Source organism: Miscanthus floridulus, chromosome 1, assembly GCF_019320115.1.
Source record: "Miscanthus floridulus cultivar M001 chromosome 1, ASM1932011v1, whole genome shotgun sequence".
NCBI classification, from domain to species: Eukaryota; Viridiplantae; Streptophyta; class Magnoliopsida; order Poales; family Poaceae; genus Miscanthus; species Miscanthus floridulus.
The window spans coordinates 195,579,833-195,708,951 of record NC_089580.1 but is presented as its reverse complement, the minus strand read 5'-3'; the positions used below and the strand labels follow the sequence as shown (position 1 = coordinate 195,708,951).

Here is a 129,119-nt window from a genome sequence, read left to right as displayed (position 1 = left end):
TAACAGATCTTTTGAAAAAAAAATAAAAAGTATTTCAAATGCAATGGAAGTGTTAATTGAATTGTCCCGATATACAATAAAGGTAGATGGCAAGTGCTTGATCGATTTGATCGGGTCGTGAGGTTGAAATCGTTTGTTCGTTAGGCTGCCTCAGCTGCATATATCGCTACACTTTGACTTTACCTTTTTTAAACGGCTCGTATTGACCCTATCTTATCCTATTTTTGTACTTTTGTCGATCCATCCTCGTATGGATGGATAACCCATCGTAGTCTCAGTTGTGCTACCGGAGACTGTAGGGAGATCGGAGAAGAGAGCGGTCGTCTTGGAGTGAGCTTACTACTACGCTCATAACAGAAGATTACATCGGCTTGCGAGGTCCAGCTCAACATCAGTCCGGCTCAACAACTCTTGGATTGGGCTTCGAAGCATGCTTGGCTTTAGCTCCTCCATCTTTCTCTGAATCGGGAGCCCCCGTTTTGCCTGATGACGCAGTCACTCCCGTGCTGCGTCAGAGACGGATACGGCGAGTCAGAGGAAGCGGCACATCTGGACAGTAATAGCTGAAGACGCATACGCAGTCCGGTAGGTGGTGCGCCGATGCGCGGATCAGATTCTTGGCATGCTCCTTGGACCTTTCGAAGTAGTGTAGTACGTTCTGACTGGCCTCTGGATCGATCGATTACTCGTTCAGCGCTCGTCGTGTACGGTGAGATCGGAGCTGCGTGATGCGATTCGCAAGGGTGCAAGGTGACAACTGCTGATTCGAAGGCGCCGCTCAGTTGAATGAGTCCAGACTCCAGACGTTCGCACGTCTATATCGACGGACGGTGTCCGCTTCGTCGTGGTGAAGGGGGCGCCCGTGTGTTTGAGCTTGCCGGCGTCGAGCCGTCGACAGTCACACACACACACACAATGACACACCCCATCTATCACCGAAGGCATGACGAGGCATCAAATTGCAAGTTAGGATCATACCCATTCGTTTCAACGGGAACCACCCGACCCTAGCCATGCTTATGGCAATCGCCTTGTCCATGATGCCGTTGTCCTACCTGTGACGCCAACATCTGCACGTGGCCGGCCAAAAACAGCGTGCGACGCCCAAAGCAGTCTACGGCGAGCATGGACATAGGTGGAGCCCACGCCCACGATGGCCAAAACAACGACGCACTCTTGCCCGTGCCGAGGGCGTGCAGCTGCACATCACGATCACGTTGATCCCCGTTACCCTGAAAAAATCAGCCCCTGCACCCTCCTATTTTGTTGTCCCGTACCGAGACGTCCTCATCCAGGCCGAAGCCAAACAACGTCGTTGGTCTTTTGTTCTTGTTCTGTGTTCTATTCAGCACTTGATCAACACGTATTAGCATAAAGAAAGCCAATTTTTATAGGCCATGTCCTAACCAGCCTTGACCTTTTCTTTTTCTTTTTTGGCCATCACCAGCACGTCTGGCACAAGGAAGGCAAGTTCGGCTACTTATCTGTACGCAGATACGTGTTGTAATCGTGACTTATTAGGATTTCCAGTCTGTACGCAGATACGTGTTGTAATCGTGACTTATTAGGATTTCCAGTCTGTACGCAGATACGTGTTGTAATCGTGACTTATTAGGATTTCCAGCATGTGAATTGGCCACCTAAAATAAACGTGATTTTTTTATGGCGGGTGGGAGACGTATGTGAGATTGAATCTTGGTTTAGGAGGAGTCTTACATCTTACATGTAAGATCACGAATGACGGAGAGCTCATATAACATGACGTGTAGATCGAACGGTTGTTACAGAGGAAGAGTAAGATCACGCGTGACGGAAGGCTCATATAGCTCGGCGTCTAGATCGAACGATTATTATAGAAGAAGAGCCTCCTCAAAAAGATTCGCACTTTTATAGTGTGATGACTAGCAAATATGCACGTGCGACATGCACGTGTTTCTAAAAATTATTTCAAATGCAATGCAAATGTTAATTGAATTGTCGATATACAATAAAAGTAGATGGCAAGTGCTTGATCGATTTGATTGGGTCGTGTAGAATAAGGTTCAAATCGTTTGTTCGTTAGGATGCCTTAGCTGCATATATCGATGCACTTTGACTTGACATATTTTTAAACGGTTCGTGTTATTCCTATCTTACCCTATTTTCATACTTCTGTCGATCCATCCTCGCATGGATGGAGATCCCCCATCCTTGTATGGGTGAAGAACCCGTCGTAGTCGTTATACTACTAGAGGCTCCAGGGAGGTTGGAGAAGAAATCACTCATCTTGGAGTAAGCTTACTACTTATATGTTTTCAACCGTTATCCTTTCCATACTTAGCTATCCAATGTTTACTGTAGGCACGTACAAACAATGTGAGGGATTATGACTTTATTAATGATATAATAAGATTGTGCCTAAATGAACAGATATAAATTAATGTGATATAAATAAACAAGCATCTTTAGATGCAAAACAATTATGACTTAAATAATGTAGTATTAATTTATTTAGCAGGTCCATCTAAACATAACTTTATATTTTTTTTCTTTTTGGCCCCATAAATAATTTAACTTTATTTTTTCCGTTTTGTCCACATAAAGTACAGGACATGTACATTTTTTTCATCATTTCTTACAAACGTGTTTAGATTTTTGTTTTTCACCTTTTTTTGTCATGCATTATTTGTCGCATGTGCCCGAAGACACTTGTGGTCGCTTTCACGGGCGGCTCGCCTTTCGTATTTCATGCTTTGGTTTCCTCTTTTTGTGTCATTTAAGAGCCTAGTTTACGGGTTATATTATTTTTATTTATTTCGTGCAGTGCAAACATTTTATTCACATTGTAGTTTTTTTTGTTTGATTGAAGCTTTCACCAAATAATAATAAAATAATTAAAATGATAACTAAGGTACACAGCCCAATGAGCCCATTGACAAAGAAGCCTGGCTTCGGAACGGCCCAAACCCACTTTCAGGTGGGATGACCCTCGCCCTCGCTGCCGAAGGCCAGCGAGCGCGGACATGCTCTGGTCACAGCAAGTCTGATCCATTCAGCCCGTGCGCTGCAACGGGAGAAAAAATCAATCGAATATTTATAGGAAACAATGACAAGAAAATGGTACGGTGTTTTCATTTTTTTCCTGACCGTGTGTGCATGTTTATCCACTCAGGTAGTTTTTGGTTTTTTCATAACAAATAAACCAAAAATAATAAACATGTCATTATGGGTGGTTTAACCCTTGGCTCTTTCTCCAAATTATTCGTGTATTTTTTATTGAAAATTTTTATTGTTGGTGGACCTCTGTGTTTTTTAACATAAATAAAAGAGTTCTAGAACCTTTTTAATCATGCAATTCGGAAAACAGCGGGCTCGTGTTCTCCTTTGATCCGTTTGTGTGCATCTTTTTCTTTTTGTTATTGTTGAACAGAAATGTAACGGATATGGAAAAAGTTAAACTATTTGGATTAGATTCCTACTCAGGTTACTCAAAAATCTTGCATTGCGCAGGTGTACGTGACCAAGACTCCATTTTGCTGATGTGTTGCTCCGCGCTGTTATCGTGAGGGAGTCGAACTAAGTTGCGCAGGTGTACGAGACTGAGACTCCGAGAGGGATTTGAGGGGAGCTCGGGGTAACGTAAGATCTTGATAACGGAAGGCTCATATGTCACGGTGTTTAGATCAAATGGTTATTAACGAGGGAGAGTAAGATCTTAGACGACGGAAGACTGAGATATGAAACGGTGTCAAGATCAAACGGCTACGAAAGAGGGATAGCTAAAAAAAAACTCCTCTTTTATAGTGTGATGATGATGACTAGTGGATATGCACGTGCCACACGCACGTGTCTATTAAAAATCTTTCATAATAGATGAATAATAATAACTTTTAGATCCAACTATTTTATAATTACAAAATTATAATGCTATACAAAAAGAATTATTTTTAAGGCACAGGAGCAAAAATATTAGTTGCAGGAACATAACATGTCACCTCACCAGACATCTGCTCAGGTTTTCTATTTCATTGAAGAACCAACAGTATCTGTTTGTTTCCCCGTAAGATCGAAAGCACAAGCAGTTTCACTTGCTTCCCTTCATAGTTCCATCAATGCACATCATGCTCGTTCTCAAGAAAAAGTACAAGCAAATTTTAAGAAAAATACAATCCAGGATAGTAGGGATTTGTGATTTTTATTTGCAGTTGAAGTATACAGTATCACTCTGAAGAATTTTAATTAGGCAACTCCAAAAGATTCTAGGTATGAGAGAGTGAGCAAGGAAACCATACCTAGATATCATTTCTCATTTAGGTTCGCAGTCCATTATAAAAGTGTCTCCTCGATCAAGATCAGCTCTTTGGGTTGCGGCGAATTTAGATCTTCTCCTTTTAGGTTCTTGTACCATCACAACAGGAGATCACATTCTCCGTAACTATCAGCATAAAAAGGAAAGACAACAGTTTATTCTAGTTTATACATTTACCTGAGTTCAATCTGCATGGTCTCGTTCTGTTCTTTCTACAATCAATCTCTGCTCAGCAGCTCTAAAATATTTCATGTAAACATCAATGATCATTCCGTATGCTCAATCAATTAATGCTAGAAGGCTAGAAAAACTCTAATATTTTAGATCTAAAAGGATTGTTCTCATTCTGTCTACAAATCAAAATACTAATATTTTAGTTTTAGCTCTAAAAGGATTGTTCCCGTTCTGTCTACAACACAGTAGCATCCTGAAAAAAAAGAAGTGAAGTATCTTTTTTTTAGACGTGGTATGCTCCTTAGATAAAATCATAATCATAAACATGAGAGGTCATGGGTGACCTATTACAAGAGAAAATTGCATTGTTGCCAACCAGCTAACTGTTACACCGATCAATGATGTTCTTGTAGACAAAAATCCATTCCAAAAAAAAAAAAACTCGATCGGGGGTTAAGATTGCCCTGCAGTATTACAAATAAGAAGAAGGATCTTCTCATCCGGCCGAGAAAACCCCCGAAACCCCGCCCCCACGCTTACACGGTGGCCTTCAAACGCCCAAGTGAGAATTGGGCCGGTGCTCCCCCAGTGCTTTGGTTATGGGGATGAACAAGGGGATTTTTTAACCTCAGCCTGAAATTCGCTCCTACGGGAAGTCGAAACCAGGACCTAATGAGTGCCGTTGGGTCAACTAACCGTTTGAGCTAGGCGCCCTTTGGCTAATCCATTCCAAACAAACAACTTTCATAGAACTAATTGAGCTATATCGATGCAACCAACCATCAGCCTGTTCGGTTGGCTGGTTCGTATCGTTGCTGGTTCGTGAAGAAGTACTGCTGGTTGGTTTGTGTGAGAGAAAAATACTGTTCCGGCTGAAAATTTACGATCATTTACGACAAGCCACGGCCAGCGTGTCAAATCCTCTGTGGAGATGTACCGTAAAGAGGCACACCTGCTGAGTAATTGGTGCTCCACGCGCCTTCGACTTTCGACGTCACCAGCAAGGCCGCCACAGGGAGGCTGTACCAGGACGGCGTCTTCGACTTCACGGGCTGCTCCACGCTGCTGCTCCCTGCCACCACCCGTTCTCCATGCTCAACGCCGCGGCCATCGTCGCCGGCAACTGGATATAATAATCATACAGAACGGAGCCGGCAACTGGATATAATAATCGCCGCCGCCAACGGAGTCCTCCGCGTAGGTCTAGCAGCGTTGAAGCAATTGAGCGCGTGGATCTGGTCCTGCTGCGTCTCAGGGGTGACGGAGCGGAGGAAGGCGACGTAGTCGTCGGCGTGGAAGCGGCAGAGGTCGAGGTCGAGGTCGCGGTCGCGGGTGGGGTGAGGGCGGAGCACTCGCATCGCGGTGTACGGGCCAGTGCGAGGCGCCTGCGGCTCTCGCCTGCTGCGGACCGCGCGGTGTATGGCCGCGCGCTTCCGCACAAGAGCGAAGCGGTGGAGGAGTGCATCAGCTTCATGAACTCGTCGTCGAGGAAGTACCGGTGTGCTGGCCGCTCGTATGGCATACGTGACGGACGAGGACATCCGGTTTTGTCTGTAATGTCCGCGTTACTTTTTTTTTTCCACGTCCGTCTTGCATCAGGATTTTCGGTTGGATTCGGAAACAGTTTTTTACCCGATCTCCATCATCCTTAACGTATCGCGTCAGGAGTTTTACATCAAGATCACGGACAACGGAGGACTCATATAGCACGACGTATAGATCGAACGGTTATTATAGAGAGACCCCTCAAAAAAACCGCCCTATTATAGTGTGATGATAGATATTTTCTTATTTTTGTAATAATCGCTTGGAGCTCAAAGTCAACCCATCTGATATCCCTAAGTACAAACATTTTTGTTGTCATTATCATAATTTGACTTAGGACGAAAAAATGACCTAAGTCAAACTATCGCTACAAGAAATAACTAGAAATAAAACTCTTACAATATCCTGATTTCAACACCTTATAAAATTAGAAATAACACAGCAAAATCGCGTCATAATACTCTTACAATATTCTCTATAACCATATAGCTATAAATTTAAATTGATAGGCCTTCATCTTTTTCCCTTGCATTGTCATGCCAAAGCAAATTAATAATTATGTTTTGCAATTTGCATTGCCAATTAGAAGATAGCTGGTAACACCCAACCCAACTGTGCTCATGCACATCCCAGTAATTCTAATATAATATTCATGTATTATTAGTATTGATAATTTATGTCCCCATGGTTAACTACGATTACTTACCTTCATTAATATGTTCATTTGTTAATATTCCACTCCTGCTTTTTTTTGAGAAATATATTCCACTCTTGCTAGTAATGCAATCTTGGTGATCGGTAGTTTTGTTTTTAATATTACACTCTTTTTTTTTCGCTCCATCGCTCCTGCATTGGCACGTATCATGAGTACTTTATTAATTTTGTTGTTTTTCATATAGCTGTAGCAAAACCTGTTAATTGGAAAATGGATAATTATTTTTGTATATATTAGTGTTCTAAATAGCTGGCTACGTTTTTTAGTGGCTAGTTTTCACAGAGACTAAAAACTAAAAAGGGGTTGAATAGCGCGTTAAGCTCATTTAGCGGCTGAGAAAAACATGTTAAACACAAGAAAATTTTACACATATACAAACCTAAACAATGAACCAAATATTATAAATACCAACTAACAAGTGATAGCCTTACAAACACATTAGTTCATACACGGTACATACCACGAACACATCAGTTCACACACGGTTTTCTTTGATCAACCGTGGCCTTGTTTAGTTTCCCCCGCCTGGCCTAATGAGGTGCTATTTAGTGGATTTAATGGGCTAAGTCTAGCTTAATAGCGGTAAAAAGCGCTTAGCTCTAAAAGTGGATTAGCTTCTCCCGCCTTTCAGTAGAGGCTAAATCCGGCTATAGTAGAGGCTATAGCCAGGCTATTTAAAACATTGGTATATATACAATTATACTAAGGGCCTATTTGTATAGGAGGTGACTAAACTTTAGTCACCCCTTTTAGGAGTCCCTAAAGATCCAAACAGGTTGATTAAATGGGTGACTAAACCAATTAGTCCATTAATCTCTTGGAGTGACTAAATGAGACTAGACGGCTAAAAAGACTCTCCCCTACCCCTCCTACCCTTACCATTCTCAAACCCTAACATTAATTAGGAGTGCTTTGATCTTTGTATAGTAGCTTTAATGACCATTAGTCTATTCAAACAAGGTAGGGACTAATGTTTAGTCCACGGAACAAAGGATCCAAACAGGCCTGACGCAACATTTCTAGTTAGAATAAATAAATTTATACGTAGATGTGCACCTAAATTTGTACGTGAAATTTTGCATCCATATCTTTTCAAGTACTCGCACCTGCAGGTTGGATTGACATCCTCATGAGTCGTGACCAAATGCCACGGCTCTAGAAGATCTGTTTCCCAAATCCAAACATCGTTTTCTTAGGGTGCGTTTGGTTAGGAGTCAAAGTGGGGCTGGGATGGTCCTGTCTCTGATTTCTGAGATGGGGTGGGGATGGGATGGCTCTATTTTCTGTTTGGTTGACAAGGACGGGATCAACCCGTTTTGTGTTAGTTGAAGGGATAAATAGGAATAGGACGGAGGGTGAATTTGACGCCGTCGGCTACTGTTTACTAGGACCCCACTTGTCATATCTTTTTTTTATTTCTTATTCTCCCTTTTCTTCCTTTAGGCGTGATGTCTTATCTTCTTCCCCGTGCCTATGGCTGCTGCTACTCCGTCGGACTCCCCCACGCTCGTACGGCTCCATGGCTGCGGCTCGTCGAGCTCCCCCACGCTTGCATGCGCCATGGCTGTTGCTTGTCGGAACTCGCCCATGCGCCGAAGCTTCACGAGCTGGGGCCGCGCCGCGCTGGAGCTGGGGTCGAACCGCACCGAGCTGCGCGAGCTGGGGCCGCGCCGCGCCGGAGCTGGGGCTGCACCGCACCGGAGCTCCATGAGCTGGGGCCACCTGGCCCCCGGAGCTCCGCGAGCTGGGGCCGCGCCGGAGCCCGGAGGTGGCCCCGCGGGCGCCCGACCAGAGCTCGCCCGCGTCGGAGGAGGCCGCGTTCCCGTTCGCCATCATCTGGAGACGCTCACGCCGTCGCAAGAGGACGTCCCCGTCCGCGCTTTTTTCTAGGACGGGCTCGGTCCCGATTTCACCAAATATTTCATGGATATGCTCTAGGTGGGATATCTCAATTCCTGATAACTCCCAACCAAACAGTCAAAAAGCGGATCCATCAATCCCCCATCCCATCTCATCCCAAAACCCAACACTACCGCTTCGATGCTGGCAACAAACGAACCTAGTGAAGCGAAAAGCAAATCGAGAACATTGAAGCAATCGGATGTCCAGTGTTATACCAAAAATCCAGTTTGCAGACGAATTGAATCGAGTGACGAGGACATGATCTCCACGCATACGGTCACGCTACATTATCGAGGAGAATACAAAATTTATGTTGAACGTGTCGTCTCTCATCACCCCCTGTTGTCGCCGGCGCCACTTGGATAAAGGTGATTTTTTTTTAATTTCATTTGGATGCTGTCACGGTACAGGCTGCCGACACCCGAGAAGAGCCCAAGAGCTAGGAAGACATGGAAGCCCAGTACACATTACGACGGCCCCAGAATGGAACACCTGACCAAGCCTCGTTGCATCGGGTGAATGGCTGTTTCTCTACAGCTGTAATACGTGAGGATACTTAAGGGAGGGGAGAGGCAAGGAGAGACTTGATTTGGTGGTAATCGAAAAACAGGCGAGCATCTACTCGAGATCGATTACTACCTTATCCTTGTTAGACTAGCTACTTGTGTTTCTCTGTGATCCTGTAATATACATCCATGCAAAAGTCGACACGTACGCCGGAGGCAGTGGACTTTGCTTTTATTTGATTGCACGGTTCGACGCGGCACTGGAGGTGCCCTCTATTCTTTTAAAAAATGATTTCTCAAGGGTCCAAAATAACAAGGTTTTCTACTAATAATAACAATAACAATCCTTGTATATTCCGCTCCACTCCTGAAGGTGGTAATCCTCGAGGAGACACGCATTGCACAGAGGATGTAAAACAAGGATTACGGACAAATATCGTGAAGACCGAGGATTCTATTCTATGAATTCCATTTTTTTTTTTGCCCTGTTCAGCTGGCTGAATTTTGATCGAAACTGGCTGAAAACACTATTTCGACTGAATTGTTGTGAGAGAGAAATACTGTTCCGGCTGAAAAAAAAAGAAGCCGAACAAATATAGGGTAAGCCAAACGGGGCCAAAAGTTTTAAGTCGGCATCAGCGTATCGTGGCAGCCACGATGGTATATCCAAATATCCAATGGTGTCATTCTTTCCTTTCGGATGAAGCATTTCGCTTGTTTTATACCCAGAGCCACCGCTGATTCTATCGTTCTCATAGCACCTCGCTGTGATGGAAGGTCCTGAACAGGTAGAAAAACTCTGCTAAACTGATCTACCTCGTTTCTATTTTGTCGTGGCATAAACAGAGATAATTTTTTCTGAACTCTGGCTATTTTTTCTCCAATATGATTTTAACATGGTTTTAGTTTTAGTTTCAGTTTCAGTTGGTTCCCGCGTGAATGTTTTGGCTTTTGTATCAGTTGGGCTAGGTTCAGTTTCAGTTGGGCTAGGTTCCTTGTTTCATGCTTCTGTTTTTTCAGTGTTTGTTTCAGAGTCGGAGTTCGGCGCTCATAGGGGCTCATACTCGGGTAGCAGGGAGTGTGATCTCCAGCCTTGTTTTGTAATTTCGTTTGTTTCTTTTTTCTCTCGTCTAATAAAAACCCGGCAAATCTCTTGCCGCCTTAAAAAAATTAACATGGTTTTTGCTGTGATTTAATATTTCTGAACTGTGTCTTATCTCGTCCTTGAACAGACTATTTCAGTGATGTGTGCAACTTTTGGTTTGGATGCAGATCAATCCTTGCGCCATATGCCTCGGCGCCATGGGCGCCGACGGCGGGCAGGCCATCTTCACGGCAGAGTGCTCCCACACGTTCCACTTCCACTGCATCTCCACGAGCGTCGCGCACGGCCACCTCGTCTGCCCGCTCTGTAACGCGCAGTGGAGCGAGCTGCCGTCCGTGCGGCCGTCACAGCCGTCGACTGATGCCACCCACGCTACCGCGGCAGCCACTTCCCCGCATGGAGCCCATGCACGGAGTGCAGCCGGCACCTGTCCCCGCCGTGCATCCACCGCTGCAGCCCGTGGAGCCAGAGGTGTTCGACGACGACGACGAGGTGGAGCTGCCCTCTGGCGAAGACGACCAGCGACAAGCTGCGGCATCCAGTGGGACGTTGGCCATCAAGACACACGTCGAGTTCTCGGCTGTTGCCAGGGACTCGTCGCACGACAACTTAGCCGTTCTCGTGCACGTGAAGGCTCCGGGGGTGGTCGATGGCGAGGCGGCAGCAGCAGCCGGAGACCGAGACGCGCCGCGCGCTCCTCTCGACCTCGTGACGGTGCTGGACGTGAGCGGAAGCATGCGCCGGAACAAGCTTGCCCTGGTGAAGCAGGCCATGGGGTTCGTCATCGGCAGCCTCGGCCCGCACGACCGCCTCAGCGTGGTGTCCTTCTCGTCCGGGGCGCGCCGTGTGACCAGGCTCCTGCGCATGTCGGACACCGGGAAGAGTCTCGCCACAGAGGCAGTGGAGGCCCTCAGAGCGGGCGGCACCACCAACATCGCCGAGGGGCTCCGAACGGCCGCCAAGGTGCTCGCCGAGCGCCGGCATCGGAACGCCGTCTCTAGCGTCATTCTCCTCTCCGACTGGCCGGGACAACCAAAGCATGCCGCGTCTGGCGCGGGGCAGTGTGCCCAACTACGAGGTGCTGGTGCCACCGTCCTTCGTGCCTGGCACTGGCAGCAGCGGCGAATTGTCTGCGCCCATCCACACCTTTGGTTTCGGCAACGACCATGACGTGGCGGCGATGCACGTCGTGGCCGAGGCCACCGGCGGGACGTTCTCTTTCATCGAGAACGAGGCGGTCATCCAGGACGCGTTCGCACAGTGCATCGGCGGCCTGCTCACCGTTGTGGTGCAGGAGGCGCGCGTCGCCATCGCCTGCGGGCATCCCGGAGTCCGCATCAGCTCGGTCAAGTCCGGTCGTTACGAGAGCCGCGTCGACGAGGACGGCCGCTCAGCGTCGATCGTCGTCGGCGAGCTCTACGCGGACGAGGAGCGGTGTTTCTTGCTGTTCTTGGCTGTTCCAACCGCGGAAGCAGCGGGCGGCGGCGAGAGCGAGAATCTTCTCCTCAAAGCTCGTTGCAGCTACCGAGAAGCCGCTGGCGGCACGCACGTCGACATGACGGCGGAGGACACGATGGTGGCCAGGCCGGAGCACGCGGCGGACGCGGAACGGTCAGCCGAGGTGGAGCGGGAGCGCGCCCGGGTGGAGGCGATCGAGGACATGGCGGCGGCTAGGGCGGCCGCGGAGCGGGGCGCGCACCAGGAGGCTGCGGAGATACTCGGGAACCGGGGGCGAGCCATGGCACGGGCGGCGGAGCGAGGTGGCGGCTACCCCAACGGGGCGCTGCGGGCCGAGGTGTCGCGCATGAGAAAGCGCGTGGCGAACAAGGCGAGCTACGAGCGGTCGGGGCGCGCGTATGTGCTCGCTGGCCTGAGCTCGCACGCGCAGCAGCGCGCGACCACGAGGCTGCTGCGCCCCCTGCAGGTTGTGGTGCAGCCCTCGGCGGGCAGCGTTGGTGGTGGGGAGGCGACCAACTCGGTGGCTGATGCCGGCGATGCGGAGGCGGTGGACATGGACAAGGACAAGAACTTGATGGGATATTTCGGTGTCGGTGCACTGGCCGGCGAGGCAGGGACGTCTGACGCTGCATCGGCCGATGTGGAGTCGCACGAGGCGGATGCGGCGGCGGCGTACCTGACCCCGGCCATGCGCGCCATGCTGTTGCGGTCGCGGCAGGCGCGGGAGGCATCGGCTGAGCAGCAGCAGCAACCGAAAGCTGCAGAAGAAGCGGGGAGCTCTGGATCGAAGGAAGTGGCGGAGGCGGAGCAGTAGATGTGTGCATGCCATCGTGATCGTGTACGGTGTTGGAATTTGTTTCTCCTCTGAATAATCTGGGGAATCTGTATGTTTGGAATTTCTTTCTGAACCAAGGAGAAGTGTACTGAGGCTCGCTGATTCGACTTCTCCGCCGCCGTCTGCGCCTGCTGCCGCGCCGCTGCCAAATCCGGCGATATGCTGCCAAATCCTCGCCGCTGCCCAATTGAAGATTCACCGGAAACACACACAGCAGATTCCGCAAATCTGACAAACAAACGTTACCACCGAAGTCCCCCTGTTTGGACTTCTGCGTGACACGGTTTTATACGTGGGCTTCTTCCTGCCGGCCCATCTTCGGCCCGACGTCTACAATTTTGTTTGGCCCACGTCATTGAAGATTTGTTCTTGAGGTACTGCGAAGGCCGACCGGTACTCCTCTCAAGAAAAGAGTGGGCCAAGATTCTCCAGTCTTCTCTTCTTAGTTAGCTCTAAAACCTAAACCCGTCATCATCGTTTAAACTCCAAATTCCATTTTCACGAGCGTTCACTCGTTTATAGTCCAGCGATCCGACCGAACGAACACTTTCCACCACGTGTCCACCCGCGGGGGTTGCTCCTTCTGTAAAGCTTCCGTTGTTCTATTGTCTCTCCCTTGCCTCTTTCTATTACGCGGAGTGGAAGCTGTCGAGCTGGAATTTTTTTTATAACATTTGTTGTAAACTCATTTTAAATCCAACACTGTTTATTTTTTCTTCAAAAACTAACACTTTTGGCCGCGCCTATTGCCATGGCGCGATGATACGTCTGTGCTGCGTCATGCATGGTGGCGCGGCAGGAGGCTGACGTGGCGACGACCGGCGCTGCTGACCGGTGACGTGGCAGGGTCTGCCGCACCATCGATCTTGACGCGGCACTGACGCGCCACGGTGCATGGCGCGGCAGTACCTAGACGGTTTAATTGGAACTTTTCGCGTCGATCTTTTTTTGTTACGTATTGTTTTTACTCCTATTTTGGGAGTTACTCTACGTATTGCCTGACGTAAAATTAATAGTGAATTTGTTTCTGTCTTTTGTTGAATTTTTTTCATGCCTCGATAGAGAATTTGATAAGCCAATATTTTTTTCGTCTTTCATAATACGATTAACCACCATGTTAACTAATCGATTACGAAAAATTGGATAGGATTTTGCTGGTTCTCTTCTGTGCAGTACCTCGACGTGACATGAGCGTAAAAGAAGTTCAAGAATTCCGTTTTCTTTTTATAAGAGCTAAAAACGAATCACTTATTTTTTTTTGATTTTTTGGCCCCATATTGTAGGATCGACAGCGACGCGACCATGGACCTCGGCTTCCTCGACCCCTCAGCGCAGCACGGTCGACTACTGCGCGTCTAACGAGGGTGTCCTTCTTCGGCGATTTTGTGGCGGCGATGACTAAGCTCGGGAGGATCGGGGTCAAGACGTCGGCCACCGGCGTCGAGATACGTCGGGACTATCGGTTCCCGAACTAGTTGCTACTTAATCTCGTCGACAGTGCTGCCGCGACGTATTGAAACGAATATGCAGCAAATAAATAAAGTTCAGTGTGCAAGTTGACAAGCTGTCCACATAATATTTTTATCGGTTCGACATAAGCATAACCAACTAAGCCTGTAAGTTTCGGACGACAATATTCGTTTGACCTAACAAACTAAGACCCAGGAGTGTAAGGATCCCTCGGAGGCCTCTGTCTCTTAAGATTTAATGGCAACACATTAGGAGTGTAGCCAACGTTGGTGTGGTCGTGTTGCCGGTGCGTACGGCTCGTACCCTGAAAGTATATGATATGCACGATTACTTATAATCTTTATGATCGTTAGTTCATGGAGTCTACGTATTTAAAGAAACTACCTTTGCTAGTACATGTGAAACTCCTTGGGTACCAGGCGGGGCACCACCTAGCTGAGACATGGCGATCTCATCCTGCGGCCAATCGTCCCACTGGTCATGCTGTCTTCGGAAGCCCGGGGAGTCGTCGTCGTCATCGTCGTCCTCGTCATCCTCGGTTGCAGGGTCCTTCCCAGCGCTATGATGTGGCGGTGTACGCACTATGAAAGTGGCACCTGTCACCAGCTGAGAAGACTCGGCTGGTGTCCTCAAAGAGGCTGAAGACGTGCCACCCGACCACGCCGGGAGTGACGGTTCCACCCAAGCGGGAGTGTCCATGCAGCTCAGCTTATGAGCTAGCTTTCTGCATCTCTTCTTCACCTTCTGCATAAATAGACGTTAAAGTTAGTGCATTTCTCAAATGCATATACACTAAAGAAACATTTTTGAAATAAACAAGTTTATGTTTACCTCAACAAAAGCCTCAAGAACGCCTAACCTCTGCCCTCTAGACTCGTGAAGCCAGAACGCTGCTTCGTTGGACATCCTTGACAATTATGTCGCCTAGGTACAGAAATGCGGTTGGACAGTTTTAGTATACATACTTAATACCAAATGGATAACAAATTATACCATTTAAGTATCTTACCACATATCTTTGAAGCGGGGCTCTCTGTAGCTGTGTGTCCTCCCTAGTGGCAACGTCGTACACATCTTCCTTCGAGTTCTCGTCAATCGCCTCCTCAGTGTACGGGGGCTTGATATGTGTACTCGTAGACCTATGAAGCCACCACAGGTACTCATCGAAGGTGTGCTGGTCGTGTGGAGGACCTGCATGGACCGACTGCCGTTCCATGGTCTGCCACAAGTGGATGTTCGCATTGTATGTCACACGCCAATCCTTAGTCTTGTACATCTTCCTACGGTCATACCTGCAACAAAATGATGTTAGTTGTACCACACACACATCTAAATTGTAGCTTTATTACTAATCGATAATGCACCCATGCAATTCTTGGTTGGTGGAGTAAAGCGGCGGTGGACAGGCTGTCATTCTTCCAAACTATCTTCAGACCCTGATGGGCAAGTGAATCTCAACCACATGAAAGAAAATAAGAGGGACGTTGCAGCGATACTCATCTGGCTCGTCCCTAGTGACAGGACTCAAATAGTACTAGAGCTCCGGAGCATCCTAAGGACACCAATGGACCTGAACATTTCATAATTAAGTTAGGTTGTGATATAGTGTACATCGAACAAGACACATGTATGATAGTAAAGAGAGCGTAACCTGGTGCTGTATCAAGACGTCGAGACCATCCGTGTACTCTTTGTACTTGCGCCTCTCATTCCCTCTAACTAACTCTGCCTCCATCCATATATACAGAGCTATAGTGAGTGTATCCTGTCCGTTCCATTGCTGCATTGAACATGATAATGAATTAGCCATTAATAATTTAATTATATGCAACTGCCTCGAAGAATATAGTAAACCGAAGTACTTACCGCTAAACCAGTATTAAGGGGCCTCCCAAAAGGCCATCGTTTCCAACACCAAACCTGGAATAGGTAGGAGCAACCCCCAAAGTTCGCATACCCTGAGGTGCAACGGCAGGCAACGCACAGCTGCCGATACGTCCATGCCAGGACTACGCTGCCCCAGCTGTATGCCGCTATGTTCTCCCACGACTAGCGTAGTATGTCAAGGAAGATCCAGCTAATGGTGTTGCCTGAGGCGTCTAGGAAGAGGAAAGCACCAAGGAAGTGTCAGAGCCACACTCTAGCAAACCTATCAATCTGAGCCTCCTCAGCCTATGGGTCAAAGTAATCAAAGCGCTCTGTGATCCAGGACGACGAAACCTCAGAACTTTTCCTGAAATTCACCAAAGAAAATAAAACCCGATGGCTATAGGAAAGCAATGCAAGTATTAAATAGGCTTGAATTGCTCACTTATTTTTCTTTAAAACCTCGTCGTCCGGCGGAAGAAAGCCAGTGAACTGAGCCACCAGCTCCCTCCAGTGATCGTTGTTAACTATACCCATCACTGGAAGTCCTCCCAACCGAAGGTCAAAGATAGCCTTCACGTCCTGCATGGTCAAAGTCATCTTGCCGTAAGGTAGGTGGAACATGTGAGTCTCAGGCCTCCACCTATTATAAGAATAGAATGACTGTTAGTTGACTCAAATTTGTTATAAGAATATTTACGTACAAAGAAGACACTCGCACCTGTCTACAGCTTGTAGTAAGTAGTACTGGGTCAAGGGGCGGAAGACCGTAGTTGACAACACAGACAAGCTCGAGGAAGCTGGCACGCCGTATATACGGCGCGTAACGCTCGTCCCACTGGTGTGCCTGCGGGCCTCAACACAGGCAAGGCCACCTATGTGTCGGTGTCACGCAAGATGTGTGCTCGGTATTGGTCGTCGTACTCCACCTCAAGAATGAGATACAACGGGTGTTACATGGGAGGGGTCATCCTGTTATAAATTGGTAAACAAAGGGTTAGAGTATTCAAAATAACAATATTCAAATTAACATTATGTAGCATTACAAAATTTGAACTACTTGTTATGCAATAAGAACATAATATGAAAGCACATGTATATATTCAAAGTAATATTAACCGACATATTAAACAACTTCACTAGAAAAATAAGCATTTGACGAAACTTCTTCAAGTCATCCAAATCGACGTATCACGTACTACTAAGTACCGACACTTGAAAACTAGTATCTATATCCAAAATCCCTAATTAATAACTAACTATAAATTAAATAATAAATACCTAATCAATCCCTAAACCCAAAATCCTAACTAATAGTAACCTAAACCCTAACCACCTAACCAAATCTTAACTATACGACAACACACAACCTTAAACCTAAAAACTACCTACCTAAATCACAAACAAATTCACTAACCTAACTATCCTAAATTACGAACCCTAACTATCCTAAATCACTAACTATCCTAAACCACTAACAATCATAAAACCCTAACTATCCTAAATCACTAACTATCTTAAATCACTAACCTAACTGTCCTAAATTACTAACTATCCTAAATCAATAACAAGCATAATAACATGAAATCGAGAGGGAGATACCTTGAGTGGGCGGCCGTGGCGGGCATGTGCAAGCGCGAACGGCGCAGGCGGGCGGCCGTCTGGGCGTGGCGGTGGGCGGGCGGGCAGGCGAGCAGGCGTGCGTGCGGGTGGGTGGGCTCGCTCGTGATATTTATCTGGTCCTGCCGCGCCATGCACTATGGCGCGTCAGTGCCGCGACAAGATCGGTGGCACGACATACCCTGCCACGTCACCGGTCAGCAGCCCCGGGCGTCACCACGTCAGCCTTCTGCCGCGCCACTATACATGACGCGGCACAGGCGTTTCATCGTGCCATGGCAATAGGCGCGGCAAAAAATGTTAGTTTTGAAAAACAAACAAACAATATTAGATTTAAAATTAGTTTACAAAAGTATTAAAAAAATCTCGAGCTGAACGACTCGGACACGGGAAAGTGCTCGCACACTAACCACAGCCGCGTCCACCTTTCTCCTTTTTTATTTTCTACCTGTTCATTTATATTTTTATTTTTTATACACTAACCTATCTATTTTACATTCTAACAGTGCATCATGTTTTTTCCTTCTTTTTCTCTCTTCTTTCACTTTTTCTCTTCTTCCGATCTAATTAAATCTTATGATCACAAATCTCCAAAAGTTATAATGAGGTTGTGATGATAATTTGTCACTAAAAAGTTATGCACATAAGTTGTGAATATAACTTTGTAGTTTTTCTAAAAGTAAAAAGGTTTGAATTTTTTCCTAAAAACAAAAAGTAAAAAAATGACGATGACAAGTTATGATGATAAGTTGTTCCGTAAAACGTTAAGCACATAATTTATGTGTACAAATTTATGAGATTTTTTTTTCAAAAAAAGATTAAAAGTTCTGATAAAAAATCACGGTGACAAGTTGTTACGTAAAAAGGAAAAATACGGGAATGGTTTTTTTTTCTAGAAAAGGAAATTGTGCTGATAAGTTATGTTTCACACAATATTATATATAAAAGTTATGTCCTCAACTTTGCAACTTTATAAAAAAATATGGTGATAGATTCTGCACAAAAAGTTATACGTAAAAATTGTAGGTATGCCTTTCTAACTTTCAAAAAAATAAAAGTTGCAGAAATATTTTTTCCAAAAATTGGAAGTTGATAGGCTGGTGTTATCGCTGATTAGATGGGTCGGAGAATCGGCGCGCGTGGCGCTGTCCAAATAGGGAAAGCGGTGGGAATTCGTTTTTCCAAAAAAAAAGGAAATTGGAGGGACGTGTCAGATTGTCCACTGCATTTAAATTGGGTGTAAATGTTCGTGAATTAGCGGGACCGGTTTAAACTCATGGTTAATGCAGCGTGTCGACAGGTGCCAATGTGCCACTCTCATATCCCCGAATGTGTATGACGCACGCCGCAACCATACGTGATCGCAACCGTATACCTCGTGATGACAGATGTCAACGAGGCTAGCTTAGAGATGGCAATGGGTACCCAAAACCCGATGGTTTAAGTAAAAACCCTATTAAGGTACAGGTACGTGGGCCATTCATCCCCCATGGGTATGTTAATGGGGATATTTCTTCCCCCATCGGGTAGGTGCAGGTACGTTTCCATCTACCCATGCCCGCTATCTAATGAGGGACCGGTTAGTCGATGACAAGTGGTTCCAAAATATAAGAGTACATTATGTGCCATTTATACCATGAGAACCCTAGAGCCCCTCATCTATTCCCCACCCTAGTCCCTAGCTGGCTAGCTACCCAGACAGGACTCATGTTGGTACTCTTCTTACCGTCGCGAGGCTGGACGGGGTTGCTGGGAGCGTGTTCCTGCAATGGTTGACGATGTTGATGAGAGTGGGCGCGACATGGGTGGTGGGGACAGGTGGCGGGAGGTTTTAACTTTGGGGGCCCAAATATGGGGGCATGCGTCCTCCACCGGGTTTTGCTCCCGCTGCCATCCCTGGGTTAGCCGGCTCTGGTCCACCGAGGTCAGCACCTGACACTACGCCAGATTCGTACAGTAGGAACGAGGCTTTACTGTAGGGGCGGTTGGGGTTGGGGGCGCCCCTACAGTGGGCGTCCTCGGGCCCTAGCAGCCCAGCCGCCCCTACAGATGGCACTGTAGGGGCGGCTGGTAACCTGAGCCGCCCCTATAGTTGGGGTTGATCTATAGGGGCGGCTGAATCACCAGCCGCCCCTGCTGTTCTACTGTAGGGGCGGCTGAATCACCAGCCGCCCCTACTGACGGCGCACGAATAAATAGCAGTCACCCCTTCTTCCACCTCGGGACATACTCTTCTACCAAAAAAAAGGTTAGGAGGCCTTTGGCTCCTCCTAAAAATTGCTCTACTAAGGGGAAGGTTTTGATCTCAAATCCTTTGATGAAGAGGCTCTAAAAGGTAAGAAAATGCTTCTACAACTCTTTATTTGAAGTTTAATTCGTTGATTAATGAGTAATTTGATTTTTGGTTTTCTCTTTCTTCCATGGAGCTTGAGCTAGTTATGAGTGAAATTGGACTCTAATTTTTACTATACTAGTGTAATTAGGTAGGGAAGTAAGATTGCACCCTTTATTAGTACATCTTCGTTGATTTTAGTGTAGTATTAGTGAACTTTGATGCATGTGTCATGAAACCCTATATCTAGATCTAGATCTAGGATTTTGTTTTTTTATTCTTTTTCAAAATTTTCTTTATGTGACTAGGGTTTGCATGTAGGTGAATGTGTAAGATTTTAATTGTTGCTAATGTGTAAAATATCATCTACCATGGCTACTAATTATCATTTAATATTTATTTTGATTCCTTTCTATAATGTGTTATAATGTGTGTTTTTAATTAGTTATGAATAAATAGGCAATTAATTAATTATCCTCTACCATGAAATTGGAATGGAGTTTGCATGAAAGGTAGTGGATGAAATATTAAATGTTGCTAATTGTTTTCTTTGAAATTGTTTATTTGAACCTATTAATTTATATTTTAAAATATTTATGCATTAATAGTCAATTAATTAACTATCCTCTACTACCATGGTGCGTGTCTTAGGTATATACAATTATTCTCGAGTAATATTTTTTTTTAGTTGTTTTGTTTCTATAAGATGGACTACAGAAACTCTTGGATGTATGGTTCATTAAGACACGACGCACTTTTTCGTGATGAGGTGGACAAATTCATTAAAGCCGTAGAGAAGCATGCAGCGACTTGAAAGAGAATAGTGACATGATTATTTGTCCCTGCAAAGATGGCAAGAACCTTATTGCATTTCGAGATGTGAGTACCATCAAAGAACATCTGATTAGGAGAGGATTTGTTCCGGACTACACAGTGTGGATTCATTACGGTGAAACAGTGGTTGTTGATGATAGCGACGATGATCTAGCTGATGAAGCTGAAACCCAAGCATACTTGTCCCGATTCACAGATGATCTTGAGCAACAAATGGATCGTGACTATGGCAATGAACAAGGTGGTGGCTTTGGCAATGAACAAGGTGGTGATGATGCTGGTGGTGTCAGTAATGATGGCGAAGCATGTGAGGGGGATGCAGATGACGGTGACAACTTGGATGAAATGCTTGGGGCCTTTGGACTAGAAATATTAGAAAAGAGCAAGAGACGTCTAGAAAATCTTGAGAGGGTGATAAAAGCATCGAAGAAGACTATGTATGATGCTGAGAAGGGCTATCCGACATACTTCACACTACTATGTTTTGTGCTTGAGCTACTCATCCTGAAGGCTAAGTACGGCTGGTCGGACTGCAGTTTCAATGATTTGTTGTGCCTCATGTCACGGTTGCTCCCACAGCCGAACATAGTTCCCGCCAACACATACCAAGCGAAGAAGGTTATAAGTCCACTCACATTAGGGGTTGAAAAAATCCATGCATGCCCCAACCACTATATCCTTTTTCGGCGTGGCACATCGTTCGAGACTTTAGATACATGTCCTAGGTGTGGGGCTAGTCGGTACAAGAACAATGACCTTCAAAGTGGGGTGGAAGCCTCCATAGGAAAGAGGAAGAAGGGTGGGAAGAAGGTGGTGCAAGAATCTCAGCTCCCAGAGGAAACTCCATTAGGCAACGATGCAAATAAGAGAAGAATTCCTATCCTGGTTATGTGGTACTTGCCAGTGACTGACCGCTTGAGGCGTATATTCCTAAACCCTAAGGAAGCCGCACTGATGATATGGTGGGATGATGAGCGCAAGGTGGATGATGATACGATCGCACACCTGGCCGATTTGTAGCCAGTGGCAATCGTTCGATGCTAAGTACAAAGCAGAATTCAGTGATGACCCACGAAATGTATGGTTCGGCTTGAGCACCGATAGAATGAATCCCTTCAATGAGAGGATGACCAACCATAGCACATGGCCAGTCATCTTGACCATGTACAACCTCCCAACATATTTGTGTCAGAAGAGGAAGTACCTTCTCCTCACCAGTCTTATCTCCAGCCCCAAACAACCAGGCATTGATATAGACATGTTCTTGGAGCCTCTGATGCAAGAAATGGAGAGGCTATGGAGGTACGAGGAGCCAATGCACGATGCATTCCGATGGGAGGACTTTATATGCAAAGCAATAATATTTGTTACTACCAATGATTACCCCGCGCTGTTTGCCCTATCTGGACAGTTCAAAGGCAAGACTGGATGCTTAGTCTGTTTGGATGGTACTAAATGGGTGTTCCTAGATAGATCCAGGAAGATAGTTTATATAAGGAACCGGCGCTTCTTAAAGACAGGTCACAAGTACCGCAGCAAATTGTACCTAAGATACTATGGCAACATCTCAGAGGATGAACCCCCTCCAGAGAGACGTCGTAATGGAGAACATGTGTTCAGAATGGTCCAAAACATACACGTCGTCTATGGAAAGAAGAATCCGGATGGAACAATTAGAGATAGAAGCACACCTCCCATCGAAGGCGTACCATTCAAGAAGCAATCGATCTTCTTTCAATACCTGCCTTATTGGCTAGACTTGGAGGTCCCCCATGCCATTGATGCGATGCATGTGCAAAAGAATGTCTTTGAGAGTCTCATGGCTACCTTGATGGACACGGGCAAGTCAAAGGATGGTCTCAGATCATGGAAAGACATGGTGCAGTTGAACATGATGCGGTAGCTTTGGCTGGTACAGCAAGATAATGGCAAGTACAGTCTTCTCGCGGTTAGCTTCAACCTAACCCTAGAGGAGAGGAGAGCTATATGCAATTTCCTTAGGGGGTCAGAGTGCCGACTGGGTTTTTGGCGACCTCAAAGAAGCTAGTGTCGATGAAGGACCTATCATTAACATACTGCAAGGCTCACGATTGTCATGTGATGCTGACAGTGTTCCTACCAATTGCAATCAGGGCTATAAAGCTAGAGTTCCTAAAGATGGCCATCACCCGTATGTGCTACTTCTTTTCAAAGATCTCACAGAAGACGATTCGCAGGCAAGAGCTGAGTGACCTACATGAATTCATGGTGGAGACCCAGAACCAGCTAGAGACGTGTTTACCTTCCGCTTTTTTTTATATAATGGTACATCTCATGATTCATCTGGTTCATCAGATCGAGGTGCATACCGTGAAGCCCGAGTTCATGACTTGGAAGATAGAACACCCTACTCCCGAGGGGCTCGTGTTACTTGGAGACGTCATGAACCAGTTCATCCTCTGGCACAAACGGGACATTGTATTGATCGAGTCTTCGCCAACTCCGACTGAAGTTCATCCTCTGGAGCGGCCTGTCGAGGACGGGGAGGTATACTCATCGGCCCATGACCATGACCACCACACGCTAGAGACTTCTCCACCTCGTACCGAGCAAGGGCATGATGACATGCCACATCCTTCTCCACCTCGTATCGAGCATGGGCATGATGACATGCCACGTCCTTCTCCAGCTCGTATCGAGCAAAGGCATGATGAGATGCAACATCCTTATCAACAAGTGTAGCCGATACATGAACAACAAGTGTCTCATGAATAACAATTGCCTCGTGAACAGCCAATACATGAAGAACAAGTGGCCCCTAGAGCAGGTGATGCACAAGTTGACAAGGACGTTTCCGAATGGGAAGCTCAAAACAAAATCCCAATCAAGATAAGACCATCGTATGTGGGCATTAATGATGTCTCATCGGTGCACAAGTGGATTGCTCATGACCAGTTCAAGCCTAAGAACCAAGTAAAAGAATTCAAAGCACCAGCTTCCGAGGAGGGCACCACTGAGGAGGGCACCACTAGCAAACTGCATAATGGGTTTAACAAGTATCTAGCTGTTGATAACCTCAAATGGTCAAATGATTGCCCGGATAAATATGAAAAATGCAAGAACTTCCTACCAAACCGAGTCATACAGTGCTTGCCACGTGGAATGAGAAAGTTCCATGATTGGTACTTGCGTGCTCAGATAACAGAACTAGAAATCTTACAGCATGGATCCCTACTGGCACATTTGGAGCCCCAGGTGGGCAAATTGTCGTTGAGTTTAAGGATATCCAAGCATGCTTTCACCTCGGACGAATGAAAATGAATCTGATTCGCATATGGTGCCTATAAGTCCTTGCCCTCTCGATATGATATGAATGTAATCTTTTAATTTTGTTGTAACTAACCCGCGCTGTGATTTGTAGAATGCAAGCGGACTTTGTGAAAAAGAGGCCAGCTCTGAAACACGGGTATATAGACCCTTCACCTATAGCATCAACAAATTTTAATTACCCTAAAGAGTGGAAACTAGATTGCAAAGAACTAGGAGCTGGAAAGACACTTAAGAAGAAAGAGGACATCAGGAACAAGAAAATATTAGAAGAGTCCCTCAAGGTTGCGGCATACATTGCCCTATGTTTTAAAAATATCCAACAACACGATAATATATGGATACCATACCACTTTAAGTAAGTTCGACTGTATACTTAGCTTTGTTCAAATTACTTTGTTCGATGCAAAAGAGCTTATGTGTTCCTTCTATGACTAAATTCATGCAGCGATCACTGGATTTGCATAGGCGTCTGGCTCTCACATAGCATGGCATGGGTCTTTGATTCAGCGGATTTCCCAGTCGAGACATACAAAGACTTCATAACAATTGTCAAGACGTATACATATTGATAATCCTCATTTTAGCTACTATGTTTATATACATGCTTGTAAGGTTCAATGTGGGATACTAACAAGTTGCATTTGCTAAAACCATTGAAACAGGACATTCAGGCACTATGTCCAGGAACATAAGGGGAGGCATCATCCAAATAGGAAGAAAAAGTTGTATGTCAAAACTCTATGTGCAGTAAGTGTCATTTACGTTGGTACTCCATATATTACGTGTCTGTCAATAGCATTACTTAACATCTCCATATGTAAAACACACAATGCCCCAAGTAGAAGCCTAGGAGTCTATATTGTGGATACTACACATGTATTATGATGAGTACCATCGGTGGCTACAACAGAAACCCCAATCTAGTAAGTTTGAACCTCTTCGCTCGTAGTATGAAAAGTTCGCATATGTTGTGATATAGTAAACCTAAACTTGTTCTCTCGTAGTTGGAGAAAGATAAAGACACGAGAAGGAACCCATACAAGGATGACGAGCTCTTAGAGATAGTCGGCGACCTTTGCAACTTTATAATGGACCAGATTGTGTATCATAAATGTACTTACCATCATCTTCTTTCTGACTTAGGTAGTAATCCTCTGTACCAACACCTTCGGGAGACTGATAGGTTAGCCCTAGGCCGTTGATGACAATATGGACTTGTGGTATGATTTAGATCAGACTTTGGAACAGTTTGGACTTTGTTTTGCATGTGGACTTGTGGATATCTTAATGGACTATGTTATAATGATGGACTTCATAATAGACTATGTTGTAATGATGGACTTTTGTGAATTATGATTTCTGATGATGGTCTTGTGTTTGTGAATGTATATATGTATATTTATGGCGGTCAGATTCGAATTTGAATTATATATATATGTGGTCAGATTTGAATTTAAATTATTTATTTATTTTGCTGGAAAATCCACTGTAGGGGCGGTTCTTGATTGAACCGCCCTTACAAATACACACAGCAAGGGCGGCTGGTGATACAGCCGCCCTTACAGAAGTACACTACAGGGGCGGCTGATATTACCAGCCGCCCTTACAGAGGGCACTGTAAGGCCAGCTGAAAACACCAGCCGCCCCTACAGAGGGCACTGCAGGGGTGGTCAGGAAACCGCCTCTACAGAGGCACCCTCTGTAAGAACACCCTGTGAAGGGCGGCTGGCGCAGCCGCCCCTACAGAGGCTCTAGAGCCGCCCATACAGTAACATTCTGTAGTAGTGTGATTGGTTGTAGTTGGCACTGAGTATAGCCAGCCGCTCATGGCAATGGGAGTCGCATTCGAACATTCTCCAAAGTCCAGACCTAGCCCGATCAATCATATGGAGTATATATAGTCCAGATATTTGTTATTTATATAGGAGTTGTAGCAGTTTGCTAGTCAATTTGGCTTAGGGGTGTTCGGCTGGTATGGTTGTGGAGGAATTTGGATGGTTTGAAGGAATTCTGGAGGAATTTGTGAGAGAAAATACTGTTCCGAATGAGAAAAAAGCGGATCAAGCTGGGTTTAAGGACACGCGAACAGGGCCTTAGCAGGAATGATTTTTGTGTTTAACAATTGCCAAACGAAAACTTTCGTAGGTACATTTTAGGGGGAGGTATTGGATTGGATCTTCGGCTCTGCTGCAGCTGATGACCATAAAGATTGGTTAATTTAGGCATGCCAGCTTTTAGAGACCAGAGCTCTTTGCTTTCTATGTATGGCCTTTTAGATTTATGTATGGACTCTTCCGGCTTGCTCGTGTGCCTCGACACGGAACGAAATTTCATGCCGACACCTATGTATGGCCTTTTAGATTTCGTATTGGTCAATAATGATAAACTCTGAATTTTATTTGCTTCTTGAATTGTATTTTGGTGACTTGTTTGAAGAGGTTTGAAATCGGAACTTCTCCATTATCAGGGAAAAAAAAAGTTTGGGACATCGATACATCCGGCCTCCGCCGCATGTCCATGCACGAACACCCCTCCCAAAGCTGACATGGATGATGACTCCCGCGCCACCAGACGGAGGCGGAGACGACGGAACGAGCGAGTGTGAACGCCGCCTCCTACCAATCCATCCAATCCAAAGCGCCCACAACACCGATGACCGTTTCCCAAAAAAAAAAAAAAAACACCGATGACCGATCCACGGATCCAGTGCAGGCGTCCAACCAACCCCAGCGCCGAAAAACATGTGGCTGAGCGGGACGTGGTTTTGGTCACCGAGCCCAAGCAGAGCTGCTAAGAGGAAGTACAGTAAGCAATTGGCTTATAGCCTAGTCAACATTTTTGCTGATGTAGATGGGAGAGAATAGAGCTGGGCTCTTATTCTAGCGTCAAGGCACGGAAGTAAGTATAGGTAACCCAAACAATATTTATGAAAGAGAAAGTAAGATATGATATCATATAATAATAAACAATTTTTTTATAGACAGATAGGAGATAACTAGTGTACGACTTTGACTTATAACCAATAACCAAGTACTTCTACGTACTAGCTGTGGCCTGCGGCTCCGAGCCCCCGGGTCGTCCTCGTCAGCTCGTCCCCGTCCTGCCCCTAGCTACTTTTCCACGCAGAGACAGGTTCAGTGATGCGCCAGCGCCGGCGCTGCATGCATTAGTATGTTGGGTGATCAGATCAATCGATCGAATTTTCTCTCTTTCTTGGGCTTCTAGAGCTCGCCGGGCGCCAGGTTTGAACGAGCCAACGAGGTGTAGCAGGACGCAGCACATGGGATTGATTAATTCGTGATCGCAACAAGGAAACGACCAACCACATCCAGCTAGCACTAGCGGCATGCGGTGGCGCGAGTCGTCGTCTTCTGCATTCCATTTGTTACGATCGACGGCGGCGCCCATGTGTGGTGTGGACTGTGGAGACCGATCGATCGGGGAACGAACAAAGCAAGTGCGCCACCGCCTCCTCCTTGGGCAATACTCCAGTCCAGAGAGATTGTGGGTGCTAGCTAAGCTAGCAAGACGTGTAGATAGAGAAACTTCACGTCCAATTTCGTCCTCTCTTCCGCTCTTGGGGTGTACTCTTCTGTTCTTGAGCGTTCGGTCACACGACCTACTCACACACGCAACAAGGCCTTCGTTGCAAGCTTTCAGAGTACCCACTATGGATGGCCTGGCCAACTGTCGACGCTGACCAAGTGATGACGGTGCACCCAAATTGATAGAAGCGTTTGCCTCAACTTTATTTATTTGATGATGCCCCCGGTTAGATTGGGAGAGTGGACTTGGTTTTGCAGCTCGTGATCCTTTAATTATTTTGCATAGGTTCACGCAACCCAACTCTAATTAAGTTTCGTCTTATACACCAGCCACTTTTAGCATGAATGGATGTATGACATTTGGCATATAGCTAGCTGTTTAGTACTCGAGTGAAACTAGCAGGGATGTCATGCTGGCTGCTGCATTGGCCACATCATATCTTGTGGTTACACGTCCAGATCATGCATGGGAAACAAACAGCGGTCGTACAGTACCCTTACGCAGTAGTAGTATGCTACGATCGAATCATGGCGAACACAAGGAGGATGTCTCTGTAGCCTGTATCGATCGGCCGGTCTTGTCGTTACAGGCCGGTCTCGATCTCTCGGCCTTTGACATTTGTAGCGGTGACCACGATATTTGTATACTCCACCTGCTAGTTGCAACGAGTAGTATATCTCTGTGTATGCATGCCAACTCTCTCGTTGGTTCGTGTGTATGCATAAATGGATCGAAGTCGTCGACAACTCTCAGCAGCTCGTCCGTACGCGGATAATCGACATGACGTTATTCATAAGCACGAGGGGTTGCCCTCGGATGGCAGGAAAAAAGCCAACCTTCTGCTATATCTAAGACAGTCGACAATACGGAGTACAGGTCAGTTGTTACTTATCCAGCCGTCTATCTATCTCAACTGTATACGCATGCATTTTTTTAATACGGTTGTCGTCAGCAGCTGGAAGCACAGACACGGGGGTTGTTCTTCTTTTACATGCACGACTGGACAAGCAGGGCACACGGTACTTGTAGTATTTGTATCCGACGCGTTTTGTGTTCGATGATGCTATCGACTCTTGGTTGGTACTGCTGAGGGCCGGTGAACTTCGCTCCGAGCGAGCGGTGCAGAATCGTCTCTGCGTGCCTTTTTAACGAACCTGGTACTGCTATGCTAGCTAGCTGCGCAGTGCTGGGAATATACCTAAACGTTTCTCTTGTTTTGTTTGGTGGCTCGATACCATTAGCTAGCATAGCACCAAAACCTTGACCGGAACATGACAGCGCCAAATCACCAAATTAATACGGATCACGTTTCTTCTGATCGTAACAGGATTAATTAGCATTGATTTTTTAATTGAATCGGTGAGTTCATTCCGTCAGCTGATGTGTACGGGGCCACCAACTCGGTCAATTGTTAATCGAGCAACTATTAGCCATAAGCACTTCTCAGGTCAACTTGGAACGAAGAAACTTTTCCATAAAAATAACGATAATGTAGGGACACGGGCGTCCCTCTCCGTCCGGACGGCTCGTTTCCGGAGCTGCCCAACGATCGGTCCAACAGGGCTCCTCCGCTCCACCTTCGATACGACGCAGTTTCTCCAAATCCAAAAAATAAAAAACATAGCGACATTTTCTTTCCCCACTACCGCACGCATGCGCCTGCAGTGGCCGCGCCGCCCGCCCGCCGCTGGTCTTCTCCAACGCGGCGGCCTTCCTGTCCGGACGCCGCGCGGCCACTCCGTCTCGCTGCTGCCGCGCGCCCATCCCGCGCCGCTCGCTCCCACCCGTCGCGCTCACCCATCCTGCACCGCTGCTCCGTCCCGTCGGGCGCGCCACCCGCCTGGGCGAGCCACGCCTGGTGCTGCTAGCGATGGTGGTGGTGGTGGTGGTGGTGCTCGCGCGACGCCAACTTCGACTTCGACGACTAGAATCGTCTGGACCTCCCCATGTTGTAAGCGCATGTTTCAAGTGTTTTAGATGTTTCGTAGGTATATTCCAAGTGTTTCATGCGGATGTTGCAAAAGTAGATCGAGATGTTGCATATGTTGCAATGATTTGTATACGTATGTTACAAGTGTATGCTCCCAATGTTTCATCTGTTTTTTTCAGACGTATGTTGCAAGTGTGTTTATCTAGATGTTACATATGTTGCAAGTGTTTTTATCTGGATGTTGTATATGTTTGCAATCGTTTTTCAAGTGTTTTTCATGTGTGTTTTGCATATGTTGCAGACGCATGTTTCGAATGTTTTAGCTATTTCGTACGTATGTTGTAATTGTTTTATTTCGATGTTTTAAAAGTAGATCGGGGGTGATTGTGCATGTTGCAATGTGAGCCACCTGCCGTAGTCGCCTAATGCAGCTGCTGGAGCGGCGCTGCAGGCATAGAGGGCGCGGGAAGCAGGGAAGCGTGGGGGAGTGGCTGGCGCGAGTGTTGTAGCAGGTGCGGACGTCCGGATGTTCAGGGCGTTAGTGCTGCCGTGAAAATAAACTGGTTTTCGTAAAATTCTTACATTATTTATGTATAAAATTCATGAGACTGTTGGGGATTTCTTTGGTTTTATATCCGAAAAAATAGTGGGGGAGGAAGAAAAAAAAAGGACAAAATAGAATTGTATTGCCCTGCACCGCGGACATTTTAAGAAGACAACAGGTCAAAGTGATTGCGAGAGAAAACACCGTGGCCCCGTTCGGCTGGCAGAATTTTGGCTGAAACTGGCTAAAAAACACTGTTCTGGCTGAATTATTGGCCATGTTTGGCTTATCCCATATTCGGCTTGTTCAGTTTTTTTTTTAGCCAGAACAGTGCTTTTCTCTCACAATAATTCAGTCGGAACAGTGTTTTTCAGCCAGTTTCAGCCAAGTTTCAGACCAGCGAACGGGGCCATTGTGAGAAAAAAAACACTGTTCCGGCTAAAAAAAGAAGCCAAACAAGCTAAATATGAGATAAGCCGAACATGACCTATATCATTGATACGATCAAGCCAACAGATGTAAGCAGCTGGTGTGCAGGTACGGATGCACACCCACCCCGGTCCGGACTCGCTGATGCAAAACGCACGCAATCTATCGAGGTCGGTGCCGACGCCGTCCCGTCCCAACTCCCCCAACACCCCAACGAGTGGCCTACCCGAGCGCCACCCCAGCCGTTTTCCGCCATACCTCGGGGGCGGGGCGGGCATCGGGCACGCGCGCCTTTCGCCTTGCATGCAGCGGCCGGAAGAGCGTGCGTGTCGAGACAAGGCCATGGCGCGCCGTGATCGTGACCGGGGTCGATCGAGCCGGCCGGGGAAGCGCACGCAAGCGCTGAGGCCCGGAGGCACGCGCGCGGCGCGCCTCTCCATCGCGTTCGCGTCGTACCGCATGACGTTGGCCGTGCTGCGGCTGCCTGCCCCCGATGCTGAGGCGGCGGCGGCGGCGGCCGCTGAGTTTGCCGTAGGTGAACCAAGCCCACCGCCGCTCTGCAGTGATCGGACATCGGAGACCATGCCGCCGATCCATCGCTATTACTCCTAAAGCTGTGTTGATCTGTAGAGGCTTCTTTGGGAGACGCCACGTGCAGCACAGCTTCTGAAATCTGAACGAGCCAGGTCCACGGGATGAATGGATTAAACTGCCTCCGGTCCCATCCGGCGCTACCTTTTGCTTCCTTGCAGCGGGATGCCACCCTACATACAACTACAAGGATAACTGGATAACGACCTTCCTGATGAATGCGCAGCTAATCTTTGATTATTCGGTCAAATGTTATCCTAGTACCTCAGTATTTTCTACACGAAAAACAAAATCAATTTTGATGAACTTCGACCAACAATCAAGCAAATTATATAAAAAAGTTTAAGACATAAAAATCTCATAATATATCTAGAATCAAAGCGCTTTTTTTTGTAAGAGATTATGGTCAAATATTTTTTTATACTTAAAATACACTAGTAATGTCCAGTCTGCAAGACCTAAAAGTCCCCTTCACGTTAACAAAGAGACAAAAGCGTGTTTGCGTATGTTTCCTACTGTACACGTACTACACGCATGCAGCATTGCTCGTTGTACTTTGTACCGTTGAAGTGAAAAGAATCATATTTGCCTTTTGTGGTTCAGCGTGTTTACTAACGACCATCGATTAACCAAAACCCGCTCCATTCCCACGTGCGCGACATCTCTACATCGAAATTGGAACTGGAAAAATCCACTGTTTTTTTGTATAAAAATATAAGACAGTATTTATAAAATATTAATAATATATTATAAGCGTCCCCGGACAAATCTGCTTATACTATTTTCCAATATGCAAACTTAACAAATACTCCAAATAGTTATTATAACCAAATTTTAGAGTACAGTTGACTTATGGCAATCCCTCATTGTAACTAGATGGATTGTTAGATGAGAACCGGTGAAATCTACATCGCCTATTCTATGCTTGGCACTGGCCTGATGTGTGCCGAAATTGAAGATGACGAAAAATATTCCACAGTACCTTTCCCAGGGGCAAAACGGGAAGCTGTGATTTGTCAAACACACGTCTCTCCTTTCTTCCGTTTCCCTCCTCTTCTCTCTCCGGCTTCCTCTCCGTTTATATGCCTCCACGGCCTCTCCGGCTCTCGCTCTGCCTGCGACGACCAAAACCCCAACGTCGAACCACACCAGCACGCCACGCGCCCGCTGCCACCGCGAATTCCGCCGTCCGTCTCCCACCGCGATGGAGAGAACCATTCAGCCCCGAGACCTGCGCTTCTGATCTCGCTCGCAGCCAGCAATTCCTCCGCCGGGACCGAGCAGGCACCGACTGCCAACATTTCGTTGGTGCGCTCGGAAGGAGCCGCCGTTCGTGCTCCGAGGACCGAGAGGAGGGCAATGGCGGCGGCGTGGGCCCGCGCGAAGCGCGCGCTCGCCACCAGCCTCTGCGTCAGCATGCCCGCGCGCCAGAGGGCCATCGAGGACGCGCCGCCGGTGGTGGCGGCGGCGGCGGAGGCGCCGTCTTCGGTGTCTGAGGACAAGCTGGAGTCCGCCTCCGCGTCCGTGCGGCGGCTGACGAGCTTTGGGAGCCGGAGCTCGCAGCAGGTGGGGATTCGTTATCGTTTTTCTTTCTTTTTTTTTTCTTCTCGATTCATGTGGCGTGCCGAATTGTTTGAACCGGAGATGTGGAAGAAATGTCTGCTTTGGCGTTGGATTTCGTCCGGATTTTGGGACAAATCGCCGTGTAAAATTCCGAGCAAAAAAGACGGCGGTTTTGGTTTGGTGCTGGTCAAAGATCCCCGTTGACTACTACTATTAACTTTGGAGGTTGATCAAATTGCACATGCTGGCATGCTCCCTCGTTTTCATCTAGATTCGTTAGTGCTAGGCGTTCACACCGTTTTATACTGAAGAACTATTAGAGGGAGAAGATAACAAAATCAAAGTAAACAGTACAAACTCGAATTGCGGGGTGGGTTACTCACTGGATTGAATTTTGAAACCAGACATCTCAATAACATACAGCATAATGATTTTTTTTACCACGCTGCATTTTTCCTGCAAGCCTATTAGAACTCTGAAGAAAGTTGCATGAGTCATGAGTGCATACAAACGCTCTGTTCGCTTGGGCTTGTTTGGCTTATAAGCCATATTTTTTCAGCCAACGAACAATATTTTTCTCTCACACCAAATCAGCCAACCGTACTTTCAGTCATGGCTTATCAGTCAAACAAGCCCAAACAAACAGGCGCTGTGGTACAATTTTTAAAACCATAGGCTAACATGTTTCTGTTGATTCACGTGCTATACGGCTGTAAGGGTTTTCCTTAGTTTTTCCCCTCAAAAACTCTTTTCTGGCTCATACTTTTTTACTGAAAGGGAAAGAGCTCTTTATTGGGCAGCTGCCTGCACCTTGTCTGTCCATGTGTTCTGCTTGGTTGGTGGGTGCAGTGCATCTTATTTGACCCGCAGCTGCTAGGAAAAGTGGAATCTGCAACTAGGATATTCTGTGACATGTACTCACGGTTATAGAGCTTGCCGGATTTCATTGACTTGTAATTTCTAAAGAATAGTTTGCTTCTGATCCTTAATATACAAAACAGGGAAATAAATTTTCATATTGCTACGCATACTCATTGTTAATACTTAATAATAATCAGTAGGGGTTTGCCCCTCCCGTTCTTTTTTTTTTTTAAAACATATGTTTATGCCAATCTAGTTGTCTTTATCTGCAAAGATGATAAATTAGCCTGCTTGTTTGAGAGAAAGAAAGATGCTAAACTAGTCATATGTCATTTTAATGCCTTTCAAGTTGGATGCTCATGCATGTAACTATTAGACCTTGCGGTGCATGCTGTAATCTATTATCTACCCTTAATTTATACTCGAATCTTTAGTATGTCATAACCTTTTGATCAACCATGATAGCTAGCTGTTGTTGAGCATACTACACTTGTCGGCCATGTTTTACTAGCAAGTAGGCATTCCTGTGGTGGTACCAGGATGTGCAACTTGTGGTTCTCAAACTTGTGTTTCAAAAAAAAAAAAAACTTGTGTTTCACAACCTTTCTGACTTGGAGGTGTAAAATCCATTTCCAGATCGTCTTTGCAGTTCCCACAGAGTTGTATAAAAATCTGCATTGCTTTCATGTTCTTTAGTGTCTTTGTAAATTCCTGAAAGTACCCTTTTAGGTTTAAGTGCTGTGATGTGGTTAGATATGCAGGAAATACTTCACAAGTCATAGCAGAGTGTATGCTTTTTTGTTAAGTTAGCAAGTTCTGATACTAGACATGTGACCTTTCTTTAATTTTCTTGATTTCAGAAGACATGTGCCATTTGCCTTGGTGGCATGAGATCAGGGCAGGGACATGCCTTGTTCACTGCTGAATGCTCTCACAAGTTCCATTTTCATTGCATCTCTTCAAATATCAAGCATGGAAACCTCATCTGCCCAATTTGCCGTGCTGAGTGGAAAGAACTCCCAGGCGCTCAACCTGCAGATGCCAATTATGGACGAGCTATAGTAAACCCATTAAATTGGCCCCAGGATGAAGGGCACATGGCTGTTGTCCGCAGGCTTTCCCATACATACAGTGGAAACCTGCAGGAGTACCTGCCTTACTTCCGTACTCTGGAGGCAGGCATTTTCAATGATGATGAGCACATAGATCTTCAGTCTGATATGAACGACGAACATAATGCTGTCACTGGTTCAGTTAAAATCAATGCATATTCAGAATTTCCAGCTATTGAACAATCAGTCACCAAGGAGCTCTTTGCTATCTTGATCCATCTCAGGGCTCCAAAATCTTCACACTCAGCGAGCTCCCGTGCACCTCTTGACCTTGTCACTGTGCTTGATGTCAGTGGTAGCATGGCAGGGACCAAAATTGCACTTCTGAAGAATGCCATGAGCTTTGTCATCCAGACCCTTGGACCCAACGACCGCCTGTCTGTGATTGCTTTCTCATCTACAGCACGCAGACTCTTTCCTCTTCGGCGAATGACATTACCCAGTAGGCAGCAAGCCTTGCAAGCTGTCGGTTCCCTTGTTGCAAGTGGTGGCACCAACATTGCTGATGGGTTAAAGAAAGGTGCTAAAGTGATTGAGGACCGTCGGTTGAAGAATCCTGTTTGCAGTATCATTCTTCTCTCTGATGGTCAAGACACATATACACTCCCTTCTGACAGGAATCTACTAGATTACAGTGCCCTTGTCCCACCTTCAATCCTTCCTGGAACAGGCCATCATGTCCAGATCCACACCTTTGGTTTCGGCTCAGATCATGATTCTGCTGCCATGCATGCTATTGCTGAGATCTCCAGTGGCACATTTTCATTTATCGATGCAGAAGGGTCAATCCAAGATGGATTTGCTCAGTGTATTGGTGGCCTCCTGAGTGTTGTGGTTAAGGAGATGCGGTTGGGCATTAATTGTGTTGACAATGGTGTGCTACTGACTTCCATCAAGTCTGGTGGGTATACAAGTCAAGTTGCTGAAAATGGACGTGGTGGTTCAGTTGATATTGGTGACCTGTATGCAGAAGAAGAGAGGGGGTTTCTGCTCACTCTACATGTCCCAGTTGCACAGGGACAGACTGTGCTGATCAAACCAAGCTGTATGTATCATGACGCTATCACTATGGAGAACATCGAAGTACATGGTGAGGAAGTAAGAATTCAGCGCCCTGAACATCATGTGGACTGCAAAATGTCTCCTGAGGTTGAGCGTGAGTGGCACCGTGTTCACGCCACAGAGGACATGTCTGCCGCACGGGCTGCAGCTGAGGTAGGTGCTTTCTCTCAGGCCGTGGCAATCCTCGAAGCCCGTAGGAGGATACTGGAGTCACAAGCAGCACAATCTTCAGACAACCAGTGCCTGGCGTTGATGACGGAGCTGAGGGAGATGCAGGAGAGAGTGGAGAACCGGCGGAGGTACGAGGAATCAGGCAGGGCTTTCATGCTGTCCGGCCTGAGCTCACACTCATGGCAGAGAGCAACTGCACGTGGGGACTCAACAGAGATCACTACCACTATTCATACCTATCAGACGCCATCCATGGTTGACATGCTGCAGCGCTCTCAGATTCTCGAGCCACCCACTGCTGACATGCTGAACCGCTCCCCAACTGTGGCGCCTTCACAGAGGTCTCCACATAGGTTCAGCCGGTCATCCAGGTCCAGGACAACAAAATCCTTCTCTGAGCAACTCCTGTGATGCATCCTGATCATGACGCAGGTCTAGCTATAACTGTCAAAATATTAGGTGAATGTAAACTGTCCATTTTTTAGTTTGTTCCTACAGCTGATACTTCCATTTTCAGTATTCTATAGCAGATACGGGGCTAGAAGTCCTGGGATATAAATTGGTTTGGTGTACATGGTTGAAATTTGGAAAGGATTTTTTTTCTGTACATAAACTTGTCCCTTGAATTCTGGTCAATAAGCACAAGCTAGTTTTGGGGGTGAAATCATTTGGGTATATTTCTTTTAGGCTATATAAAACAGTCTGAATCTGATAGCCTCTTCGGATCTTGTTTCTTACGCCTGATTCGCTCGTTTAAAGAGCTACTGCAAATCAAGTTCAGTCTATGCAGATTCCATAGTATTAAACCATAAGTACTTGTCGGAACATGTTAACCAAAGTTTGATAAACTTTCAATTCTAGATATAGAATAGAACCTGAACTTCCAGTTCGTGCCTGATTTTGCTGGTGCTGTTCAGCCTTTAGTAGACAGACTGTCCGTGTAAGCTAAGGGAACTCACTAAGAATGCAGATTCTGTTAAGATGTTGTACTGACAGGTGCATATATAACATAACACCTTGACCTTCCCCATGCAATTTTGTCAAGTACTAGGAGTTAGGCACTCAGCAGTTGTTGTTGTAATTTTTCTTGACAAAGTTTGAGCCCGATAAACTGGTGCAGATAATAATAAATACATGCTAAAACATGATCTTGATTCTTGAAACCAAAATTACACATGAAGGTATTTCAACCTTGTAACAGGATAGCATAAACAGAGGGCCCTTTGATACAATGCCACTTGCTCATGGTTCATGGGTAAAAGAAAAAAACATGAAGCATGATCAACTATTCTCATAGGAAAATTAGCATGTCTCTACTACCGCTAGCAGTATCCTTGCCTTGCAGCAGCTGAAACCTGAAGAACCTCCTCTTCCACTTTCTTTTCTTTACACTGGCATACACACGCACACGTACGTACTAGCCGGCTAGTAGCCGCCTCCGCTGGAGCCGTCGCCGTCGCCGCATCCATCCCCGTCCACCAGCCTCCACAGGCTATCCCACAGCATCGCATCGTCGTCGGCCGGGAGCGCGCAGCACTGCTCCGGCACCAGCACCGGCGACACTGGGCTGCAGTAGCACTCCCCCGTGCTCTGCAGGCTGTCCATCATCGCCATCATGGCCTGGCGATCAGGCTCCGGCGGGCTCTGCTGCTCCAGCTGCTGCTGGCTCTGCTGCTGGAGCAGCAGCTGCTGCTGTTGGTGCTGTTGCTGCTGCTGTTGCTGCTGCTGCAGGAGCTGCAGGCTCTGGAGGTACTGGCGGCGCTGCTCCTGCTGCTGCAGCTGGTACTGGTGCAGCAGCTGCGCCCGGGCGCGCCGCGACGGCCGGGCCTTCTTGAAGTGCGTCCGCCAGTAGTTCTTGATCTCGTTGTCCGTCCTCCCCGGCAGGCACCGCGCGATCGCCGACCATCTGCACGCACGCGTCACCACGACGACACGTTTCAGTTTTCCCTTCCCAGCAAGGTTAGGCGCCGCCCACCAACGAGCCGGCGCACACGATAGATGATGGGATGAAAAAGATCGATCAGCTACAGTTCCGGAGAGGAATCTAATCTGCTACAGTGTGCTCCACACTCTAGGCTCTATCTAGTTCGCATGTACATGCATCTCACATCATTGTATTACTGACTGATGCATGTGTGTATTCATCAATCATCATTGTGTACGTCGTATGCGTACGTGTACTTGCCTGTTGCCGAGCATGGCGTGCAGCTGGAGGATGACGGTCTCCTCGTCGGGGGTGATCTTCCCCCGCTTGAGGTCCGGCCTGAGGTAGTTCACCCACCGCAGCCGGCTGCTCTTCCCGCTCCGGCGCAGCCCTGTGCCATGGCCGCCGATCGTCAGCAACAACGCCGGTGGCGAACACACACTCAAAACACACTTGCCATGCAGCACACATACACTACAATACATACCTGTGAGCTTGGCGACGGAGTTCCAGCTGCCCTCGCCGTGCTGCTGCACGTACTCGGTGAGCAGCCTGTCCTCCAGCGCCGTCCACGGGCCCTTCCTCCACCCCTCCTGCAGCATCAGGCTGCTGATCGCGTCCATGCCGCCGCCTTAGTTTGCCTAGCTAGCGCTGGTTAGCTATATATATATGACACTAGTAAGCTCTATCTATATATGATGACTGCAGCAGCTAATCTATTAGCTATCTCTATGGAGTGCTGGGCTCTCTCTGGTTCCCGGCTTGTATGACAGCTAGAATCTGGGCGGCCATGCTCGCCATTTATACGAGCTCGCAAGTTGGGGCTTGGGAGCTGTGGAGCGGACGCGATGGAAGAGTAACAATTCCACTCCCACTTGGCTAAGCTTCCTCAGGATATTATTATATTATTACATTGTCTCTGCCCCTGGGAAAGAGCTCACCCTACTAGAATGTTGTGTGGTGATGATGCAATGCGAGATGCAGCGATCGAGTGAGCTAGTAGTCTTGCTGAAAAGCATCTTAGCGTGTTGCCTCGTCAGCTAGCTAGCTTAGTATTCTATTGCAAAATTCCTGATCAATCATGCCTTCCGATCTTTTATTCTGAAAAAAAAGTTCATCCCTTACGTGCGTGATGGTTATCGATCTATCAGGTTCAGAATATGTAGACTTTCCTCGTGTACAATGAATGGCAGTATAAACTAAACTAAGGGTAGACCGTATTTAGATATGGCGTTGCTGGTGGCCTAAAATAGTAGTTAAGTGATGCAACACAGTTGGGTTTGTAAAAGTAGTAGTAGTATATGCTGTGCGTGCAAGTCACTGGACAGTGGGCCGGGGCCCCTCAGAAAGAAGGAAATGATCTGTCAGAGCGAGGCTGATCAATGCAAGGGAACATAGGGTAGTTAGTTTAATCGTTATGAGATTGCCTGTCCCTGTCCCTGTTCAATTTCCTGAATCTCTTGCTGGATGATTACCATGATGGGGCATGGGCTCTGAAGTCTGAACTCTGAACTACTAAATGTCCAGGCCGGTGCACGCATGCTGAATTGCTGGCAACCGGCATATTATGTTTTTCTACGCGTGTGCCAGTGTCAGTTTGCAATTAAGCAAAATGCAAGCTGATTGGTGTCCAAACACACACTGCGAAGACTGGGGACTGAGCTGCTACTGAAAGTCTGAAACTGGAGGGTCAAATGAAACGAAAAGGCAAGTCGTCGCTACTCGCTAGGCATGAATATGATTGCAAGTGGAGTGGACGATCTCTCTTTTCCACCAACGTAGAAGGAGTTGAAGCGGTTAAAGTCATATGCATGCATGATCACGGATGCTAATGTTTGCTACTAGTGGTAAATAACAATTTAGAGTCAACTCAAAATGGGTAATTACCAGAAACCGAAAGTGGCCTAACCGCGTAGTTAGACTTCAGACTTTCAGAGCTAGCACAGCCTGTTCCAGAGTAGACTTCGGATCAAGAACAGCTCCAGCAGTAGTTAATTAAAGTCAGTGAGCTATAGGGACACTCTAGTCCATACTGTGTGAAGAAGTAGGAGGTCGATCAACTGAAAAGGACCTGCTTGTTGACAGGGCTTGATTTTGACAAGAAGCTGAACATCTTTGTAGTGTACAGTGTAGACCATTATCTTCAGCCAAGCTCTCATATCTTTTACTTTATATAATGAGCCCTTATATAATCTTGCAAAAAAAGGAGAAGCTTCTCGTTTTTTGACCTCCCAAAAAGAATACAAAACTCTAGACAGCTTTGTCTTTAGTCATGAGTCAAACCGTACAATTTCAAGTTTGATCAAATTTATAAAAAAAGAGTGTCAACATTTATTACTCTAAATAAGTATATTATGAAAATATGCTCAATGAGAAGTTATTTGCTACCATAAAGAAATGTGGTCCTTCTTTGTGTCGATTTGATCAAATTCAAGAGATACTTTGACATAGTACTATACTAGAGTTGCATTCCTTTTTAGATGGGTGTAAGTATAACATTAAGTTTGTCTCACGATGAAATTTAATAATACCAACCTCTCTATTGTAAATTTATACTTTTTTAGTTATTGATCATCAAAACTAAAACAGTCAATTAGTCTTAACAAAGCTAATAATAAATAGACTTATATTTGAGGAATGAGGTAGATGGAGTAAGCTAACCACTATGGTTTCTCTCACATTGTACTAATAAGAAGCTGATTCAAAGGTACGGTAAGTAGATGCATGATAGCCGTAAGCATCCAGCTGAGGTGCCACGTAGCGAAGGTTACAGCTAAGTTCTCTGGAACATCATGTGCAGAAGATATGCAAGGAATCAGCAGTTAGCACATCCACCAATCCTTGTGATCCGGACCAATCTATCGTACATGCATGCACCCCCTTCTGCTAGCTGCTTGCTGTATGCGCAGGCCGGCCACAACTGCATCTCAAGATGATCAGATAGACGTACAACGAAAAAGGGCGTCTCCCAGACAGTCGAATATGGCCTCGAAAAGGACCCGATTATTTAAACAGACACACACACACAAACACACACAGAGAGAGAGAGAGAGAGAGTCGAATATGGAGGCGGCAGTGGCTGCTGCAGTGCAGCTCTAGCTCCATTGTTGTTAGGCCACCGCTGGCGTTGGTGTCCAGCAAAACACGGCATCCGCTGGCTTTAGAGGAATAAGAAATGGCGCGCTTGTACACCTACATGTTGTGCGCGTCCACATCCCCGGAAAGCATGCAGGAGCAGCAGGGCGCGAACGCGAACATGAAAGGGGACTGCATGGACCTAATTGAACTCGATCGATCGAAAGTAACTGGAAAACGTGTTCCTTCGACGATGCTACTGTTGTTGTTTGACCGCACACCTGTCCGCGGCTCACAGGCCGGAGCCAGGCCTAACTCCTTCCCGTGACCGACCGATCGATCGATCGATTTATCTGGTGATGAGATGATCTTTGTTGTAGCTCGATGGCTACTGCCCTGTCCTGGCCTGATGCATGCTGCTGCTTTAATCTGTTTGTGCTCGAGTCAGACTGACTCCAGGCCAGCGGCGTCAACCATACCCTAGCTATCACCTCCAAGCTTTATAAGGTACCACGCTAGCAATATAGCAACTTTAATCAGTTTCTTCGTCAGGCAAGGAGCGACAGCTAAAGTCATTTTTTTAATCTGATGTAGTACATACGAATGTATATGTGGTATATATGGTGTAGTGTCCATGTCTAGAAGAAACCAATGCAAAGTCTGAAAATGCTCTCTGTCTGACAGATCTCCCGGCCATCTCTCCAAATGTAAAGAGCCAAGTGTAACCTCCGATCAGGCTCAATTCTCTGCTCTCGACCTCGACGTCCACGTCCCTGTATAACTCTATTAATTAATCTTCTGAATGAAGTGTCTAGATATTCTTATATTATCCCGTTATCCGAATAATTACAATAGGTTTAACTTACTAGAGTCGATCACTAGTATTTCGTTTTCTTGTGTTATTGTGGCGTGTTTTGCATGGAAGAAGGGCTACTCCGGCCGGCCGGAGAATATATTGACTGAACACTCAAGTCACAGACAAATATGACATCCATGCATGAATCTCACGCAACAGCAAAGTGATCCGGAGCGCACTAATGCACTTAGTATTACCACGTGGGCGTTTCAGGCGGACTCAGAAATGCAATTTCCGTTCCTTTTTTAGGGAAAGGTGAGTAAAGCTACAATTTTTCTTAAACTTTGATGAAATTTGAAATCTTTCAGTGGAAACTGTACAATCTTTAGGCTGCAGGCGCGTCCAGAAAAAGATAACCTTCATCTCCATGCATGCTCCATGCATATTGTCATGTGGATATTTCTCAGGCTTGAGTAAATTAATTTGGCCCCTCTATGCATATGCATGACAGTTAAACGCCGTCCAAACCTAGCTAGCTTGATGCATGACTAGTGACTACTAGTAAATTCAGGACATAGATCCTCACTTCAATAGTAAATTGGTTTCCAAGATTTCGTTCCCCATTCGAGGTGATCTACCTGCTGTAAAGTGTGCCTTTTGATGGCCCCCTTTATTCCCCAAAGAGGAAGAGAGAGAGCGCAAGAAACTCCCGCATAAAACAAACTCAAGATCGATCTGATCAAATCCGACTGTTAAATTAAAAAAAAAAATTCTCAATACGACCACACCGTTTCTTTCACCAGCAGGCTCCAGGTGGCACTTGTCTGTAGCAGCCCAGGGTTTAAAATATGCAGATGCAGCATCAGCAGGAGATATTGTCCAAGCTGCTTGCAATAGTCCTGCATGCTGCGGCTAAGTGGTGGCTTGACAGCGGCCACGTAACCTATGATGTCGCACCACATACAGCTCTATGTAAAGTAATATGCTCCTCCTCCTCTTTACGCGTGGCAGTGGCAGACGCTAAAAGGGCTCCCATGCTGCTGCACTGTAGCCGCGGCAGGGACAGACATCGAAAGGCTCCCCTATCGCACTGTAGCCATAGCAGAAGCAGGCGTCAAATTCAGTCATGCTATCACATCTAGTCACTGTAGCAGCATGACAACCTAATGGTCCCATTCGCTGGTCTGAAACTGACTTAAAACATTATTCTGGCTGAATTATTGTGAGAGAAAAACACGGTTCCGGCTAAAAAAACAAGCCGAACAAGCCGAATATGGGGTATGTCGAACAAGGCCAATATATCTGTGTACTAGAATTAGATAGGTAGAGTTGTATATATAGCTTCTCACTGCAACTCAGTAAAGTGAGCGAGTTCAGTTTTGTCATCTCTTCTGTAGAGTTTCGGTCAACGCTGGTGCTTGTGCTGTGTGCGTGCGCTCTGTTCTCCCTCTCTCTCCTACCTACAGCCATAGTGTGTGTGCGAGAACGCCAGTGACCAGTCGGCTCAACCGTGCGGGAGATCCCGGGCCCAATAAGTGGTATCAGAGCCATACAAGCGTCGTCGCCGGACTAACCGTTGACGATGACGAATGTTTGGAGATGGGCGACAGCAGCGGCGCTGCTGTGGCTGCACAGCCACAACAAGAGGTCATCGTACGCACGGTGCGGGAGGTCAGCAGCACTAGTTGGCCGACGCTGACTCGCACCAACTATGGTGAGTGAACGGTGACCATAAAAGTCAAGCTCAGAGCCGGACGGCTCTGGAATGCCATTGACAAGGGCACCGATAACGAAGAAGATGATATATCAGCGTTGGAGGCTATCCTCGCTGCTGTGCCAGCGAAGTACAGGGAGCCGTTGGGGGCGAAGAACTCTGCTAAGGAGGCGTGGGAGGCCATTGCAGCGATGTGCGTCAGCTCCGACCACGCAAAGAAGGCGTCAGGCCAGCTGCTGAAGCAGGAGTACGTCACCCTCAAGTTCAAGGATGGTGAGTCGGTGGAGGACTTCTCCCTCTGCCTGCAGTCGCTCATCAACAAGCTGAGGAGCCATGGCGACACCATCGACGAAGAAGAGGCGGTCTCCAAGTACCTCCACTCCGTGTCGGTGAAGTACATACAGATCGCTCTCTCCATAGAGACGATGCTGGACTTATCTACCCTCACTATTGAGGATGTAACAGGTCGTCTGCGAGCGGTGGACGAGCGCATGGAGCAGGCCACAACAACGACGGACAGTGGCAAGCTGCTGCTGACAGAGGGGGAGTGGGCTGCCCGGATGAAGGAGAAGAAGTTCGGGGAAGTCTCCTCTAGCCGCGGTGACAATGGCAAGCTTCGCGACAAGGCTTCTTCGGGGAAGAAGAAGAAGAAGGTCGACTCCAACGTCTGCCAGCACTGCGGGAAGACCATTGGGCAAAGGAGTGCCCAAATCGCAAGTAGGAGCAGAAGGTTGAGGCTCATTTAGCGCGGGCTGATGAGGATGATGAGGCCACTCTCCTGATGACGATGTTCTATGCACTGCACGACATTGAGGCAAAGGAGAAGGGAGAGGTGATGGCGGTGGAAGGGCACGGCAAGGCTCTGAAGGCTGTCAACCTCGACGAACTATGCGCCCAAGTCCACCACAGACATGTGGGCAGCGAGCAGAAGCAGCGGTGGTACCTAGACTCCGACGGCAGCAACCACATTATGGGCTGTAAGGAAGCCTTCTCCGAGCTCAACGCCAACGTGACCGGCATGGTAAAGTTCGGTGACGGCTCAAGGGTGATGATCTGAGGGCATGGCACCATCATCTTCAGGTGTCAGAACGGCAAGCACCGCGCGCTGACGGATGTATATTATATTCTGCAGCTGCGTTCAAGCACCATCAGCATTGGCCAGCTAGATGAGCGTGGCAGCGAGGTACTGATTAAGGATGGCGTCCTCAGGATCAGGGACCGGGAGCAGCACCTTCTTGCTAAGGTGAAAAGGTCCCGGAACCGGCTGTACCTGCTTGACTTGAAGGTGGAGCAGCCGATGTGCCTGGTAGCATGGCACATCGAGGAGCCATGGCTGTGGCATGCCTAGTTTGGCCATCTCAGCTTCGACGTGCTCGGTCGGCTGAAGAAGATGGTCTGAGGGCTGCCCCACATCAAGCATGCATGCGAGCTGTGTGAAAGCTGCCTAGCTAGAAAGCAGAGGAGGCTACCGTTCCCAAAGGCGGCCAAGTATCGTGCGGCGGATGCTCTCAAGCTCGTCCACGACGATCTCTGCTAGACAATCACGATAGCCACAAATGGTGGTCGACGGTACTTCCTCCTGCTCATGGATGATTGCAGTCACTATATGTGGCTGCAACTCTTGACGAGCAAGGACGAGGTGGTGGAGGCGATCAAGAAGTTTAAGGCGCGCGCGGAGGCGGAGAGTGTCAAGAATCTACGCGTGATGCGGACTGATCATGGTGGCGAATTCACTTCAGTAGAGTTCATTGCATACTGCGTGGGTCAGGGTGTGGTGCGACACCACACTGTGTCGTACTTGCCATAACAGAATGGCGTGGTGGAGCGACGGAACCAGACGATGGTCGACATGGCTCGATCCATGATGAAGGCCAAGAGCATGCCGGTAAGGTTCTGGGGTGAGGCGATGACCACGGCGGTGTTCATCCTCAACCGTGCGCCCACAAAGGCCTTGAAGGGCATGACGCCGTTGAAAGCTTGGTATGGGCACAAGCCGAGCATGTCCTTCCTCTGAACATTCAGCTGCATCGGCCACGTTAAGAAGACGAAGTCGATCCACACCAAGCTGGAGGATAGGAGCACACCGATGGTGCTCCTAGGCTACAAGGAAGGTACCAAGGCGTATCGGCTCTACGACCCACGTGGAGGCAAGGTGGTTGTCTCGTGTGACATCGTGTTCGACAAGAAGGTGGCCTAGGACTGGGACAGTCCGGGCATGGGGGAAGCTGGCGGCTTCACCAGCACCTTTTGTCGTCAAGCACTTGGTCATCCACGGTGGTGGAGACGCTGGAGAGGAGGAGCCAACCACTCCAGCAATAGAGCCGAGCACTCTTGAGGCGGTGCCGAGCACACCAAGAGGGCAAGAGGGATGCCGAGCACTCTAGGAGTGGTGCCGAGTGGTCCTGCAGTGGTGCCGACCACTTCAGGACGGGTGCCGAACGCTCCTGTAGCAGAGCCGAGAGGTCTTGCAGTGGTGCCAACTACTCCAAGACTAGTGCGAAGCACTCCTGCAGTGGTGCCAACCACTCTAGGAGTGGTGACGAGCGGTGCAGGAGTAGTGCTGAGCATTGCAGCGGGGGTGCTGTGCCAACCACTTTGGGGAAACAGGGGACTCCATCGACACCGATTGAGTTCGCCTCACCTCCAAGCGACATCACTGAGTTCGTGGATGCCTTTCATGATGGTGAGGAGGTGCGGTTCCGTAGGCTGGATGACATCGTTGGCGGCATAAGGTCCTCAGCCCTGGTAGGTCAGCTGCTCAATGACCTAGAGCTGCTTCTCATCAGTGCAGAGGAACGACCCACGTTCACGCTGGCCGAGCGCGATGCAAATTGGCGACAGGCGATGCTGGAGGAGATGAAGGTGATCGAGGAAAACGAGACTTGGGAGCTCGTCGATCCACCTCCAGGATGCCGTTCGATCGGCCTGAAGTAGGTGTACAATGTCAAGCGGGACGAGCGTGGCGCCATTGTCAAGCACAAGGCACGCCTCGTCGCCCGAGGCTTTGTCCAGCGTGAGGGCATCGACTTTGAGGAAGTCTTTGCGCCGGTAGCGTGCATGGAGTCTGTCCGACTACTGTTGGCTTTGGCAGCAGCGAAGGACTAACACGCCCATCACTTGGACGTAAAACCGACCCTCCTCAACGGTGAGCTGGCGGAGACGGTCTTCGTCAGGCAACCTCCGAGTTTCGCCATTAAGGGAGCGGAGCATAGGGTGCTCCAACTGTGCAAGGCATTCTACAGGCTACGGCAGGCCCTGCGAGTGTGAAACGCCAAGCTTGACACCACGCTGGGTGAGCTTGGGTTCACGCGGTGCGCAACCAAGCACACACTCTATACACGGCGATGGGGGAAGGAGGAGCTCATCGTCGGCGTGTATGTGGACGACTTGATCATTACTGGCGCGCTTGCGGAGGACATCAACAGCTTCAAGCGTGAGATGGCAGCTCATTTTTGAATGAGCGATCTCGGCGCGTTCTCCTACTACCTCGGCATCGAGGTGAGACAGGGGAAGGATGCGCTCATGCTCGGTCAGAACACGTACATCTCGAAGCTGTTGGAGCGGAGCGGCATGGCTGAGTGCAAGCCGTACGTGACTCCGATAGAGGAGCGGCTGAAGCTGACGAAGACCAGTACCGCGGCGAAGGTAGATGCAACACTCTACCGGAGCATCGTCGGCGGTCTACGCTATCTAGTCCATACAAGGCCGGACATTGCGTTCGTCAGGGGCTACGTCAGCCGCTTCATGGAGGATCCTCGAGAGGATCACTAGGCCACGGTGAAGTGGCTGCTGCGCTACGTCAAGGAAACGGTGGATCAGGGGATCGTCTTCCCTAAGACCGGTAGGAGTGGGCCCACTGTGTCCAGCGATGCAGACATGGCGAGGGACATCGACGGACTGCGGAGCACCTCTGGCGTGCTCGTCTTTCTCGGGTCGGCTCCAATCTCATGGCTGTCGCTGAAATAGAAGGTGGTGGCGTTGTCCACGTGCGAGGTAGAGTACGTGGCGGCGGCCACAGCGGCGTGCCAAGCTGTGTGGCTGCGCCGGCTGCTGGGCGAGCTGACCAGTGTGGAAGCTCACCCACCGACACTGATGGTGGACAACCAGCCCGCCATCGCCCTCGCAAAGAATCCGGTTCTCCACGATCGGAGTAAGCACATCGACGTCAAGTTCCACTTTCTCAGGGACTGTGTCGATGGAGAGCAGATCGTCATCGAGTTCGTGAAACTGGTTGGCAACTCGCGGATGTCCTCACCAAGACGCTCGGCCGTCTTCGGTTCACGGAGCTGAAGAAGATGATCGGCATGGTGGAGGTTCTAGGGTTAGCAGTAGGATTAGGGAAAAAATTATAAAGTAATCTGTTGCTCTCTCTCTATATGCGCGGCAGGGGCAGACGTCGAAAGGGCTCCCCTGCTGCTTTACTATAGCCGCGGCAGGGGCAGACGCCAAAAGGCTCCCCAGACGCACTGTAGCCACAGCAGGGGCAGGCGCCAAAGTCAGACCCGCTGTCACATCTAGTCACTGTATCAGCATGGCAACCTGACATGTCTATGTATTAGGATTAGATGGGTAGAGTTGTATATACAGCTTCTCACTGTAACTAAGTAAATTGAGCGAGTTCAGTTTTGTCATCTCCTCTGCAGAGGTTCAGCTAACACTGGTGCTTGTGTTGTGTGTGTGCGCTCTGTTCTCCATCCATCTTCTACCTCCAGCCATAGTGTGTGTGCGAGAACGCCAGTGACCGGTCGGCTCACCCGTGCCCGTGCGGGAGATCCCGGGCCCAACACGATTGGTCCCTTGTCTGTGTGGCCGATTAGTTTAATGCTTAAGTGGGTGCTAATGCCATTGTTAATTCATAATGGCATTGGTGCTTTGTTTTCTTAATCTCATCAGGCATATCAAAGAATTAGCACCTGCTGGCCGGGAATACTCCGTGCGCATCATATGCTGAAAGATGTCCTTGCCATCGCACACGTATGCAATCCTAGTACACTTGCAAAAATGAAAGGCAATGTCGACAGGTGGCAAGCGGCCAGCAGTTGAAGCCGCTATCAGCTAGCAGAACTGGCATTATACACTTAAAATATAATAAACGTACTGGTTGTATAATGTGTTATTTTGTTTAGTATTGAATTAGACAAAAGTTAGAAATGGAGAATAATGGATACAGCATGCGTCAGCGATTCGATCTTTTCTTCTGATTGAGCGATCATTTCCTTTGTGCTGGCGATAACAATTTATCATGACATATATAATTAATCTGGTTTGAAGAAAATATCATAGAATAAAAGGCCGAAAGAACGGAAGATATGCTATTATAGAAAAAAATATAGAGCTAAAGTATCTTAGCCCCTTAGGTAAAATGAAAGCTTGGATACCTCTTCATGCACGTTCTCTGTATTTTATACAACAAATATTGGTGGCTAAGCGCTTCTAGAGCCTTCAAATCAAATATGAAAGAGACAAAAGAAAAATACTTTCTAATATTATTCCTAATTAACTTTTTGAAAGGATGGCTAAAACATTGCCATAGAAATTACTAGAAGGATAGAAACTGCCTGATTTGTACGGAAAATCAACCCCAGAATTTATAAATCTAGAGATAAGCACTGCACCTCCCTACAACTTTGGTCGGTTCAACTTGATAACTAAGGGGGGTGTTTGGTTGCTGCCCAGGCCAGGGGCTGCCGGCCAGGCCGCAGTATCATCTCACCCCAGGCGTTGGACCAGGCATCATCCAACGCCTTAGAATGTTGCCTGAAAAGCTTGTTTAGTTTGAAGTTTGCCAGACATTGGCTAACAAGGCAAGCAATTCTGGTTCTAGGCGTCAAAATCAGACGCCTGGGAGCCATGACTGGTCAGGCAAGTTTTTAAGCATCAAACGAAACACAGACATATATATCATGCCCTAAAGGCTCAACACCACGACTCGCTCAAGCAAGCTACACTGAGCAAATAAACTTGGGCATCGTAGCTTTATATCACACAAGTGTAATAACCAATCAAGGAAATGTTCAGACAACACTATAGCATATATAGCCCGTGACATGCATATATATATATAGCTGATTTTCGGTTAGTAATGAGACCTGGAAATTTTGGTGCCGTTCTTATTTAAATTTAATTGGACTTGCAGAGATCTCTCTCATCAAGCTACCTCTGTGTGTGTGTTTTTATTTTTTACATTTTTTGTAAAATAATTTTAAATCCAACACTGTTTTTTTTTCAAAACTAACACTTTTGGCCACGCGCTATTGCCATGGCGTGGCGAAACGCCTGTGCCGCGCCATGTATGGTGGTGTGGCGGGAGGCTGACGTGGCGACGATCGGGGCACGACCGGTGACGTGGCAGGGTCTGCCGCCCCACCGATCTTGGCGCGACAGTGACGCACCATAGCCCACGGCGCGGCAGGACCAGATAAATAACGCCCACGAGCCGCCCTCCCTCCTGCTCGCGAGCCGCCCGCCCTCCCTGCCCGCAGCGCCGCAGCCGCCGCGCCCACAGCACCGCCGCCATCGCGCCTGCACGCCGCCCTCCTCGCCTGGCGCCGACCGCCGCGTCTGTCGCGCCACGCACGCCGACGCGACACGAACGCCCTCACTGCAGTTCAACCCTCGTGGAGGTGAAATTTGATGCCTATTTCTTTATAATCAAAACCCTCGTACCTTCACTACCCTTTTATATTAATCGTTAGCCATTAGATTGAGAGATTTTTTTAAAATATACTTTAGCTGTTAATTTATCTTACATTGAATTATTATTTATATACTTTAATTGTTAATTTTCTTACAATGTATTATTAATTATAGCGAAAATAAATGTCTAATTAAATAACGTGAAATATAAATCTATTTATGTGTTTTTTGTGCACTAGACATACATATATATAGCGACAAATTTAGTTGGTTGAGTTTTTATGATTTAAATTGTTATATGCTTGTTTTCTTACGTGGAAATATTAATCCAAATGATTATTTTACTCAAACATATATTGAAAGCACTATAACCTCCAAAATCATGCACATCGTCGATATCGTACTGCTATGAGTCCATCATAGTATTGTGCGAAAAAAATAGACAACTTGTATTTTTAGACATATTAGTATAGAGTATAGGACTAAGTATGACACACATGATAGTTTTCAATCAATTCATCTTATACTGGGCTACTCATCACTAGGTTAAAATTATAATGAGCTGCTCTAGCAGATGCAGACAAGCTATTGTAATAATTTAATAAAAAACACTGGTGGATAGCAGGTTCTTACATAGAAGTTGCTTCTTTTCGTAGTGAAGTTGTTTAATATGTCTGTTAATGTTACTTTGAATATATACATGTGCTTTCATATTGTGTTCGTATTGCATAACAAGTAGTTTAAATTTTGCAATGCTATATAATGCTAATTTGAATATTGTTAATTTGAATACTCTAACCCTTTGTTTATCAATTTTGTAATAGGATGTCCCCTCCCACACAGCATCCGTTGTACCCCTTCTTGAGGTGGAGTACGACGACCAGCACCGAGCACACATCTTGAGTGACACCGACGCACAGGTGGCCTTGCCTCCTTTGAAGCCCCGCACGCATACCAGGGTGCAACAGTGGGACGAGCGTTGCGCGTCGTACATACGGCGTGCCGGCTTCCTCGAGTTTGTCCGTGTTGTCAACTACGGTCTTCCCCCCTTGACCCAGCACTACTTACTACAGCTATAGACATGTGCGAGTGTCTTCTTTGTACGTAAACATTCTTATAACAAATTTGAGGGCAACTAACAGTCGTTCTATTCTTATAACAGGTGGAGCTCTGAGACCCACATGTTCTACCTACCTTACGGCGAGATGACCTTGACCATGTAGGACGTAAATGCTATCTTTGGCCTTCGGTTGGGGGAACTTCCAGTGACAGGTATAGTTGACAATGATCATTGGAGGGAGCTGGTGGCTCAGTTCACTGGCTTTCTTCCACCGGGCGACGAGGTTTCTAAGAAAAATAAGTGAGCAATTTAAGCATATTTAATATTTGCATTGCTTTCCTACAGCCATCAGGTCTCATTTTTTTGGTGAATTTCAGGAAAAATTTCGGTGTTTCATCGTCCTAGATCACAGAGCGCTTCGATTACTTGGACCCACAGGCTGATGAGGCTATGATCGATAGGTTCGCTAGAGTGTGGCTCTAGCACTTTCTTGGTACTTTCCTCTTTCTAAATGCCTCGGGCAACACCATTAGTTAGATCTTTCTTGACGTACTACCCCAGCCGTGGGAGAACATAACGGCATACAGCTAGGGCAGCGCAGTCCTAGCATGGACGTATCGACAGCTATGCGTTGCCTGCCGTCGCACCTCAGGATATACGAACCTTGGGGGTTGCTCCTACCTACTCTAGGTTTGGTGTTGGAAACGATGGCCCGTTGAGAGGCCCCTTAATACTGGTTTACCGATAAGTACTTTGGTTCACTATATTCTTCGAGGCAGTTACATATGATGAAATTATTAATGGCTAATTCATTATCGTGTTCAATGCAGCAATGAAACGGGCAGTGTAGGGGTATTAACCCCTATACCCTTACGGCTAGGCTTGGGCCGGCCTGGACTAGGGGGTCTGGCCCACTAGAAGACGACGCGTGGCCCGGCCAATCTGTTCAGAGTCCTGCGTAAGGAATCAAGGTAGATTTGGAGATCAAGCAAGATCCTGGTCGGTTAGAATAGGAATCCTTATCCGGCCACCTATGGCAGTTGTAACTGGTTAGCATTAGTTTCCAGATCTGTAACCCTACCCCTGGACTATATAAGGCGGCAGGGGACCCCTCTAAAAAATATCTCTCATTGACATACAGCAATACAATCAGACGCAGGACGTAGGTATTATGCCTTCACGGCGGCCGAACCTAGATAAAACCTCGTGTTTGTCTTGCGTCACCATCATGTTTGTAGCTTGCGCATCTGTCTGTCGATAATCTACTACCTTAGGCATACCCCTAGGTAGACTGCCGACCATATTTCGTCGACAGACAGGATACACTCCCTACAGCTCTGTATATCTAGATGGAAGCAGAGTTAGTTAGAGGGAATGCGAGGCATAAGTACAGGGAGTACATGGACGGTCTCGACGTCCTGACACAGCACCAGGTTACGCTCTCTTTACTATCATACATGTGTCTTGTTCGATGTACACTATATCACAACCTAACTCAATTACGAAATGTTCAGGTGCATTGGTGTCCTTGGGATGCTCTGAAGCTTGAGTACTATCTGAGTCCTATTACTAGGGATGAGTCAGAAGAGTATCGCTGCAATGTCTCTCTTATTTTCTTCCACGTGGTCGAGATTCACTTGCCCATCAGGGTCTGCAAACAGTTTGGAAGAATGACAGGCTACCCACCACCGCTTTACTCTACCAACCAAGAATTGCACAGGTGCGTTATCGATTAATAACAAAGCTACAATTTAGAGGTGTGTGTAGTACAACTAACATCGTTTTGTTGCAGGTATGACCATAGGGAGAGATACAAGACCAAGGATTGGCGTGTGACACACAACACGTACATCCACTTGTGGCAGAACAGGGAACGATAGTCGGTCCATGCGGGTCCCCCACACGACCAACACACCTTCGACGAGTACCTGCGGTGGCTTCACAGGTCTACGAGGACACATATCAAGCCCCCGTACACTGAGGAGGCGATTGACGAGGACTCAGAGGAAGATGTGATCGAAGATATATACGACGTTGCCACTAGGGAGGACACAACTATAGAGAGCCCCACTTCAAGGATACGTGGTAAGATACTCGAATGGTATAATTTGTTATCCATTTAGTATTAAGTATGTGTACTAAAACTGTCCAACCGCGTTTCTGTACCCAGACAACACAATTGTCAAGGATGTTCAACGAAGCAGCGTTTCGTCTTCACGAGTCTAGAGGGCAGGGCCCAGGCGTTCTCGAGGCTTTTGTAGAGGTAAACATAAATTTGTCCGTTCTAAAAATGTATCTTTAGTGTATATGCGTTTGGGAAATACACTAACTTTAACGTCTATTTATGCAGAAGGTGAAGCGGAGCTGCAGGAAGCTAGCTCAGAAGCTGAGCTGCATGGACACTCCTTGGGTGGAACTGGCAATCCCGGCACGGTCGGGTGGCACGTCTTCTGGCTCTTTGAGGACATCAGTCGGCTCTTCTCAGTCGGTGACAGATACCACTTCCGCAGTGCGTACACCACCACATCATAGCGTCGGGAAGGACCCTGCAACCGAGGACGACGATGACGACGACGACGACCCCCCGGGCTTCCGCAGGCAACACCACCAGTGGGACGATTGGCCGCAGGACGAGATTGACATGTCTCAGCTAGGTGGACCGCTTAGTACCTAAGGAGCCTCACAGGTAGTAACAAAGGTAGTTTCTTTAAATACGTAGGCTCCATGAACTAACAATCATAAAGATTATAAGTAATCGTGCATATCATATACTTGCATGGTATGAGCCATACGCACCGGCAACGCGACCACACCGACGTTGGCTACACTCCCAATGTGTTGCCAACAAATCCGAAGAGACAGAGGCGTCCGAGGGATCTTTACACTCTTGGGTCTTAGTTTGTTAGGTCAAACAAATATTGTCGTCCGAAACTTGCAGGCTTAGTTAGTTATGTTATGTCGAACCAATGGAAATGTTATGTGGCAGCTTGTTAACTTGTGCACGGACTTCATTTATTTGCTTCATATTCGTTTCAATGCGTCGCGGCAGCACTGCCGACGAGATTAACTAGCAACTAGTTCGGGAACCAGCAGTCCCGGCGTATCTCGCCGCCGGTGGCCGGCGTCTTGACCCCGATCCTCCTGAGCTTGATCATCGCCGAAGAAGGCACCCTAGTTGGACGCGTAGTAGTCGATCATGCTGCGCGACCTCATGTCGGACTAGCTTAGAGCACCTGCTCGGAGCCCACCGCGCGAGGGCTCGAGGAAGGTGAAGGCGTTGGGGTCGGAGCTGCAGGTGCCTTTCAGCTGCGACGCGAAGCCGGGGTCCATGGTAGTGTCGCTGCCGATCCTCACCGACAGCAGCTGATCTTTTGTCTGCGTCCAGGTCCTGTCGCGCCGTGGTACTTGGCGCGGCAGACCCTGCCATGTCACCGGTCAGCAGCCCCGGTCGTCGCCACGTCAGCCTTCCGTCGCGCCACCATGCATGGCGCGGCACAGACGTTTCGCCGCGCCATGGCAATAGGCGTGGCAAAAAATGTTAGTTTTGAAAAAAAAACAGTGTCAGATTTAAAATTAGTTTATAAAAAGTGTTAAAAATAAAAAAAAAAACATTCACCTCTGTGACCAAAAGAAATATCTTTCCCATTTCATTTTTCATGTTGGCTAGTAGACATTTTTGTTTCTTTCTACACGAATCTAGTGTAGGTATTCTGATGGGAATAAAAAGCCAATTAACACCACATTTTATGTCAAGACATTTACTTTCCTCCTAACTAAAACTGGTGGCAGAGAAATCAATGGCAGATGAGCAGAACCCATTTCTCTGTCAGTCTGTCTCTACTACGCACCAGCCAATTAAGTCAAGTGAACTTTATTAGCTCTACAAAGCTGTTCCAAAAGAGTTCCATCTCTTTCACTTTGCACTGTGAGGCCAGAGAGGAGCTCATCTCATGAACGAACATGAACCGCTGGCTGCCTGTGTGAGCCTGTGAAGGGCTGTGTGGCTAGCTATAGCTCGTCCATCCCTATCTGCTACGTAACTAGCTAGGAGTACAATGCAATCGGGGAGACTGAGAGAGGACGACCTGACCCCACCACAATGCTCGTTATATGCATAGATAACTCTCGCACTCGTGCTGCATGCATCGTTGGACAGTTGCAGCACCAGAACTTTCCCGATCCATCCATCCATCCATCCCACGCAGCAAAAAAATCTGGATCCACCATTGCATTGTTTAAATATACGCGTCAGAATGCTAATTGTGGCAACGGCCTTTGCGCGGTGTGATCATGCATGCTTTGCTTTGCTTTGGGTTGGTACAATCAGTTGTTGCCTGACAAACCTGAATAAACAAATCGCCATAGGTGACGGAGGAAGCAAGTCTGTAGGACGGCTCTTGGAAAGACCAAAGTCTGAAGACGTAATGCAGCATTCATTTGATCAAGGATTGGTCAGTGTTGCTTTGTTGTGCGTCCTCTTCGACCTCTATTTCTAGAAGGAAACTTGCATTGCATGGGGGATGTATAGACACGTGGTAGCTACTGATGAGCTTCTTGGTTGGAAGAAGAGAAGAAGTTTGGACCGCCCATTGGAATTGGAAGGTGATCATGAAAGATGAACCGAAATGCCGTGTTGGCCTCACTTCGTTCATAATGCCAAATATGAAAGATTTAGCGTCTTATTCATTTAGGTACGGTCAAAAATCATCTGCCACCGCATACCTAGTTGATTTAAGTTACAGATAAAGATGATCATTATATTATAGACCACTAGTGGTGATTTTCTTGTGCAGTTTTTGTTACTCGCTTAATTCGCCAAAAAGAATACCACATCGATAAAGAAATGAAAATAAAAGCATCATTCTAGTATATGTTAATAGATTATTATTTTTTTACTTTTAATTATATAATAATAATTAAATATTTGGCTTCGTTTATATCGGATTCCGGGTGAAAACAAAGTGACAATCCCTTAGTCTTGGTTATTTTTGTTTTTCTGATCGACGCTTTAGAATTTTGAACTAACACAACTGAAAATAAGAAAAGGCTGTGCTACAGAGACTATAATTGGAAATATAAACAGCCTAATATCTGGTACCAAGGAAAGAAACCGGTGGCTATTCTGATAATTATAATTTAGGCATAGTTCACTTATAACTTAACAGTATACGGAACATACTTGTATATGCTGTTATTGGTCACATGTGGGAGATATGTACTACACCTCTGCTGCAAGTGAGCGAGCCAAAGAGCTAATAAGTCAATCTTCAGTCGATTTCTCATACATGACTAATTCTTTTTTTTAGCAAATACATGACTAGTTCTTTATTATAGCTAGCATATATTATGGGCATTATGATTTAATCAAAACAACGGTGGACCAAAGCCCAATTAAATCCAACAAGATAGCTACCTAATTATGGGTCTTAGGACCACATAGCATGTTATAAAGTCTCGTTTCAACGCGTGGGCATCTTTTCTAATGACTTATAATTTGGACAAAAAAGAGTATTTATTTTAGTATTTCATTGCCTAATAAGAAAAGGAACATCCCGCATTCCAACACAACACGGCTCTCAGAAAGACAAAAGCCCCTATATATAATGCAGCATCCATTGGATCAGGGATTGGTCATATGATTCCTTCTCTATGTCTTGGAAGATAGCCGTCCTCTTCGATTTCGATTTCCAGAAGAGAACTTGGAGGAGATCGATATTGGAAGACAGTCCGTGGAAGAAGCAGCATGGACCGACCACCCAATTGGAATTGGACGGCGATCGTGAAAGATCACTAAAGCCGAAGAAATGCTTTTTTTTTACGAAAGAAGAATTATATTAGATAATAGCTGGGATCAACATGTTACAAGCACTCTCGATTATATAAATATCCAGAAAATATTTTTCATCTAAATTGTATTCACGCTGTGAGGAGCTCCAGATCTCAAAATCAAACATATACGACGCTTTATAGTATGGATGACCGCACAGACAAACACTCGATAAAAGGCCTGAGAACATATGCCCAACGAACAACGGCCAACATTCATGTAGGCGGAGTTGAGAAACTTCTTTTTTCTGGTGTCTTCTTTCTTCTTCTTTATGCCACCGAAGAATGAGGAAGACCGATCTAAAACTTAATCTCTCTAGTCCTTCATCGTGGCCAGATCTAACCATGATAAAACGGAGAAGAGATCGGAGAAAATTATTCCATGATGGCGACACCATCTCCGTCTTGATCGATGTCGCCGTCTGTAAATAAAAGTCTTCATGTCATACTGGTGAGGATGTTGACGTCATATTTGTCGTCCTCATCTTCAACAGAGCCACCATGGATAAAACGATTCCTTCCTACCATCTCACTGTTGCCGGAAAGGAGGATGAGGAAATAAATCCTAAAACCAAGAAACTTGACGTAGAGAGACCCTAACCCTAGGAACTCGATCTACTGAAAAAAAAAACTTATTAAAAACGATGAATCACCGCTCTTTTCGGCCTCCGGCGATATGATAGAGGAGGAAGGAAGGGGAACCAGCGGTGGTGGATACGGGCGGCGGCGGCGCTCCGAGCGTGAGACTCGAGACCTGGCGGCTGCGTCACGAGAGGTGGAAGAAGATGGGGATTTCTTCTGCATATAAACCGAAGAAATGCCGTGTTGGCCTCACTTTGTCACTCCAGACGCGGCCGCACTGACCGTTGGATCAGATTTGGTTCGGCGCCATTTAAGCCCGTGTAGGCACTAGCCGTCACGACGCACAACGGCCCAGCCCAAAAGTTGTTGGACGCGAGACGAGATTGCCTTGGCTTTAGCAGTTCACCGGCGTCTTCAGGCTAAAACCCCAGCATACCTTGTTCTAAGAGAAAATCCCTTGAATGCCATCAAAATCTATATCAATCCCTTATATGCCATTGAAAAATGTAAGTTTCCTTCCCCCGTTCGGCTTACTCCATATCCGGCTTGTTTTTTAAGCAGAACAGTATTTTTCTTTCACAACAATTCAGCCAAAACAGTGTTTTTCAGCCAGTTTCAATCAAATTTCAGCAAGCCAAACGAGGCCATTAGTTTGAATTTTGCATCCCCTATGTGCCATTGCTGTCACATGCATGTTAGATGACTGTTAAGTGACACTGAAAAGACAAATTTGCCCTCTAAATGCAATGAAGTAATTTTGCCTACTTCCCTTTGCTGCCATTACATGCATTGTATAAGATTTTTTTTCGTACTGTCAAATACAACTAGAGCTATTCATCTTTCACATTTACCAAAAAAGAACAAGACAATAATTTCAGACCTAAACTTATTGAAACTTTAGTTTGTCCGGGACTGATTTTCCATCAGAGTTAAAGGCGAGGAACCATTTATTTAATAACATGCTGCCTTCCAAGAAGATGAGGACACGGAGGAGTTACTTCCATCTCGACAAGCAGACCACAGACGAGGACGAGGGAAACAGATCTGCACTCTGCAGACATTGAAGGTCAGTAGGCCACACACATCGTGCTTGGGGGAGAGGCTCCACTCGCAGACGGGCGAGGACATGCTGCATGCAGACGGTGAGAAGTTGTTGCGTAGCCCGTGACCCTAGTTCGTCCATGACGCAGATAGCGCGGGCATCCCTGATATTGGCCAGGCCCTGAGAAGCAGACACCAGACAACAACCAGGTTGAAGAGCGGCGAGCAGCGGACCTGAGTTCCATCTAGGTCTGCATGGTTGCATGCCTGCGTGGTCCCCACTCTTTATCCAGCTGGGACTGGTTGATGCGGTGTGGGTCCAACGTCAATTGACGGGCGCTGGCATCGCACGGGCTAATGGCCTGATGGCTGATGCGTTGACACAGATCAAGGAATGGGTGTTGTGCCTAACAGACAGCGGCGCTAGGGGTAAAAGAAAGGCCAGAGCAGGTGCTATCGAACGGAGTTTTAACAGCGTTAGCTCTTGACTCTCCCAAAAATAGCAGTAATGGCATATAAGGAAAAAGAAATCTATATCAATGGCAACGAAGAAAAACTATATTTTTGAATGGCAAATAGGGGATAGTTATAGCTTTCAATGGACTAAGGTAATGTCTGTATGCAATAATGCTAATAGTTACTGTAGTGAGTAGCTGAAAGGCGTATTATTTAAATTCATATGATAATAGATAGTTGGTTTAAGATGGATACGAACTATTATAGCGTGTTCGGATTGGAGGTTGATCCCGTGCGGGCGAATTTTTTACTATTTGGCCCTTTTTCGAAAGTTTCTCTCAAATAGACCCCTGGCGGAAACAATTTCAGAAATGGACCCTTGGCTCGGCGCCAGAGTGACTGGCGCTGTGGGGGATATACCCCCGGGTACCACAAGATGGTACATGGGCCGCACCATCCGAGGTGGCCTGGCCCGTAAGATCAAGGCGTGCATAGCAAGATTACAAGTTGTACTAGATATTGTAATAGTACCAAATTGGATACTTTACTTATAACCTTGTCTCTTCAGAGTATATAAGGAGAGGCAGGGGTCCCCCTCAGGGATAGATCCATAGAGGTTAATCTATATACATCTCAATACAATACACCAAAGACACAGGACGTAGGGTATTACGTCGACCAGACGGCCCGAACCTGTCTAAATCGCTGTCTCTGCGCCTTGTGTCACCATCTGGTTCCTGATTACACGCATCCTACCGATAATCTACCACCACGGGCACCCCCCTCGGTGGACTGCCGACCATATTTCGTCGACAGTGGCGCGCCAGGTAGGGGATCCCCTTTAGGGGATCGTGCGCGCTGATCTATGGCGAACCAGATGGGATCTCAAGATCAACATCAACATCATCCATGGCGACCTGGCCTCCGACGACATTGACACTCGTGCCGGCCCTCATCATCGACTGCTTATCGTGGTCCCACGCCTTGTCAGCACATCGACAGCTTACTGCAGGCCCCGTTTGCCAACACTGTCCGCGGCTCTACGATCCGATCTACAGAAGCGTAAAGGCCATGAAGATTTGCATGTATTCATGCACGATGGAAAGATGTGGCCCAACAGATGGCTAGTTCGAATCGGCAAGCACCAACCGGGAACCGACGTGAAGGCTCCAGAAGCCAAACCAATCTGCTCTAGCTCGCTGGGAATTTCGCTGAGTTCAACTCCGAATCGTGAGATCGACGAAGCAAAAGGGAAGCCAATCGAGTAGGGCGAATAGCTCGGACACGTATCCGATCATGCCTCTAAAACAAGACGGGAAGGGGAGTATGTACTCAACTCGATCGGAAGCAGGGCTAAAGTCTGTCATCGTCCGACATCGTTTCAACCAGCAAACAAGGAAGAATATACATGCTGTACAGGACCATGCAGGCTAACCAGATTGAAGCAATGCATGCATATGCACGTATGTCATCCATGGAGCAATTCTCCAGCAGCTGATCGGAATCCAACTGCGCTCATCGTCGTTCTGCGTTATCATGCATTGATGGCACGCATGTGGTCGGCAAGCCTTAGCTCGTTTGTGAGAGCATCAAACTCGATGCCAAAGTGTAATTCGAACAAGCATGAGGATGACCACGCACGCTATGATGATTTGCACGTATTCATGCATGACGGGGAGCAAGGCATACATTGCAAGCTAACGAACAGGCAACGTCGAAGGGGCATAGTGCCTCGACGACAAGTATGCAGAACGTCCACAGCTCATCTATGTCTTCGACCACGTCCCGAGCAGCTCCGTTGAGCTCCGACCACTTCGACCACCAGACCACGCCGACCACATCCCAAGCGGCTCCGCCAAGCTCCGACCACGACCACGACGACCACGTCCCGAGCAGCTCCGCCGAGCTTCGACCACCTCGACCACAAGACTACGTCGCAATGATGATCGCCGCGAAGAATGGCGCTATGACAATCGCGACCACAGTCATGACGACAGGTCAAAAGGCTCGAGGACTGGACAACTTTATCGCCAACGACACGTCAAGCCATCTCTCGAACATCGCAACACACCGACTACACCCACCGGTCATCAATAAAGCTAAGTATTATTTTTAATTGAAAATTTCTTCGATCATCGTACACCTCCGCTGACCACCCTTAGGGTGCGCTCCGCGTCGAATTTTCTCCATACATACAGTCCAAAACATGTATAAGTTTTTACAACGGTTCGCCGATACGTTTTCCTTCCTGCTTGAGAATCCCAGAGCCAGCACTGTCTCCGGCTCCACCCCACGCGTGCATGAGAGTCCGCCCTCTACGCTACGGGTAGTCGGCAGTCGCTCCCTGGTAACACTGGCACTCTACGCGCGGCAGCGTTCCGTACCTCGCGCTACGAGATGTTGGTCAGCCCAGGGCAGGCGCATTCTTCAGGACAGGTTAATACATCGCGCTACGCCTCTACATAACAAAAGGGCTAAAAACAGCTAATGTTATTTTTCGAATATTACACCAAGTATAATTCATCGCCAACCAAGTGTTTACTTCACCTCCTATAGAGAGGTCAATATATTTCATACACCATCATGTATTACCGCTCTCGGTGTTTATTTTTCAGGAACACAGTTCGATCAGCGAGCTCATGCTTCAGGGTTCGCCAAGACCACTACGGTGCTCGAGGACTCTGGCCAGACCACGCTCGTGCTCGGGGACTCTGGCCAGACCACGCTCATGCTTGAGGACTCGCCAGACCACTCCGTGCTCTGGGACTTCTCGCCAGACCACTCCGAGCTCCGACCACGTCGATCACATCTCGAGCAGCTCCGCTGAGCTCCGACCACGTCTCGGGGACTTCGTCGATCGCTCCTCGACCTGTGCTCGGGGACTGCCTCGATCACTCTCCGACCACGGCTCGGGGACTTTGCGTCTCGACTACATGCGACAGGCAACTCGCATACAGTTGGGATATTTTTTCTTGGACCTTGCTACAAGGCTCATACCTCGCCTTCCAGCAAGCTCGGGGACTACATCGATACGATGCACCTATCGGTGCATCTCGTATCACCTGTACGACGATTGGGTTCTCAATTTAACTGGGAATTCTTTTTAGACCCTGGCACCACGTGCCTAAGTCACCTACTACCAGGCTCGGGGACTAAGTGGGCACACTTCACCTTGCGGTGAATGTGCTTGTTTTTCGACCACTACGCCTCTGATGATCAAAGATGCTACGCTTCAAGACGCACTTACATTTCTTTTCAGAAATACAAGTGGGCACACTTCCTGGGACGGAAATCTATTTCTTTTTTCTTAAGAGCACCATACATTCTTCGGACAACCTCCTTCTCCGGCGACAACGGTGGTCGGAGATGTCAAGAACTCAAGCCTCACTGTTCGGAGAAGGTTGAAATGGCGTGTCGCATCAGAATACATGGCGCTCGGGGACTAGCTGTGGGGGATATACCCCCGGGTACCACAAGATGGTACATGGGCCGCACCATCCGAGGTGGCCTGGCCCGTAAGATCAAGGCGTGCATAGCAAGATTACAAGTTGTACTAGATATTGTAATAGTACCAAATTGGATACTTTACTTATAACCTTGTCTCTTCAGAGTATATAAGGAGAGGCAGGGGTCCCCCTCAGGGATAGATCCATAGAGGTTAATCTATATACATCTCAATACAATACACCAAAGACACAGGACGTAGGGTATTACGTCGACCAGACGGCCCGAACCTGTCTAAATCGCTGTCTCTGCGCCTTGTGTCACCATCTGGTTCCTGATTACACGCATCCTACCGATAATCTACCACCACGGGCACCCCCCTCGGTGGACTGCCGACCATATTTCGTCGACAGGCGCCGAGCTCGGCGCCACGGTCACTGGCGCCAAGGTCCTGGGCACGGGAAAATGGCTTGCCAGGGGCTCGGCGCCAGAGTGACCGGCGCCGAGCTCGGCGCCATAGTGAATGGCGCCGAGACACCTGCATTTAACCCAGCCTGCACTTCTTCCCCGAGCTGACTTTTGGCTAAGTCCCTAAATTTATCGTGAGATGGACATATAAAATTGCCGGTGATTGTGAGGTAGGGTGAAGTGGCGAGAAAAAAACCCGAGACGGAGGAGAAATAAGAGGAAGAACGCTCGAAGAAGAAGTGCAGGCTGGGTTAAATGCAGGTGGCTCGGTGCCATTCAGACTGGCGCCAAGCTCGACGCCAGTCACTCTGGCGCCGAGCCCCTGGCAGGCCATTTTCCCGTGCCCAGGACCTCGGTGCCAGTGACCGTGGCGCCGAGCTCGGCGCCAGTCACTCTGGCGCCGAGCCAAGGGTCCATTTCTAGAATTGTTTCCGCCAGGGGTCTATTTGAGAGAAACTTTCGAAAAAAATGAGCCAAATAGTAAAAAGTTCGGCCCGTGCGGCATGACCCAGTCTGGAATGTGCTCATCCGACCCTTTTTTTTGGAATGGCCTGGTCCATTACAGGCCAGTTTGGATGCCAAAAGTTTTGGCAAAACGCTACTGTAGCGTTTTCGTTGTTATTTAGCAATTAGTGTTCAATCATAGTCTAATTAGGCTTAAAAGATTCGTCTCGTGGATTTCGTTTAAACTGTGTAATTAGTTTTATTTTTTATTTATATTTAATATTTCATGCATACGTCCAAAGATTCGATGTGACGAAGAATCTTGAAAAATTTGACGTTTTGGGTGCAACTAAACAGGACGATTGCCTTTAATTAATGCTAAGTGGAACCATATGACGGCGGATGGTGCGGCTCCATGTTACGAACCAAATGGCATTTTCACTATTTGTTTGTTGGTTTTAGTCAAGGTTTATTAGTCAGTCAATAGTGTTTTTCTTTCACAACAAACCAGCACTGATCGGGTTTATCAGCCCTGAAACCAACCAACGAACAGACCGATAAAATCGGATGATTTCGGATCACTTGACGCCACAAACCAAACATGCTCCTATCAGCACTCTTTCACCAACAAATAAACTACTTGTCTCCACTTGTTAATTAATAGTTACAAAGTTTATTTTAATCCTCACTGGCTAATTTTAGCCCTTAATTATTACTAGGTAGCGTGTTCGGGCGTTGCTATGGAACAACAAAATCTTTTGTACTAAAAACACACGGTTCGTATGATAAGATAACAATACTGTTAAATTAAATACCGACGTTCGTGAAATTAATACAGTTACGGAGGGCGCGGCGTCGCAGGCTCACAAACTCTACTGTATAGACTTTTTCGTGATATGGCTAAGATAATATTTTATATCGGCAGAAAGAATTCTTCGATATCCAGTTCTTTTCTACACCAATAAATCCATGAATAAGTTCTGCTGTATCATCATATAATCCTGTACACACAGGTTCGAGTATATATGTAAATATTAGTGCCTGTCACATAGATAATACTGCGTGTCTTAAAAAATCTCATAAAATTTTAAAACAAAGCATGTTATACTCACCGTATAAATATGTGTGGCTTTAGGACTATTCCACACAGACATATATTATAGAATAAGGTATCCACTTAAGTGCCTGTTACAAGATATTGAATTAGGTGTTGTAATTCTTAATTTCGACATATTTTTCAGGTCAAGGCAACCAATGGTGGTATTTTTTTTAGTGGTGCGTAATTTTATGGTGGACCTCTTGACTATCTGAGTAAGGACAAGTTAACACTGCAAAGGCTTAGAAAAGCTACTGAGAGGACCAAGGTTGAGTTTTCCTCCACAATGCATACTAAAACATATGTCTCCGTTTATCATTGCCGATGCTTTTGATGCAAAGCAATTCAACATTACCATGATCAAATATAATTTTGAGTCTCTTGTGAGCAATCTTATAACAGGACTCTCATTCTTTATGTGATATGCCTCAAAGATATTGGCAGGACAATGGACTCATGTTAAAATGTCACACCAAAAAGTGTCCACGATTTATTTCCCATGAATACATGCGGGTACTATGATAACATTAACTACACCAAATGAAAGATTAGGAAGAATTTATATTGCCTCCAGAAGGATTTATTTATTAAGTTCTTTGGACTCTACAGGTAGTTTTGAAATATCTGTTTGCATGTCTTACCTCGTATCATAATTCAAAATTTTGTAGTTTAAATTAGAATATTTAGGTGATTGTATATATATATATATATTATTCAATACAAGAATAATCTATGCATGATCTTTTTGAAAGATTTCTGCAATGTAAAGACATCTTTGTTTTTCATGCATGCCCGTGCTAACGCTACGGTAAAAACAAAAGGACAATATATCAATTAAAAATAAAAACAAAACACATGCTCAAAGTCAAAGAGATAAATTATGGATGCTTGAATTTTATCATCCATTATCTACCGGCGTGCCTATAAAATAGACTGAATAAATAATTAAACATAGATAGAAAACTAAATTAATAAAAGGATCATTGCAAGACATCAATCATCTCATAACTTCAGACAATATCGTAAAGCTACTAAAAACTGTAACCGTGCCCTCACCTCAAACATTGTCCAGATAAATGGATTACAATAAAAAAATAGATATCGAAGATTTCTTCCTGCTAATATAAAACATTATATTAGCCGCATCACGAAAAAGTCTATAAAGTAGAGTTTGTGAGCCTGCGACGTCGCGCACTCCGTGACTGTGTTAAATTCATAAACTTTGCTTTTTGGATTAAATGTCACTTTAACGTTGGTATTTAATTTTTACAGTATTGTTATCTTATCGTGCGATCCGTGTGTTTTTAGTATAAATTGTTAGTTATCCGGTAGCAACGCACGGACACGCTACCTAATATAAATATAAAGAATGAAAAAGACGACAAAAAAGATTGGCATTAGGCCAACTCCCTTTGATTCTTTACAAACACACCTGAAAGTTAACATGTGGGCTGTGGGTATCAAATCAAAACAATAAAAAGAACATGGATTCGACCATAAGTAGCATTTGCCCTCCTTTTTGAAAAAAAGAAAGGTACTGCAGAGTTACAGGATTGTCAATTTTATCAGCACCATCAATTTTTGCCAACTGTAGAACTTAATCAAGACACCCATTGAAGTGCTAAGAGTAAGTTCTCGCAAGCCTAGCTCAACCATTATTAAATTGCATGAATGGCTCCAAAATGAAGACCACTATTTAAAAAAAGATTAAATGATTATTGTTTCCTTCCATGCATGATTATTTTCTTTCATACATGTGGCCTCAGGTGATCGATTTGTTTTCTTCAAAGCAGGCAGGGATCGCAGGGATGGTAGTTTCTTTTTCTATCACACGGAGTATCGCACGGGGTGGGTAGATGAATGAACCAAAATAAATGTCGCACTAAAAGATATTAACGCTTTGTTCTTTTTAGTTGTAGAAGATTACGAATGGTTACAAAACAAAGCCTAGGAGACAATATCGACTTATCCTATTGGCAATTTGGCATATGTGTTGCTGGCCTGCCAGGCCCTCGCGTACCGCCTCTGCTCGGGACATTATATCCACCTAGCGCAAGACAGCAGGGCCCAATCAAGGTTCAGAAGTTAAGCCCAAGTTAACTTTTGCTCCCTTTTTTCCCCCGAAATTCTCTTTCAATATTTCAAACGCATTACAACTTTGGTATATAGATAATATCAACATCTGCGGCCATTAATTTTTTTTTTAAAATGACTTTTAAAATATAAGAAAAATGAATATTTAGGCCTCTAATCAATCTTAGGTAAAAGAAACTTAACTATAAGTTGTAGATCACAGTGATAACTGCAACTTTGGTATAAACTATGACAATATCCAAGGTGGTTTGAAAAAATAAAATCAAAATGTTATAACCTAAAACAAACATTTGAGTCTCTAAAAGATCTCAAATAAAAAAAAGTTGTAGATCACATCTCTAAATTTTAATATAAAGTTTGTGATCATCGGACTTCATATAAAAAGGTTATGACTTTTTAGTATAAAAGAAAGATAGATTGTTACTGTGATTTTTTTTTTTTTTTGCGAATTCTGTGATTTTTTTTATGCTTCCATTACGATTGGCATGGATTTGCACTTCGGTAATTGACGTTCTTGTATGAAAATAATTTATAAGCAGTGCAATCTTACTAAGCTGTTACTCTATTGAAGTCTAGGTAGCATCAACTTATACAAGCGGACAACTTAATTACTGTTTGTCAAGGTTGTATATATCATCGACATGCCGAATCAGCCTCCAGCAAGTCACATAAGAGCTGATTGAATCATATATGTTTAGTGTCTCCACAAGAATAGGCTATGGAGAGTTGAGAGAAGCTTCGATCAGCGTCAGATCAGAAACACACGTGTGAGATCTGAATTTTATGTGATGGAAATTATTTATGCAACATCGTGAGTTCGTGACTTATAATAACGACGCAATATCATTGAATCTTTCACAAGGCCATAAATATCATTGAAGCAGCTCCAATCGGGAGAAAAAATAAATTAAACAAGAGGCACAAGGCCATGCATGACACTACTAGAATCCAAAAGCAACACAAATTAAATAAAGATGGAAGAACGGGAGGCACATATTACAGAGCTCGCTTATTTACTGTAATCATTCACGTTAATCACCTTGCTCTCATCTGCGGGTGCTGTGGCATTAGCCTTTGTCCTTGCAGTTCTGACCTCGAGCAGGTGAGGACGACCGGCTGCATCGGAAAGAATTGTTCATCAGCGCGTAGTGTGTATTATACACACAAAGACAATCATTTTAAGGATAAACATAAGAAATGGTCAGCAGTAACATACACAGTACTGTCGTCGACAATGCAGCGAGGAACAAGATGATCATCATGCACCCCGAACCTCCACACCTGTCATTCATATTGGATCGTCGTGAATGGCACAACAGGAGTCAGCCTGCAAACGGGAGCTTAGCGCTTGTGTATTGGGTGAGTTTATATACGCACGGTAACATAGTAAAATGTCGCCTAATTGCAATCATGACTTCCTTAATTGCGGCGTGGTTTTTCTTTCTTTTGACATGAGAAAACGTCGCCTGCACAGAAACCTCTTCTGCGTTTCAAAAATAACGAGGTCTACATTTTAATATTATTAATTATCTCGACGGAAATGGGTCCTTGAAGCTTCCGATCAGAAATAACGACAACGCTAACAGCAATGTGTTACAGAAAAACGAAAATAAGCAGAACCTCCAATAATAATACTAATACTAATACACAAGGATCAGCTGTAAAGATCATCGTCCTCAGAGTCGACATTGGCCGTCGCATCTGCTTCTGCCACCTGCTGCGGCCGCTCGGGGAACCGGAACTCGCAGCCGAATCCCCTCGACTGCTGCAGCGTCTGTGCGAACGCATGCTACTTTTCGGATGTCCGCGGCGCTGACGCTCCTCCTCAAAGTGTTTGGCCCCGATCTGCGCCAGCTCGTCGGCGCAGTCCACCTCCATATTGCCCGGTTTCTCCTTATTACTCATTTAGTTGGCGAAATTTTTGGCGAAATGGTACGGTAGCATTTTCGTTGTTATTTGGCAATTAGTATCTAATCATAGTCTAATTAGACTTAAAAGATTTGTCTCGTGAATTTCGCCTAAACTGTGTAATTAGTTTTATTTTTTATTTATATTTAATGCTTCATGCATGCGTCAAAGATTCAATGTGACGGAAAATCTTGAATTTTTTTGCAAAAATCTGGGAACTAATCAGCACCTTAGCCTTCCTCTCCCGCTGGAACCGCACGCTTCTCCTTAGCCTTCCTCCCCGATCTGCGCCAGCTCGTCGGCGCAGTCCACCTCCATATTGCCCGGCTACTCGTCGAGGTCCTTCTCGGAGTACTTGCACGCCCTCTGGCAGATCTCCGTGATGTCCGCGCCGCTGAAGCCCGCTGTGAACCTGGCCAGCGCGCCGAGGTTGACGTTCTTGGCCACGGGGCACTTCCTCAGGCAGGCCTTGAAGATCCGGTGCCGCGAGGCCTCGTCTGGCAGGGGAATATAGATAAGCTGGTCGAGGCTGCCGGGCTGGAGCAGCGCCGGGTCGATGATGTCCGAACGGTCGTCTTCTTGGCGCTCATGCCGTCCATCTCGGTGACTTTTTACATTTTTTAAATTCATTTTTTGCAAAAATATTTGTCTAAATAAAAATTATAAAACTATACTACTCCCGTTGATTTTTGCCATATCATATATTATGAAGATATTTGGACTCCTTAGCGATCTGGGGAAAAAAATCCAACTAATATGTTTTAGATCCCGCCGAGCTTCACATATTTTGTATAGAATGTATCTTCATCCGAGGCCGTTTGAAAATTTTTAAAAAATTTAATTCATAATATGACAACTTAAAATCAATCTTTCAAGCTTTAAACAATGTTAAATAAACTACAAAGCTATTAGATTGTGTCGAGATTTACAACTTTCGTATAGATAATATCAACGTTTGAGGTCACTTGAAAAGAATTGAAACTTTGAATTTCAAAATTTGATAACTTCAAACGAATATTTAGGCATCTATACGATTTTAGATAAAAAAAACTTAACTACAATGACAGCTACAACTTTAGTATGTGAGTCTATTCGGCTGGTACACAAAACTACTGTGTACTGGCTTGTTCTGGCTGGTTTCAGCTAATTCAATAGTATTTTGTGAGAGAGAATAAGCTGAAACAAGCCGAAACAAGTCGAGCCGAACAAGTTGATGCTGAAAGAGACGGTGGATAGGCTCTACAGAGGATCTCAAACGAATTAGAAATTTAAAACAGCACACGGGCCAGCTTGTTGGGGGTCCGGAGCTGCATGCATCCAGGCATCATCCAGCTTAGAGAAGTATGATATCATGCTGTAAATCGGTTGGATACTGAGGTGGAGAAGAGAAGAGATAAAAGAAGCAAATTGTAAGCTTACAGTTGGCTTAGACGTAAGAATCAATAAAGTTTGTAAGAAAGACAAGTAGACCATGTATTAATAGTGAAGAGTTGACTACTATTGCTCTATTTGCTTGGCTAATTTGTTGTGAGAGAAAAATATTATTCGTTGACTGAAAAAGTATAGCTTATAAGCAAAGCGAACAGGTATATAGATAGATGAGATAAGGCTGTAGAGATCTTTGCAGCCCGGTACCGACAGTATTATTAGTCTTGCTGTTAGTTATAGACGTTGTGTTACCTGGCGATCACGATCACGATCACTCAGCTGTCTCGTCAGGCTTAAAGGACGAGCATTATTAGCGAGTCATTTGATCGATGCTGCATGGCAGCTGATTGCTTTCATGATGCGCACAGCGCACATGGGGTGGGCTTCGCCAATCGCCGCAAACCTTGTCTCGCTCGCAGCCATCACGCCATGCCGCGCCGCCCAGCATAGCTCCCTCCGGCCGCGCCGGGCACCAACGCTGGCTCTTTCGAATCCCCACATCTGGGCCGTCGCCTCTGCAAACTGCAGCAGTTCTCTGCTCCCGAGATTCACTTGTGCGCCCCAGTGCCGATCGGTGCTTCCTTTCCCGATCCCGATCTGCATCGCCTCCCCTCCTGATCTACGCCCCCCCGCCCCCCCCCCCCCCCCCCTGTCGTGCCCGGGGTAGACTTCCCTCTCTCATACTCCATCTCTGCGCGTGCTCCTTTCCAGACGGAGGTAACTGGTGATTCTGATCTGTTGGAACATGGCTTAAGAGAGACAGGTGAGAGAGAAACATGCCACATCATGGTCTGGAGCAAAACGATGATTTGTCTGATTCCTTGGTGGAATCTCTACCTGAACTTGAGATTTCTTCAGATGATGTTGTCAGTGCTATTGGTCCCAAGCATTTTTGGAAAGGGAAAAAATCTACTTAACCCCCCACCTTTTATACTTAGTCTACTTCACCCCTCAACTATGAAACCGTCTGTTTTACCCCCTGAACTTTCTAAAACCGTCTATTTTACTCCCTGTGCGGTTTTTTGACAGCGGTTTTGCTACAGTAACAGCGAGTCTAATTGGAAAATCTAATTTTGTCTAAAGCTAAAAAAAAATAATTACAGACAAAATTAGATTTTCCAATTAATCTAAAGCTACAAAAAAAATTATACTAAAGCATACCGTATTATATATTCATTATGTAGATCTACTCATGTGGAGTCCAATAAAATTAGATTTTCCCTTTTATGATTTTTATATGATTTACTACGATTTTTCAAAAATTCACCGAAAATAAATAAAAAAAAAATTCAAAACCACCGAAACTGTCGCAAACTCACCGTTACTATAGCAGACACGCTGTTACTGTAGCAAAACCGCTGTCAAAAAACCGCCCAGGAGGTAAAATAGACGGTTTTAGAAAGTTCAGGGGGTAAAACAGACGGTTTCATAGTTGGGGGTGAAGTAGACCAAGTATGAAAGGTGGGAGGATAAGTAGACTTTTTCCTTTTGGAAAGCCAGAAGAGATATTGTCAAGTAAGTATCCAAAACTCGAATTCATGCTCTAATTATTTTACCTATTAAGGGCCTGTTTGGCATGGCTTCACTCCTAAACTCCAACAACTCTATAAAAAAATTCAGCCAAACACCCCAACTCCGAAACTCTACGGAGCTGTAGTACAAATGGAGGTGGAGTTTTGGAGCACCTCTTTTGCAGCTCCAAAACCACTCAATATGAACCTTCTTGTGGAGTTGGTGGGAAATTACCCACCACTGTCACTGATTACACAGAAAAACGATTCGATTCTATTTCTCCGAGACCCCCGCGCAGTGACTCCCTCCCTCCCGCGCCGTCGTCTTCCTCCCCCGCCGCCATGGGTGGCCGCCGAGCTCCTCTGCGACCGAGCCCTCCCCCTCGCCTCGCCTTACAAAAACACGCCTGAGCTCCGCAGTAGCACGTCGCCGCCGCCTCTGCCCTCCCCGAGCCCTCTACCTCTCTCCAGCGCTCGAGGCGACGCTCCGACCTGGGAGTGACGCGGTCATAGGTCCGGTCGTAGAACTCGACTGCGCCACAGACGAGGAGATCCTCGGGCTCGGTCATGAGAGCTTGGAGAAGGAGGAGAAAGGGATCTGCTCCTTCACCGACCACTCGGGCTGGATGTCAACGGACGGCTTGGCGGACGAGGAGGAGGGCCCGCCGCGGTTGAACTGGTGGTTCGTGTGGCGGTTCTACTGCCAGTGGCGGTCGCGGCGAGCGCGCTCCTTCTCGGCCTCGCGACGCCGAGCCTCAACCTCCTCGTCGCGGCGCTGCGGGAGCTGGGGCCGTTGCTGGAAGCGCCAGCGGGGGCCGAACCGCGGGTGCCGCGGCGGCGGCTTGCCGTCGACGAGGCGGAAGGACGAGTCGTCCGCGGACGCGAGCCCGATGGAGTCATCGAGCCCCGCGAAGTCGAAGACGGCGTCCCGAGCGGCGGCAAACGCCGCGGGGCCCGGCGGGTTGCTGGTCCAGTCAGCGATGCGGTCCAGCTTGTCGGAGCAGGAGAAGGAGGCGAAGGGGATAGACGAGCGCGGCGTGCCCGTGGTCGCCGCTGACAGAGAAGAAACGGAGAGGAAAAGAGGGGGGAAAAAGAAAATAGATTAGTCACTGACAGTGGGACCCACATAAACAGGGCAAGAATGGCAATCTACCCTCGAACTCCTCTTTTTTGGAGCTGGGGACACCCTCCCAGCCAAACACCTCTATCAAACAGTTCCAACTCCACCCAGAGCTGGCTCCACCTAAAGTTCTAGAGTGGAGCAGCTCCATCCAGAGTTGGAGCCATGCCAAACGGGTCCTAAATGTCCTGTGTATGCACATACGACATAGTGGTATGAAGTTTAATTCAACCTACGGTTTTGTTTGGGAAGTAAGGCATATTTAAAAAAGACATTGTATAATATATCTATGTAATTACTTGCTAATGGCAGGATTGGATGATAGATACTAACCTGCAAAAGACAATTACATTTGAATCTATTCTTAGAAGAACTCTGAAGTCCTCTCAGTACATACTTGTGGAATAACTTGTCAACAACTACCACTTAGGCCTTGTTTATTTCCTTTGGCAAAACTTTTGCCCAGCACTTTTAACCCATGTTTTGGGCAAATGGATCTAAACAGGTGGAGCAAAAGGGGGGGGGGGGGGGGGGTGTTTAAGTTCAAAAGTTTAGGGCCTAAACTTTTGCCATGGCAAATGGAACTAAACAGAGTCTTAAAGATTGCTATTCTTCATGATGTAAGTGTAAGTATCTCTATGAAGCTTATAGATGTACCATTCAATACATAGAAATTTCAGTTCTGCATAGAAAGCCCAAGGGACATGGCTGCCGCAGCGAACATGGTTGCCCAGCCTGCCTCGTCGGCTGGTTCTTCATCAGCCAAGGATCATAGTTGGGTCTCAGCTAACGCTGAACACAGCCTCCTGCCTGCCTTGGCCATCACCAATTGCAGGTTGGTTCTTCATCAGCCAAGGATCACACACCGTCTCAGCTAACGCGGTGCGACGCCTCCATATCCCGGTCCCAGGTATATGTGCTTTATACTATGATACTATCATCCAATAGCTTAATCGATGCCAAATCCTTTGCTGTATATTATTTTTAATTTATATGATCTTTAGGAGAGGTTGTAAAGATAAGTCGTAAAGGTAGGAGACTAAAAATAGTAGGATTTTGTTTGATAGTAAGGACATTCTTGCCCGATCAACTATATCTATCCTTGGTGACTAAAAATAATTGATTACTGATCTGCCAGTTGTAGCAGTGAATTGTGCAAAAGTAAATTTCAGTCATTATTGTTTGTTAGAGAAAGTAGTATGAGGTTGTATATTCTTAACTAAAAGTATAAATTGTTTTTCCATAGGTTGATACCAGCGGCGGATCCACAGGGGGGGGGGCTGGGGGGGCTCCAGACCCCCCTAATTTTTTGATTTCAAGCCTAATCACTGTAGTAAAAGCTTGATTTCACCATTAAATCTTCATGCAAATCAACATCTCCATTGTTTTAGCCCCCCTTATCCCGCATCGTGCATCCGCCACTGGTTACCTATCTTCAGTAGTTTTCCTCGTGTGTTGCCCTCTTGTGCTCTTCTATCCTCATTCCTCATCAGGGATTACATATCTGATCGCAGCATACTGTTCTCCGTCGATGACTTCGCGAAGCTGATAGTGCACGTCGAAGTAGTGGACATTGACCTGCCAGTGCTGAATCGAGAGAGCAACGGCTCCCAACTATGACATTGAACTGATCTGTAAACTTTGCATATACGGTTTTGGTTTTTCTTCTGACTGGTGGTCATTTCTCTCCTAACCGAGTGAGTGCCTAATTGGGTTTGCGTTTGTATGATTGTACAGAACTATACTGGCATATGACGTAACTATGTAAGCAAAGAAAGCCTTTGTGTTTGATTTTTTTTTCAACAGCAATTTTCTATACTAGTCGGTACCCCGCGCTTCGCTGCGGGATGGTTTGTATCTGCCTGCTACACACGCTTATATTACATAGATCCTTCCTAAGAGAATGATTGTGTAATGGCACCATAAGTGATAGATTTAAACATAAGTACAAAGATCATAAGAAAATGAGGGTAGATTGTTCATCTGTTCTTTACAGAATTAGCAAATCTGCCTGTAATTAGACACAACTATATATAAACGAAATGAATGTTACACTTCACATTTGGTAGGCACCCATGGTCCAGGCATCTTTATTCTTGTAATCCAGGAAAGCTGAATCGCGTAGCTGACATTTGAGTTGTTCTTGAACACCATATAGTGCAGTCTTCTTTCTCTTCATGCACTTCAACATATGGATCTACTTTTTTTCCAAATTAATTAGCTGTGCAACACCTTTACAAAAAAGACCACCATGTAAAAGTTGGTACTTGGTTTGGCAATAGTAAAACACACGGCATACATGATTGAAATCATGAAATGTTTGAGGACCATCCATGGGTATGGAGGCAATGAAAAATGTATTCAGAAGTTAAGCAATACAGCAATTTTGTATTATGTAGTAACTAACATTTAGAAGGGCGGGCCAGGTGCAAGCGGTAGAGTCTTACCGCCTGTGACCGGAAGGTCCCGGGTTCGAGTCGCGGTCTCCTTGCATTGCACAGGCGAGGGTAAGGCTTGCCACTGACACCCTTCCCCAGACCCCGCACAGAGCGGGAGCTCTCTGCACTGGGTATGCCCTTTTTAGTAACTAACATTTAGCTGGACTTATTTAAGAGATAAAGATGTAAAAAATTCAAAGGAAATTGACAGAAAATAGGACCTACTTTTCGATTCGGAGACTATTGCATGGTAAATGCATTCAGAAGCTAAGCAGTACAGCCACTCTGTAGGAAGATGGAAATTATAGAGTAACTAATATTTAGCTGGACTTATTCAAGAGATAAAGATATCAGAAGTTCAAAGAAAATTGAGAGAAACAGGGCCTATTTTTCGATGCAGAGACTATTGCACTGTATTTTTCCCCTATTGGAACTATCAAAGCATCGACAGGCTTATGAAGATAACATATTATGATAGTACAATTACCTGAACTAAAATAAACTGAGAAGAGAACGTAAAACAAAAATCTAAGAATAAAATTATACACCCAGAACCAGAGCTGACCATATGGAATGAGAAGTAAACTGCACAGGAGCATGGTACTTTGTGGAAGCTAGAACAGGCTGATAGTAACTGCAGATGTAGGAAACTAAATAGAGAATGCATACCACAACAATTGGGATACTGCATAGATATACTGGGCCTATTCTGGGCACCACATTTTGTTGTAGGAAGCAAAGCTTTAGATGTAAAAGGCGCAAGACTGTCGTGAATGAGCATGAATAACAAAATCATGGTCTGGTATCTACAAACATATAGGAAGAAGAATGTCAGAAAAGGACAGTTCGTCTATTTAATTTAAGGTGCATAGTAAGAGTCTTAGTGATTAGTGCATTAGCATAGAATATAACTTGGAAAGAGAATATAATATGTTAAAAGCACAAATAATTTAATGAAGAGACTCTTCAATCAATGTCGGCATGCACTTTTTGATGCAATCCAACATCTGACTAAATGAGTGGAATAACTACTACTGTCTAGAAACAAAATTAGACTTCGAATGGCATTGCCGGTCTCGTAATAAGTTTTTTTGTTTAAACTACTGTGCGGTGTATGCAACTGGTAATAGCTTAGGTTTGTTTAGTATCTTTCTGCTATAGACTATGAAAAAATGACACAGTGCCTTGATGGCTACTGGGATGGGTACACCTAGTGGTGTACATCTTTTTTTGGGGCAGTGAAAGAGATTTAGAAGTGGGATAGAGCATAATTATTATTTTGGGGTTGGGATGGTAGGCATAAAATTACATCTATAATATCTGTGGGGTTGGGCAGGTACCAATAAAATTACATACGTAATTGCCGGCACAAGAATAGTGGGAAAAGATGATTAATTTTGGTTAGCAAATCTATGGCAATGAACTGGCAGAGGTGGTAAGGAACATATACAATATGTTCAAGCTGATATGTAATGTCAATGCTTTCAGTTCATCCAGGTGCCATCCTCGACATAGATGATAGTGTTGACAGGGGCACCTACTATTTCTTTTCTTGTTGGAGCAAAGAGAGCTAGTTTTACAACCTGAGGCTTTACTGCCAGTGCCAGCACTCAATCAATGGCAAGAACATACCTGCAGATTGTGTTGAGGTAATCAGAAAGAATCCCAGCACTGCAGGTTGTATGACTAATGGTGTCACTGACCAATATATTTTTTTGGCGAGAAACAGTAAAGAGTGTGGTTTAATCTAAAATATGGTTTTCTTATTTTTTTTGTAATGAATGTATATGTAGCTGTACCAGTTTTCCCTATTGATGTAAATAAATGAATAGTGTTCAGAACAACAACAGTTCACAAAACAGTAAGTGTATACATACTCAAGAAAATTTATCTTTTACATACTTTCTTCGACTTCATACCTGTTATTACTAACCAGTATTATGTATGAATTGGGCGTAAAAAAGATAAGAAGAATGGGAAAAGGCTATGCAGCACTAAACCTGCAATAGCGAAACAATTTTACCATCATCTGACTATTCTGCAAAGCGATGATTTCAAAAATATGAGAACCATGTACATAACGGTGATCACTCTAGCATCGACATTCCTGTATATAAAATATATTGGTAAGTAAGGCATGGAATTACCCACAGGGTTGAGCAGAAAACTAAATTTACACATTTGGATAGGGACTGGCCCTTATTGTTTACCTTGAAACATACAACAGTCAACCAAAAAAAGGAACATCGTTGGTCCTTTGCTGGCCATGTCCATAAAATGTTCAATGTCGTAGTTCTTTGCTGCGTCTCTCTATATATAAACCAAAAGCTTGATATTAATAAGACATGTAGTACAATTTCATACAGGCAACTGTGAACAAACAGACTGGAAATCGGATGCATACCTGCCTCAGTCTGCCTTGGCATCATCTGCTGTGTACCGACCAAGGAGACACACGTGCGTGCCTGAAAAGGAAACACAGCCATAGGAGAAATTGCAGGGTGACGGCGTGGTGAAAGAAAAGGGGTCAGAGAGAGGGCCTCTGGATCCAACCTGTCGACGGAGGACTCACCACGTCGCCAGTCGAGTGGGGTGAGTACGCACGCCATCCCCGTGCGCAGGCCAACAGCGGCCGTTGCTCCTCCACCGCTGCCCCACTCCTCGTCGCCTTAGGCAGATCCAGTGATGACGGTGCTGTGCAGTATCTGTGAAGGGGAGGAGCGAACGGGCTCGTCGACGAAGATGACGGCTGGGCGGCGGCCGGGAGCGGAGGGGGCGAGGTGCGGGGGATGATTGAGAATCGGTGGAAAGCAAATCGAGGACGGGAGAAGAGGAAGAACCAGAGGGAAGCAACTGGAGCACCTGGTCCACGCGGCCGCGCCGGACCTCGAGCGATCAGCGCGGCTGGGGTCTCCGCGTCCGGCCGCCGACGCCAGGCGTGCCTTTTCCATCGGACGGGGGTGCGGAGGCTGACGTCGCCACTCGCCAGGGCGGAGGGAGGAGAGGGAGATGAGGCCGATGAAGCGCTCGCGGAGCAGCTGAGGCTGCGGCACCCGGAAGAGGGAGCCGAGGAAGGAGGCTGCGGCCGGCGGAAGGATATAAGGCAGGGGCGCTGGAACAGTAAAACAGTAACCGATCGGAACCGTTGATGGAAAGGTCGTGCGGTGAACGAAGAGCATCTACCTCCCTACTTAGAAAGTGAAATAAGTGACTTATTTTGTCAAACACCATTAACTTATAAGTTACTCCTGTTTATAAGTTTTAAGTTAGTTTATCTCTGCTTAAAATTTATAAGCCATCCTTTTCTGCGTGAGGCCCACAGCTTATAAATTATCTACAACCAAATATATATAACTTATAAATCACTGGTTTTCAGTCACCTGACTTAATAAGTCACCTGACTTGTAGAAACCAAAGGCGCCATTTACTTACCTTATTAAGACGACGACGAACTCGACCTTGGCCGTACTGTCCATGCGCGAGGTGGCCGGTGGCCACAACCAGGGAGCCGCGCCGCCGCCAGTACTGTCCAGTGTGTGCGCGTGCGTCTCCGGCGGCTGCCACCCGAGCCGGTCACAGAGCGGACCACCGCCGGGGGACAGGACCAGGGACGCTATCAATTCGACGGCGCTGGCCAAGCCATGCGAGGCAGGGAAAGTGAAGGAGAGGTTTCTGGAGGAAGGAAGACGTGTGCACGGCTGATGTGCTCGAAGTAAAGGGACGGAAGGCTGTGATGAGGCGTTGAACAGTTGGAAACAATAGAACAGTGAGAAGCGGTGTCAAAAACTGAAGATTTGTATGATTTGATAGGAGTATGATTTGATAGGATGGCTCCGTTCGGCTTATCTTATATTCGATTTGTTTGGCTTCTTTTTTTTAGTCGGAACAGTGTTTTTCTCTATCAACATTTCAGCTAGGATAGTGTTTTTTCAGCCATTTTCAACTATTTTCAACCAAGTTTCAGCGAGCCGAACGGGCCGACGACGGCGTGGGATGCGCCACTTTTTTTTGAAAGACGCCTATCACAGGGTCGATGACCTGTTTCCCCATTCCCATTTAACATGTTGAGCATTGTCACTCAATATCATTTTTGGTAGTTGTACTCAACACACTTAAATTTCAACTATCTTTTGGTGGTCGTACACAACATATTCAAATTCCAAATATTTTTTTTCGGTTGCAACGCACTGACATGTTCGTAGTAAATAAAGATGGAAGAACAGGCGGCACGTACTACAGAGCTTGCTTATTACTGTAATCATTCACGTTAATCACAATACCAACTGCACGCGGCAATAATGCATGTCGATTCGAGGGGAGAGGGAGACTATGCCGGGCACTTGGGATTGCATCTAAGGCACGCCGCCCTGCACTTACTCTGCTCCAAGTAGCACTTGTTTGTCGTTAGGCAACAGTAGCATTTAGGGACCTCCGAATCACAGCCGTACCTCTTTTCGCAAAATACCAGCGTCACCTTGCTCTCATCTAGTGTTGTAGCGTCACTCCTTGTCCCTGCAGTTTTGACCTCGAGCAGGTGAAGACGACCAGCTGCACCAGCAAGATTTGTTCATATTATTATACACGCACGGACAATGAAATATATAAAAAATAAGAGATGGTTAGATGTTACTTACACAGTACCGTCGTCGACGATGCAGCGAGGAACAAGATGATCATCGTGCACCCCAAACCTCCACATCTGTCGTTCATATTGGATTGTGAATCGTACGTAGTCAGGCTGCAAGGGGAGGAGATGGCCGCACACAAGGAAATCATTATTTATTTACAAATGAAAACGTCGCCCGCTGGGTGGGCTTATACACGTACACGTGGGTTGCCGTTTCGAGCTCTGAATTTTACGAAACGGAAATTGTTTATTTAAAATGAAATAAATGCTCTGAATTTTACGTAACGGAAATAATTTATTTACAATGAAATAAATGCTCTGAATTTTATGTAACGGAAATGATTTATTTACAATGAAATAAATGCTCTGAATTTTATGTAACGGAAATTATTTATTTACAATGAAATAAATGCTCTACATTGTAATGAATAATGTATATGCAGTGTTTGATCGCACGGACCGAGTTGGATAGGGATATAAAAAAGAGAGAACATTCTCATAAGACGTTGGAGCAAACGGACACCAAAACCGGATTTGCTCATCCAACTTGGATCGCGTGGTTGTTGCTGACATGGCAACAGTAATTAACGAATGCAAACAACCTTCAAACAATTTTATTTACTAAAATGTTTATCTGATTTATGATATGATTACATAGTTGTATTTGTTACGATTAAATCTACAAAACAAGATCTCACACGATTATATTTTGGATAAATTAAATAAATGAAAAGTGGGTCCTGCATGACATCATCAACTTATCAATCCTCATCTATCCAACCAATCAGAAAGATGGCGCGTCCGTCTCGTCCCATCCGACAAATATCTATCCAATCAAACAAAAAATGGCGTGTCCCTTCTATTCAACCAAACAGCGAGCATGGATAACCATATCTAGAAATCCATGGATGCCATCCATCCTTGTCCTCCAAACACACTCTAACTGGACAGAAATGGGTCCTAGAAGCTTCAACGTCAGATCAGAAACAGAAACACACGTGCGAACTCTGAATTTTACGTAATGGAAATTATTTAATTACATGAAATAAATGCTCCACATTGTAATGAAAAACGACACCGCTAACATCAATGTGTTACAGAAAAAAACAAAAATAAGCATAAAATAATACTACAAAGAGCAGAAGAAAATGGGCTGTAAAGATCATCATCCTCATCGTTGGCATTGGGCGCCGCATCTGCTTCTACCGCCTGCTAGGGCCACTTGGGGAATTGGAACTCACCGCCGAATCCCCTCGATTGCTGCAGCATCTGCGCGAACGCCTGGTACTTGCGGATGTCCGCGGCCGCGGAGCTTCGACAAGACCCTACCACGCTCGCGGCGGCCTCTTTCTTCCCCTCTCCCCTCCCGCCGGCGGCCCCCACCATGGCCATCGTCGCGCCCTCCCCGGCCTGGCCCAACTGCTTCCGCCGCCGCAAGAACCCTAACGCAGCCCTCTCGCCGCCCCCACTGCCTGGACGGTCTGTCTCCCCCGAGCCCCATCTCTTCTAAGCCCGCCAGAGTTGGGGAATAAGAGAGGGAGAGAGGGCACGGGCGCGCAGGGCGATGGTGGAGGGTGGGGGAGGGAGTGGCAGAGGAAGAAGAAGAAGCGCGCGGTGAGGAGACGAGCGCGATGAAGATGGGTCGCATGCTCGCTTATTAGACTTTGCGAAATATAAACTAAACAAGTCCATGACACTTGAGAATCCAAAAGTAACACAAATCAAATAAGGATGGGAGAACGAGCGGCACATATATTACAGAGCTTGCTTGCTTATTATTCTACTGTAATCATTCACATTTTGATCACAATACCGATGCATATGCAATGGTTGATTCGAGGGGAGAGGGAGACTGTGCCGGGCACTTGGGATTGCAACGTGGGCACGCTACCCTGCACTCACTCCACGTGTTGTAGCACAACCGTTTCGGCAGGTAACAGTAGCCGTCCTGTTCGTTTGTCTTATAAGCCGTTTTTTTTTCAGCCAACGAACAATGTTTTTCTCTCACAATAAATCAACCAACAGTACTTTCAGTCATGGCTTATCAGCAAACAGTCATGTGGCTCCGTATAACAGTACCTCTTTTCACAAAATACCAGCGTGACCTTGCTCTCATCTGTTGTTGCAGTTCTGACCTCGAGTAGGTGAGGACGACCGGCTGCATCGGGAAGATTTGTTCATCAGCACGTAGTGTGTATTATACACACACAGACAATTATATAAAGATAAACATAAGAGATGGTCGGATGTAACATACACACTACCGTCGCCCATGCAGCGAGGAACAAGATGATCATCATGCACCCCGAACCCCCACACCTGTCATTCGTGCAACTAAGTGATGGCCGGCTTGTATTGGGTGAGTTTATATACAGACGGTACATAGTGCTCAAAAAAAGAAAACGTCGCCTAATTGCAATCATGACTTCCTTAATTGCCGCGTGGTTTTCTTTCTTTTTACTACAATGAGAAAACGTCGCCTGCACAGAAACCTCTGTGCGTTTCAAAAATAACGAGGGATCCTGATAACTCGCCTGCATCTGCATGGCAGTTTTACATTTTATAATATTGTTAATTAACTCAACGGAAATGGGTCCTTGAAGCTTCAGCGTCAGATCAGAAAAACGAAAATACTAAGCTGGACCTCCACTATACAAGGATCAGCTGTAAAGATCATCCTCCTCGGCGTCGGCATTGGCTGCCGCCTCTGCTTCTGCCGCCTGCTGGGTCCGCTTGGGGAAGCGGAACTCGCTGCCGAATCCCCTCGACTGCTGCAGCGTCTGCGCGAACGCCTAGTACTTTCGGATGTCAGCGTCGCTGATGCGCCTCCGCGCATGCCTCATGGACTCCTCGAAGTGCGCGGCCCCGATCTGCGCAGGCTCGTCGGCGCAGTCCACCTCCATATTCCCTGGCTTTTCCTTGGCCTTCCTCTCTCGCTCGATGTCCTTCTCAATGTTCTCCCGGATGGCGTACTTGCACGCCCTCTGGCAGATCTTCGTGATGTCCGCGCCTCTGAACCCCGCCGTGAACCTGGCCACTGCGCCGAGGTCGACGTTCTTGGCCACGGGGGACTTCCTGAGGCAGGCCTTTAAGATCTGGTGCCGCGAGGCCTCGTCTGGCAGGGGAATGTAGATGAGCTGGTCGAGGCGGCCGGGCCGGAGCAGCGCCGGGTCGTGTTAGATTGATCTCCCAACCAATAAGCCCAACGGCCTATTGGGCCTTGGTCACGGGCCCTGATCGGGGGCGCCCAACCCTACATGGTTGGTGGCCCCCCGTCGCACTGCGCTATATAAAGAGGTGGGGGCCGACGGCTCAAAGCACGAGGTTCGCCGTGAGCCGCAAAACCCACCGACAAACCCTAGACCGATCTAAGAGGGCGCGCAGCCAGCGACGGGAAGCTCCGCTGACCCTCACCGTCGTCACTGCTACGCCCCGTCTGCACTGCATCGACGTCCGTGCAACCTCTACTCCACCCGTCGCTGCCCGTGTGCTGTCTTCATCAACGAACCAGCGATGGCCAGCTCAACTGCGACTTCATCCGAAGGCTCAGGTTCAACACCAGCACCTCTACCCTATCTCTCACTCTCTGCTTGTTCTAGTTCATCATGTTCAACAGCAAACCGGCCTAGATCTACCCTAGTCGATCCATATAATGCAACAATGGTACCAGAGCCTTTTTTTCTAGCGGTAGATCTGGATCGGGGAAAGAAAGAAATCGAACCCTAATCCTCAATCGCGTACGGGAAAAGTGCGAACAGATTGAGACATGGTCTCGACATCCAAACCCTAACCCTAACCCAGGAAGGGGACTGACTGAGAAACAAAAAGAACCGTGCCGGGATCCGGCGACTGCTCGGTGACTGACTGAGAAACAAAAAGAACCGTGCCGGGATCCGGCGACCGCTCGGTGACTGACTGAGAAGGGAAAAGAACCGATTTCAAATCAGAAAAGCAAACCCTAACCCTAATCGTCAAATCGGGTCAAATCCGAACAAACCAATCAATCAAAAGAAAGAGGAAAGAGGATGGCCTACCTCGGCGTCTGCGCGACACGGTAGTCACGTCGGCGCGCGGGGAAAAGAAAGGCCGACCGAAGGGGGCACGGCTCACCGGGATCCGGCCACAGGGGCGTCGCGGCCAGGCCGCTCGATGGCGGTGCGCTCACCCGCTGGGGAGCGCGCACGCTGACGAGGGGGCCGGCGACGGCGCCGGGACCTCGCTGCTTCGCCATTGTCGCTCGCTCGGCGTTTGACTGAGGAGAGAGGGGGGGAGCAGTGAGGCGAAGAGAGAGAGAGTATACGAATGAAAATGAAGCTAGGGTTGAGGGAGGCGCGGTCGGCCGGGGTTTTTGATGCCCCGAGCTGCGCGCTCCACCGTTCGATCTGGATGGACGGACGGAGATGATCGGGCCAGCGCCGCAGCCCAGGCGGGAAAGGGCGCGAGGCCGAATTCCCGGCCCAGGCCCAGGTTGCGGCCTGGGTGTGGGGGAGCGCTGGAGCGCACGGCTGGGCCGCGGGCAGCTGGGCCGGGAGAGCTGGCGCGCGTGGCTGGGCCGCGGGTAGCTGGGTCGGGTGCGCTGGCGCGCGCGCGCGTGAACAGGCCATGGGCCGCATTCGCTGGGCCGCGCACACTGATTGCTGGATCGGGCCAAAATGGCCAAATAAATAGTAAAGTCACAGTTTTGATTTTTCTTATTTTCCAGAAAACAATTTGATCAATTTGAATTGAATTTTTGTGATAATTTTCTGTACAAAATTTATCCAACAATAATTTTGTTCAGTAAATAGTAAAGTTGCTTCTGGAAAATAGGAAAATGATTATTGGATGTTAAATTTTCCGCTGCGTATTTAAAGTAATTACGGACTTTTAATTAAATTCGAACCAACAGGAGAATTTGATTTTAAGAGTCAAGAGATAAATATGAGTTGATTATGATATTGTTATTTTCTGACCAACGTTGTTAATAGCAATATTATAATTTTAATGATTATGCATTATTTCTATTTCTGCCCAACGGTGATGTAGATTTAATGTATAAAATAATTGTATGTTTTAATTTTGACCAACGTTAAACTAAGGCATGCAATTATTGTTGTTATTTCTGTTCTCACACTATTTGAATTGTGTTTTCAGAAGGATACAACTTGATGAGTTGTATAAAAGAGATCCCCACTCTAAAAGGTGATAACTATATTGAGTGGAAGAAAAAGATAGACCTGGATTTTATCCTCGCTGAGGTGGATTGGGTTGTCACCACACCGTGTCCCAGAGAACCTGTGGCACCGGTGAGGGAGACAGATGAGACTGATGCGGCATGGCAGAACAGAGAGCGGGATTTTGCTCCCGTAAAGATGTCCTATGACTTTGAGCATAGGAAATGGGTCACTGCCAACAAGAAGTGTTTGGCAGTGATAAAGAACACGATTGAGCCTACTATTATGGGCTCAATTCCAGATTGTGACACGGTCACAGAGTACCTAGATAGAATAAAGAGTCAGTTCACTGGCTCTTCAAAGACATATGCAACCCAACTGATCAAGCAGCTGGTTACAGAAACGTACTCTGGTGGCGGCAGTGGCATTAGAGAGCACATACTAAGAATGAGCAATCTGACATCTAAGCTCAAACTAATGAATTTGGCACTCAAGGATGAGTTTCTTATTCATTTGATTTTTGCTTCTTTGCCCAAAGAATTTGACACCTTTGTTGTTAATTACAACATACAGCCTGAAAAATAGGATTTAGAAAAGCTCATAGCCATGTGTGTGCAGGAGGAGAAAAGAATAAAAGTTTCACAAGGTAATTCTGTCAACTACCTAAAAGATAAGAAAAAGAACTATAATAACAGCTCTTCCTCCAAGTCATCTAGAAAAAGTCTCATGCAACAGTCTCAGAACCAGCAATTCCCAGTGGCTAAAGACCAGTGTCTCCACTGCAAGAAGACGAGACATTATAAAAAGAATTGTCCTGATTTCTTAAAGATGATTATGAAAAATAAAGGTGAGAACATCATTACATTTGTAAATGAATCCTTGTATGTAAAGTTTTCAAAATCTACTTGGTGGATTGATTCAGGTGCAACTATTCATGTTGCTAATTCATTACAGGGATTCCGTTCGATGAGAACTTTGCAAAGAAGCGAAAGTTTCATTAAAGTCGCAAATGGAGTACAAGCAGATGTTGAGGCCGTTGGCGATCTTCCGCTAGAGCTTGCTGATGGCTTCATACTTTTTTTAGAGATGTTCTTTATGTACCTTTTTTGCAAAGAAACTTAATTAGTGTATCAAAGTTGGACCATGATGGTTATGATTGTCATTTTAGAAATAGCAAATGTTAGATATTGTTTAATAATAAATGTGTTGGTCTTGCCTTCCGACAAGACGAGCTTTATTTGTTATCACTTCGTGAAAATGTGAATTCCGTATGTGATGTGAATGAAAATGTATTCTCATCGAACAATGGAAACAGAAAACGAAAAAAAGCTTACGATGCGTTGTCAAAATTATGGCACTGTTGTTTAGACCATATTTCGAGGAGGAGAATAGAAAGACTAGTTAAGAATAATATTCTTCCTCCATTAGAGCTCTTAGATTTAGAACAATGTAGAGATTACATAAAAAGAAAGTATGTAAAGAAAATTAAGAAAGATGCCAAACGAAGCGTAGGAATTCTACAGATTATTCACACAGACATATGTGGTCCTTTTTCTATGAAAAGTGTGGATGGTTGTGATTCATTCATAACATTCACAGACGATTACTCTTGGTTTGGCTACATTTATCCAATTAAAGAAAGAACAGAAGCGTTAGATAAATTCAAAATATTTAAAGCAGAAGTTGAAAATCAGCATGATTTAAAGATTAAGATAGTCAGGTCTGACCATGGGGGAGAGTACTACGGTCGGCATACCCCATATGGACAAGTTCCTAAACCTTTTGCAAGGTTCTTATAGGAGAATAGTATAGTCGCCTAGTATTCAACACCGGCGAACCTCAGCAGAATAGAGTAGCTGAAAGGCGTAACCGTACCCTGATGGATATGGTGCGTAGTATGATAAGTTACTCCACTTTACCGATGAGTCTGTGGATGGAGGCGTTAAAAACCGTCATTTATATTCTAAATAGAGTACCAAGTAAGTCGGTGCCCAAAACACCGTATGAGTTGTGGACAGGAAGAGTACCCTCACTTAACCACTTGCATGTGTGGGGGAGCCCTGCTGAGGCTAAAGTTTTTAACCTAAACATTGGGAAGCTAGATCCCAAAATAGTGAGTTGCCATTTCATTGGCTACCCAGAAAAGTTAAAAGGTTTTCGTTTCTATTGTCCTAACAGACATATAAAGTTTGTGGAAACGAGACACGCTGTCTTCCTAGAGGATGAAATGATTAGGGAGAGCATGGTAGCTCGAGAAATTGATCTTAAAGAGAAGCGGGTGTATGCACCCACTCCGATCATTCATGAGTCATTTTTCTCACTACCTGCTGTTGCTGCACCAACAGTACAAAACACTGTAGTGCCAGCACCTGTTGTTATCCCGCCTGTGACAACAATGAATGATGATAAGGAACCTGTGCCTCAGAATCCTATAGAACCTATTGCCACACATGAGGGGGAGCAACCTATTGCCACACATGAGGAGAAGCAACAACAGCCTTAAACAGAAAATGTGCCAATTGAGGAGACCCCTAGAAGGTCTCAAAGAGTTAGAAAATCAGCTATTCCTGCTGATTATGAAGTGTACAACACTGAAGAATTTCAAATGGAGGATGATCCCACCTCATTTGAAGAAGCCATGAAAAGTGATCATTCATCAAAGTGGCTTGAGGCCATGGAAGATGAGATGAGATCAATGAATGCAAATAAAGTTTGGGATTTAGAGATAATTCCTAAAGGAGCTAAAATAGTAGGCTGTAAATGGGTCTACAAAACAAAACTTGACTCTCAAGAAAATATAGAGAGATATAAAGCCCGACTTATGGCAAAAGGCTTTACACAAAGAGAAGGGATTGATTACAATGAGACCTTTTCTCCAGTCTCATGTAAGGATTCCTTCAGAATCATAATGTCATTAGTGGTACATTACGATTTGGAATTATATTAGATGGATGTAAAGACGACATTTCTCAACGAAGACTTAGAAGAAAATGTTTACATGGCACAACCAAAAGGTTTTGTCATAGAAGAAAAAGAACGTTTGGAATGCCGTCTAAAGAAATCTATTTATGGATTAAAACAAGCTTCAAGACAGTGGTACTTGAAGTTTGATCAGACAATAAAGAATTTTGGATTTAAAGATAATGTTGAGGACAATTGTGTCTACACAAAGTTTAAGAATGAGAAGTTTATCTTTCTTGTCCTGTATATGGATGATATCTTACTTGCTAGTAGTGATGTCAGTCTACTACTGGAAACAAAGTAGTTTTTGTCCTCAAAGTTTGATATGAAAGATCTCGGTGAAGCTTCGTTCGTTCTAGAGATCGAGATTCACCGAGATAGAAGTAAAGGGGTATTAGGACTGTCACAAAAGACATACATAGAAAAAGTCTTAAAGAAATTCAGTATGCACAAATATAGTCCCTCACCTGCTCCTATAGTCAAGGGCGACAGATATAGGGATTTTCAATGCCCTAGGAACCAATATGAGATCGATCAAATAAAAGTGGTTCCATATGCTTCAGCTGTCGGAAGCTTGCAATATGCTCAGGTGTGTACGCGCCCTAACTTGACATTTGTTATCGGGTTACTTGGCAGATTCCAAAGCAATCCTAGAATAGAACACTGGAAATTGGTAAAGAAAGTCTTGCGTTATTTGCAAGGAACGAAAAGCCTCATGATGACGTATAGAAGATCTGATTCACTCCATATAGTGGGATATTCAGATTCTGATTATGCGGGAGATAATAAAAAATTCACATCTAAATATGTGTTTACTCTCGCAGGGAGAGCTATTTCATGGAAAAGCTCAAAGCAAACCGTCACTATATCATCCATAATGTATGCCGAATTTGTAGCATGTTATGAGGCAACGGGGCAGGTGAACTGGCTAAAGAAGTTCTTACCTGGTTTGAAGGTGGTTGACGACATCAATAGACCACTGAAGTTATACTGCGATAATAATTCAGCAGTACAGTATGCTCACAATAATAGATCAAGTGGTGCTGCCAAACATATTGACATAAAGTATTATGTTGTGAAGGATAAAGTCCGAGATCAAATGATAAGTCTTGAGCATATAAGTACCGAAAAGATGCTCGCGGATCCGCTTACAAAAGGCTTACCACCCAACGTGTTTAGAGAACATGTAGCCAGCATGGGTTTAAGGGAAAGCCTATGATTCCTGGACTATAAAGGGTCCAAAAGTTAAAGTAACTATTTCAGATCAAAGACGTGCATTGTAGCTGTTAAATCTATCGGCAATTGACCGTGACGATAAGACATGCTCTATGCATCATCTGTGAAGAAATGAGTAAGGATAAAAGGATTGAAGTTTAAAGTTTAAAGATAAAAGTAATAATGAGATCAAGGAGGAGAATGTTAGATTGATCTCCCAACCAATAAGCCCAACGGCCTATTGGGCCTTGGTCACGCGTCCTGATCGGGGGCGTCCAACCCTACATGGTTGGTGGACTCCCGTCGCACTGCGCTATATAAAGAGGTGGGGGCCGACGGCTCAAAGCACGAGGTTCGCCGTGAGCCGCAAACCCACCGACAAACCCTAGACCGATCTAAGAGGGCGCGCAGCCAGCGACGGGAAGCTCCGCTGACCCTCGCCGTCGTCACTGCTACGCCCCGTTTGCACTGCATCGACGTCCGTGCAACCTCTACTCCACCCGTCGCTGCCCGTGTGCTGCATCCATCAACGAACCAGCGATGGCTAGCTCAACTGCGACTTCATCCGAAGGCTCAGGTTCAACACCAGTACCTCTACCCTATCTTCCACTCTCTACTTGTTCTAGTTCATCATGTTCAACAGCAAACCGGCCTAGATCTACCCTAGTCGATCCACAGAATGCAACAGGTCGATGATGTCCGGCCGGTTGGTGGCGCCGATGATGAACACCGTCTTCTTGGCGCTCATGCCGTCCATCTCGGTGAGCAGCTGGTTGAGGACCCTGTCCACCGCGCCGCCGGCGTCGCCCACGTGGCTGCCCCTCTGCGTGGCGATGGAATCCAGCTCGTCGAAGAAGAGAACGCACGGCGCCGACTGCCGCGCCTTGTCGAATATGTCTCGGACGTTGGCCTCGCTCTCGCCGAACCACATGGTCAGCAGCTCCGGCCCCTTGACGCTGATGAAGTTGGCCTGGCACTCGTTAGCAGCGTCTTGCCGCAGCCCGGCGGCCCGTAGAACAGCACGCCCCTGGACGGAGACATGCCGAACTTCTCGAACTTGTCCGGGTGCTCCACGGGGTACTGCACGGTCTCCTGCAGCTCCCGCTTGACGCCCTCGAGGCCTCCGATGTCCGCCCAGCTGACGTTGGGCACCTCAACCACGGTCTCGCGCAACGCCGACGGGTTGGTGCCGGCGAGGGCGGTCTTGAGGTGGTCGTTCGTGATGGCCATCGAGCTGAGGATCTCCGCGTCGATCGTCTCGTCCTCGAGGTCGATAACGTCCATCTTCTCCCTGATACATTGAAGGGCGGCCTCGGTGCAGAGCGCGGCCAGGTCGGCGCCGACGTAGCCGTGCGTATCCTTGGCCACGGCATCCAGGTCGACGTCCTCGGCGAGCTTCATATTTTTAGTGTGCACGCGCAGCACCTCGAGGCGGCCGACCTCGTCTGGCACGCCGATATCAATCTCGCGGTCGAACCGACCAAACCGTCGCAGTGCAGGGTCGATACTGTTGGGGCGGTTGGTGGCGCCCATGACGATGACGTGCGAGCGTGTTTTCAGCCCGTCCATTAGCGTGAGCAGCTGGGACACGATGCGCCTCTCCACCTCGCCGTGCGTCTTTTCCCTCTTGGGCGCAATGGAGTCGATCTCGTCGATGAAGACGATGGACGGTGCGTTCTTCTCCGCCTCCTGGAATGCTTTTCGCAGATTGCTCTCGCTCTCCCCGGCCAGCTTCGACATAATCTCGGGGCCGTTTATGCAGAAGAAGAAGGCGCCGGTTTCGTTTGCCACCGCCCGCGCGATCAGAGTTTTGCCGGAGCCTGGAGGTCCGTACAATAGGATACCCTTGGGCGGCTTCACTCCGATCGACTTGAACAGCTGCGGGTGCCTAAGTGGCAGCTCGACCAGCTCCCTGATCTGAGCGAGCTGCTTCCGCATGCCACCGACGTCATCGTAGCCCACGCCATCGAGCCTCTCCTCGTCTTCCCGCTTCACTGGCTCGCCGTCGCAGAAGACCTCCGTGTCGTCGGCGACAATGCAGTACTCGGCGGGCGGGTGGATGTCCACCACCTTGAATTCCACGCTGCGCATGCCGCCGCGCACGAGGAAGAGGTCGCCCTTGCGGACGGGGCGGTAGGCGTTGAGGAAGTGCGGCCTCAGGTACGCCTCGAAGAGGTCCCCCGTGAGGCCCTCCACGGTGTCGTCGAGGGGCAGGACGTGCACTTTGGCCCCGAACGCGGCGTCGCGGCACGGGTGCACGGACACGACGTCGCCGAGGCGCACCCGGAGGTTGGAGCGGACGGACCGGTTGATGCCGAGCGCGTGCTCCCCGCACCCCTCGTCGGCCATGGCGATGCAGACCGTGTCGCGACGCCGCTTCCCCTTGAGCAGGACCACGTCGCCGCGGAAGATGGACAGCTTCTCCATGGTCGTCGGGTGGAGGTTGCAGATGGAGACGTCGTCGTCGGTCGGCTCCTCCACCACCAGCTTGTTCGCCGCCTTCTTCTTCGTGGCGGCGGGAGGACAGCACGCCGCTGCGCCGTCGTCCGACATCGTGCTCGGTTCAATCTTTCTCGAGAACGGGTGGTGGCAGTGTGGTGTGGCGTGTCTTGCTTCTTCGGCTTCGCGTCTCGCGGCGGCGGAAGGCAGTTTGTGTTTGCGTTACGATGGGGTCGCGGGGTTGGTCCGGTTATATGTCGCGAGCAGGAGGGGGGGGGGGGGGGGTGTCCAAGTTTTCCACCTCGCACGGGCACTCGAGTAGTGTCGAGTCCGATGCTGGAGATGTTCGCTGCAGCTTACAGCTGGGCCCGATCGAGTCCGATTCCTTCTACTGGCCGCCCAATTCGAACTCCTGGAGTTTCTGGAAGGCCAGCCCAAAAGTGAATACAGCCTTCTTGCAGCCCAACATCATCATCATTGGAAAACGACGGGCTCGTTTTGAAGGCGGATCGGATCGGAGTCACATCAGAAAAGCCGATGCCGACTAGCGAAAATCTCGTCGCAAAAAAAAAAAAAAAAAAAAAAAAAAAAAATAGCGAAAAATCTCCTTTCCGTTGGGCCACGCCACACACGGAGTCCCTTGCACGGCACGCACGAGCATATTCCCCCGCTCATGCCGAAGGCTGAACCGAACAGAGGCGGGCGGCGGCGACCTTTTCCATGGGGAGAGGCCCGGCCCCACAGCGGAGCCTGACCCCCTCTCCCTCTCGAGAGCGACTCCCTCGGCGTCGCCATCGACCCCGCGGAAGCGGGGGGCGAACGCTTACCCACTCCCCAACCCAACCATAACCAATGGAGCAGCCCCTCACGCTGGACCGGAGTTGGGGGGTGACGACGAGCCAGACAGCCGCCGCCGGTTTGACCAGATCTGTGGTGATCAGCTCGTAAGGTGGGGTGGAGCTTCCGGTTAGAAAATAAGAGGGGTGCTGCGGGGTGGACTGAGAGAGCGGAAGGAGGGAGCCGGCGATGGGCGGGTGGAGCTGGCTCTGCTGCGGCCGATCCAACGCCGGAGGCGGCGAGCTCCGGCAACCCGTGCCCTTCCAGCTGCCGGCGCCCTTGCCAGAGTGGCCGCAAGGTTTGGGGCTCTTCTCTCTCTCCCCCCCCCCCCCCCCCCCCCCCCCCCCTCCTTTTGCTGGCTTTGATTCGCTGTTCGTGCTGATTGGTTGTGGAACCAGTTAGCGGTTGAGTCGTAGCTGCTCCGTATGAGCATCAATTATTGCTTTTTAAGGCAACATGTGTATCATTATTATTGCTAGATTTATAGTCCGTCTGTTGATAATCACCCGATTATTTTGTTTGTTCGTTTCCCCCGTTTCTTATCAGCAACCCTTTCTGTGGTAACCGTTACTAGAATCGATAGTTGTTTCAAATTCTTCCGTCTTGCATTAGAAATAAGCTGGGTTTGGCTTGTTAACCGATGGGGAAAAGGAGGTGAAATCCGGCGAAAGAGAGGAATTTTTGCTATTTCAGTGTGGTATTTCGCTTGCTTTGGCCATCGACTTCTTTGATCCACGAGTTTTGTGTTTTTTTTTACACTTTGGTTGTCGAATTACTGAATAAGGTGTAGTTCGGCTACTACCACCCTGCTGATTTTACAAGGTGCTCCCTCCGTTTCAAATAAATATATTTCATGGTGTATCTAATGAATCAAGTTTGGTGTTGTAGATGCTTTGCATTTTTGTAAAAACTCGATAAAAGTTAGAGAAGTTGGATTTATTGGAACTGAGGGAGTAGAGCTAGCACTAGCAGCCCGCAGGCAGCCAGGCACAGAGGTTTCTCTCCTCGAGGGGGCAGGGTAATTTTTCAAATCATATAGTGTCACTAATTCACTGTATAAGAAATACTAGTATCTACCTGTTTGCTTATTTGCAGGGAACAAAATCTGTAATTAACTTATTTTGTACAGGCTACTTAGTATCAGTTCTTGTGTTGTCATGCATGTGAAACTGGAATCCTGTTCGTAGTTGAGCAACAATAATAGATGCATGTATCAATGTTCACTTGGCATTGTTTTACCGTATAAATTGTTTTCTGGAATCTCTTGCTAACTTTCTTGCGCAACTCCTTCACAGGAGGGGATTTTGCTAAGGGCACAATATGCATAGGAGAGCTTGATGTTGTAAATATTACCAAATTCCGGAATATATGGACCTGCTCAGATGCTACATTTTATGAGCCAGAAGGAATTCCTGATGGTTTCCACTGCCTTGGGCACTACGCCCAACAGAATGATCGCCCCTTACAGGGATTTCTTCTTGTGGCAAGGGAAGTGGCTAGCCACCAAGTTATTAATAGCAAGCCCGCCCTTGAGAAACCATTAGATTACTCCCTTGTTTGGACCAGTGCTGACTTAAATGAAGATGACAACAGCGAATGTGGTTGCATCTGGTTGCCATGTCCACCGAATGGGTATAACGCCCTTGGCTATGTGGTTACTAAAGGACCAAAGGAGCCCTCACTGGAAGCAGTTCGATGTGTGCGAGATGATCTAACAGACACATGTGAAAATTTCCGTTCAATTGTAAATATGGATAATGCATGCCAGATTTGGAAGACAAGGCCTTGCCACCGAGGAGTGAGAGGACATGGTATATCGGTTGGTACATTCTCCTGTGAAACTGATTCAACGGATACCGATGAATCAAGCATTCCCTGCTTGAAAAATGTCGACTCAAATTTGAGTGCCATGCCTAATTTGGAGCAGATCAATGCTCTGATCAAGCACTATGGCCCAACAGTTTTCTTCCACCCACAAGAGACATACTTACCATCATCAGTTTCTTGGTTCTTTGAGAATGGAGCGACATTGTACAAGAAAGATGCAAAAATGGGAGATGCAATACTCCCTGGTGGCTTGAACCTGCCTGTTGGTGGGACAAATGATGGTGAGTACTGGATTGATCTCCCTGACGATGACAGGAAGGAGCTTGTCAAAGATGGCAATCTGAAGAGTGCTGAGCTATATGCTCATGTGAAGCCAGCTCATGGAGGGACCTTCACTGACATTGCAATGTGGCTATTTTGCCCATTCAACGGGCCTGCCACTATCAAGGTTGGATTTGCAAGTTTTGCTCTACAGAAAGTCGGTAGGCATATTGGAGACTGGGAGCATTTCACCCTCCGGGTGAGTAACTTCTCAGGTGAGCTGTCATCTATCTACTTCTCGCAGCACAGTGGGGGTGAATGGGTTGAAGCTTGTGATCTGGAGTTCATCTCTGGGAATAAAGCAATTGTTTACTCGTCGAGGAATGGGCACGCAAGCTACCCCCACCCAGGCTGCTACCTGATGGGGTCTGAGAAGCTTGGTGTCGGAGTTAGAAACGATGTGGCCCGAAGTGATTTATCAGTGGATTCGAGCACGCAGTATAAAATCATCTCAGCAGCGCATCTCCGAGATGCTGTTGTGGAACCATGCTGGCTGCAATACATGAGGGAGTGGGGACCGACCGTCACGTACAGCTCACGTTCAGAGATAGACACGGCGCTTAGCTTCTTGCCGTTCTTTCTCCGGTACACAGTGGAAGCAATATTCAACAGCCTTCCGGCGGAATTGTACGAGGAGGAAGGTCCTACAGGACCCAAGGAGAAGAACAACTGGGAAGGCGATGAGAGATGCTAGGCTTTATCGCCTTCATTATTTATCCCAGTTACCTCTATCTGTACCCTAAAGCTGTATTTGATGAAAAGATTGATGTGCTATGCTATGATAAAACATTTAGTTTAGGATATGCTTGCGAAGCTTGAGAGTTCAGTGCACTTGTCAGGTTAAGCATTGCACTGTTTATTTAGCTGCAGTGGTGCAAGTGCATGACAACTTGTCCTGTGCGTCTGCCAACCAAATTGCGGTTGTATAATATCGTACCAGTCATACTTCTTTCTAGTGGAGTATTTGGTAAGAGCCAGATATGTAGTTCAAAATTAATAATCTTGTGAGTTCCTCTCTTGCAGTAAAACATTTGCAAGGCCTTTCTTAGTGCCCGATGCATCATTCTTTTAAACTACTGGGATGGGTAATGAAACAGTGTTTTTTTTTCTTTCTTTTCTTTTTGCGAGACTGTAGGGTTAACTGAAGACTCTGATATCAAAATGACAAAAGGCGGCAGAGGAGAGAAAATGATGATCTCTGCCGAGGCCGGTAAGCCGGTTCGACTAGCAAAGCGACATCCGGAGTGATTTTACATCGGCCGAGAGGAATTATATCAGAGTTTTACTATAGGTCAAGAGAAGGCATGAGACCGTTCAACTCCATTGTTTTTTGAAAATTATTTTTTTAACTGTTCAACTCCATTGTTGTTGTTGCATTATGATTTTTTTAAAGAAAATACGTTGCTTTTTCTTTTGCGTCTGACAATGGCACGGTTCCTTGTGTCGCAGTGCATCCTGATATGTGTGCACTTGGTGCTGCCCTTGCTAGCATATGTTGCAGTATGGTTCCTGCATGCGCTACTTTTAGCTCCACCAGATGACTTGTTTACAGAAAAGAGGTGATTAGCAGCGGAATCCAGCCGTCGGCTGCACATGGAGTATTTTGTTTTCAGGTCATGGTAATGAACCTGACATTGGTCATACTCTTTTTTTTTTTTGTTAGAATTGATCTCATCCGTCTTGACCCAACGGTCGAGACGGACCCCTGACCGCGTCCTGATCGGGGACGTCCAGCCATCTAGTGGCTGGTGGGGCCCCGTCGCACGGTGCCTATAAAAAGGAGGTGGGACAAACGGCTCGAGATACAAGATTCACCGCCACCACAGCCCCACTGTCCTAACCCTAATCCGATCCAGAGGGTGGCACTGCCAGCGGCGAGAAGCACCACCGGACCGCCGTAGCTCCACCCCGCTGGGACTCCGCCACCTCTACACCGTCACTGCCACTGACACCGACGCCATGGACTCCTCAAGCTCGTCCACCAAGCCCGACGGTCTGTACCTCTCCCTTTCTCCTCTCTCACTCTCTCTGGATCCATGTGTTCTAGTTCTTTCATACCGAATAGAAGTCAAAATACCCAGTGATCTACTCCTAGTCGATCCAAAAGACCGCTTGACCTAACAATGGTATCAGAGCCGATTTGCAAGGTGTAGATCACGGCACTGGGCAAAGAAAAGAAAAGAACAGAGCTAGATCCGATTCGGATCGAAAGAAAAGAAATACAAAGGGTTCATCGAACCCTAAACCCTAATCGGGTGAAGAAATGAGGAAAGAAGGGGTCTCGATTTCGAAAAGTACTTGAACCCTAACCCTAACCCGCGTGGGGAAGAAGAACAGACTCTAACCCTAGCTGGGTGAAGACGGAAGGGGCTCGGCTTCAAGACCGCTTGATCCGAACCCTAAACCCGTGACCAGATCTCGGGGCAAAGAAAAGAAGAAAGAAAAGAAAGAGAAACAAACTTCGGTTCAGAGAAAATGTAACCCTAACCCACTATAGACTCGGGGAAGAAGAAGAAAAGGGCGAATCCCTAACCCAAAACCCTAACCCTAACTCGATCCCCATCCTAATCGGTCAAAACCGAGAAGAGCAAGCAAGATCCAAACAAGCAGAAACGGGAAAAGGGAAAAGCAAGGCCGGTGGCTTACCTCACCGCTACCATCTCTGCCGTCGTGCGGGAAAGACCGGACCGCGCCGGTGTTCGTCGCCGAGATGCATCCGCGCGGGTACGGGTACAGGGCGTCGACACGGAGCCGCTTGACGGCGGCGCGCTCTCCCGACGGGGAGCGCGCTCGCCGGCAAGAGGGCCCACGGTGGCGTCGTCTTCGTCTTCTCCTCCGGCGTGGCTCGCTATCGCTCGTGTGCGGCGCGCTGCTGAGAGAGAGAGACACGCGAGAGAGAAGGGGAGAAAGAAATGAGACTAGGGTTCAGAGGGAGGCCGGCCACGGCGGGGTTTTGATCAGGCGAAACGGCCGGATGGCCGTCGGATTTGATCGACGGCGTGGAATCACCGGGCCACTCAGCGGCCCAGGCGGGCGAGCGCGCCGCAGTGCTTTGCCGGCCCAGGCCCACGTTGCGGCCTGGGTGGCTGCGCGCGCGTGTGCCGAGTTGGGCCGGGCCGTTTTGTCGGTTGGGCCACAGCGCAGTAAAGAATTAAGCCATTTTTTTTTCTAATTTCCAGTAAAATGCAATTTCCTGGAAAATGATAAATGGATCAAAGAAAATTGAAAAAAGGGAATTTTCCTGTGGGTAAAATTCAACAATCATGTTCATAGTTCCCGTTGCAAAGATTGTTTTATACTCCGATTAAATTTTGGATTATTTTAATTGGAGGAATAGTCGGATAACAGTTAAGATAAATTATAATATTGTTATTTTCTGACCAACGTTGATGATAACAATATTATAAGTTTATTTATGAATTTAAGCTTAAAGTTAAATTATGGTATTGTTATTTTCTGACCAACGTTGATGATAACAATATTATAATTCTATGAGTTTTATGTTAAAAGTTTAAATCTCTAATGAATTTTGCATCAAACTGACCAATTTTTTAGAGAATAGATAAAGATCAGAGAATGCTCTTAAACTAGAGAAAGTATTTTCATGTTTCCGCTGCAATGAAGTTGATTGTCTTCTAATTAAATTCGAATCAACGGGAGAATTTAATTTTGAGGAGCAGTTCTATGTTTTCAAGATTATTGAGCTTCTATACATTAAGTCCATTTCTGCCCAACGGTGATGTGGAATTAATGTAGAAGAATGATATTTTATTCTATTTCTGCCCAACGGTGATATAGAATAGAACATAAAGTTTTTAAAGTTTAATGAGCATTATTGTTGAATATTTTTTTTCAGACAAAAGACCTCCATGCTTTCATTCTTGAAGGCAGTAAGAGAAATGAGCTAGGTACTTGTGACTCAGATGATGAAATGCCTAAGGGCAAGTTATGTATGAAAGAATACCATTGTTGAGGGACTGCGTTCTCTTTAAAGAATGGCTTCAAAAGAAAAGAATTCTAGGATATTGATCCAAGAAAAGAGATAAATTAATGAGAGTCTTCATTGATAAATGTCTTTTATGTACTCTCTGTGAAGAAGAATTTATTTTCAGTTTCACTTATGAGAGTTGTAAAAGTCATATATATGTTTAATTTAACTAACATTGGATTACACATGTGTGTTAAAGAATATTCGGATTTATTTCTGAATTTGATGATTGAACACGAGCCAATCCTGGCAATTATGTCTGTTTAAGGGAATTATCTCACATGGCGGGAAAAGTTTGAGAAAATACCCGCATGGCGGGGTAAAGTTGGCATAGTACATATGTTAACCAATCCTGCATGGCGGGAGAGTTTAGCATAGTACTTATCCCGCATGGCGGGAGGAGGATGTGATGATTCATGTGCTCTAAAGAAATATCCCGCACATGGAAAGAAGTTTGGGATAGCTCTTATGCTATCCTAGTATTTACCGTACACTCTGATTGTGTCATGGTCATAAGTACTCAATGAGTTTAAGAACAAAAAAAAAAGTTGCATGTGAACCAAAAGATAAGAATGATATGCAGGTGTGACTTGCAGAAGTATTGATAATAATAGACTATGTTGAGTTTTGAAGTATAATGAGGAAAATGTACTCCCATACGAATTTTGTTTGCATGATGTAATTATGTGGATGAAGTAAGTAATCAAAGTTTTCTCATTCACAAGAGTTCTGAATGTTTCAAAATTGTGGTAGAAAAGTTCATACCACATTTTGAGGAGGAGAAATGTAAGATTAATTAAGAAAGATACTTCCCCATACTTCAGATAATGCAATACATACTATGCATTGAAGGTAAAAGTGATCTATAAAAGATGAATGTGATCGTTGAGGGAGTAAGACGGTCATAATAACGATACCCCTAAAGTAAAGAAATAGCTAAATTCCTGGACCTTTTATAGTTCCGATAGGAAGATAGCATAGTCGACTAGTATTCATACTGGACGAGTTCAGAGTTAACAAGGCGATGCTAAACGCGCCATATGAGTTTTTAGCAGATTAAACCCAAAATTAGAAATTTATAGATACACCATCTTTACAGAAGATGGAGTAATCTGGAGGAGCATGGTATGTACATACCTAAGGCTTGAATAGAAGTGGGATTACATATCTACTATAGTGTTTTAGAGCAACAAATTGCTTAATACATATTGATGTTGTATGACATATACAACACCTGTTGTTAGCTCTTAAAGAAGATGAATAAGTAAATAAGGATCTTGTGATACAGGAGGCTATAGAACAATTGCTTTTTGGCAATGAAGAGTAACAATAGCCCCATATGAAAAAGTGCCACGAGGCCCTAGAAGGTCTCAAATAATAAGAAAAACAGATATTTCTGGTGACTAAGGAGTCAATGTTAAGAAAGAAATTCAAATGGAGGGTAATTTCACCTCATTTGAAAAAGCCATGAGTGGCGTTTACTCGTCTAAATGGCAGAAAGCAAAGGAAGATGAAATGAAATCGAGAAATAACAACGATGTTTGGGACTTAGAAGAAATTCCTAATGGAGCCAAAACAGTAGGCTGTAATGGGTCTACAAGAAAAATGTGACTCCAAAGGAAATATAGAAGGATATCCAAAAGGTATATTGACAGCTATAAAGGACCACTTATGGCGAAATGGTTTACACAAATAGAAGGAATAGATTATAATAAGCACGCAAAGATTCTTTTAGAATCATAATGGTGTTGGTGGCACATTATGATTTACAATAACATCAGAAGGATATAAAGACACATTCCTCAACGGGGATTTGTATGGAAAAGTTTACATGGCATAACTCAAAAGGTTTTGTTGTGGAAGGAAAAGAACGTAAAGGGATGTTACCTAAAGAAATCAATTTATGGATTAAAGCAAGCTTCAGGACAGTGGTTTTTGAAGTTTAACAGTACAATAAGAAAGTTTGGGTTTTAAAGAGAATGCAGAGGACAATTGTATTTATGCAAAGTTTAAATATGGGAAATTTATTTTCCTAATCCTGCATGTGGGTAGCACCTTACTCGCTAGTAGCGGTGTTAATCTACTGTTGGAGAAGAAGTAGTTCTTGTCCTCAAGTTTCAATGAGAATGGTCTTGGTAAACCATCATTCGTTCCAGGAATTGGAACTTACCGAGATAAAAGGAAAAGGGGTATTAGAACTATCTCAAGTGTATACTTAGAGAAGATTCTAAATAAATAAAGTATATATGTGAATAAACCTGCGCCTGTTCCTATAGTCAAGGGTAATAGTTTTCGAAACTTTTAGTGTTCCAAGAATAAATATGAGATCGATCAAATGGACGTCCTATATGCTTCAGCTGTTGGAAACTTACTGAATGCTTATAAGCAAGAACCTACCCTGACACAGTTTATGTATCCGGGATGTTTTTTTGTAGAAGTCTAGTCCAGATATAGATCACTGGAATGGAGTTGAGAATATTTTGCAATTGTGCAAAGATTTATATGCCTCATGGTGAGTAAGAAAGAATAAGTACTCTCAAATAATTGTGGGTATAAAAGTTAAATTTTAGCGAGATGTTTAGTGAAACCCACATAGTAGCTAACACTCACAGTTGGAGTTTTATTATGGAAAAGCTCCAAATAAACAGTTATGGTGTCATCAAAGATGCATACCCATGGTATAGCTTGTTATGAGGCTTAAGGACAGGCGAAATGGTTAAAAGAACTTACAACCGGAATTGATAATGGTATACAACAGCAATAACCATTTAAGAAGTTCGCACCTATAACAACGGGTCAAGTGTGCTGCCAAACACATTGACGTTAAAGTTATACATTGTGAAGGAGAAAGTCCGGAATCATACTGAAAGTATTGAACATAAAAGTAACAAGCAAGTGTTTGCGGATCCGCGTATAAAAGGCTAACCACCCAGTGTGTTTGGAGAACACACAGTCGACATGGGTTTATGGTATAGCCTATGATTTCCGGACAATAAAGGGCCCAAAAGTTAAAGAATCTGTTTCAGAACAGAGACGTGGATTGTAGCTGTTAAGTCTATCGGCGATTGACCGTGACGATGAAGCATGCTCTATGCACTAATCCGTGATGGAACAAATAAAAGTGAAATGGATTAAAGTCAAAGTTTAAAGTTAAAGTATGAGTTGAGATCAATGGGGAGAATGTTAGAATTGATCTCATCCGTCTTGACCCAACGGTCGAGACGGACCCCTTGACCGCGTCCTGATCGGGGACGTCCAGCCATCTAGTGGCTGGTGGGGCCCCGTCGCACAGTGCCTATAAAGAGGATGTGGGGCAAACGGCTCGGGATACGAGGTTCACCGCCGCCACAGCCCCACTGTCCTAACCCTAATCCGATCCAGAGGGTGGCACTGCCAACGACGGGAAGCACCACCGGACCGCCGTAGCTCCACCCCGCTGGGACTCCGCCACCTCTACACCGTCACTGCCACACCGCCACTGACACCGACGCCATGGACTCCTCGAGCTCGTCCACCAAGCCCGACGGTCTGTACCTCTCCCTTTCTCCTCTCTCTATCTCTTTGGATCCATGTGTTCTAGTTCTTTCATATCGAATGGAAGTCAAAATACCTACTAATCTACTCCTAGTCGATCTAAAAGACCGCTTGACCTAACATTTTTAGCACTGGATGTGTTACTAACCTCGGCGTTGAACCTTTTCACCTGCTGATTTGAGTGCTGAATTACTGAAGCAGAAATTGGCACTGATTATAGTAAAATTTGGCACTGTATTTGAAAAAAAAATAGAGTAATGGACACAGAGAACAAGCACTCCAATCTGATGCCAAAAACAAATCTTCTCTGCTCTTATTACGCACGAGTTATTCCCTTCGTTCTCCACTCTGCAAGGGAGAAGCAGTATGCATTGTTGTTATACATACATACAGAAGCATCAGCATGCTTCGTGTAATGTAATAGTGTCACAAATCCTCCCCTGGTGCCCTGTGTTCCCTCATTGGTTCCATGGTTATTCAGGTCAGGGAACGCCCAGTGTTCCCACTCATATACACCTCATTTTCTATGTCGCCCTATGGTGTTGGTACGAACCTCTATGGTGTAAGTACACTGGCAGATACCGGCTATTTTGCCTCCCAGCCTCTATTGCTAGGTTTGGGGTGGGTTTTAAGCTAAGCCTCTCTATATACAGCTCGACCGAGTGGAGTATTCCGATACTAGCTGCATGAACATAGACGACTTGTCCTCTAAAAGCTTCTGGGGCGTGTTGAACTCTGCAATTTTACCTGAAAATCAAGAAGATGAGATGAATTATTTGTGAAGAGTTCTTTCCAAATTCTGTGCATAAGAAAAACTGTCAGTTTGCTACTGTTTCTGGACGTTATTCAAGAATTCGATGCACGAGCGGGAAAGACGTGAGCTCAGGAAATCTAGCTATGAACAAGTAAAGGAAGCACAGTTAATTTAGTAAAAGAATTCGTACCATCACTAAGGACCAGAACAAGGTCACTGTCAATTACTGTGGGGATACGATGAGCAATGGTACAGACTGTGCAGTCCTTGAATTCACTGCGAATGATCTTTTGGATAAGATTATCTGTTGCTGTGTCAACAGATGCCGTCGCCTCATCAAGTACCAATATTTTTGCCTGCTTGAGCAACGCCCTACCCAGTGCAATAAGTTGGCGCTGTCCAACGCTCCAGTTATCTCCGTTTTCTAGCACTGCGAAAGCACAAATAGTCCAGGAAGAATAATTTTTTTTTGCATTAAGAAGCCACATTCTCACTCTTCAAAGAAGGCTTGGCAGCAAAACGTCAGACTAACCTGGACTGTCAAGTTTCTCTTCCTTGGAACGAATGACCTCTCCTAGCTGACACTTTTCTAGTGCCTGAAACAGAAGATGTTTCTTCGATAAGAATCTCACAGATTTAACATGAGAATAGCATAAAAGTGACAAGGATGTACCTCCCAAATTTCTTGATCAGCACGCTCTTCAAGAGGATCAAGATTCATTCTGATAGTACCCTCAAACAATGCAGGGTCTTGAGGGATGATACTCAACCGTGACCGCAGATCATGAAGGCCAATTGCAGAAATGTCAATGTTGTCAATTATAATCTTCCCTCCAGTGGGTTCAATTAGGCGGAATAGGGCCTGAATAAGGGTAGATTTACCACTTCCAGTACGCCCTACAATCCCGATCTTTTTCCCGCCCGGAAACATACAACTTACACCATGAAGAACTAATGGTAGATCATCCTTGTAGCGGACCTTTCGTATTCATGAAAAAGCAAATTAGATGCCAACACTAAATAGATCATAAATTAGAGATGTATGGTAATTATACATAGTAAAGAGAAAATTATAAATAAATCAACATTACAATATAAAATTTGCACACTGGAAATACTAATCAGCTCTATAGCAATGCTAATGAAAGTCTTATCCTTAACTGCCACTGCCACCACTAATAAAGCGTACCTTGAGATCAATCAGTTCAATGCTTCCATTGTGAGGCCATGATGATGGTGGGCGGCAATTCTCAATAATCAGTGGTGCTTCACTAGGAAGCTTGCAATATTGATAAATGCGTTCAACAGAGATTATCCTGTTCTCTAGTTTACAGAAGCTCAATATCCACCTTGACATTCGAGCATTTAAATTAAGTCCATATGTGACAGCGAGGCCAGCCATACCTATCAATTTGAAAGTCCATTTAGATGCTGAATAAATTTTAACAGACAAGAGGATTCAAGCTTTCTACTGGACAGAATAAGGCATTGGATAAAGCAACAAAATATAGTAGAGCAGCATGTGGAACATAAAGCATACTTGGTTCGATTGTGCCAGGAGGAAAGCTCACAAGTATTGCCATGCAGAAAGCAAAGACAAAAGTTGACAGCAATTCCATTCGCAGGCAGAGCCATTCAATAGCAGCAAGGCTGGAAAATAAAGGCCGAGCAAAACAGTCAAGAAGGTGAAGATTCCTTTTCATAAATCGTTTCTCTTGACCAAAGCCTCTTATTGTAGCAGCACCAGCAATTGATTCACTAAACAAATGGATAACTGGAGACTTTTGGACACTCAAAATCCTAGTCAGTTCCCTTGATGAAGCAATATAATACCTCTGCAAAGGTGACAGTAGTTAGAACATTAGTAAAATGCCACTCTGATTTATCCTTCTAAATAGGTTATTCCTTATGACTATGATGATTAATAAAAAATTAAGAGAATTGAGCTAGAAGTATCTCATTTAATAAACATTAGTAAGCATAGCAATTTACAAGACATCAACAGTGAACCAATGACATACTAAACATACAGTGCAATACATGATGTGCCTATGTCCAGTGACTGATAAACTCTGTAAGGATCATTAGCTGAAAGTAAACTCTAGTTATACTACCCATCTTGCAAAAGAAGGTGGAGTTCTCAAAATTTTTAGACTGTCCTATACCAATTTTCTAAATGTCAAGAAAAAAAGAACAGCTTGTGATATTAAACCTAAAATATAGGTTAAAATGTAATGTCTGGTGATCACAACATTTACCTGCATCCACATGCATGCAATAGCCATGGGAACTATAAGAATCAGAACTTGCCATGTGACTTTGCTCATGACAGCAACAATTCCAAGGAGTTGAATTGTCGTTGATGCAAATCCACCAAGTCTGAACGCTATATCAAGGTCCACAACACTTTGATCTACAGAAACCTGATATAAAGTATGAATAAGGAGGAAGCACATATTACAAACTTATATTAGCATGGGCAAGAGCAAGACTTACTCGGTTCAAAATCCGACCAGATGGTGTGGTGTCAAAGAATGACATTGGAGCTCGGAAGACACACCTAAGCATTTTTATAAAAAGTTTCTGGGCAGCTGCTAAACCAAACGTAGCCACAAGAAGGCTTCTCACAAACACAAATAATGAACTCCCAAAAGCAAGGGACATATAAACAACCAGAAGGACCACACTATCTGTCTTGGGTGCATCTCCTTCTGTTTGTGGGTTTGCCCACGCCATCCACCAGTTGCTCGCAATCTGAAGAACTTGGAACATGGTTTGAGCCAAGATAATTAGAGGTATCAGTGCACCATTGTAAGCTTCCCCCATGTATGACAAATAAACTTTTGAGCTCACTCTTCCACGTTCCCTTTCCTCCTCCTGAACAGTACGCTTCTTCTTACGCTCTTCTTTCATCTTTTTTTCCTTAATTCCCCGTGCATTAGATGGTTGGCCATTTTCACACACCTTGTTTTTCAGGTTATCAATATTACTAATACTTGGTGTCAATCTTTTGTTGGGAATAGAAGAAACTGTATCACCATCGGAATCTTCAAAGATTTCCATGGTTTCAATAGCTTCCTTATGAGCAGAAACCAGAGCATTGAAATCAGTTCCAGCTTGCAGAAGATCATCATACTTTCCAGCTTGTGTGATATGTCCATCCTTAAGAACCTGTAACACGACAGAGAAGCATAAAAGAGAGATTAATACAGGCCCATTAGTCCCACGTATAGTACCATGAAAACTATCCTGAAGATAACTAGCTCTCATGTAGAGGTCACATACATGGTTAGCTTCCAAAATAAAAGGATGGACCAATAGGGTACTGGCATATTGCAGACAACAACTCAATATGATGATGAAAATGAAAAGCATACCCATAAGCATTACTCAAAATAACATACATATCAATATGAAAATATGGTTGCCGCTTACCAATATCAAGTCAGCAGCTGGTAGAAAATCAACTTGATGGGTTACATAGATTACTGTTTTGGTTGCTAGTGCGTTCAATATATACTCCTGCAACACAGAAGCAGACGTGTTATGCAACAGAAACAGCTTAGAAACAAATAGAATAAGGCAACAGCGGTACCAACCTTAAACAGTTCGCTCCCAGTATGAGCATCGACAGCACTGAAGGGATCATCAAGCAAATAAATATCAGCATCTTGGTAGAGTGCTCTAGCAAGCTGGACTCTTTGTTTCTGACCTCCACTCAAATTAATGCCTCTGTCACCAATAGTAGTCTGATCTCCATATTGGAGCAGCTCGAGATCTTTCTTCAGACAGCAAGCAGCAATGACTCTCTTGTAACGTTGTCTATCCATTGGACTGCCAAATAGAATATTCTCCTCAATGTTTCCAGACTGTATCCAGGCAGTCTGAGGAACATAGGCTGCTGTGCCACTTATCCTGACCTGAAATAGGAGACGGGAGGAAGGTAAATGTAACAGAATTGACATAGAAATTAGCGTCGGCTCTTTGTATTTATACTTACATGACCACATAATTTGGGTATCTCCCCGAGTATAGACGATAGTAGACTTGATTTACCAGAACCAATGACACCACAGACTGCTACTCTCATGCCTCTCACTACACTAAGATGTATATCAGAAAGTGTAGGGGTCAGAGAGTATGGGTTCCAAGAGAATGCACCGTCCTTAATATCGATCGCCTTGTCTGTACTACTTTGTGGAACATTTATAGTTGCATCATCTGGCAGTTCTTCTTGCTGCAGAAAATGAGACAAACGGTCCAAAGACACCCTTGTCTGTGCCATCATAGATATGAGATCCGGGAAGTTCCTCAGAGGCTCTTGGAGGATCCTAAACGTTGCCAAAGCAGAAAGAACCCCTCCTGCAGTGAGCTGGCCACCGAGTAATATGCAAGTCCCGAAAGTTATGACTGCGACAAAGATTGGCGAGCTCCAGAAAACAAATGTAACTGCAGCCTGTGAGTACAGAGCCCACCGAAGCCACCTGCATTCCACGTTCCTCATCTCTTCCAACTGCAGGCGGTACCGATCCTCCCATGCCTGAAGCTTCAAAATCCTCATATTTTTCAAGCACTCTGAAGTCTTGCGCATGCGCTCATCTTTTGATGCCATCAACTTATCTTGGTAGTGCTCCTGTAGCTTCGCCACAGGAACAGAGGCTGCGATCGATAACGCAGTTGCTACCAATGTTGAAACCATGGCAATCCCGACGTTCTTGTACAGGATGGCGAGAGCAAGAATGATCTGCAGGGGAAGCATCCAGATGTCATGAAAATACCATGCATAGTCCCCCACACGCTGCACATCGACGGCCATGTAATTCACAATCTCACCACTCGTGTGGCTCTGCCGTGAGGCGTTTGACAGTCGGAGACCCTTCCTATACACCATGGCAGTGAGCCCAGATTTGACATGGATTCCCATGATGTCCACACCCAAGTACCACTGTCGGGCAGTGAGTGTCTCAAGCAATTTTGCTACAAAAAATATGGAGGCAAGGATGTAACCTTCATGGGGGAAAGCAATGTTGCCACTGAGATAGTCCACAAAATAGCTGATCAAGTAAGGGCCAACATATGACACGATTGTGTTGACAGCAGCAAAGGTACCATTGACCGCGGCCTCTCGCCAGAACGACTTGAGTATTGCCCATGTCAGTGATGGCTCCCTGCCAGGGTGTTCTAGCCGCTGGCGCTCGTAGTGAGCGCTCATCACCTTATAGCATGACTTTGCACGGTCCTTGTGCGCCAGCAAGGGTATGTCCGCCAACTCAAGTGGCCGCTGCGCACCAACAGAGAGCAACGGACTAAGCCATGACAATGTTGCAAGGCTGAGGATCCCAGCATCGCTGTAAGGAGTGACCCTCAGACACCCAAGCTCCTCCTCTGCCTCTCTGCGCTGTCTGCCGAGCAGCAGCGGCTCATGCAGACCGTTCTCATCCTCCATAAACTCCAATTCCAAACCCGTGGAACCCATGACACCAACCAAGCACAGGAAGCCGAGGGCCGGCATGGACGCGAAGTTGGCAACCATGTGCGCGTAGTCCACAGCGCGCGCCCCGTCGCCTATGAGGCGCCTGGAGTCGTCGTACGCAATGACAACGCAAAGCGCGAAGGAGACCACCCACCAGACCCGCACCAGCGCCGGGAACGTGGCCCAGCCGACGGCGCGGGCCTGCAACGCGAGCGCGAGCAGCGCGGACCAGGACACCGCCTGCACAGCCGGCAGCAGCAGCGCCCCCGCCGCGACGCGCGAGCCGGCCACGGCCACCTCGTAGCTCAGCACGGCGACCTGCGCGAGCAGGACGTAGGCGCAGGACGCCAGCACGGCCCTGTGCCAGGCGCCGGCGCCGGCACCCACGACGACGGCGGGGCCCCCGCGGCGGCGCGGCGCCTTGAGGCATGAGGCGCAGCGGGAGGCGAGCGCGCGCGTGGCGCGGAGGAGCAGCAGGAGGGCGGCGAGCGCGAGCAGCGCGGCGTGGGCGGCGGCGGCGGCGGCCTCCGGGAGCGGGAGGGAGGGGAAGGAGGGCGGCATTGGGAGGCGGTGGGGATCAGTGAGGGAGCGGGGACGGGGAGGGGTTTAAAAGGCATTGGGGTTGGCCTCGCCACGGCAGGGCAGGCAGGGCCAGGGCCAGGGAGTGCGGCCGCGCGCGAGAGAGGGGAAAGGGAGAGCTTTGGGCGGCGGATTACGGCATCGGCGGATGGCAACAAAGGAGGCGTTTTGGCGGTAGCAGCAGGCGGTCAGGCAGAGAGGCTCGCCTGCTGCGCCTGGTTCGAGGAGGAGAGAGAAGGCTCGCCTGGGATGGGATTCCGGCTAATGCAGATGCGCTAATGCTCTCCGGGTCCGGGCGGGTCACGTCTCTGATCTCCCTCACCAAACTCTCTCCTGTGTTCGTGCGTCCCTCTCGTGGTCAGTCGGGTCACCTCCGAACGGCCGGCCGTGGGGGCGGCGGCGTGGGAGCGGGAGTTGTGGTGGTAGCAGGTGGCGTGCGGAGGTCGGCTTCGGCTTTTTGGGGGTGGATCGGCGGTGGTGGTGGGAGAGGAAGACGATGATGCGGAGGCCGAGGGATGCGAGACGAGCACTCCTACTTGGTGAGAGGCAGGAGGGGGTTAGGGGCGTGCTAGTACGGAACGGAGTACTAGTAGTGATTTTGTTTTCTGTTTTTTTTTTCACTTGGTGTGTTGTGTTGTGTTGTGTCCACTCCACTGCCTGGTTTCGGCTTGCAAACAGATGGAGAGTTTACCAGGCACGGCGATTGATGGTTTTTTTTTATAAGGAAGAGGAGGAGAGTTCGTAGCCGGCTTCGCCTTCCGGCTACCATGCATCCGTGTCGTGCATGCTTGCCTTTAATTATATATATATTATATATAAATAGGTAAGCACACCTTTTTTACATAAATGGAAACATTATAGTGCATTTATTTATATATATTCAGCGGCCTACGAGATTGTTCTGTGCGTATCATTTGCAGAACTCGCACAATTTCCATCTTTATTTACAAAAGCCTCATTTCTTGCCCATCTTTATTCAGCGGCCTACGAGTAAAACCTTTGATGCAGTTCACATGACAAATTTGCTGAAAAAAAAAGAAAGGCATTTGAGGCGACAGGAATAACGTGCAGCGAGGGGGGAAACGACCGCTTCGTACGCGGGAGGCGACACGATAGTGTCACAGTGTGTGTGCGCGCGCGCGCTGCTGGAATCCAGTTCAGACGACTTCAGAACCTGAAGCTGCTGTTCAGTTGAGACAAATGCTTTTGCGTTTTCGCTTTGAGTACGTATCATCTTGAACAAAGAACCTGAACGGCTGAACCCGCTGAACTCCGTCCACCTAAAATTCTTGGCGTTCGCAGATTGGAACAGACTGGGTCTGGGTACGCATAGCAATCATTGGCAACACGCCGACCCAGCGACGAGACGAAAACCACCGTTGTCGCGCATGCGTCTGGGGGGCTGGGCCGGGGCCGTCACTCGGATGAGACGCGGCCGTGGCTGCTGGTAACTGAACAGTGACGGTGGTACTTGCATCACCGCATACAGTACGTGTGGAGACCACGAAACGTTGGATCCATCACGTCCGAGAAACGGACGAGACGGGTGATAAAAAGACAGGGGGTTACGGCCGGAAAGACGCCTTTTCTCTGATCTGACCAGGCCCCCGGTCCCAGCTACTCTAGCAGAAAGATGCTCCTCTCCGTCTCCCTCCCGGCGAGGCGATGCAGACAAAACAAGCAAACAAACGCCGTGCTAGAGCGGGGTGGCCGGGTGGGGTAGGTTTGCCGCGACGTGGCACATGCATGGGCACCAGCTGCGGGCGTAGGCTGCCCAGGTGGGGAGGACGCACGCAGCGGCACCCGGGACGGGAGGGAATATCGCGTGGCCCCGTGATATCTTATGATATCTCTCGGTGCCGCGCCCGCGGTGGGCACCGCGGCCGGCGGGGGCAGCGGTCCGCGTCACTGGCGAGCACGCCCGGAGGCCGCGCGGCGTGGACCCTGGTCGTGGCCGGAGTCGGCGGCGCATGCATGTGTCATGTGTGCAGTGGCGGATCTAGGATTTTAGTACAGGGTATGTCGCATAAAAAAAAATTTATGCAATTCGGTAAAACCATTTTCAAATCGGTAAGCCATATTCCAGTTTGGTAAAACGGCATGCATTAATAATCTGATAAGCCTTAAATTCAGCGATTAAGCTAGAACACTAGTACAGATTTCGAAATCACTGTCGGTTCAAAAAAGCCATCAGTGTCGGTTTTTAAACCGGCACAACTAAAGCGGCAGTGATGTGGTTTCCAGAAAACCTAAAAAAATGGGCTGAAAATAGAGAATTATTTTTTAAAAAATACCAAGAGAGACCCCACCTGGCAGCCACACAGTCATGAGCCACACAGTCATGCAATTTTTTGCACGAAAAATGCACGCTTCGCGGCCACCAGCGCTAGAACCCCAAACCTCCTGCTTCGCATGCTCATCACCTAACCACTCCAGCTATAAGACGCTTGTGTACATTTGGAATATTCGTCCTCCCCATTTTATGTCACTTTGGATCGAAATGAATATTTAGGCTCCTAAACAAATTCAAATGAAAACGTTGTCAACTAAATAACACGATAAATCTTAAATTGGAAGAGTAAATTGAAAACATTTACAAATTATAATATAAATAGTTCAAACGCCAAACTAATAATTCAAAATGTAAAATAGATATAAAAAGAGAGTAAGATAGGCTTACAATACTATTTATCTTACAATAAATGTCTCGATTATATCATTTTTATCCACTACAAAGAAAATGTGTCGTTTATTGACTAGACAATCATTTAAAAGATTATCCATCTTATTTTTAAATTTATTTTTACTAAACGGAAAGCATTGTAGAAAATACCCTTTAATCATTGTAATCTGCACGGTTAGGTTTTGCGTGCACGTAGAGCCAGCAGGTAGCAAAAGAGCACCCCCTCAAAAAAAAGTAGCAAAAGGGCAGTTTGGGTGGATCAATGAATGATGGCCGGAGCCTGGAGCGGTGGAGCCTAGAATCAAAGACGTACCTATCAGGATCCTTGAAGGCGTGACTACGTGGACGACCTCCCGTCGTGTGGCTGCGCGGGCCTGAAAAAGGCCGTCTCGATAAGGCCGTAGCAGCGGCCACTACGTTATCATCTTCTCCGGTATGTTTTTTCTTTTTTTTTACAAAAATACATGTATACATCCTCTACTGTCTGGAACTACAGGGTATGCCGGTGCATACCTGGCATACCCTGTAATCCGCCCCCGCATGTGTGCGCCGGCCGGCGGGGGGGCTTATTCCGGGGGAATGTTTCGAGCTGGCGCGGATTCTCGCACCGCGGACCGCACTAGAAAAAGGTTCCTGGCGGTGGCGGTTGATGCCGTTCCCTTCCCCGGCTCAATTAATGCAGCATAGATCCTGATCTAGTTAGTTAATTAAATTAGCTCGGAGGGGCACTCTGATGCCGGCCACCAGTCATCAGACCAGCAGTGAGCAAGCGGACATCTAGCCTTGTAATCGCTGATCGACCTCTCGGTATGGGCATCTATGATTTCCGACGTGGATCCGCCGGCCAACTCGTGGCATGTGGTTGCTGATTGTGTAATTAACGTTCCGGGGCCTCACCACCGCTCGCTGATTACAAATTCACCGAGCAATGCAATTGCAAGTTGTTTTTTTTTTGCAACAAAAAGGAAGGAACTAAAGCCCGTCTCTCTTTTCTTTAGAAATTAGAAAAACTCATCTTCGTGCAGCGTGTTTGATAAAGCTGAGACTTACGGAGGGAATGTGAACGAGTGGAAGTGGTGCGTGTGTGAGCAGTACGTGCTGCTGCCTTAGGACCGACGCACGGCATTGTCAACGCAGTGGCTGAGCGGACTCAGCGAGCTTGCTTTGGCGAATTGGCGTACGCATTGCGTGGTCCATGGGGCCGGGGTGACGGAGCAGGCACTGCCGGCGGTGCGCGCGTCGCCTGGGGCCTGGGGGTGGATGGGCCGGGGGCACGGCATCGGCATTGGTCCCGTGTGTCCGCGCCGCCCTAGTCTGATAGAGTGATAGACAATGAATCCATGCATCCGATGAGATAAGATTGCATGACAATAACAATGCTTTTGACGTGAGTGCTCGGTTACGCAACGCCCGCGCGCGATGATCTCACATTTGTCAGACGGCCGTAACTGGAAAAAAAACTACTGGTCGCGACGAAAGCCTAATAAAGCACGGGGTGAATTTTGTTTGTTTGTTATGCGACAGCGTGCCAGTGCGGTGTGCTTAGGTCTCAGGTCTTGGTCGTTGATGGAGGCATCAGGCATGACCAGGGCGTGCCCGCTGAGCACAGCGCAAGTTGCCCGGCCACTTCGCTCGCTGGGTTGCGTTGTGTCGTGGCAAAAGGTTGCCGACGATCCATCACCAGCCAATGCGGCATCGATTGTACTGTTGTTCCATCTCCATCGCTCGAATCGCGGCCGTCGTCGGTGCGTGCTCTGGCACGCAGCCCGCCCGGTCCGCGACATGGCTCATGGACGCAGAATTCTGGCGCCTGCATGAGACGTCGCGCTCCGGATGCCGCGCGCCGCCCCAGAACGCACTGTCGTGGATCCGGCCGTGCTCGGCCTGCCCCGGCGCGGCGCCACTGGCACCGTCCGTCCGCTCGGTCGTCGCCACTCTCCGCCCACACGGACCAATCCAGCGGCCCCAGCGCAGCATCTAGCTAGCGAGGGAGGGTAAACTGCTACTACCAGTCGTTTTCAGTACACAGGAGCGGAGTACGTCCAGAGAGCTCGGCTGGTGGCAGAGGACGTACTCAGGATGTTTGCGGCAGGACGTACGTCCACTCCCAATTCCCAGAAAGTGATACAGTACATGTCACATCGAATATTTACGGTCCATGTATGGAGTATTAAATTTTAACGAAAAAAAACTAATTGTATAGTTTAGTGGGAAAACTATGAGACAAACGTTTTGAGCCTAATTAGTCCATGATTGAACACTAATTGCCAAATAAAAACAAAAGTGCTACAATAGCCTCAAATTTCAACTTCCTCGAACTAAACACGCGCTCAACACAATTGCTACACATTGCGTCTAGCGCTCTAGCTAGTTACTGGCTACTGCATGTGCATCGACGCCGTCGTGCGCGCGATGCATGGTCAGGATCCCAAAGGATATCTGGTGTAAAAGGTTATGACGTCTATTGCCCATTATTCTCACCACGCACCACCGTGCAACGCATTGAAATACACATGCAGCGACGACCGCGTGTCGTGGCCTCATGCGTGCCCAGTGCATCGAGCGAACGAATGAAACCAGTGGACTTCCACAAAACCTGGCGTCGTTCCATGCACGTACATACCATCAGACGCTTTAATCTTGCACTACCACCATATATGCTCTTTCTTTCTTTCTTGCATGCTTATTAGGCAACTTTGATTAAAGACCCCTCTGCTGCAAAAGGCCAGCAGGGAAGAAATTAAAAAAAAATAACATGGCATGCAGTGTCAAAAAGCTAGCAGCTGCTAGTGCAGGGCACGCCTTTGCTAATTCCTTCCACGCGAAGGCAATAATAATGCACGCGGTGCACAGCGCGCGTCGAGGAAAAGCTAGCGCCGGCGGGCCGGCCGGCGAGTAGTAGTTGGATTGGATCGACCGATCGACCAGCAAACGGCAGTGCTCCGTCGTGGTTTCCAGCGGTGGCATCGTCGAGGCAGCAGAGGGCGGAGCTCTAGTAGCAGTGGGCCGACATGATAAGCGAGCAGCAGCAGTCCGAGACGGCACTGGCCGGCCGGGTGCTTTTCTCTCATTTTCTGAGTGTGTGGCGTGGTGCACGCGCGCGTACGGGGCCACGTACGGGCTGATGCATGCATGAGCGCCGACACGAATGGGGAGGCGGGGACGCTCCTGCCGCGCTTTCCCCGGTGGCTCCATCGACAGCAAAGGGGTCCGTGCGCCTGCGCTGCTGCTTGGCACAAGTGGAGGCGGGAAGAAAGGAAGCTCATCGGCACTCGTGCAGTGCAGGCATGGCAGAGTGGTTGGTGTGCCACTATGGTGAAGCAGAGTTAGCACATGCGTGAAAGCAAGCAAGGTACATGCATCGAACATCGTGCATTGATCGGTGCATCTGTGTCGAAGGCAGCGCGGATCGGCGTTTGGGGCATGTTGGCTTCCAAATTTTGACATGCCAATAATTTGGCAAGTCATAATTTTAGTTAATATTTAGTTTGTTATCAAAAACTTATCAAACTTTTACATTTGGCTTGTTAAATCTATGGCAATATTTTTGCCCAACTTTTTGCTTACCAAATCTCTGGCATGGCAAAAATTTTATGTCAACCAAGTAGGGCCTTGAGGTCGCTGTTGGAATGACGCCAATTATTCTAATACATTATCCAATTTATTATCAGGGGTATATTTTTTCATAAATACTGTCTCTGTCATAATGCAATTCTAGAATAGTGACCGCATTCATGTAAAATATTTTAATGTCTATTGTATTAAATAAGTACTATTAGATTTATTATAGAACATATTTTCATATTATATTCATTTGGAGTCTTAAATGTACTCGCTGCCTAAATTATAAGTCGTTTCAGCTTTTCTAAGCACGTATGTATCTAGGTATAATGTATATCTAAATACATAACAAAAATTATATGTACCTAGAAAAGACTGAACAATTTATAAATTGAAATAGAAGGACTAGATATTATTTCTCATACATTTTAGCTGAACTTAAGTTAGCTTGACCCTATCAACACTTAAAATTGCAAATTTTAACTAGGATGGAGGTAGTAACGTGGGAGTATTTGGTTAATAAAATTATACGTGACCAAGACTAGTTAGGCCGTAGGAGCCGGGTGATCCATGGAACTGGTGCGAATGCAGTTTTCGTTAGATTTGTAAGATTGAGATGAACACCGCACACTGCATGCAAATGGTCCTTAGAAAGTCTCCAACTGTGGGGTCCTCAGAGGTGAGACGAGCCGTGTACCGTGTACCGTGTGCATGCGTGCTTGGAATCCAACAGATCGAGACCTGTGCTGTAGCAGAGATATTGCTAAGCCCGGCACACACCTATACATATATCATTTCATAAGGGAAAAAAAGAGAAAGATTCTGTGGGATTTGTGGCCAAAATTTCTTCGCAAACGGCGGGTTACGAACTGTCATCAGTCACGCAGGACTACTGGGCCACCGACCTTGAAAAGAAAATAAAGTGACAGCTACTCCAACCTAAAAAAGGACTTTTGCATCCTTTCTGCACTATTACTGTTATTTGTTGATTAGGACAATCAATGTAACATCTCGAAATATTCCATGACCATCCGTTCAATTAAACCAACAATCCATGTCACAAGAGCTGAGACTACTCATATGGATTATTATCTACTTAATACCACGGACGGACCCACGGGGTATGCAGGGTGGGCCACCGCATACTCGGGGGTCCGCCAGTCATAGAGATATGTAGAATTTTTTAATGTAAAAAAAATAAAAAAAGAAATTTTCACTGAATTACATAAGAAATTTTTTTTGTTGCGCATACCCAGAGGTAAAAACCTAGGTCCGTCACTGCTTAATACATTGCACAATAATATTTTTCAAAGGTATGTAGAGCTCATCATATCTTTCTGCTACGCACGTCATGGACACTATTTCATCGCGCGAGACACAGCCACCGCAAAGATGAACTAGGACTCGTGTTTTTCTGTGCAACGGGCGGGAGGCCGTGGTACCGATCCTGTAGCGCGAGGCTATCTCACCACAATTCCAAACACACTCTATACAGAGGTTATCTCGCCACGCTTATATTATGTCTAGTTAGATACATAGCAAAAAGTAATATATTTAAAAATTAAATTGATTTATAATTTAATATCAGCAACTAAGCTAAAAACTACTCCCTATGTCTCAGAAAAAATACAATTTTAGCACAGCGTCATATTTTAGTATGTTGAGTTTGAGCGATCATAGATAAAAAAATATCAATATTTATGATATTAGATAAATACCATTAGATTAAGTATGAAATGTATTTCTATAATAAATTGATTTGGATTATAAATGTGAATATTATTCCGCATTTCCTATCCTACGGGTGCATGAAAGTGACTATGAACTAGCAGCAAGGGAGAAGGTGCTTAGTACTAAGGATGAGAATTAGTAGTGATAGTTGGATTTAGGTTAGATGGATGATGTTTGTCGCCTAAAAAGAAAGTGAAATTCAGGCGTTTGTGGTTTAGCAACTCTCATATTACTCACTACAAATTTGATAAATGTAAACCACTTTAGTTGACATGTAACTTATAGTTATATTTTTTTGAGACATGTCATAGTTATCTGCGGTTATTATTTTAGAAAGAAAAAAAAGGTGTCCTACCACCACTGCTACTAGCAGCTCGTGCGAGCCGCGGCATGGGACAAGACACGTAACGGAGCCGACCTTGGTCAGCTTGCCAGCCCGGTCTCTGGAGGCGGGGGCACACACGTGTGCGGCTGCATGGTGGCAAGCGTGTACGGTGTCCCAGCGCCGAGCGCTCCCCCGCCTCCCGAGGCAGCCTCTGGGTCTGGGGCCTAGCCCTCGTGTAGTTCGGCCCGCGCCGGCAAAGTTACTGTACCCACAGTAACGGTAGCATTTCGTTTGTACTCGGTAATAGCTATCCAAACGTTGACTAATTACAGTAACTACTGTAGCATTTCGTTTGTATTTAGTAATAATTGTCTAAACGTTGACTAATTAGGCTCAAAACGTTCGTCTCGCAAAGTACAATCAAACTGTGCAATTAGTTTTTGATTTCGTCAACATTTAATACTCCATACATGTACCGTAAATTTAATGTGATGGGAAATCTTCTTTTTGCATAGCGAAAAAATTTAGAATTTAGGGTAACTAAACAACCCCTAGCCTACCTTGACGGAGCGCACGAGCGGTGGCCCTGCATGTGCCTGTGGAAAGCCGTGCCTGGTGGCCCGCCCTCGCCTCCGGGCCGAATTTTTTGTCTTTTTCCCCATTTTTTTTAAAAAATTCACAAGCACGTTCCGATGATATCCGTTCAAAAAAAAATAGATCCTGATCTACGTGTCGTTGATGTGGCTGTCTGCGTGGCACGGACGTGGCATGAGCTCAGCGTCATGGATCTTGGCGCCGAGCTCAGCGTCAATTACTACGGTGCCGATGAAAATTGACAAATTTAAATTTTTACCATAACTTGAATATTAAAAAATGAGGCTAACTCTAGAGTTTTTACAGTGACTTGATGTATAATCACTTAAAATAGTCTAGAAATACTTAAGATAAAAAATTTGTCTGACCAAATAGAACTACAACACGTGGGCAATGCAGGCCTTGGCTCCACGCGTCTGTTCCATTGCTAACATGAGTAGCAGTACGTATTACGTGCATGCATCGGTGCATGCAACGAATCGTACGTACATGTGCAGGCATGGACGTAACACACCTCACCTGTAAGCACGTGTAAAATATGGTATTTGGGGCATGTTCGCTTCCAAATTTTGACATGCCAATGATTTGACAAGCTATAATTTTGGCTAATATTTAGTTTGCTATAAAAAACTTGTCAAACTTTCATATTTGGCTTACCAAATCTATGACAATATTTTTGCCTAACTTTTGGCTTACCAAATCTCTAGCATGACAAATTTTGGAGGTTAACCAAGCAGGCGCTTGAGGCCGCTGTTGGAATGACGCCAATTATTCTAATACAATATTCAATTTATCATGGGGGTATATTTTTTATAAATATTGTCTCATTCAATTTATTATCGAGGGTATATTTTTTCATAAATATTGTCCCTATCAAAATGCAATTCTAGAATAGTGACTGCATTCATGTAAAATATTTTAATGTCTATTGTATTAAATAAGTACTATTAGAATTATTATAGAACATATTTTCATATTATATCCATCTAGAGTCTTAAATGTACTCACTGCCTTAAATTATAAGTCGTTTCAGCTTTTCTAAGCACGTATGTATCTAGGTATAATATATATCTAAATACATAACAAAAATTATATGTACCTAGAAAAGACTGAATAATTTATAAATTGAAATAGAAGGACTAGATACTATTTCTCATACATTTTAGCTGAACTTAAGTTAGCTTGACTCTATCAACACTTAAAATTGCAAATTTTAACTAGGATGGAGGTAGTAACGTGGGAGTATTTGGTTAATAAAACTATACGTGACCAAGACTAGTTAGGCCGTAGCCCGTAGGAGCCGGGTGATCCATGGAACTGGTGCGAATGCAGTTTTCGTTAGATTTGTAAGATTGAGATGAACACCGCACACTGCATGCAAATGGTCCTTAGAAAGTCTCCAACTGTGGGGTCCTCAAAGGTGAGACGAGCCGTGTACCTTGTGCATGCGTGCTTGGAATCCAACAGATCGAGACCTGTGCTGTGGCAGAGATTGCTAAGCCCGGCACGCTAGGCTTGTTGAGATTGTAAATTTTTGCAATCTAGATACTGTAGCCTGTTTCGTTTGTATTTGACAAACTTTGTTCGATCATAGACTAACTAGGCTCAAAAGATTCGTCTTGTGATTTACAACTAAACTGTGTAATTAGTTATTTTTTTACCTACATTTAATGCTCCATGCATGTGTCCAAAAATTGATGTAACGGAGAGAGAGTGAAAAAACTTGGAATTTGGAGGTGATCTTAACAAGGCCATGTACATATATCATTTCATAAGGGAAAAAAAGAAAGATTCTGTAGGATTTGTGGCCAAAATTTCTTCGCAAACGGCGGGTTACAAACTGTCATCAGTCACGCAGGACTACTGGGCCACCGACCTTGAAAAGAAAATAAAGTGACAGCTACTCCAACCTAGAAAAGGACTTTTGCATCCTTTCTGCACTATTACTGTTCACTACTAAAAAAAGTATCTATAGGGACGGTTGGTAACTCTCCGTAGGGACAGTTTGTTCAGCCACCCATGCAATTGTAGGAACGGTTCCTAGCTCGTCCCTACAAATCGATTTGTAGGGGCGGCTGTAGTACCAGTCACCCCTACAAACAGCTATTTGTAGGGGCGGTTCAATCTAAAACCGTTCCTACAGTACGTTTTTCTGCAAAAAAAATTCAAATTTACAATTCAAAATCGTGTTGCCGAACGTCCTACGACCAACGTTCCGAACCGCGTTCGCGTTGCCGAACGCCCCGCGACCAACGTTCCGAACCGCGTTCGCGTTGCCGAACGCCCCGCGACCACGACTACAAGCACAAGAGTATTATATAAACTACAATTACATGTCCAATTCACAAGAATATATATACAATCCATCATTAAATATATAAATTCCATACACATTGTTATCAACGTCCTAGAGCTAGCCTTTTAGTCTCACGAAGGTGTTGATACTGAGGATTTGTACCTAACTCAGACTCTCGGTCATGGTAGGTGCCTCTAACATGTACAATCTGATCTAATATGAAGTTGGAAAGGTCGTCGACGAGCTCTAAGAGTTGATCATCCTTGTATGGGTCTCTTTTCATTCCTTTCTCTTCTCTCCACTACAAGAGAACAAGTTTCGGTTCAGTATTTCATACCATTTATGAAGTTTTTATACTACGGGTGAAGAGGTTCAAACTTACCCTTAAGGCGTGTCTCCTGTAGACACCGGTGTTACTCATTATAGAACATATATAGTATCCACAATGTACACTCCTAGGCTTCTGCTTGAGGCACTATGTGTTTTGCATATGAAAATGTTAAGTAATATTTTTGACAGCCATGTAATGGAGTACTGAAGAAGTAAGTTACACTTACCGCACATAGTGTTTTTATAGCCAGCTTTTCCTTCCTTGCTGGATCATGCCTTCCGTGATGATTAGTGACATAGAACCTAAATGCCATGTTCGAATTATTTTAGCAAATACAACTTGTTAGTATCCAAAAGTGAACGTTACAAGTATGTATACAAACATATAAGCTAATGAGGATTGTCGATATGTATACATCTTGAGAATCGATATGAAGTCTTTGTATGTCACAGTGTCCTTATCTAATGAATCAAAGACCCATGCCATGCTCCTTCCGACATCGATGGCTATACAAATCAAGTGGTTGCTGCATGGATTTAATCATAGAACTAGATAAGCTCTTTTGCATCGAATAAAATATATCGAACAAAGCTTTAAGTATAGAGTTGAGCTTACTCGAAGTTGTATGGTAGCCATATAGTAGAGTGTTGTTGGAGATTTTTGAAAGCCAGGGCAATGTATGCCGCAACCTTAAGGGACTCTTCCCTTAGTTTCGTCGTACGGATGTGCTCTTTCTCCCAAAGAGTCTTTGCAGCAGCTAGATCTTTGGCATCAAGTGTCCACCGTTTAGGGTAATTGAAATTTGTTTGGGCTATAGCTTGAGGGTCCACATACCCGACTTTCACACTTGGCATTTGTTTGACAATGTGCACTTGCATTCTACAAATCACGGCGTGGGTTAGTTACAACAAAATTCAAAGATTACATTCATATCATATCGGGAGGACAAGGACTTATAGGCACCACGTGCGAATTAGATTCATCTCCATTTCTCCCAGGTGAAAGCATGTTTGCATGTCATTGAAGTCAAAGACAATTTTCCCGACTGGGCTTTCAAATGTGCCGGTGGGGAAGCATGATTGTATGATATCTATGCTCATTGGAAGAACACGCAAGTACCAATCATGGAACCTTCTCATTCCAAGTGGTAGGCGCTGGATGTCCCAGTTTGGTAGGAAGGGCTTGCCTCTTTCATATGTTTTCGGGCAATCCTTTGACCATTTGATGGCATCAACATTTGGATACTGCTTTGCAATTTGGTGGAGTTTGCTAGTGACGGCCTCCTCAGAACCTCATGATGGGACTTTTTTAACTTGGTTCTCAGGCTTGAACTGGTCCTGGGAATACCACTTGGACATCGATGAGATGTCTTTGATCGAAACATAAACTGGCCTTATGGTGATTGGATGCTTCTTTCGAAGTTCCCATTTAGGCACGTCCTCATCTTCTTGTGCTACAGCTTCTTCAGGAGGCACTCATTGTTCATGTATCGGCTGTGCTTGTTGAGAAGACTATGGTATCTCATGATGCACTTGCTCGGTATGAGCTGGAGAAGGTTGTGGCATCTCATCAGGCACATGCTCGCTAGGAGGTGGGGAAGAATGTGGCATCTCAGGAATGTGGGGGTCACAAGACGGTGAAAATATCTCCCCGACCTCAACAACTCGCTCCAAATTTGGGAGAGGGGGAGGCGGCGAAGAAGTAGTCAATATAATGTCTCGTTTGTGCCAGAGGATGAACTGCCCCGTAACGTCTCTGAGTAACACCAGCCCCTTGGGAGTTGCATAGTCTATCCTCCACTGCATGAACTCAGGCTTCACTATATGCACCTCGACCCTAGTGTAGTCCGGAGGTATCTTATTATTGTGGTATAAGCCACCAGGAGGATGTGCCACACCTGTTGCCACCTCCATCACAGTGTTCTGCTGGCCGCTGAGAAACACCAAGGTGCAACTAGTTGGTTCCCATATGCGATCGACTGGGGTTGTGGCTACAGTGGAACCTTGGCTGCTAGGAACTTTCAGAGGGCTGCCAACTAATACCAGTTCTCACACGTGGCGTCACTAATATCTGTGGCTTCGTAGACAGTCCTTGTTCGTCCAGCGCCTTCGCAACTAGAGCCTTTACTTGGAGTTCAAGACTAGTCTCCTGGTCTCGGCCATGTTTCTTGTACATGTGCCTGTCCTCTTCGAATCCTTGCTTCTAGGTCATCCTTTTCCCTAGCCCCCTGGTGCGGCCTGTGTGCTCCTTGTTTCTCAAGCTAAGGCTAAGCTCGTCCCTCTCTCTAGAAGGATTGAATGAGCCCTTCTCCTTGTCTTTAGCATATTTCAGTATCCTTGATACCGCCTCTTGGGTCTCCAGTTTATCAAACTTAAGATTACTGCCGGATGATTCTATACTCCTCGCATATATCGAGTTCCTTGAGCGTACCTTCAAATTCATCACATCGATATTCCCAGCAGCTGCGGTCTCTTTGTCCATCTTCCTAAACTGCTCTTCCTTGGCATAGTAGCCATCGGGGCCTAGATGATGGTGGTGTTTGTTCCTCTTCGCCAGCTCGGTGTTACGGGCACTGAGCTCCAATGCCTCTGGTGAAGTCTTCTAAGCTACGAGCTCCTCCTATTGACTAGGAGTTATTTTGTCGAACTTGTTGAAGGGAGTTAACCCCTTTTGGATATACTTCGTGTTGAGCTCCGACCTCCAATGTCGGAATGACTCTCCCATCATCCTGATAGCATTTTTTTACCAATTCGTGCTTACCCTCCGGAAATCTAAAATTGACCTTCAGCTGCCTATCCCATAGTGCATTCTTTATGTTCTCTGGTACCTCTTTCCAGTTAGGGATTGCTGGGTTCAATTTATCTCTTACTAGGGCCCCAATCGCATTACAGAATTTTCCTCTTAATTTCTTCAGCTTAAGGATCTCCCCTGCTGGCCCAACATCTGTTATCACATAGCATGCCTTATCTAGATATAGATTTCCTTTTCTATCCCCTCGTTTCCTCTTAGGCTTGGTAGTCATGGTTGTGTCTTGAGTTTGTGGAGCAGAGGCATCATGATCCGTCTCTGTGGCTGTTGCCTCTGCTCTCCTTTCCTCTACTTCGTCTTGTCCAGCGAGATGTCGCGGATGTTGATGTCATCTTTTCCGAGTTTTAGGAGGGACCTGTATATACGGTAGGTCAAAGTGTTAGCAGAGGTAACACAGCCAAAGCTTTAGCAAAATTTACAAGCTAAGGCTTTTTCCCTACCTCCTCGTTCGGGTCAAAATCCTTGTCCAAATCTTCCTTCGTTGGCCTCCTTCTGGCTTCACGTGGAAAAGGATTCTTGAGACTTTCATATCCCTCTTCTGAGTCATCATCATCATCATCCTCTTCTTCTTCGCCTTCAGTAGCCTCTCCTACTCTTCCTTCTGCTCCCCCTTCCTCCTCGTCACGCTGCTCCTAAGTAAGCATCACTTCTAGATCTTTTTCTAACTCGTTATTGAACTGCTCCTGAGTTAGCTAGTCCTCTAGTGCTTACTCCTCATTGGTTGGGTGCTCATCATGCTCGGGGCATCGGGCTGTACTGTCTGGTGTCCACGACATTATTTCATGCTTTGTTCTAATAGATGCAAGAAAGTGTGCTTTAGGTACGCGAGAAGGTATAAGAAATCAAAAAGGGCTATAAACCAAAGTAGTCCTATAAAAAACAATATATCAAAAAAAAACAAAGTAGTAGCAATGGTAGAGGCCTTAGAAACATGTCAATCATCATCTGATCTTGAACTTGGAGCATCAAGGCATCATAACAGAGAAAAGAGGAGAAGGTAATGTAGGGGCGGCTGCTAATGATGCCAAGTTCCTCACAAGTTCTTGATCATCAGCTCATATTCCATATAATATATAGACTTGGACAATTTCATTATCGGCAAAACAAAGGAGAGGAGAGAAGAGGGGAGATTTGGCAAAAAAAACCAACAACTACTTATCAAACAAAGTGCAACAGCTGATGGCAAAAGACAGGACAACAAGTCCTGGGCGAGTCCTGAGAGATTTGGCAAAAAAAGCAACAACAGCCAACAGTTAGTAGCTAGAAGTAGCCACTTAGGAGTAGTAAGTAGAAAGTAGTTGAGTAGAGTAAGTGTAGCAGTAGAGTGGTAGTAGTAGAGTAAGAGCAGCAACCACTTAGGAGTAGTAGTAGGAGCATCACTAAAAGAAGAGCAGCAGTAGGAGTAGCAAGTACTGGGAGGAGGAGTAATAGGAGTAGTAGTAGGAGTAGTAGGAGGAGTGGTAGTAGTAGTAGTAGCAGCAGCAGCAGCAGCAGCCACTACACACCAGCAGTATATAAGCAAAAAAAACAGAGAAAGAGTAGTAGTAGGAGCAGGAGGAGTACTAGTAGGAGGAGGAGTAGTAGTAGTTAAGTAGTTGTAGTAGTAGCAACAACCACTACACACCAGCAGTATATAAGCAAAAAAATAGAGGAGTGGTAGTAGTAGAGTAAGAGCAGCAGCCACTTAGGAGTAGCAAGTAGTAGTAGTAAGTAGAAAGTAGTATAGTAGAGTAAATGTATAGTAGAGTGGTAGTAGTGGAGTAAGAGCAACAGCCACTTAGGAGTAGTAGGAGGAGCATCACTAAAAAAAGAGCAGCAGTAGGAGTAGCACTTTATAAATGTGACAGATTATATAGCACTTTATAAATGTGTCAACAAAAGTCAAGTCTGGTGCTATAATGAGTTTAAGTGGAGACCAGACTAGATGAGTCATCTCATTTCACAGGTGCTATAATGACAGATTTGATCTTATCATACATATTAAAGCTGCATAAATAGCACTAGACTAAAACATGCTATAGATCGACACCTGAAACAGCTTGGTAAATAGAACAAAGCAAAGAAATTTAATGCTAATAGGAAGAGGGTCAGAACTATTTAATAAACTTAACAAAGCAAGCTAACTGAAAGGTGGCTTTCCTTCAGAGTTGAGAACTAAGACCAAACAGTACTAGCTTCTGATGCATATGAGACCAAACAGTACTAACTGAGTACTAGCTAACTGAAAGGTGGCTCAGATCCTCTACACAACCGATGCAACCGATGCATATGAGACCAAATAGTACTAACTGAGTACTAGCTAACTAAGTACACACTACAGAGACACACACCCTTAGTTTTGCTCTGATCCTCGAGGCTTTGATCTGTCGACATATGCACATTTTTCAGAGTTCTTACCTGGACAAATAGGGTTGCATGCCAACTAGAAACAATGATTCATACATGCTACTGATCCTTAATGAAACCAACCAAGTGCAGGTGCTTTAGATAAAATATTTCAGACATTCACTAAACGCGCTTAAAGTAGCCTATTAGAAGAAAGTCATGTTCCCCACACAAGTTACAATCTGCTAATAGCTGGCACTATACCATAATAAAAACTCATTGACAGCTAACCTGCTTTCATACAAACATGTAAACTGAAATCAAGAATAATCCAACCAGACATGACATCACATCATTGTTGGATGACTCCAAACAAAATACTACTTCAAAAGGAAGTGGAGAGATTTTTATTTCAGTTTGCTTTCTTGAGGGTTCCCTGACTACGGTGAAGGTGTGATCCACTTCAAACAAAGCTAGTAAAATCCACCAAGAAATCTAGAAATGAAAACCTAGCATCTCTAGTAATCCACTAATTGGAACCAACCCAGCATCTAGAAAGAAAAACAAAGCATGTTTTGGATCTTTAGAGTCTCAGGGAAGGGGAGGGTGGAAGGAGACACCTTTTGGATATGTTCGGTGATGATTCCGATGATTGTCCTGGGGCGCATAGGCTATCCTGGGGCGGGCGGCTGACCGGGGCCAACCACCGGGATGGGCGGTGTCCGGGGCCGGGCAGCCAGCGGGGGCGGTGGTGTGGAGGTGAGTGGGCGGGCATCGGCGACGGGGGCTGGAGGTGGAAACCCTAGGGAGGCACGCCGTCGGATGGTCGGAAACCCTAGGGCGGGGAGGAGCAGGCGCGCGGGTGCGGGGAGGGGGCACGCGGGTGTGGGGAGGGGGCGCATGGGGCCGACGTCGGGATAGGTCCGGGAGGCAGCCTGATGACGTCAGAGAAGAAGAGAGCGCCCAACAGGCAACTCCTGTGTGCGGCCTTGAATATATAGTCGGGATGATTTGTAGGGGCGGTTCCTGATCCAACTGCCCCTATAAATGCATTCCTAGGGGCGGTTCGTGATCCAGCCGCCCCTACAAATGCATTTGTAGGGGCGGTTCCTGATCCAGCCGCCCCTACAAATAGTTTCTATTTTTTAAATTATAAATTCTATATTTTTATATCATAAAAACACAAAGTAATATAAAAATAATTATGTATATGCACAAATATAATATTTTGTATTATTCTATATATGAAGAAATATATATATAAACAATTGTGGTCAAAACAATATAGAAAACAAAAAAAAACAAAAATTAAAAATTTGAATTTTAAAACTTCAACTACAATTTTATGACATTAAATGAAATAAAATGAAAATGTTGTAAACATAAAAGTTGTATAACTCATCAACATATACAACTTTTATTTTGGTCATCTTGTCATGTGACTTTGTTTGAACGATTCAAATTTTGAAATTCAAATAATTTCAACTTAAAACAATATTTTGAAAGAGTAAATGATTTCAGATGAAAAACTCATGAATACCAAAGTTGTAGAACTCATCAATATGTACAACTTTTATTTTGATCATATTTTCATTTGACCAAATTGGAAAAGTTGAAATTTTGAATTTCACTAAATGACAACTTCAAACAAGATTTTGAAACCTTAAATGATTTCAACAATAAAAGTCGTGAACATAAAAGTTGTTGAACTCCTCACTATCTACAACTTTTATTTTGGTCACTTGTTCATGTGAGAAAGTATTAGTAAACATTGTTCATAAATTCATATATGACTCATAGTTTCATGAACTATACGAGAAATATATTGATTTGTAAACAATGTTTACTATCACTTTGTCAGATGAAGAAATGATCAAAATAAAAGTTATAGATCTTGATGAGTTATACAACTTTGGTATTCATCACTTTTTTAGCTGAAATCATTTAATGGTTCAAAATCTCGTTTGAACTTGTTATTTTTTTAAATTTGAAAATTTGAAGTGCTCAAACTTTGTCAAATGAAAAGAATGACCAAATCAACACACTAACTTGATAGGGCAAGAATTTAGAAAATTTTAGAAAAAAATCATCACATTTGGAGTTAGTATGAGGGAAAAAGACTAGTTACAAATTTTACCCAGAGATTAAAAAGAAAAATCACAACTGTTCATGATGATCAATGATGAACAAGTGTGATTTCTCTTTTTAATCTGTGGCTAAAACTTGTAACTAGTTTTTCTCCCTCATACTAACTCCAAATGTGATGGTTTTTTTCCTAAAATTTTCAAAAATCACGCTCTATCATTTTAGTCTAGTCATCTATCTTTGTCACTAATTTTGAACAATTTAAATTTTAAATTTTAGAAAATAACAGCTACAAACCTGATTTTCAAATACTAAATGATTTCAGATGTAAAGGTGATGAATATAAAAGTTGTATAACTCATCAAGATCTCCTACTTTTATTTTGGTCATTTCTTTATTTCATAAAGTGTTAAGTGATTTCATAAAGTTTTACTAGTAATAGAGTGGATGTTCAAATAAAGTCATCTGGATGTTGCAAAGGGTAGTCTCACACACGTGCATAAATGTAGTCTCACACACATACAAAAATATGTAGTCTTACACACGTACATAAATATATAGTCTCACACGCATGCATAAATAAAGTCTTACAAACACACACTTACACAAACACTCCACGTTCAACAACTAGCTAACCCGCTATAACGACTTTCCCCTTGACACCTTTTCGTTTCTATGGCAATATGTCTTTGGGGAGGTTCTTTTCCACAACACTAATCTTCTTAGGAAAGTCTATGAATAGCGACATCTCATCGTAGTTATTGTAAGCTTCAACATCGTCCACGCCATCAACTCCAATAATGTGTTGTTTCCCGGAGGCAACCACATGCTTTGTCTTCTTCTTCGGGGGGAGGTTACTTTGTGGGTCAGACATATAGAAAACTTGTGTGACACGTGAAGCGAGCACCCAAGGGTCATCTTGGTAGTCTAGATTCTCGAGGTCCATGACTCTCAATTCGATCTCGTTCAGTTGGTGTTGTTTGATCTAGCGGCATCGAAATAGGGCCACCATTATATCCCTTCCATAGTCAAGTTCCCATATCTCTTCAATGATTCCAAAGTATTGGATCTTTCACCCCAATCTATCGAGAGCCTCTATTCGAACGCCGCTATTTTGGTTCACATATTTACTATCCTTTGCGTGGGTATAGTACATATACCCATTGATGTCATAAGCATTCCAAGATGTCACCTGTCTCGATGGCCCCTCTACCAACCTACTGATGGTAATAGAGTTTGTGGTTTCTCCAAGCGGTATGTTTTGGTCCTTCAACCATGTAGTTAGTCGTTGCTTGTGTTGTTTCATGACCCAATCATCCGAATGGCCATTTCTCTCCGCCATAATGGTAGCCAAGTGTTCATCAATGTATGGTTGCATCAGTTGTGTACTCTGTAAGACACTGTAATGCGCCCGACTCACCTCTTTGTAATCATGGTCGATGAACATTTTTCTACCACTGGTGCCCTTCCCGACCAGCCTACCCTTATGACAAGAATCGGGTTTACCAATCCCTTTTTGTACTTTTAGGTACTCTTGACAGTACTCGATGACTTCTTTAGTACTATAACCCCCTATCATAGAGCCCTCTGAGTATGCTCGATTATGCATGTATTGACTTAGAACCGACATGAATCGCTCATGGGACCACATTTCATGCAAGTAGCAAGGGCCCAACGCCTGTATCCGATGAACCATGTGAATCATGAGATGTGGCATTATATCAAAAAAGTAGGAGGTAAACACATCTCTAGTTGGTTTTGTGTCTCCACCACAAATTCATATAGGTCACTCAGCTCTTGCTTGCCAATCGTCTTCTATGAGATCTTTGAAAAGAAGTAGCAC

At 45.9% G+C, this 129,119-nt stretch overlaps 5 protein-coding genes, 1 long non-coding RNA gene and 3 pseudogenes across 19 annotated transcripts; 4 read left to right on the top strand and 5 right to left on the bottom strand.

Annotated features, from left to right (window-relative positions):
* Positions 1-9,900: 9,900 nt before the first annotated feature.
* On the top strand, positions 9,901-12,507 carry LOC136469546 (E3 ubiquitin-protein ligase WAV3-like; annotated as a pseudogene).
* A 19,584-nt stretch (positions 12,508-32,091) lies between these two features.
* Positions 32,092-36,418, top strand: LOC136449382 (E3 ubiquitin-protein ligase WAV3-like). Of its 3 annotated transcripts, none has more exons than XM_066449408.1 (2): positions 32,092-32,565; positions 34,287-36,418. In XM_066449408.1, the coding sequence occupies exons 1-2, from the start codon at positions 32,359-32,361 to the stop codon at positions 36,177-36,179; spliced, it is 2,100 nt and encodes a 699-aa protein (XP_066305505.1). In that variant the 5' UTR covers positions 32,092-32,358; the 3' UTR covers positions 36,180-36,418. The 3 variants fall into 3 exon arrangements, with proteins under 3 accessions (XP_066305505.1, XP_066305497.1, XP_066305514.1); XM_066449400.1 differs by having other exon boundaries at positions 34,284-36,418; XM_066449417.1 differs by lacking the exon at positions 32,092-32,565 and adding an exon at positions 32,609-32,787 and having other exon boundaries at positions 34,284-36,418.
* A 494-nt stretch (positions 36,419-36,912) lies between these two features.
* Positions 36,913-38,541, bottom strand: LOC136449399 (transcription factor WER-like). Its single transcript, XM_066449428.1, has 3 exons — positions 38,180-38,541; positions 37,954-38,083; positions 36,913-37,674 (listed from the first exon to the last, which is right to left on the bottom strand). Exons 1-3 carry the CDS (start codon positions 38,313-38,315, stop codon positions 37,194-37,196), a joined length of 747 nt encoding a protein of 248 aa, XP_066305525.1. The 5' UTR covers positions 38,316-38,541; the 3' UTR covers positions 36,913-37,193.
* An 8,192-nt stretch (positions 38,542-46,733) lies between these two features.
* LOC136469538 (uncharacterized mitochondrial protein AtMg00810-like) lies at positions 46,734-47,048 on the top strand. The gene has a single exon (XM_066467697.1). It carries the CDS (start codon positions 46,734-46,736, stop codon positions 47,046-47,048), a length of 315 nt encoding a protein of 104 aa, XP_066323794.1.
* A 21,023-nt stretch (positions 47,049-68,071) lies between these two features.
* Positions 68,072-70,363, bottom strand: LOC136469527 (cell division cycle protein 48 homolog pseudogene; annotated as a pseudogene).
* Positions 70,364-74,348: 3,985 nt separating this feature from the next.
* LOC136553278 (uncharacterized) lies at positions 74,349-77,948 on the bottom strand. Of its 12 annotated transcripts, XR_010758017.1 has the most exons (10): positions 77,692-77,947; positions 77,383-77,578; positions 77,234-77,294; positions 77,040-77,139; positions 76,830-76,936; positions 76,371-76,461; positions 75,499-75,635; positions 75,055-75,114; positions 74,839-74,951; positions 74,349-74,623 (listed from the first exon to the last, which is right to left on the bottom strand). It is a non-coding gene; the product is annotated as an uncharacterized lncRNA (long non-coding RNA). The 12 variants fall into 12 exon arrangements; XR_010783128.1 differs by having other exon boundaries at positions 76,371-76,936; positions 77,692-77,948; XR_010758016.1 differs by having other exon boundaries at positions 75,499-76,461; positions 77,692-77,948.
* Positions 77,949-82,116: 4,168 nt separating this feature from the next.
* Positions 82,117-91,212, bottom strand: LOC136553266 (cell division cycle protein 48 homolog; annotated as a pseudogene).
* A 652-nt stretch (positions 91,213-91,864) lies between these two features.
* LOC136553271 (hypothetical protein At1g04090-like) lies at positions 91,865-95,282 on the top strand. Its single transcript, XM_066544662.1, has 2 exons — positions 91,865-92,359; positions 93,357-95,282. The coding sequence occupies exons 1-2, from the start codon at positions 92,251-92,253 to the stop codon at positions 94,901-94,903; spliced, it is 1,656 nt and encodes a 551-aa protein (XP_066400759.1). The 5' UTR covers positions 91,865-92,250; the 3' UTR covers positions 94,904-95,282.
* Positions 95,283-102,019: 6,737 nt separating this feature from the next.
* Positions 102,020-109,200, bottom strand: LOC136553258 (ABC transporter C family MRP4-like). Its single transcript, XM_066544644.1, has 11 exons — positions 106,486-109,200; positions 106,085-106,405; positions 105,921-106,007; positions 104,982-105,656; positions 104,744-104,908; positions 104,026-104,320; positions 103,675-103,889; positions 103,159-103,464; positions 103,018-103,081; positions 102,676-102,915; positions 102,020-102,478 (listed from the first exon to the last, which is right to left on the bottom strand). The coding sequence occupies exons 1-11, from the start codon at positions 108,517-108,519 to the stop codon at positions 102,375-102,377; spliced, it is 4,506 nt and encodes a 1,501-aa protein (XP_066400741.1). The 5' UTR covers positions 108,520-109,200; the 3' UTR covers positions 102,020-102,374.
* Positions 109,201-129,119: the final 19,919 nt, after the last annotated feature.

Bases quoted from the DNA above. Each gene is read 5' to 3' on its own strand.
- LOC136449382 (XM_066449400.1), top strand. From the start codon at position 32,359: ATGGCGGCGGCGTGGGCCCGCGCGAAGCGCGCGCTCGCCACCAGCCTC. The intron at 32,566-34,283 runs GTGGGGATTCGT...TCTTGATTTCAG, and splicing joins GGAGCCGGAGCTCGCAGCAG to AAGACATGTGCCATTTGCCT.
- LOC136449399 (XM_066449428.1), bottom strand. From the start codon at position 38,315: ATGGACGCGATCAGCAGCCTGATGCTGCAGGAGGGGTGGAGGAAGGGC. The intron at 38,084-38,179 runs GTATGTATTGTA...GCCATGGCACAG, and splicing joins CTCCGTCGCCAAGCTCACAG to GGCTGCGCCGGAGCGGGAAG. The intron at 37,675-37,953 runs GCAAGTACACGT...GCGTGCGTGCAG, and splicing joins CACGCCATGCTCGGCAACAG to ATGGTCGGCGATCGCGCGGT.
- LOC136469538 (XM_066467697.1), top strand. From the start codon at position 46,734: ATGAGCGATCTCGGCGCGTTCTCCTACTACCTCGGCATCGAGGTGAGA.
- LOC136553271 (XM_066544662.1), top strand. From the start codon at position 92,251: ATGGGCGGGTGGAGCTGGCTCTGCTGCGGCCGATCCAACGCCGGAGGC. The intron at 92,360-93,356 runs GTTTGGGGCTCT...ACTCCTTCACAG, and splicing joins CTTGCCAGAGTGGCCGCAAG to GAGGGGATTTTGCTAAGGGC.
- LOC136553258 (XM_066544644.1), bottom strand. From the start codon at position 108,519: ATGCCGCCCTCCTTCCCCTCCCTCCCGCTCCCGGAGGCCGCCGCCGCC. The intron at 106,406-106,485 runs GTAAGTATAAAT...CTCCTATTTCAG, and splicing joins TACCCAAATTATGTGGTCAT to GTCAGGATAAGTGGCACAGC. The intron at 104,909-104,981 runs GTAAGTCTTGCT...ACTTTATATCAG, and splicing joins CTGGTCGGATTTTGAACCGA to GTTTCTGTAGATCAAAGTGT.